This window comes from Dipteris shenzhenensis, chromosome 28, assembly GCF_047967505.1.
Source record: "Dipteris shenzhenensis isolate YYH24624 ecotype China chromosome 28, Dip_SZ_1.0, whole genome shotgun sequence".
Classification (NCBI taxonomy): domain Eukaryota; kingdom Viridiplantae; phylum Streptophyta; class Polypodiopsida; order Gleicheniales; family Dipteridaceae; genus Dipteris; species Dipteris shenzhenensis.
The window spans coordinates 18,988,401-19,132,579 of NC_141623.1; the positions used below are offsets into that span (position 1 = coordinate 18,988,401).

General features: G+C 43.3%; 1 protein-coding gene across 1 annotated transcript; it reads left to right on the forward strand.

Moving 5' to 3' along the window:
* Positions 1-26,304: 26,304 nt before the first annotated feature.
* On the forward strand, positions 26,305-93,643 carry LOC147883277 (uncharacterized). The gene is made up of 7 exons (XM_087399882.1): positions 26,305-26,375; positions 44,435-44,502; positions 92,172-92,215; positions 92,410-92,462; positions 93,048-93,101; positions 93,229-93,276; positions 93,390-93,643. Exons 2-7 carry the CDS (start codon positions 44,438-44,440, stop codon positions 93,474-93,476), a joined length of 351 nt encoding a protein of 116 aa, XP_087256008.1. The 5' UTR covers positions 26,305-26,375; positions 44,435-44,437; the 3' UTR covers positions 93,477-93,643.
* Positions 93,644-144,179: the final 50,536 nt, after the last annotated feature.

Here is a 144,179-nt window from a genome sequence, read left to right on the forward strand (position 1 = left end):
CTTCACCAGTGAGATCACTTTTCTTTTGCTTGACAATGCTTGTAATGCCACACATCCATTAGTAAAGACGTCAACAACAACTTCATGTTCCCTACTACAATAGCACCTGATGCACTCCTTGATGATGCCATGCTTCACAACCGCCTCTTTTTCATACTCATCATCCTCATCAGAATAAAGAATATTGTCCTCAATTATTGTGTATGGCCTTGTGTTTTCTAACATGTGCTCAAATCCATCAAACCCATCATGTGAGCTGACAAATGACAAAAAACAGAAGGTCTCAGACAAACCCTTTTGTGCACTATCTGATTCATGGATAACACCCACAAACCTTCTATGCCAAAATCGAGCCTCTATCATTGCTTCCTTGAGATTTACCATCTCTATCATTGTCATAAATGATAGCAATACATATTGTGACGGAGTGGCAATGGTCTCCATCAAGCCACAGAGCAACTTCTTAAAGGCGTCCTTATCCCAACACATGCCTTTGGCAGATCCCTCTGAGGTGTCAAGCACACACAAGCTGATTGGAAGTTGTCCCTTGGAGTGATGTGTTAGAAAGCTCTCCCCCTCCATCTCCATGTTCACTTGAATAATTGTCCAAGGAAAACAAGACTGCGATGTAGACTTGTTACCCTCTATTGAACTAATCACCCAATCAACATAGATTGACGCGGCTTCTGGGAAATCAAGTGTGGACTTGCCAACTTGCAACTTCTCTTTGACCCATGACTCACATGAACCCTTGAAGCTCTGATAAACAATTGAATCAATTTTGAAGTAAGTTGCAAGGGCATCCCATGTTTGATGTTGGGGCGAAGGGTGACGTGAGTTGAACTCCTTGATGAGCGCTTCTTTTAGGGCTCTGTCATGCTTAATCTCCATTGCCTATTGAGACATTTCAATGGAGTCCTTGTCTTTGCTTGACTTGACCAAGACTAATTCTTTAGACTCAATCTCTACTTGAAGTGCACGTACATCTTCGTCTTCCAATCCTAGCAAACACCTCATATATGTTATTGTGGGATTTCGACCCTTAAGATCACCCTGCTTCACCAATGTCAAAATCCTAATCCATTGTTCGTAGATGTCATCATCGTATGTGACCATGTGTGTGTCCTTGGTAGCAAAGTTTGCACCCATCGATATGCTTGCAACTCCTACAAAATTCTATATAAAAAAATCAAAATCGTCTTAGACATTCTTCTAATCCAAATCATGTAATAGAGATAATAATGACACTAGTGCGATTCTCCCATTACCATGTCAAAAGCATGACTTGGTAACTAGAAGAATGGCACTAGTGCCATTCTCACATCAGGGAATTGACACTACTATCATTTCTTTTACAAAGCCATAAACATTCTTGAAATAAAAAATGCATACAAAACAAAGTTTATTACTCACATCCCAACTTTGTCGATCTTTATGCCCTTTGACAAGGCCTTGGGCTAGTTTCTTTGGTCATCCGAATGCAATCCACTGTGCCCTTAGGTGTTGTAAGATATTGATATATGGTTGATTTTTCAAAATGGTCTGTGCCTCCATGTTGGCCATTGATGATATCTTACAACTTGCTTCAACTGGTGCATTGACAACAATTCTCGCCTTCCTCCAGGTATAGAAACCTTTTCATTGATTGAAGGCTTCTCCATGTGCTTTAGTTATAAACATCCTTGCAGCATAAATCGAATGCTGCTCTGTGAGAATCCAATAATTATACTCCTTTAACTTTTCCACCTTTATCTCTTCCTTGCACATCAGAGTATTTGTGCCTGTGTGGTAAGGCATAAGATATGCACATGTTGCAGGAGGTCGTGCATTCATTGCAAAACTCTTGACCAAGTCACTGACATAGCTGAGGGTCAATGTCCTGTACACATATTGGCTTGGTGCTTTAAAGCAATTCATCACTAGGATCAACACCTCAAACTCCAGACCAAATGGGAAGTACTCTACGTACTCCATCAAGCCTGTCATACTTGTGTCCTTCCTTTCCAATTTCTTTTGTAGTGCCTTAAAGTCAACATCTGGCTAGATTTTCTTATACAGGATGATAGTTGCTTCAGATGATTTCTCACCATGTCCTGTTATATGTGTCTCACCACTCCCCGTTGCATCACCTCCACTTCCAGTTCCATCAGTGACTATTCCTGTACCTCCTTGTTTTCCTCCTAAAGTTGTCTCTTTGTCTTTAGTCTCCAGTTTATCCCCAATGCTTGTTTTTTCATCTGACCTTATTTCCTTCTCACCTGTTGTTTCCTCCTCACCGGTCTCTCTAGCCTTCTCTTTCAATGTGTTCTGAGACACTTGAGAGCTTGATCCCTCAACATCACTTTTCTTGGTTCTTTTCGAAGCTTTTCTACTCTTTTTTATATCTTGCTTTATCCCTTTCGTTACCAAATCAAAGCTTTCTAATATCTATTGGTTGGTATAATTTTCTGGCTCATTAATCCAACCCCTAGATATCATCGTGTCCTCGCCAGTAGCATTCATCCTCGCATGATCAAAACAAGCAGGATCCAATTGATACACATTGCCTCCCAATGTATAAATTTTGAGACAAGGAACGTTGTCTTTCTCGGTATCCTCCATCTCTTTAACTTGTCCAACATCTTCAAAAGTTGTTCCTTGGATGTTCACAAAACAATGCACTTTATGGAGTTCGTTATTGTATATATCCAAAAACCATCCTCTTCCAGAACTAACTCCATCATAAACTAACACCTCTCGAACCTTTCTCTTTCCCTTGCTAGCCATTCTTGTAATGTTCTGTTAACAAAAGAACCAAGGACACAATGAAATGTATAATAGAAAATCATAACTGTAGTAGGAAATATTACAACCACAATGCAACTTCTATTAACAAAATAACCAAGGCGAAGCAACTTATATATGCATTATGAAAAACTACACCAACACAGTAAGCAAATATACACAATATCAAAGTTAAGATGGTTATAATAAAGAATGGTATTCATGCCATTCTCTAACATAATATGATGTTAGAAGAATGTCACAAATGCCATTGAACACATGGATTGTGAGTTTGTTCAGAATGGCACAAGTGCCATCCTCCATGAGAGTTTGAGGATAATGCCACTAGTGCCATCCTCCATGATGTTAAGGAGAATGGCAGATGTTCGATTCATCACATGGATTGCAGAGAATCAGAGAATGGCACCAGTGCCATTCTCCTTATGTGAAGGTTATCACATGAGAGTTTTCTCACCTAACCTTCTAGAGAAGGGCACTGATGCTAATAAGAATGTACATGTGAGTTTAGGCTTCTCAATGCCATTTTCTAGGGCCTAATAAGAGACTGGCACCACTGCCATTCTCCACTTGTACAAATGTTTACCCTACTATTCTAGGAGGGGTATTCTAGGAGAGTGGTGTCCAATTCCAATCCACATGTGAGTTTGATGATCTCAATGTGATTATGTAGGTTCCAGCATGAGATTGGCATCACTACCATTCTCCACTAGTGCTAGTCTAGACATTCCACTAATTTTATTGGCTGCAGTAGGATAATAGCAAAAGTGCCAATGCACATGTGAGTTTAGAATTCCTTGTGCATGTTTTCAGGTCATGGTATGAGATTGGCACCACTGCCATTCTCCACAAAGATTGACACAATTTCATATGATATCTACACAGTGGAGATAGTGATCACTACATAGAAGAATGCACATATGAGTTTAGGCTTCTCAATGCCATTTATTAGGGCCTAATAAGAGATTGGCACCACTGCCATTCTCCACTTGTACAAATGTTTACCCTACTATTCTAGGAGGGGTATTCCAGTGATCATAGGAAAGTGGTGTCCGATTCCAATCCAAATGTGAGTTTGATGATATCAATGTCATTATATAGTTGCCAGCATGAGATTTGCATCACTACCATTCCCCACTAGTGGTAGTCTAGACACAGCAGAGATAGTGATCACTACATAGAAGAATGCACACATGAGTTTAGGATTCTCAATGCCATTTCTTAGGGCCAGCATGAGTTTGGCATCATTTCCATTCTCCACTAGTGGTAATCTAGACAAACTAAACCTATAGATTGACATTACACTAATTTTATTGGCTGCAGTAGGATAATGGCAAAAGTGCCAATGCACATGTGAGTTTAGGATTCCTTGTGCATGTTTTCAAGTCATGGTATGAGATTGGCACCACTGCCATTCTCCACTGGTGGCATTCTCCACAGAGATTGACACAAATCCATATGATCTCTACACAGCGGAGACAATGATCACTACATAGAAGAATGCGCATGTGAGTTTAGGATTCTCAATGCAATTTCTTAGGCCTAACAAGAGATTGGCACCACTGCCATTCTCCACTTATACAAATGTTTACCCTACTATTCTAGGAGGGGTATTCCAGTGATCATAGGAGAGTGGTGTCTGATTCCATTCCACATGTGAGTTTGATGATCTCAGTGTCATTATGTAGTTGCCAGCATCAGATTGGCATCACTGCCATTCTCCGCTAGTGGTAATCTAGACAAACTAGACCTATAGATTGACATTCCACTAATTTTATTGGCTGCGGTAGGATAATGGCAAAAGTGCAAATGCACATGTGAGTTTAGGATTCCTTGTGCATGTTTTCAGGTCATGGTATGAGATTGGCACCACTGCCATTCTCCACAGAGATAGACACAATTCCATATGATCTCTACACAGCAGAGACAGTGATCACTACATAAAAGAATGCACATTTGAGTTTAGGATTCCTTGTGCATGTTTTCAGGTCATGGTATGAGATTGGCACCACTGCCATCCTCCTCCACAGAGATTGACACAAATCCATATGATCTCTGCACATGTGAGTTTAGGCTTCTCAATGCCATTTCTTAGGGCCCAATAAGAGATTGGCACCACTGCCATTCTCCACTTATACAAATGTTTACCCTACTATTCTAGGAGGGGTTCCAGTGATCATAGGATAGTGGTGTCCTATTCCATTCCACATGTGAGTTTGATAATCTCAGAGATTGACACAATTCCATATGATCTCTACATAGCGGAGATAGTGATCACTACATAGAAGAATGCACATAAGAGTTTAGGATTCCTTGTGCATGTTTCCAGGTCATGGTATGAGATTGGCACCACTACCATTCTCCACTGGTGCCATTCTATACAGAGATTGACACAATTCCATATGATGTCTACACAGCAGAGACAGTGATCACTACATAGAAGAATGCACATGTGAGTTTAGGGTTCCTTGTGCATGTTTTCAGGTCATGGTCTGAGATTGGCACCACTGCCATTCTCCACTGGTGGCATTCTCGATAGAGATTGACACAAATCCATATGATCTCTACACATGTGAGTTTAGGCTTCTCAATGCCATTTCTTAGGGACTAATAAGAGATTGGCACCACTGCAATTCTCCACTTGTACAAATGTTTACTCTACTATTCTAGGAGGGGTATTCCAGTGATCATAGGAGAGTGGTGTCCTATTCCATTCCACATGTGATTTTGATGATCTTAGTCTCATTATGTAGTTGCCAGCATGAGATTGGCATCACTGCCATTCTCCACTAGTGGTAATCTAGACAAACTAAACCTATAGATTGACATTCCACCAATTTTATTGGCTGCAATAGGATAATGGCAAAAGTGCCAATGCACATGTGAGTTTAGGATTCCTTGTGCATGTTTTCAGGTCATGGTATGAAATTGGCACCACTACCATTCTCCATTGGTGGCATTCTCCACAAAGATTGACACAATTCCATATGATCCCTACACAGCGGAGACAGTGGTCACTACATAGAAGAATGCACATGTGAGTTTAGGCTTCTCAATGCCATTTCTTAGGGCCTAATAAGAGATTGGCACCACTGCCATTCTCCACTTGTACAAATGTTTACCCTACTATTCTAGGAGGGGTCTTCTAGTGATCATAGGAGAGTGGTGTTCGATTCCATTCCACACTAGTGGTAGTCTAGACAGCATGAGATTGGCATCACTGCCATTCTCTGCTAGTGGTAATCTAGACAAACTGAACCTATAGATTGACATTCCACTAATTTTATTGACTGCAGTAGGATAATGGCAAAAGTGCCAATGCACATGTGAGTTTAGGATTCCTTGTGCATGTTTTCAGGTCATGGTATGAGATTGGCACCACTGCCATTCTCCACTGGTGGCATTCTCCACAGAGATTCACACAAATCCATATGATCTCTACACAGTGGAGACAGTGAGTTTAGGCTTCTCAATGCCATTTATTAGGGCCTAATAAGAGATTGGCACCACTGCCATTCTCCACTTGTACAAATGTCTACCCTACTATTTTAGGAGGGGTATTCCAGTTCTCATAATAGAGTGGTGTCTGATCCCATTCCACATGTGAGTTTGATGATCTCAATGTCATTATATAGTTGCTAGCATGAGATTGGCAATCACTGCCATTCTTTGCTAGTGGTAATCTAGACAAACTAAACCTATACATTGACATTCCACTAATTTTATTGGCTGTAGTAGGATAATGGCAAAAGTGCCAATGCACATGTGAGTTTAGGATTCCTTGTGCATGTTTTCAGGTCATGGTATGAGATTGGCACCATTGCCATTCTCCACTGGTGGCATTCTCCACAGAGATTGACACAAATCCATATGATCTCTACACAGCGGAGATAGTGATCACTACATAGAAGAATGCACATTACCACTAGCGGAGAATGGCAGTAGGATAATGGCAAAAGTGCTAATGCACATGTGAGTTTAGGATTCCTTGTGCATGTTTTCAGGTCATGGTATGAGATTGGCACAACTGCCATTCTCCACTTGTGGCATTCTCCACAGAGATTGACACAATTCCATATGATCTCTAGATAGCAGAGACAGTGATCACTACATAGAAGAATGCACATGTGAGTTTAGGATTCGTTGTGCATGTTTTCAGGTCATGGTATGAGATTGGCACCACTGCCATTCTCCACTGGTGGCATTCTCCACAGAGATTGACACAATTCCATATGATCTATACACATCGGAGACTATGATCACTACATAGAAGAATGCACATTACCACTAGCGGAGAATGGTAGTAGGATAATGGCAAAAGTGCCAATGCACATGTGTGCTTAGGATTCCTTGTGCATGTTTTCAGGTCATGGTATGAGATTGGCACCACTTCCATTCTCCACAGAGATTTGTGTCAATCTCTATGGAGAATACATAGAAGAATGCACATGTGAGTTTAGGCTTCTCAATGCCATTTCTTAGGGCCTAAGAAGAGATTGGCACCACTGCCATTCTCCACTTGTGGCATTCTCCACAGAGATTGACACAAATCCATATGATCTCTACACAGTGGAGACAGTGATCGCTACATAGAAGAATGCACATGTGAGTTTAGGCTTCTCAATGCCATTTCTTAGGGCCTAACAAGAGATTGGCACCACTGCCATTCTCCACTTGTACAAATGTTTACCCTACTATTCTAGGAGGGGTATTCCAGTGATCATAGGATAGTGGTGTCCGATTCCATTCCACATGTGAGTTTGATTATCTCAGTGACATTATGTAGTTGCCAGCATGAGATTGGCATCATTGCCATTCTACGCTAGTGGTAATCTAGACAAAGTAAACCTATGATCTCCAATTCCATATGATCTCTACACAGCAGAGACAGTGATCACTACATAGAAGACTGCACACATGAGTTTAGGATTCTCAATGCCATTTCTTAGGGCAAGCATGAGTTTGGCATCACTGCCATTCTCCACTAGTGGTAATCTAGACAAACTAAACCTATAGATTGACATTCCACTAATTTTATTGGCTACAATAGGATAATGGCAAAAGTGCCAATGCACATGAGTTTAGGATTCCTTGTGCATGTTTTCAGGTCATGGTATGAGATTGGCACCACTGCCATTCTCCACAGAGATTGACACAATTCTATATGATCTCTACACATCGGAGACAGTGATCACTACATAGAAGAATGCACATTACCACTAGCGGAGAATGGCAGTAGGATAATGGCAAAAGTGCGAATGCACATGTGAGTTTAGGATTCCTTGTGCATGTTTTCAGGTCATCACTACATAGAAGAATGCACATGTGAGTTTAGGCTTCTCAATTCCATTTTCTAGGGCCTAATAAGAGATTGGCACCACTGCCATTCTCCACTTGTACAAATGTTTACCCTACTATTCTAGGAGTGGTATTCCAGTGATCATAGGAGAGTGGTGTCCGATTCAAATCCACATGTGAGTTTGATGATCTCAGTGTCATTATGTAGGTGCCAGCATGAGTTTGGCATCACTGCCATTCTCCACTAGTGGTAGTCTAGACAAACTAAACCTATAGATTGACATTCCACTAATTTTATTGGCTGCAGTAGGATAATGGCAAAAGTGCCAATGTACATTTGAGTTTAGGATTCCTTGTGCATGTTTTCAGGTCATGGTATGAGATTGGCACCACTGCCATTCTCCATTGGTGGCATTCTCCACAGAGATTGACACAATTCCATATGATCTCTACACAACAGAGACAATGATCACTACATAGAAGAATGCACATGTGAGTTTAGGCTTCCCAATGCCATTTCTTAGGGCCTAATAAGAGATTGGCACCACTGCCATTCTCCACTTGTACAAATATTTACCCTACTATTCTAGGAGGGCTATTCTAGTGATCATGGGGGAGTGGTGTCCGATTCAAATCCACATGTGAGTTTGATGATCTCAGTGTCATTATGTAGGTGCCAGCATGAGTTTGGCATCACTGCCATTCTCCACTATTGGTAGTCTAGACAAACTAAACCTATAGATTGACATTCCACTAATTTTATTGGATGCACATGTGAGTTTAGGCTTCACAGTGCAATTTTCTAGGGCCTAATAAGAGATTGGCACCATTGCCATTCTCCAGTTGTACAAATTTTACCCTAATATTCTAGGAGGGGTATTCCAAGGATCATAGGGGTATTCCACATGTGAGATTGGCACCACTGCCATTCTCCACTGGTGGCATTCTCCACACAGATTGACACAATTCCATATGATCTCTACATAGCGGAGACTGTGATCACTACATGGAAGAATGCACATGTGAGTTTAGGCTTCTCAATGCCATTTTCTAAGGCCTAATAAGATATTGGCACCACTGCCATTCTCCACTTGTACAAATGATTACCATACTATTCTAGGAGGGGTATTCCAATGATCATAGGAGAGTGGTGTCCACATGTGAGTTTGATGATCTCAGTGTCATTATGTAGTTGCCACCATGAGATTGGCATCATTGTCATTCTCCACTAGTGGTAATCTAGACAAACTAAACCTGTAGATTGACATTTCACTAATTTTATTGGCTACAGTAGGATAATGGCAAAAGTTTCAATGCACATGTGAGTTTGATGATCTCATTGTCATTATGTAGTTGCCAGCATGAGATTGGCATCACTACCATTCTCCACTAGTGGTAGTGCCAATGCACATGTGAGTTTAGGATACCTTGTGCATGTTTTTAGGTCATGGTATGAGATTGGCACCACTGCCATTCTCCATAGAGATTGACACAATTCCATATGATATCTACATAGTGGAGACAGTGATCACTACATAGAAGAATGCACATATGAGTTTAGGCTTCTCCACTAGTGGTAATCTAGACAAACTAAACCTATAGATTGACATTCCACTAATTTTATTGGCTGCACATGTGAGTTTAGGCTTCACAGTGCCATTTTCTAGGGCCTAATAAGAGATTGGCACCGCTGCCATTCTCCGCTTGTATAAATGTTTACCCTAATATTCTAAGAGGGGTATTCCAAGGATCATAGGAGAATGGTGCCCGATTCTAATCCACATGTGAGTTTGAGGATCTCAGTGTCATTATGTAGTTGCCTGCATGAGATTGGCATCACTTCAATTCTCCACTGGTGGCAGTCTAGATAAACTAAACTTGTAGATTGACATTCCACAAATTTTATTGGTTGCAGTAGTATAATGGCAAAAGTGCCAATGCACATGTGAGTTTAGGATTCCTTGTGCCATTTTTAAGGTCTTGGTATGAGATTTGCACCACTGCCATTCTCCACTAGTGGCATTCTCCAAAAAGATTGACACAAATCCATTCTCCAGTGGTGCCAATCTCTTATTAGGCCCTAGAAAATGCCATTGAGAAGCATGCACATGTGAATTGAGGCTTCTCAATGCCATTTTCTAGGGCCTAATAATAGATTGGCACCCTGCCATTCTCCACTTGTACAAATGTTTACCCTACTATTCTAGGTGGGGTATTCCAGTGATCATAGGAGAATGGTGTCCGATTCCAATCCCCATGTGAGTTTGTTGATCTTACTGTCATTATGTAGGTGCTTGCATGAGATTGGCATCACTGCCATTCTCCACTAGTGGTAATCTAGACAAACTAAACCTATAGATTGACATTCCACTAATTTTATTGGCTGCAGTAGGATAATGGCAAAAGTGTTAATGCACATGTGAGTTTAGGATTCCTTGTGCATGTTTTAGAGAATGGCACCACTGCCATTCTCCACCAGTGGAACATAGAAGAATGGCATGTGAGTTTAGGCTTCTTAGTGTCATTTTCTAGGGCCCAATAAGAGATTGGCACCACTACCATTCTCCCTTGGTACAGTTGTTTACCCTAATATTATAGGAGGGGTATTTCAGTGATCATAGGAGAATGGTGCCAGGTTCCAATACACATGTGAGTTTGGGGATCTAAGTTCCATTATGTAGATCCCAGTGGAAATCTGCACAAACTCAACATGTAGATTGGCATTCCATTGATTTTAATGGTAGTGTATCATTGATATTTTTTATTTTGGTACCAAATCTTACACATAAATCTTGACTAGTGTTGCAAGTCTTTCAATTTATCTCAAGGGATATTGGCACTAGTGCCACTCTCAAGGACTTCTTATGAGGTCTTGGAGAATGGCACTGGTGCCATTCTCCATTTAAAATTAGAATTTCAATCTCTAAATTTGCCATTCAATTATAAAAATCAAAATTGAGATTGAAGTTTAACTTGAAATCAAATTTTGAAAACTAGAATTTCGGATTTGAAATACAATTTCAAACAGAATAATTTTAATTTGAAATACAAATTGAAATTAAAAATATCAATATGAATTTGAATTTAAATTTAATATTGGAGAGAATGGCATAAGTGCCACTCTATATATCCAAAATTCAAAAGGGAACAATGGCGGGAAGAGCTATATTTTAAAATTTTATTTATCTCAAGGGATATTGGCACTAGTGCCACTCTCAAGGACTTCTTATGAGGTCTTGGAGAATGGCACTGGTGCCATTCTCCATTTAAAATTAGAATTTCAATCTCTAAATTTGCTATTCAATCATGAAAATCAAAATTGAGATTGAAGTTTAACTTGAAATCAAAATTTGAAAACTAGAATTTAGGTTTTGAAATATAATTTCAAAAGAATAATTTCAATTCGAAATACAAATTGAAATTATAAAATATCAATATGAATTTGAATTTAAATTTAATATTGGAGAGAATGGCATAAGTGCCACTCTATATATCCAAAATTCAAAAGGGAACAATGGCGGGAAGAGCTATATTTCAAAATTTGAATTATTTAGTAGTTTCAAGCTATCACTTTTAACTTTCAAATCTACATTTCAGACAAATCAAGACCTTTTCTCTCATTTCAATTGATGCCTTTCCCTCATTCACTTTCTATTCATTCCAAACAAATCATTTCAATTTAGCAGAATTGGAGAGGAGTCTCAGAGTCTCAGAGTTTTACTCACCACAGCTCGCACGGAGAGTCTTGAGTAAGGGACAGAATCGACGAGGTCGCATGGAGCTTGATGGTCGTTTGAGCGTAGGTAGAGCTTACATTTGTGCATCCACGTTTATCCGCCGACGCATGTCAAAAAAGACGAAATTCCAAAAGGCAACCAACAACTCAACAGCCTGAACTCCACCGGAGCTGCGAAGTTAATGGAGCTGGAAGGAAACAACACAACTGACGCTCAATCAGTTCGATAGCATGAGAAATTTTTTGATTTTTTGCTTTCTTTCTTGCAATTTGGCTTCCTCCTCCACCATCGATGCAACAAGATAACAGGAGGATTGCGTAGATAGAGATGGAACACTCTTGGAAGCCATCAGAAGATTATGGTTGTTGAAAGAAAGAGAGAAGAGAGATACCCGTGACGGACTCAGACTCGTTTTCGACTACGAACGAAGCGTCGCAGAAAGGGAAGGCAACCAGAATATCCAATCTTGCAAGAACGAGGCGGGCTGATTTTCTCTTCTTTAAGGAGGCGTCCACGAACGAAGCGCCGACCACTCCTTGAGTCTCTACTCAGACTTTGTGAGAGCCTTGAGGAAAAGCTACGCGCACGAGGAAAAGCTACGCTTGAGGAATCTACGCTTGAGGAAAAGCTACACTTGAGGAGATTGTGAGGAAAAGCTACACTTGAGGAATCTACGCACACGAGGAGATCCACAGCACGGCATACGAGGCGATCAACATAGGGCAACGAGTGAAATGAAAGAGAAGGTACTAGGGTTTTTCAAATTTTTACCTTCATTAGTTTAACCTTTTGCATTTCGTTAAAAAACAAATTTAACAAGTTTAATATATTTAACCTATCCTACCTATGCACTTTTTTTTAATGTAACCTATTAAAATCATTGTCATTAAACTAGGATCTAAGAATCCTCCCTACACCCTTCTCAAGGGATATTAAAATTGGCTTATGATCAGAGAACAAGAGGGACGTTAAAGTAGTGGTGTCAGTCAAAATCCTTCTAGAGAAAAAAGCTCTATCCAACTGAGCTTTTCTGTGGAAATGACCTATCTGAATTTTGTCTAGGTGAAGACGTGTCCTCTTAGGTATCAATCAAGACATCTTGATCCTTGAGGCTATTCAAGTGGTGAACTCACTCTGCCTTATGACATTACCTATTGTGTTCCATCTATCCCTTCTGCCTTCGACCGTATTAAAATCTCCCGAAAGAATAGTATTGTCTTAAGAAGAATCTTACCACTCCATAGGCGCGTAGACTAAAAACATTTGGCACACTAGGTAGGGGTTAATGAATTCTATTCCTACTGCATTGCAATAAAAGCTAGTTAGAACCCCCCTATTTCTTGAACTATGTGCTTAGCAATGCCCAAAGCTACACCCCCTCTACCCTCTTTGTGTTTAATATAGACCCACACTCTCTTGTCATCAATCTAGTTAAGTTGCCACCTTATTTTTAGGCCTCCTACTTTGACTTTCTATGAAGAGATAAGAAATCAAGATTGAGTGCTCTAGCACACAACCATCTTCTAAAATTTTGTGGTTTTAGGTTGTTTAATGTTCCTTGAATGTATACACTTAGGAATGAAAATTTTTCTTGACTATTCTTTTTCCTTTATATGACTATTCCTCTTCTTTTTCCTTTATATGACTATTCCAGGAGGGACATTCCTTAATAAAGTGTCTACCCAACCCACACAGAAAGCAAGAGTTTGGTATATTCTTGTAGAGAATCTTTTGGAGCAGTTCTATGCCAGCTCCATCCCACACACAAATAGTGTTTGGTGTGTGAAGCTATTTAATCTATGAAGCTCCTTTTCTTCCTTTCATCCGCTCCTTTTCTATACATTATCTTAGCATATTGTGCATCTAGATGTCTAGACCATGGATAGTAGTAGTTCATCTACACCAAGTTTGTCTTTTGGATCTATTTCTAATGCTACTAATGTTTTATAATATCTGAATCGATTTTGAATGCAATTTTAAAAGTATAATTAAAAGCATCAAGGGACATTTTGGGGTCACAAAAGGTCCCCCTGAAGCTTTTCTTCCAGCTATTTAATCTATGCCACTATTTTTCTTCCACCTATTTAATCTATGCCACTCCTTTTCTTCCACCTATGCATTCCTTTATTTTAACCTACGCTTGCGATCTAATGCTTCCAAAGCCGATATTTTTTGTTAAATGTAGAGAAAAATCGGACGCTCGTCAACTAATTCAGTCTACAACTTAAAATTTTACTTTTATTGGACCTTTACTTCAGAAGCTTCCAAAGCATAACTAAGCTAACATGAAAGAACTCACACAACTGAAGTAATATCGATCAAGTATTTAGCTTATGCTTGTCTTTTATTTAACATATTTCTTTTATTTAGCCTATGCATATATCTTGTTTAACATACTTAACCTATGCATTTCTTTTATTTAACATATTTCTTTTATTTAGCCTATGCATATATTTTGTTTAACATACTTAACCTATGAATTTCTTTTATTTAACATATCTAAACTATGCATTTTTTTTATTTAACATATTTTCCCTATGCATTTATTTTATTTCTTCATTTAATATATCTAACGTATGCATTTCTTTTATTTCTATTTTACATTGTCCACACTCATTTTCTTCCTTTTTTACATTGTCCTCATGCCTTTTATTTAACCTATTCTCATCTTCCTTTAAAAAAATCCATAGCTTGCGATCTAATGATGAGCATGATTACAATTTTTTTTAACATGGAGAAAAATCACATTCTCGTCAACTAATTCAATCTACACCTTAAAATTTTACATTACTTAGACCTTGATCAAGAAAAACATACTCTAACATAAAAATTTGTAACTTAACCAACCTAGCATAACCAAACTAACGTGAATAAACTCACATAACAAGCTAGGTTTTATAAAGTAATATCGATCAACTTTACCACATATATGAATAAATGGAAGTAAAATAGTGTATGGTTTCAAATGAATACCACGTTCACACACACACACACAGTCTATGGTCTCAAGTTCTGGCATTGCAATGGGAGAATGGCACTACTGCCATCCTCCAATCTCCCCATTTTACAAAGCTAAAAATTTTTAAATTTGCTCCACTTCCATTCTCCCATTGCAATGTCCCATATCAAAACTTTGGCTTTGCAAAGGGGGAATGGCACCAGTGCCATTCTCCCATTGTGATTTCCCGATTCAAATCTTGGCTGTGCAAAGGGGAAATGGCACTAGTGCCATTCTCTGAGATTCAAAGTTTTGGCTTCACAGAGTCAAAATGGCACATGTGAGTTTGATGATCTCAGTGTCATTATGTAGGTGCCAGCATGAGATTGGCATCACTGCCATTCTCCGCTAGTGGTAATCTAGACAAACTAAACCTATAGATTGACATTCCACTAATTTTGCTACAGTAGGATAATGGCAAAAGTGCAAATGCACATGTGAGTTTAGATTCCTTGTGCATGTTTTCAGTTCATGGTATGAGATTGGCACCACTGCCATTCTCCACAGAGATTGACACAAATCCATATGAACTCTATAGAGCGGAGACTGTGATCATCGGAGAGTGGTGTCCGATTCCATTCCACATGTGAGTTTGATGATCTCAGTGTCATTATGTAGTTGCTAGCATGAGATTGGCATCACTGCCATTCTCCGCTAGTGGTAATCTAGACAAACTAAACCTATAGATTGACATTCCATTAATTCCAATGGGAGAATGGCACTGGTGCCCTTCTACCTTTGTGAAGCCAAAATTTTGAATCAAGACATTCCATTGGGAGAATGGCACTAGTGACATTCTCCATTTTCCTATTACAAAGCCAAAAATTTTAAATTTTAAATTTGCACCATTGCCATTCTCCCATTGCAATGTCCCGATTCAAAACTTTGGCTGTGCCATTCTCCCCATGCAATGTCGTGATTCAAAATTTCTACTTCACAAAGATAGTATGGCACTAGTGCCATTCTCCCATTATAATGTCACGATTCAGAATCTTGGCTTTGCAAAGGGAAAATGGCATGAGTGCTAGTCTCCCAATGCAATGTCTTGATTCAAAGTTTGCCTTCATAAAGGGAGAATGGCACCAATGCCATTCTCCCATTGCAATGTCCTAATATAAAATTTTGGCTTTGCAAAGGGAGCATGGCACCATTGGCATTCTCCCAAGGCAAAGTCCCAAGTCAAAATTTTGTCTTCCAAAGGAAGAATGGCACTAGTCTGTTCTCCTCTTATGAAGACAAATGTTTTTCTCAAGTCAATGCATGGGGAGAATGGCACTGGTTCCATTCCCCTTTTCAAAGATGGGATATGCAACTTGAATGCCATTTGGGGCTAATGTGGGGAAGGTGCACATGGGAGGAGGGTTAAGCATGGGTTAAGGGGGGCGAGAGGGGGGTGGATGGTTTGGGTGGCCCCTACTATAAGGGGAACAACCAAAAAGGGCTCTTTCCAGGCCTTCCCACCATCCACCTCAACATACAATCCTGCCAGACTTTGGAGCACTCTCATTGGTACACCCTAATATCCTTGAAATTAGGAAACACTAATTGAAGGCCTTTTTGAGACTCCATTTCTCCCCTAATGATTATAGAGAGATATTGTGAAATTTATTATGTCGAAATGACAGCCAGAAAGTAAACTTTTGATTCTCAAATGACATTTTCATAAAGTAAAATTTTCATTTGGGAATGATTTTTAGGATTAGTCCAAATGTAGACATATGAGTACAAAATTAACAAAATAAGTGTCTTTTGCTCTTTGACATGGCTAGACCACTGGAAGTACAGCAACCATGTAGTGCTCCATGCATGCAATGTGAGCTTCGACTCCAAATCTGTTTCATGTTGTTGTTCGGCTGCTATAAATTTGAATTTGCATCTCCTGTCACATCACCTCCTTCATGGGTAGACTTTCGATGGGCATTGTGATTAAATTTTCAAGGGTTGTTAGGCCTCAAGGTCATTGCATTGGCAACACATTTCAAATAGAAAAGAAAAGGGTGCCTTCAAAAGGCAAAACTAGCGCCACAAGTGGCTGAGAGCCCTGTAGGCTTCGTTGTGCATAGAAAAAAAACAAATCTCTTTATGGATTTACTAGAGTTTACTCTCTACTGGGATCCTCCCAAGAGGTAGCCTCTGGAAAGACACATCATTCCTAAAGTTCAGGTGCATCAACACTAAGGCATGTGGGTTTTTGTAAATCCTTTACAAAGGGGGCAGGTTCACTTTTTTTTAAGTTTTTTTTTTTTTGGCCAAAAAAAAAAACACATTTCAAATAGCACACAATGCCCTCAAGTGAATAGCTTAATTAGTTTGAGGTTGTTGGCTTCATTCAAGTGCTTGCCTCCTTGATTCATTCAAGGTCCTTAGGTGTTAGCTTCATTTGAGGTCCTTAGGTGCTAGCTTCCTTTGCTTCATTCAAGATCCTCAGGTGTTTGCTTGCATTCTATTTCTCTTAAAAGGGGGTATGAGACTGAGGTGCAATGGCGGTCCAGCCAATAGGGAGTCTGCCAACATGAGTGATTGCCCTCGTTTCAAATGTGACAGATGGCTCCTTTCTACTTGGTAGCTCAAGTCATAGGCAAATGTGCCCCTCATCATTCAGTTTGTCTTTTGATGTGCATTTGTTTTAAGGCTTCAAGTTCTCTTTTCAAATCCTCTGTCTTCAAGGTTACTACAAGCACTTGGAAGAAACGTCGCTAGTCCTTGTCGTGCTCCAAAAACACATGTGCCTTTGGAACTAGGTAGTCGCCTCTTTGTGTGATCACATGCCCTTCCAAGTCACTTCTTCTAGTAGTCTTTGTCAACTTAGCCACTTCATTAATACATCCAACATTTTCTTTTCAAAAGGTAAGAACACAATCGACTAATATTATGTAGGTATTTTGCACAAAATAAGATGCAATATTTCATTCTTTAGAGCGAAAAATATTCTTTCTCCTTTCATCTAAATGTTTAGTAGAACATTCCATAAATTGTGTGCCTCAATTCATCATGTTGGTTTAGGGCTTATCTTCTTACACATGGTTTCTTGATTTCAAGAATTCTGTGTGTGGAAAGCCTCTCTTCTATCTATTTTGTTGACTTCTATTTTGTCCAAAAGAGGTCCAAAACAACATAGTTTCATGGAGTTCAAGCTTTGAGATGACTTTCTTTTGGGATTGCATCTCATCCATTTTTTCCTTATACTTATGGTAGGTGGATGTATATGTAGTCATTTCTTTCTCTTTTATCTCTATACTGATGATTACAACCAATAAGTGTGGAATCTTGCATTTTTTGCCAGATGAACCATCCAATTTCTTTCTGAAGAAGATGACCAAATGCTAAATCCATTCTTGCTTAGTTGCCTACTCAGCAAAACAAATGTGCAGAGTAGGAGGGATCGATTCTTGCCACACTTGACTCCCATGATTGTTGATAGGAATGTTGCTGCTTCCTTGAGTCGAGGGTTCATGATGGTGCGAAGTAATATCCCATCCCTATTGAACTTGGTGCCCTTGGTAGGAGAGGATGTATTTCAGGAAATTTAGTGTCGGTAGGCCTTGTGGGGTATTTTGCACCTAGTATGCAACTCAAAAAAGTATCTACCAAGTATTTGTACAAAGTCTTGATGGAAGATCAGCTGGTTGCATTTGATTTGAACAAAAAATGGGGATTGCGCTGATCCCACGGTCAGTGGAAGAAGAGGTTCAAATATTTTTAGCAGGGTTGTAGGATTGGTAGTTTTTGTTTCATTCTCTGGAAAATGATTCATCAATGGATTCCTTTTAGGGCCAGGTTATAGCCAAAAGATTTTGGGTGAAACCCCACTTGCCCAGTGTGTGGGAAAGCCTTAGAATATACCCAGCATCTGATGTGGCATTGTCCAACCTCCAAAGGAGTCTAGTTGGCAATTTGTGCTTCTGCTATGATGTTTAAATTTGTAATAGGGACAAGCTAGAAATGGATTTTTCTTGGGGATGCATTGGAATACACTTCAAGTCTTAAGGCTTGTTGGCCATATATTGCAGGGCTATCTACAATGTGATCTGGATAGTGCAAAATCAAATGATGTCTGGTTATATATCCAGGGTTGTGGTAAGGTTGATACAGTAGCTGATGTTGCTGCTGCTACGGGTGTGATAAATTTACCAATTTTGATGATTTCTATCTACTCTCTAAGTGTGGGCCATAGGCTTTGTTTCTCTTTGGGCTAACATTTTTGTTAATGGGACGTGTTGGGGGTTAACCCCTATCAATAAAAGCCTTTTATTTTATTTTATTAAAAAAAAACACCCACTTGAGGGAAGGAAGGTGGAATAGATACATGCATAGATGATAGTTTTCTTTGAGGATGAGTGAGAGTAAGTACATCCCCCAATATGTTGAAAGATGGTAAATTTGATTTCTTTCAAATGCGAAGATGTCATGAATCTGGTGTCATGCATAAAGTGGTACGTAGGCTGGGATCCCAACCCTATCAAGCAGAAGCTAGAGAAGCTGGCTAATGGAGGGCTTTACATGTTCTTTAAGGGTCGTGTCCCAACATTTGGAGGGTTCTGGGAATTTCTAGCGCTAGAGTGTGGAGTCTCGGTGGGGGGTTTTGAAGCAAGATTTTTGGGTAAAGGGTTTTTTCTTGTTATATGTGTTTTTGACGAGTTTAGGAATGATATCCTAGTGTTGTCTCTGTGCCAAAATGGACTTAGGTAGCACAAAATAGGTGTGTAGAGTAGTGGCAAAGCTCTGCTTGTACTTGCATAAGTCTAGGAATAATCTCTCTTAGGAATCCTCAACATGCAAGTCCAATATGAACTCCTACATGCAACTTGTAACTCCTACATGTAACTTCTAGACGCAAGTTCTACGTGTAGAGAGAGAATGTCTTACAATTCCTACATGCAGATTGAGAAGCTCTCCAACTTGTAAAAATACCCCATCATGGAATGAAGCCCAGACTCTTTAGGGGCATTGTGTTGAGTTCTACTTTGGTATTCCAAGAAATTGTCTCCAAGTGTCCATGCTTCCTTGCACTCCACGTCCAAAAGCATGTCCTAACCTTGCAACTCCCCTCCCCTCTCCTCCAACCTTGCAACCCCTATCCTCCTCCCTCCTCCTCCCTTCTCCCCTCCTCCTCCCTTCTCCTCCCTTTCCCTCCTCCCTCCTCCTCCTCCTCCTCCTCCTCCTCCCTCCTCCACCCTCTCCTCCACCGCCATGATCTTGCACCTTCTTCCTCTCCCACTCCTATGCTCCCCCTATATCCTTAGTCCCTCAACCCTTGACCTCTGTGATCTACGAGGGAGACAAGTTCTCCACCATGTACTCTACCCTGAACCTTGGATCCTCCTTCTGAACCATGAAGCTCTTCTAAACCCTGGACCCTCTTCTAAACCCTGAACCCCTTCAAAACCCTGAACCTCCTTCTAACCCTTAAAACTCCTCCTAAACCCTTCATTACCCCAATCATGATGATGCATGTTCCTTTTACACATGCATGCACTATGTTTGCTTACCACACTTAAGCCTACGTCTCTCACTGGAATATGAATTGGGGTCCTAAGCTACACTTATACTACAAATGACAACACCGATATATCTGTAGGTGACAAAAAGCCTCGGAACCCTGCAAATTGAGAATACCATGCTCTTCTTGTGGAAGCCGTGGGAAAGAGCCAACACCTAGGGAAGCCTTTTTTGTTTAGTGGTGATGTTGTCCTTATTTTCCATGGAGCCCAAGTTTCAATATTGAGGAATTTATGTATCAAGAGTTTCTAGTGTGGATTAATTTCCTAACGATGCCTTCTTGGTTGGGTAAGAGCTTGGATGTAGTGGCAAATGCTGTGGGAAAAGTTACGGTGGTTCCACAGTCTACTCGTAGAGTATTTGTTCCCAAGAGAGCTTGGATTCTCTAGGACAACAGTTAAGAGACTCCTAGCTGTGTCCAAGCACAACTGTTTGATGAAGTGTTTGTCTTGTAGAAGGTGGTTTTTGGCATGTTCCCGAATTCTTGCTATCTATGCAAGAAAACGAGACACTATGTGAGGAACTATCCTACGAGGTAGGAGAAAACTCGATTGACCTGTAATAATGGTAAGGATGTAGCTCTATATAGCCAATTGATCAAGGAGCCGAGGAGCCAAACCCTAGGGATGATGAGCCCAAAAAGATGTGGAACCTGCGAAACGTCAAGAGGACACACAACAAATATAAGGTATACCCTCAACCTTCCCTCAAGGAGCACCTGTCTTGGATCACAAATTGGATGTGCATGCAAACAAGACTTCATTGGGCATGCATGTATGTGAGAGGTGGGTCATGAGATGTCGAAAAGGTTAACTCACTACCAATGGGGGAGGTGAAAAAGGACTGTGACCAGAAAACTAAGGGTGATTGGAAGACAGTGAAAAGAAAGGGCAAGGTCTTTTCATGCTCTAGCATGCAAATGGAAGGGGTGGAGGTTCAAAAGGATCCCATGCAGTCAAAAGAAAGGGCAAGGTCATTTCGTGCTCTAGCAAGCAAATGGAAGGGGTGGAGGTTCAAAAGGATCCCATGCAGCCTCCTATTCTACCAGAGGCTAACCACCACCATAAGGGGGTGTTGGAAGAAAAACAAAATTTGCAGAAGCCGCTTGACGAGAATAGTCAAACAAGTCCAGGGAGGGGAATGTCAAAGAAAATTAAGAATATGGCAAGGAACGTTGCACAGGGAGGAAAGGAAAACTGCTTTAATTCCCTCTGGGATGCTTACAAAGTCCTAGCACAATAGCGGGGTATGAAATAAAGAGTCTAAAAGCTATGCAATGGTTTCATGGAACATACAAGGTGGAGGTCATAAATTTAAGCAAAAATCTTGTTGTTCGGTCAGAGGAAGCTAGGGTGCTGATATCCTTTTATTAAAGGAAGCCAAATGTGGTGTTTTTTATGGTTTCTTGCTCGCTTTAGCCAAACTGGGATATAATGTGGTCTCCAATTTCCCGATTCAGGGGAAGGGAGGGGTTGGCATTTTGGTAAAGAAGCAGTTCTCTTGCATTGAGCTTTTTAGGGATGAAGCTAGTTGCATTTTGGCTATGGAGATAAAGTGTAAGGAATTTTGTTTCAAGGTTGTAAATGTTTATGCCCCCAATGCTTAGGGATAGTGCATGGACTGTTGGAAGTTCATACAAGAAAATGTTATGGGAGAGAGATGGATATTTGGGGGAGATTGGAACATGGTGGAAGAAGGGTCACACAGATCTCAATGCTGCAAGGGGGTGGCTGGTGAAGAGGATGATGCATGGTATGATTTGTGCCTAGAGTTAGGATTGCTTGACTTCATCGAAATTGATTCATAGGGATTACACGGATTTTCCTACTAGACTTGATCACTTCTACGTGTCCGAGGAAGCATGGTGGATGTGCACCCCTATGGGTGGTGGTTGGATGTCCCATGGGGGTGTTTTTCATTTCCAAGAATTGTTGGGAGGCTTTTGACATCCCCTGAGTACTGCGAGGAGATTAATAATGGGGGTACAAGGCTCTTGTGACTGATGGAATAGAGGGATTTGGGTATTGCTGAAGTGTTCTAAAGCATGGGAGGTTTTAATCAAAGCAAAAAGGAAAGCTGTCTCTTAGCAGGTGAATATCGCTTGGCATTCAATAAAAAGGTGGTTGATGAGTCTCCTTTAAATACCATTCTAGCAACCTTGTTGGTAGAAGCGTAGGAATGCATGAAAGCATTGGAGATGGAAAGAGTAGAGAAAGCCTATACCATGAGCAGAAAAACTTGGCTGACTCTTGGGGATTGTCCCTCAAAGTTCTTCTTCTAGGCAGTGAAAAAGAAGGAGGCTCAAGAAACTATAGACAGAGTTGTGGATGCTAATGGTAAGCTTGCAACTGAATTCTGGCACATAGCAAATGGGTTTAAGCGGAAGCTCTCTTCTATAGTGGGAGAACTGGGTAGCGGTGATGCCTTGTTGGAATCCCAGGTAGATGATTTCATGCAAGGGCTTGAGCCAAGAGTTTCGAATGTGCAAAGAGTCTCTTTGGGTAGAAAGCTTACACTATATGAATTGAAAGAATCCCTTGACTGTCTAAACAAAGGGGCTCTCTCACAAGATGTGAATGTGGGGTTGATGAAATTGTTTCCTAAGAAGCAGGATCGACTGAGAGTTGGTGATGAGAGGCCCATAACGATGCTTAATACATCATATAAGATTGTCATTGAGGCCCTAGCTAATCGGATCCAAGATGTGTGTACTAAAGTAGTTGATAAGGAGCAAAAGGGGTTCATCAAGGGAAGAGTTCTATTTATTAAAACATACTTAATGTGGCTTCTACATTAGATTATGCTACACAATTAGGAGCCAAGACAGTGCTCTTAGGCTTTGACTTTGATAAGGCATAGCTGAGTTTTGGAGAAAGAGCTTTTTGGGTGTGATTTCTACAACATTGTGAGCACCTTGTTTCAGAATGCCTCTGCAATCCTTTGTTTGAATGGTGGGGTAGTAGGTCACTTCGATTTGCATGGGTCCCTTGGCCTTGCTTCTGTTTGTAGTAGGTACTATTCCGTTGATTGTAGAATTACAAGGCAGTGGATGGATCTATAAAGGGCTTGGGGCTTCCCTCGAGGAGTAGTTTTGTTTACACTTTTTTTTCTGATGATAAGATTGCTATGACAGAAGAAATTAGGGTAGGTGTTTAAAGCCTCATCGATTTACTTAACTTCTTTTGTGTAGTTTTTGGTTCAAAGTGTGGCTGGAATAAATCCTTTGTGTGACAAGAATTGATCAAGGAGAGGTACCTAGCTTGATTGAGCAATTTGCCGGTGCCCAGATTCAGAGAGGGTAGGTCATAAGATATTTGGGTGCTCCTTTAGGGGTTGGGTGACTCTGAAGCAACAGTTCATATGGTTTCGTGACAAATTGAAGCAAAAGCTAAGACACTGGTATGTGAAATGCCAGGTGCTTGGTTATCAAGCACATTCTCACTACCTGCGCAACTTACTTGGCATCTCTTTGGAGGCTCAAGGAGACTCATTGGTAGGAAAGTGAGAAGTTGTTTAGAGCATTCTTGTGGATGGAGGATGGGTCCCAAAGAAAGTGGCACTACATTCCTTGGGAAGCCTTAAAGGCCCCTAAGGTAGGTGGAGGTCTGGGTGTCCCAGATAAGAAAAACGTATCTATCTTATCAAAATGGTTCCCTAAGCTGTTTGACTCACAAGCACCTTGGGTGGTATGCACAAAGTGGTTTGCTGCTGTGAGAGGGCATGATCTTACATGGCACGAGGTCATTTGTTCTCCCTGTCCAATAAAGGTTAAAGGCTCGGATATGATCTCAGGGTTGATAGATGTAGTGTGGTAAACTCCTACATTGGAAAGGCGACATTAGAGGGGATGCTAGTTTGCAGGAGAGTTTATGGTGGCATTTGGGATGTCTCAATAAATTGGAAGTCGGTGGCTTACTAGAATCTTGTTCATGCTTGCAATATGCATAATAAGGGTCTCAAAACCTTGCTGGACATTTGGGATAAGAGGTTGACGGTGTGGAAGTCTAGAGCCTAGATCAAGACTCACTACAGGCCCAACGATGGAGAGTTAGTTATGGTGTTGAAGCTATTAGGATCGATACAAGATGCATGGCCAGCTAACACTATAGCAACGATTGGCTGGACAATCAATCAATGGAATCTAGGGAATGCAAGGTTGAAGAAAGTGTCGGCTAAGGTGGTCTACAAGCAGTTGGTAGAAGGTATTTATGTGTATGACCATTTGAATGGGAAGTGGAAGGTGCACAGATCTCCAAAATAGTGGGAGACTAGGTTGAAGGAGATATGGGGAGGCTGCAAGGTTGGAAAGTGCTGTTGAAATGGCTGCTTCTGTGCAAAAGGATAGCCAAGTGGAAGGATGTCAATAGTTGCTATCCGTCGATGTGTGGGACTGCTAATAAAAATGTGATGCACCTTTTTTGGTCCTGTGTAGTGGCCAAGCGTATCTAGTAAGGTTGATGGGAAAGTTTAATCTGAGTTTGAAATGGAGAGCGATCACGTTGGGAGAGACAACGGGCCTTCTGTCTACACTGTGTGCTTGCTAGCCCTACATAAGGGCCTCTATGATGTGGGGAATCTGGTCTATTTGAAACATAATTATCTTTGAGGGGTACAAGGTTGATGCTATTTGGGGAGTAACCAAAGTGATGCTAGTTGATATGTGGTCCTCAATGGATGCTGATTTGGCGGGTTGTTGTTTGTATGAAATGAGTCGGGTGGGGTGAGATGTAGTTTCTTGCTAATTAGCGTAGGCCGTGGGTAGTTAGCCCATAAAATAGGCCAATTTGTGTTTGCTCCTATTCGCATTAATTAATTACTATATAGCACCCCCCCAACTCGTTCTCAATTAACCTATGCCTAAATGCGTCTAATTATGCAATTGCCCTCCCTCACCCGATCGTCGCCCATTCACCTCTAATCCTTTCCCCTCTGCCTTGCCTTGCGTCGCCTCCCATCCCATATACTAGCCATATGCTGTCCCACCTCCCTCATATACTAGCTTAGGGCAGCAACAACTAAGGAACCTTCTCGAATCCGGAGCTTCCCACCTCGCAAAGCTTAGGTTAATTAATCAGCCATCCTTTAGTGTCCCTTCTCTGCGCAACAACTAAAAAAATTAATACATGCTTTTTTCTTGCTGGGGACCCCTATGAGGCCAATTTTTTGCCTGACGTGTGTGGGAAGGGTATAGGAACGATTCCTCTCCTTCCAAAGGTAGAATTTTTTATTTTTGAAAATTTTGTGCTTGCCCACGTGCAAATATTTGATTTGGTTCTGCATGCATCAGTTAATTGAGGGTTTTGACAGAGAAGATTGCAGAGGAGGCGTTTCTTTATGGCGTGTCATTGTCTTCTTTACATTGTTTTCCTCAACATTTGGCATCAAGGTGGGTGATTAATGCTAAGATCCTCTCCGTCCGGTCTGTTATACCGCAGGTCTAGTTCTTCCATGCTCTCCGTCAACGAAGGCTTGCTAGGCACTACTTGCGATTGTGGATGGAAGCAGGACATCAATGATTGAAGAAGAGTTGGACATAGCATGGAACCTGATCCTCTTTACAAGTTTAATGGTGCTCTGTTCGACGTTCTGTTGTCACTTAGGTTGGTTTCACACCACCCGCTCGAACAGGGTGGTGTGAAAAATGGAAAGGGCTTGTCCGTCGGGTGTGATGGTTCACTCCAGCAGTGGACAAGTCATATATAGCGTGAGTGCACTTATTTCCAATCAGCTCTCATTGCCTCGGTGGTGGGATCAATGCCCAGTGATAATCATTCGCGTGGTTTTCTTTCGGCTTGGAGCAAGCTTGGGCGGCCTCACTGGGGCGAACAACTTTTGTGGTCTGTTTATCTAGGCCCGCAATCCCGATTCGTCTACGAGAGATGGAGCTGATTTCATTTCTTTTTTGCAAAGGTACGGGCGGGGGGTGTGAAGAGGCCCTTATTTTCATACGTTACAAGGAAGGCCTGTTGAATGATAGATATCATTAACACTGGGCAGGCCTGTTCAATGATAGATATTATTTCACATACTCGTTTACTGTTTTTTGGAGCACGTTTTCCGAGGTTGGTTCTTTTCCCTCTTCTTTCTGTATTTTTCCTTCTCTTCATCTCAGTTTCTATCCTGTCATCCGACCCTTTCTTCATAACCGCCATCGCCAATTCCCTCCACTCCATCCAAATTGTTCAGTTGAGTCATTCCAACAGTCGTCTTCAGTGCATCCTAGAAGCTACGGATTGCAACAAGAAAGATGTCAATCAGGACGAGACAATCTTTAATCAGGAAGAGAGAATCATCGAACAAGAATCGAAAGATTAAGGGAAACAGGCATGCAAGATACGATGAGAGTTCCTACATGCGAGGCAATGTGAGCCCAGCGACTTCCCCATCAGGGCATGGAGCTCGATGACAGTGCGGGTTGAGCGAGCCTTTTTTGAGGTTAGGCTTGAGGGGGAGAGGGAGCCTTTTTTGAGATTATTATTGAGGGGGAGAGCGACCCTTTGTTCAGAGGACCTCCGCCAGGCAAGAAGTCGTCGCGGAATTCTTGCGACTATGGGATGGAGAAGGAGTTTCTGCCAATTCCAATTCTGCCCTCTCGCCTCAGTTTGTGCCAATTGCAATTCTGCCTTCGTTTCAGCCCTTGTGCCTCCACAGCTGCCGAACCTGAGATGGCTGTGAATCTCGACACTTTTAAGCAAATTTGCGGATTGTGGCTACCATCAACGAAAGATTCTGCATTTATAGAGTACTCTTTCCTTGAATTGGCTACAACGCTCCCACTTCTACTTCTGATACTACTTTTCTCATTCTCATCTTCATTGCTGATTATGGCCTTGCAGAGAGCCTCTCCATACTTTCCATCTCTGGCTTGCCAGCAAGCTCTTAAAATATCGTGCAAAGATTTACCATTGTCTAGAAATATATTATCGCCACGAGTTTCCCCAGTGGTAAGAGATATTCGGTAGGATGGACATGATTATACATCTGGTTGAATCAGATTTTAGGTGGATTGGGATATAACCAGCCACAAATATTGGCAGTTACAAAGTTTGTCAACCAGCCCAACAGGTAACAGTGCAATATGTCCCTTTCATGATCAGGTAGAAACACGTGCTTTTATACCGTTTCTGGTTTTCTAATTGAATGCTCCCTATTTGCGGGAGCCTCTATGGATGAAACGATGCAATTCTAGGGAACTGAACTTCACACTATGCAGTTCATGCCCCTTTCAGTCAGTCGGTATTTGAACGCTCGAAATGGATATCTTCGACAACGAGACGAGGTTCTTAAGTGAGCAGGGGCACTCAGGGGTTTCAACACGTTGAAGAGAATAGAGTGAGCCGCTTGTAAAATGTATAATTTATCAGGCTTAAAATCAAATACCGTAACAGTTAATTTATGCTAGTGCTACAGAATTACTCAAGAACGACTCAATAGAAGAGATGACAGTTCAAGAAGAAATTGAAGGTTATTGAGAATTCAACCACAGCGGCAGGCTACTCTGTGCTTCTCTTCACATCTTTATTCCTCTTCAAATTGTTACAACCAACGGCCTTACATGCTTCACATTCACATTCATGCTTTATTCAGCCATGCACGTTGGAGACCACGTCAGCTGCAGCCTGCCTACCTCGTGAAAAAGTAACAACGACAGAGAAATGGCTTCATGAGAGTTTTCCTTGCTGGAGAAATTTGCTGGAGAAATTTGAAGCAAAGCATATGTGGTTTTACCAATCCTATATGTGAAATTGTCAGTGAGGCCTTTTTCTGTCGGTCTGTACAACGTTACAAGGTCACCGATCTTATTTAACATTGTAGCATTTTGTTTGTCATGCTTGTGCTTTGATGGGCATTCGATGACTATGAGAAAGGAAGAAAGGTATGTGAGTGGCCTATTTTGAGAACAATTACTGAGGTCAAATCCTTTATTATGCAATCCTATAGGTGTAAGTCTGCACCTAGGTCTGCTTCAAGGACTTGTGCTCCTGCAAAGTACTCTTGTTGTAGCACTCCTGCGCTCCACGATGCTTTCCATCAGGTAGGTTTTAGTGTCCGGAATGCTCAGCTCTTCAACCCTTGAATGAATGAAATGCCTCCAAGGCAGGTCTATATATAGACCTGGAAGTGGCTGACCCTGTGACACCACTCTGTCACCTGACCTGACACATGGCAGACCGACAGGTCTACTGCCTTTCCATTGCCTGTTGCAGACTGTGTGCAACCTCTGCCGACTGAGTCTGCCTCTACTGCCTTGACGTTTGGTGCGTTACTGCTGACCTGTGGACTGGCGTATAAATATCCCAGCCCCCCCACTATCTGCTGCTGTTCTGCTGGTCCTGCGCCAGCCAAAAGGCATCATGTACAGCCACATGGCTGGGACTATTCCAGCCCCACAGTCTGGGCAGATAGTCAGCCCTCCATGCTGACCAAGGTGGCCCATTGGGCTGCCCTGAATAACATAAACAAGGCGTCTGATCTGCTGCCCATATGGCAGCCGCTGTTAAGCACATGGGAGCCTCATCCCTTTCCCCTACTGGTTCATCTATCCTACCTACTGAGGTGTCAAGCCACGAGCTCTCCTCAGTTGGGGGCTTACAGGTAGGGCATCGACCCTACACATCCAACAATACCTATATAAGTGTGAGCTTGAGCTCATTTAAGCACACTCTTGGGATAGGGGCCTCCTGAGAATGCCCAGCTAGGATGGAGCTCCCTAGGCCTATGATTCCCTAACTTCATTTTTTGCACAGATGGGGCTACGTGGTATGGGACACGTCTTCTTTCTTGGGAGATCATTGGTCCAGGGTCTACAGTTGGGTAGTGATGGACTGGCATACACCGTGCGTGTCCCTGTGTTTGTATACAAACATATGGTGGTGTTTGGAGGTAACTCATGGATAGAGGATTCTATAGAACCTCGAGGTTACTCGAGGCTAACCTACAAGGGATGTTTCAATACTCTTGAAATCTAGGAAGGCATGACTTCAAATGGAGGGAAAGGGCTAGAAATCGGTCAAGGTGTCTCCCTGATATTATGGTACATTTCGAGCTCTAAAAAGTTTCGACTTAGTTACTGTTCAACTGAAACTGCCAAGGATTTGGCAGATTCACAACACCTTTATGTGAACTTGCTTAAAATTTTTGTAGGAGTTATTTGTTCTAAGCTAGTAATGGAACAGATGCCTTGGTTTGAAGGCATGGAAGAGAGATTGGTTCCGGAATAGATTTTGTTCCATTAGGATAAGATGACTCGGCATGGAAATATTCTTGCCAATATCTATTAAAGTTTCATGGATGTATGGCTAATGATGCTAAGTGGGTCATTGAAGACTTTTTCCAAGAGTATCGTGATGTGTTGGCTGCCTATCTTGAGTCATTACAGCTGATTCAAAAGTGGATAGTATTGTAACACCCTCGAATAAAACAAAAGTATGTATCCTTCTATTTTAAAGTAATTATTTATTGTTTAAAGCTCTTCTTATTTTCAGATAATCAGGGGTTTTGATCACTAGATCAACTAGAGGTGCGTTTGAAAAGGAGAGTGATTATAGCAAATTAAGGAACTCCGATATTATTGAGGGTTGGCTTCACAAATGGGATGGGGCTTTCGCCATTTGTGAAGTGGCCACTCACACTTTCAAAGAGTTAGCGGATAGATGGTGGATCAAGCAACAAAAGGATGGTGTTTCCTTAGTTACTCGGGGGATTTCAAGATGCAGTTCAAGAAACATTTTCTATCCCTTGATGAAGCATCAAGATCTTTTGATGAATACTGGTATCTTAGACGAAAGAATTTATCGATAGCAAAGAATACTGATAAATTCAGACAAATTGTAGTGAAGATTCCTGACCATTGCCACAATTTGTTGGAGTTAATGATAATCTTTTCGGCTTGAACAATCACATTAAAATGGAGGTAAGACAAAAATATGCAAATACACTGGACAATTCAATGGCAATTGCATTTGAGAATTAGAACCAGTAGGTTTGTGCATCCTGGGGCTCAATACTCAATACGAGTATCCGAAGGAGCCTGTATTTGTGAAAAAGGGAAGCAGTCAGCTACACAGTACAACAACCAAGATGGTTAAACCTGGAACATGTGGTGGATTCCAGCCAAGCATCACCATAAGGGTGAAAAGAAAGATCAGTCTGGGCTTGATCAAAGTCCTCCTAGGCAAAGCAAAGCAAACTGAACCTTAATCAAAGCTGAATTCAAGGGGGGGGGGGGGGACGAGGAAGCTCCTTGGTCCAAAGTTGTGCCGGGCAGATGAAATTGTTGACTTATCGTATGACAATCAAGTATACTGATGCTGACGACTTCTCACGAGAAATACCTGTTACTTGTCATCCAACAAACTGTGACACTATATTGTAATTCATTTCTTTTCGCATCCAACCTTCTTGAACCTTGGTGTGTTGCCCTTCCTTGACGTGTAGTACATGAATTCCACCAGCACTACGTCCCTGAATACATGTTTGATTTCTTCAAGAATCACAGCCAAAATGCCACATACAATCCTCTCCCTCACAACCAATTGGATCGCATCGTTTGATCTTTATGTCTTTCAACACATCGTGGATATGTGATACATGAACACTGATGGCAAGTGTCGAAGAAGAAAAGCCTGCAGCTTGAGGATCAAAAGTATGCATGTCGACCATTCTCCTTGGTAGCATGGTTGGGTTGAAGTTTCTCGTTTGAACATGATGAAGGTTCGCATCTGCTGGAGGTTTGCAAACGATGAGTGTTTCTCACAATTGGGAATACTTGTAATCTCAGCCCATTGTTCAGAGGACCAACTGTATCAAATCTACATTCCCAATCGCGAATCTACAAATATTCAAAGATTAGTCTGCAACTTTCACAACGTGCCGCCAACTTGCAATGATTTGTTGACAAAGCTACCGTTACCTACGTTTGTTGAAACTGGCCCTTAGACAAACTGAGCTCAAGGTAGCCTCAAGGCTATCACATGCATCCACATTGTCCTTAGGCCTCCTTTCACAGGAGCACCCTTGCCTTTGGGCGCTTGCTAGAACCTGTACGAGTGCTGAAAGGACTGCAAACAACACGCTTGCATTGCAAAAAGCTGCAAAAAGGAAAAACAGAACCTGGAACCAATTCCCACTGTCTGTGGTAGAGAGGCAAGCTCCTTACTCGCACCTATCGTCTGTCCAAGCTCCCCGCAGGGTGCAGGTGAGGAGAAGAGAGAAATGAAGGTAGAGAGCGGAGGGTGAACAAGAAAGAGCTGTAGAGGAAAGATGTGGTCCACAGATCTGTCCCTAAATGACTGCTTCGGAGTTTGTGCCTGAGTCCCCCTAAGAGAGCATGCCAAAAGCAGTAGGGAAAGTTCCTCCTGCAGCCTGCACTAGTCTAGAACAGCTCCAGAAGCCACCCCACAGCTAGAAACACGTGCTGAAAGGTCCAGCACAGCAAAAGACAATCCTAGGCACCTTCTAGAGGCAATCGTACACGTCGGTACGGATTCCGTACAGCCGTACGGATTCCGTATTGCCATTCGTACGTCCGTGCAGTCCGTACGAAAAAATTTCAGAAAGTTTCTGGCACTTCGTAGAAGTGCGTACTAGCCTTGGAACAACCAAAACATGCTTAAAATGGTTGAAAAGAGGCTGGAAACAGCTCAAACAGCTCAAAAACTGCACAAGAATTGAAAACGTTAGCACCTCTGGGAGAGAGAGGAGAGAGATGGAAGGTGGGGGAAGAGCATGCATACACATGCATGACAAATGGCACCTCCTTCTTGCCATTTGCCCCTTCATTAAAGTCCTAACCCCCATACCAATGACAAATGGCCCAACTTTTAGACCCCTCTTTTAAAGCCTTTGCCTTGCCCCTAGGACCTAGTGGTGCACCTAGACTTTGCCCCTAGGAACTTCTAGGCAGTGTGCACTTTCTCTAGCCAGTCCCTCACGGCCAAACCATTACAACACTTAACCATGGTTAACCCTGGGTTAAGCGTAGGTTGAGTTACGAAGATACTTTACATCACTTTTCACATCCCCGTGACATACCCTCCTTTTAAAACAACAAACTACCTAGGTTGCTATTGAAAAGTACAAATAGGCAGAAATAGCCCATACCAGAAGATACATAATCTGTAAGATACAACCTGCAATGATAATATGGGCTAGGAGAGCAGCTCGAGAGTCCGTCCATACATCAATGCATCCTCTATGTCGAGTGTCGTGAACACCCATCATGGAGATCTCATGGCAGAAATACTATCAGCAAGCAGCATCTCGGGTGAGACAATTGGTGCCACCAAGCGATCTCCAGATATATGAGCAGTCTGAATCAAGGAAGGGGAGGTGCTACCCTTCTCTCGAGCACCAAGCAATGCTGCAGATCTCTGCTCTGCTGAACCTGTAGGATCTTGTACCGCAGTGGGCGCAAGCTGAAACGCGTCCAGGTAGAGTTGCCAAATCTCAGGTGACTCTGCCAGGTCACACTCCTCCATCCACCTCGCATCCAGTGCAGGATAATTCTTGAACTTCACCAGGTAGCGACGGGAAACTCTACCTTTCACTTTTCTTTCCATATGTGTCAAAATCTGTTCTAGAACCAAGATTTCATCCATTTCTTCCACCTCGGGCTGATCCTCATGAAGTAGGTTAGCAGGCACATCACCCTGGAAAGGCTTCAATAACTCACATGAAAGGCATTGTGTATGGTCCAAGTGGCAGGTAGCTTCAGCCTGTAAGCTACATCATTAATGCGTTCAAAAACCTGAAAAGGATCAAAATACCGCATCTTCAGCTTTGTGTACGCTTTGGTCTTGCCTTTCATCTTCCTGAGTCGTGCTTTTTGAAAACGTAGCAGCACCCAATCGCCCTCTTTCAAGAGTAACTCGTGGCGACTGCCCATTTGTGCTTCTCTTGGCTTTTTTGGAGGGCTGTTTTGGCCTTCTAGTAAGCAACATCCAAGCTTTCCACAAATCTGTCCGCTTCAAAAATCTTCTTTCATATGTAGAATGGGAGGTATCTTCCGTTCTCTTGCCACAATTTCAAAGGGGGCTTTCCTTGTGGACGAGTGTACAGTGTTGTTGTAGACAAACTCAACAAGTGGCAGAAATTGCTCCCATTTCGATTGCTGATCTGAAACATAGCACTTGAGAAGATCAAGGGCAATGGAGTTGGCTTCTTCGGACTGCCCATTAGATAAAGAGAATGAGAAATTTAGTGTGGTATCCATATTCTCAAAGATACCTCTCTATAAAAGACTTGTCATCCGCGGGTCTCTATCATTGACAATTGATTGAGGCATCCCGTGATGTTTAAACACATGAGACATAAAGAGTCTTGCCATTTGATCTGCTGTAATCTTCTTTCTTATGGGAATGATGTGGGCCTGCTTGCTGAATCTGCAAATAATGGTCCATATCCCATCATTTCCCGATGGTGTACGAGGAAGATCAAAGATACAATTCATGGCCATGCTCTCCCAAGTCGATCGGGAATAGCTAGAGGCTGCAGCAGTCCAGTCAGCTTCTGTTTGTCATATCTCACCTTCTGGCAGGTGATGCATGTCCTGACATATGCCTCGACGTCCTCCCTCGATGATGGCCAAAAGAAATAGTGCTCCATAGCTTTGATGGTGGCATCAATGCCGCTGCGTCCTGCATAGGGTGGAGCATGACTCTCTGTCAATGCTTTGGGCCTCAACTGTTTCGTGACACACAGTTTGCCATGCGTCATCATCAGAAATCCTTGTTTGAGACTATAGTGCTCATGCCTCTGTCCCATCAACCAACTGATCATAAATCCGTGAAAAATCAGCATCATTGGCATATTGATCCTTCATGTCATCAAGCTCATCATGATATGCAATGGTCACTTCTGAAACTTGTGGCTCAACAGACATTCTGCAACAACATTCTTCTTCCCAGGCACATGCACAATCTGAAAATGAAACATAGAAAGAAAATTTGCCCACCTCATATGCTTCTCAGACAACTTTCTCTGAGTGAGAAAGTACCGCAGTGATTGATGATCGGTCTGAACATGAAAATCAGCACCCAAAAGATAATGCTTCCAGGTCGAAAGAGCATGTATGACAGCCAACATCTCTTTCTCATAGATGCCAAAATTCATTTCAGCATCCTGGAGCACTCTACTCTCGTATGCTACAACTCTTCCATCCTGCATTAGTACCCCTCCTACACTGTTCCCACATGCATTTGCTTGGACATCGAAGGGTTTGCGAAGATCTGGCAAAAAATCACAGGATCTGAGCAAAGTCTCTCCTTCAGTAGGTCAAAAGCTGCAATTTCTTTGGGACCCCATCTGAAAGTGACCCCATTGTTCTGTAAGGCATGTAAAGGAGATGCAATCTCTGCAAAATACCGAATGAACAGCCTGTAGTACGAGCACAAGCCCAGAAAGCTGCGTACTTCATGGATGTTCTTCAGATGTGGCCAATTCCTGATGGCCTCTACCTTGGCAGGGTCCATCCTAACTCCATCATTGGGAACAATGTGCCCAAGAAAATGAATCTCATGCATGAAGAATTCACTTTTCTTGGCATTGACAAGCAGCTTATGCTTCCTTAGCTCCTCAAGAACAATTGCTAGGTGCTTCCTATGTTCAGCGTCATCCTGAGAGAACACGATGATGTCATCGAAGAAAGTGCCAACAAAGGCTCGGTTTTCTCTGAAAATCCTATTCATGATTCTGTTGAAGGTGGTAGGTGCATTGGTTAACCCAAATGGCATGACAAGAAACTCGTACAGACCAAATGTGGTACGAAATGCTATTTTGTGAACATCCTCTGGCTGAATTCTGATCTGGTGATAACCACTCTTCAAATCAATGCGGCTGAACATTCCAAACCCTTGTAACCTATCCAAAATATCATCTATCCGAGTATAGGGAATCTGTTATTAATGGTAATCTTATTGAGGGCTTTGTAGTCAATGCACATTTGCCAGGATCCATCCTTCTTTTGGACCAAGAGCACTGGTGAGCAATAAGGTGAAGAGCTGGGCTGAATCAGCCCCTTCTCCAGCAGGTCCTTGACCTGGTCCTCTTGCTGGGCTGCACTGACCCTGTAAGGAGGTCGGTTAGGAGGGCTGCTACTAGGGTTTATATCTATCATGTGGTCTTCTAGCCTTTCAGTGGCAACTCCTGTGGAAGTGAGTTAGAAAAACAGTCCCTAAACCGATAAAGAAAATCTGTCCGCTGTTTTTCCAGCTTAGAAAAATGAGACTCTTCTTCTTCTGACTTCTTTTCAGATGCAAACACTAAGTACGCTGAAAGATGCTTTTTCATTATGTTGCCAATGGCAGAAGCAGATACAACAGGGATAGATTCTCCCTTCAATTTAGCATCCAGAATGTGGGTCTTACCACGGTGAGTGATTGTGATTGTTTTATTCTTTGTATCCAAAACAGCCCCAACACGAAAGTGCCAAGGTATCCCCTTGCCACAGTGAGTGATTGTGATTGTTTTATTCTTTGTATCCAAAAACAGCCCCAACACGAAAGTGCCAAGGTATCCCCAGTAACACATCACAACCATTCAACGGCATAATATAGAACTCTTCTGTGTCCACGTAGCTCTAAATATGCATCCGTAGCTTGCCTATCACCGTAGTAACTGACTGGCTGAGTCCGGACAAGCCATATCTGCATCACACAAAGGACCCATCTCTTATGCCCGTATTCCTAACTTTCCAGCCAGCTCTAGAGAGATGAAATTGGCCTTGGCTCCCGGATCGAAAAACATCAAAGCTATTTGGTCTCTTATCTTGCCCCATGCCCAGCATAACTCTGTAGCATCTGTATTCTAAACAGCCCCAATCAAGTTTGGCAAAAGACCAGCAATGGGCTTGGGCTTTTTATTCTTTTGATCAGTCCTCTTTTCCTCCTTGTGCTCACCATGCTTAGTAGGAGGGAACTTCCGCTTCTTATGTGGGCATTTAAAAGCCCTGTGGCCTTCCTCCTTGCAAATATAACACTTGTTGGCATCATAAAGAATTGGCTTTTCCTCATCAGACATGTGGGTCGGTACTCACCTCTGTCCTCCAACAAACTTTGCCTTCATGGGCTGCGAAAACTTTCTGAACTTCTTAGGGGGTTCCGTCTTGCTGTCCTTTGACCTTGATATCTCCTATGAGCTTCCTTTGAACCCATTGCATAAGCGGTAGTGGCATTCTCAACCAACTGAGACATATTGGAAACCCTTGTCTTTGTGCAGTAGTCCCAAATCTCCTTTGGCAGCCCGCAGCAATATCTTTCAATTTGCTCGAACAATGGTACATGTCTATAAGAATTCACTGGCAGTAGAACTTCTTATTGTAGTCCTCCAAACTTCTGCAATTTGCAGCATCCAACTTGTACCAGGCGGTCATGATATCCACCTCAAAAGTGGTAGTGAGCCATGCTGCTGAGAAGACCTGCTTGAATTTGACCCAAGTGGTAGGTGCTCTGCCTTGCAAGAGGATGTTGGTCCACCATTGGAGTGCATTGCCCTTCAAAAAGGTGGCTGCCTTTCGGACGTTGGAGGATTCTGTGAAGTGTCCACCTGAGTAGGCAACATCAAACTGTTGCACAAATGTCGAAGTCTTCAATTTGCCCTGCATCCCATTGAAGGTCTCACACTTGACAATTGCCCCCCCTCCTTGTAATCTTTCAATTTGCCTTTAGGGGTAAGATTGTCATAAACAGGGGGATGTAAAAACGGTGGGGCCATCACTGCTCCCGCATTCTGAGCCATTCCAGCCGTACCCATGGTGGGGTTTGGCATTCCAGGTCCCACTCCTTGCATCTGTTGCATATTCCAAGTATTGCCCATTGTCCCAAACATTCCTATCGGCATTCCAGGCTCGGCATTTGCAGGGGGCATTCCACCCATCATAGGTTGTTGGAAATTCTGCATGCTAGGCTGCGTGCTGCCCATAAAGCTACCTGGCATTCCGGGTGCCTCTGCGGATGGTGCCACCATTGCCTGAAAAACTGATTTCCCTCCGAAATATCCTGGTTGCATCATGGGCTGAGGAAGGGGGGCTTGCTGTCCTTGATTGACTGAATGAATGTTATTGGCATTACCCGTTACAGGGGTGATCGAGGCATCTTTGACGGCTGTCCACTGAAAGAAACATGCCTAGGAGTCTTCTTATGCTTCTTAGTTTCTTTTGAGCTGACTTTCGCTTCCAAGGGAAGCAACCATAGGGGGTGGAGCTTGCATAATCTCCGTGACGGCATGCTGCAACTGCGACAGGGCTCCCGCTACACTTTGCATTCATAGCTGACAAAGGGCATTGGGATCAAGCTACTCTGCCTCATCTACCTCATCCTCTGAGTCCTCAATGGCATGCTCAGGAGAAACTGGATGTACCCCACTGTCCTGCTGGTCATTACCCCCACTGATACTGTGCTCCTCTTCAAAGCTCTCTGATGCTCTGTCTTCGTCCTGTCCCTCCTGCTCAGAGATAGTCAATGACCTCTCACCGTGTGACATGCTTGCTAAGATTGATGGCTATAGCAACAATTGCAATGAAGGTGTCCTTCACTCAACACTACCAAGGCTCACCTCTGTAGGAAGATGGTGACAATCCCGGCAATGGAACCACTGAAACCGGCCTTTGATAAACAAAAGGGCAGTGATCTTCTTCTACTCCATCATAAACTTCATAAATGGCCACAATGCAAGCTTCAGTCACTTCAATCACAAAATGAGACTCCAAACATCGACTAGTCTCCTACTTTACGGCCTCCAACGCCTTCTCCAAGCGGGCACAACTTAGAAACAAACTTCAACAACAACAAAGGTGAGGCTAGAATGCCATGCTCAATGAAAATAGTACACAGAGCACCCTTTGGCCCCAAATGCCTTGGCGCCCCTTATGGTATTTATTTAATGCTTCTGAATGGAAATGCTTTACAATAGGGTTCAACCCTGCACCGTACCTCTCTACAAATCCTCTACTTTTCTTCAAGGCATCTAATCCGAGTGCACCACTAGAATTCCCACTGGCAAGGTATACTCAGGCATCCATACCTGTGACAAATTGAGCTCAAGGCAGCCTCAAGGGTATCACATGCATCCACACTGTCCCTAGGCCTTCCACAAGAGCAAAAAGCTGCAAAACAAGAAAGAACAAGGAAAAACGAAACCTTGAACCAATTCCCACTGTCTGTGGCAGAGGGGCGAGCTCCTACCTCGCACCTAAACTTTGTCTAGGCTCCCCGTAGGGTTCAGGTGAGGAGAAGAGAGAAATGAAGGTAGAGAGTCGAGGGTGAACAAGAAAGAGCTGTAGAGGAAAGATGGTCCACAGATGTGCCCCGAAATGACTATCTCGGGATCTTTACCTGAGTCCCCCTAGAAGAGCATGCCAAAAGCAGCAGGGAAAGTTTCTCATGCAGCGTGCACTAGTCCAAAACAGCTCCAGAAGCCACCCTGCAGCCAGAAACACGTGCAGAAAGGTCCAGCACAGCAAAAGACAACCCCGAGCACTTGCTGGAGACAGCTGCACATGTCTATACGGATTATGTAGAGCCGTACAGACGTCCGTACAGTCCGTACGAAAATTTTCAAAAAGTTAAAAAATGACTTCTGGCACTTCCTAGAAGTGCGTACTAGCCTTGGAATAGCCAAAATAGGCTTAAAACAGTTGAAAACAGGCTTGAAACAGCTCAAACAGCTCAAAAACTGCACAAGAACAACTGAAAACGTCCAGCACCTCTGGGAGAGTGAGGGGAGAGAGATGGAAGGTGGGGGAAGGGCATGCATACACATGCATGACAAATGGCACCTTTTTCTGCCATTTGCCCCTTCATTAAAGTCCTAACCCCCATACCAAGGACAACGTTGGTTGTCCTTGAACGCAACTTTAAGTCCCTCTTTTAAAGCCTTTGCCTTGCCCCTAGGACCTAGTAGTGCACCTAGACTTTGCCCCTAGGAACTTCTAGGAAGTGTGCACTTCCTCTAGCCAGTCCCTCACGGCCAAACCATTACAACACTTAACCATGGTTAACCCTGGGTTAAGCGTAGGTTGAATTACGAAGATACTTTACATCACTTTTCACGTCCCCATGATGACATGAGAGAAAGATTCCATCCCACAAGGGCTCACCCTTGTACTTTGCTTCACTGGCAATTCCCCGTCAGAGCCAATGCTTGGCCCCAATTCCCAAGTGCATACACTAGTACCCAATTACTAGGCAAGGCTATGGCATTTCACACTGACTGTGCCAACTAAGTGTGACAAGACATCAATGCAAGTCCCCAAAAGTTCTCAAATAGCCTCAAGGCATAAGAATTGCAATACATTGTGTCCCTCTAGCACCTTTCCAGGCACACCTCTATGGTTGGGTGTCTGTTTACAACCTTTATGGCCTAGAGAGAGCCCGAAGCAAACAACATCAAAAATGACAAATGCAATCCAAAAGGAAGTTAGAATATCCATACCTGTTGTCCATGGAAGAGGGGCAAGCTCTTTCCTCCTACACCTATCCTCTGCCCAGGTCCCCAGGGGTGTAGAAATGACTCGCAACCAAGGGAAAAGAGAGGGAATGAGAGAGAGAAATTCTGGAGCTGAAAACAGAAAGAAAAGCAAGGCTCATGGGTGCAAAGGCCAGAAACAGGAGAAAAAGGCTAGAAAATCAGCAACAGGGCTTCAAGAGGTGCACCAACATCCCGCACAGCTTCCAGAAACAACCTCGGGGTGTGTGCCAGGTGCAGAAATCACCAAACAACAGAAAAAACGAACCTGGGGCTGTATGCTAGGGGTTCTAGAGTAGAGAAGGAGCCTTGGGATGTGTGCCAGCAGCAAAAACCAGTCCGGTGTGCATGCAAGCACATGCATGCCATTTGTCCCCCCTCATTAAAGCTCTAACCCTCAGAACCAATGGCACTATTGGTTTGCCCTCACATTAAAGCTCTACCCTCTTTTACCAATTAAACATTGGTTTTCCTTGGGCCCAACATTTAGACCCCTCTTAGCCTTGACCTAGCATTTGGGCCTAGTGGGTGCACTTCGAACTAGATTAGGGACTTCTAGGAAGTTGGCACTTCCTCTAGGCCAATCCATCACGGCCAAAATGTCCATGGGTTTAGTTGCACATTGAAATTCACGTCCCTATGACGTTTGTCATGGCTGTCCTTAGCTTGACACTACGCAAAATGCCCTTCCACAAAGCGTGAAACTATGCTTAATCTATCTGATCCCTCATTCCGAGAAGCACCCTTTTTGGAGTGCTAAGAGGCCATGGCTTAACCTGTGAAGGCCTGGGGGCAAGATGACCTTGTGAGTGCAACCGATTTCAAATTGTGACATCTACCATCTGAACCAACATCTCACGCTTTGCTCAAAACAAAATGCGCTCCTCCCACTTCCTCAAGTGCATTGCCACTCCTCGCTCTGATACCAGTTGTTACTCTCTAGTATCATTCTTTAAACAAAACCTTTAGCTACCTTTTCCCTCTCCAACATCTTTAAAAAGAAGTAAGATAGCTTATGGGTGTCTGAGACACAATCTCCACCTAGCCAAACGTGAACTTCACACAAGCCTACGAAGATGTCACCCCATTCATTATTTTTTCATGATCAACAACCTTAAGCAATTTTGTGACACGTAATCACCCCCATTTTCTCTAGAAGATTCATCATGAAACATGAATGCTTGCCATAGTCTCTTCTTTGCCCCTAGACACATTTCTTATTAAATGACCCTAGACATAGACTTGCACGATAGTCTAATGAAGCTTCTAGTCGTCTCAAAACCCATCACCAAGGACCTTGACAAACAAATCCTTGACCGCATTTAATTCAATGCACATAACATACATTCCTTTACAATTTTAAACCTTTCAATGATCTCTCTAAGGGCTTCCTGTCCTTTGTTTGAAAGTCGCATGACATTCTAACTGGATGCAATAGAGAGCACCACCTAACCAGGAATGAAAATCAAGTAGATACCCATGCCCACCCTCTACCGGTGACTACAATATCAGCGAGTAGACTCTAACCCTATCGGAAAGAAATCCAAGAAACTGTCCTTACTGCAACACATGGTTGGGGTGATTCCCTGCATAAAATTCAAGTTCGGGAGCACTCTTCAACTTGGAGTAAAATTACATTTGCTGAGGATTTATGAAGATGCAAAACCTTGCAATGTTCTTTGAACTGCTCTGAACCAGAAGTGTACCAGGAAAACAATATTAACATTTGATCCTTACAGATTGAAGCCATTGCGATGAAAGTATGACCATTTTTGAACAACAAGTGTGCCAAGAAAATAATTCTGACAGTCCCCCCGTGCTTCTAAAACAACTAGGATCCCAAATATGCAAACGTATCTTGCAATATGCATAAATTAGCCCAATGAGACTCCCACTTGAAAAATTATAATCATCCTTGTAGTAAATACGCAGAGATGAAGCCAAGTACACACCCCCACAGATCTTATGGGTCTCTCTCTCTCTCTCTCTCTCTCTCTCTCTCTCTCTCTCTTCAGCCTCTCTTCAGCTAGGTGAATCTAAGAGTGGGGCACAATATTCAATCCTGTTCAAAGGCTTGCAAGGCATACTCCACCAACCTCAGTCACAAGCCCTATGTTGGGCCCATTTTGTACGTTTACCCACCTTCAATATTATAGTAGTTGCTCTTTTCAGATATACATGGTTTTAGCTCATAGTTTTGATTACTTTTCTTACAATTGGAATTAGATTCAAGTAGCCATGTCTCTTGGAATCTCCAACTACTATGCTTAAATCCACTGAACGACCCGTTGAACATCATACGTCACAACATTGAGAGCCCTGTGAGAAAACACCTTGCGTAGCTTGTTAGTGGGATTCGATGCTAAATTCTCACAAAGAATTCAAGATCCAGAAGAAGCCAAGCTCATTTTAAAGCATAATTATTACGTTCTAGTGGGATGTAATATGAGCTTGGATGGATTGGTGGACCCTAAGTCCTTGATGTTGGAAAGGTCACCTCCCCATCTGTAAGCCCCTAAATGAGGAGAGCGTGGGGGAGGGAGACCTAGGGCAGAAGATGCCCAGAGAAGAAAGAGAGAGGGGGCTGCCACATGGGCAGCACCTCACAAGAGAAGAAGGCTGCAAAGGACGGAACCTGTGGAAGGAGTAGAAGGCGGGGACAGCTAGCCCTAGATCTGACCTGGCAGGGTGCGGTGACATCAGCAGCGTACGGCTCTGCACGGAACTGGGAGAGGGCCTGGCAGAGGCGCAGTTATGGCAGCATGTGCAGAAGGAAAAGTGGCTGTCAGTGGGCAGGAGGCAGGCCTTTTATAGGCTGGATACCTGCCTTGAATGGAGGGCCAAAGGACCCTGAAAGTGTGGGCCAAAAGCCCTGGGGGGTGTGCCCTTTTAGGGCTGGACCAGCCACAGACTGGTCAGCTAGTCTGTAACAGGCTGGTTGGTTTTTTACCAGCCCCCTTGGGGCCTATAAAAGGAGAGGCCCTGGGCCTCATTTCACATCATCTGGAGCAGCCAATCCACCAGCAGAAGGAGCAGCAGCAGGGCTACCTTTGGGCCTATAGTCAGGAGGAGAAAGAAGTACCTTGTGCTGCAGACCTAGCTTGCAGGAGGCTGCCCACCTAGACTGGTTTCCAGACAGCAAGGTGGAGAGGATCATTCTAGACAGAAAGTCTACTTACGCTCGAGGTGGAGCATGCGGACTCGAGTCTAGAGATAGCCAGCAGATAGGAGGACTTTGTGGTAAGATCAGAGGACCACACCATTGGTGGGACTCTGGATCTGTCTCTCTTGTATTGTGTCCATAGTTGTGGACGGAAATATATATTTTGGTGGTTTCTCTATCTGGTTGGTTCATTGTCTATTGATGAGTTTGCACACCTATTGTATGCACATAAGTAAAGAAGTCTGTGATTCCACACCCACACCGCACACTGTGTGAGCTCCTAGGCATTACTATAAGTCTTCCGCTGCGTGTACCCTCTATGGGTTATTTTCTAACACTTGAGGGATCAAACATGTATATAAATGTAAATGCGTAATTTGTTGAGTGCATTTATTTTAAGTGTGGTCAAGGATTAGTTGGCACGGTCTCCAAGACCAGTAATGTGACAGCTTTACGTATTCTTAGGATTTGTTCTGGTTTATAGAAAAGATATCAGAGTATATTTTGATATCATCTCACCATTGACTGAGTTGAATAAAGTACACGATAAAGAGAGTTGTTGCTCAAGGACCTATGTTAAACGTTGTTGATCCTTAAAAACCATTTTTCCCTAGAAACCGATGCGAGTGGTCATGTGGTACGAGCAACCATTGCAAGAGGGAAGGCCAGAAACCAAGAAGCTTTCTCTTTCCGGGTGGAATTTGCCAACTCATGAGCAAGAGTTGTATGCTGTGATTCATGCTTTGAAAGAACGGAGACATTACTTACATGGTTCTAAGTTTTATGTTGATGTTGGTCATGATACTATGAAATATTTTTATAAACAGCCCGATTTGAGTGCGTGGCCCCAAGCTAGGTGGCCAGGAGTCATACAGGAATTTCATATGGAAATTTGGTACAAAGAGGGAAGGATAATAAAGTTACTGCTGCTTCTTCAGATCATTTGTACACCATGAGCTATAGAGAGTGTGTTAGGGTATATGGCATCTCATGGTTATAGACCTAAAGAGAGAGGCTTGTTTGTGGGTGTGCCCGCCTTCTTTCAGGCTAGGATAGGGAGATCTCAGATGCCCCTTTAGAGGGCTGGTAGCAAGGCATTTCAGGCCCAAATCAGTGGGCTAGTGGGGCCAGCCTTGGGCAGCCTTGGGGCAGACCCCTAGGCGCCTGGCAGGCCCTTATATAGGGTAGGGCTGGGCCTGGCCTGGGGCAGCTGACCACCATCTCCTCGGCTTGGGGTCAGGTTGTTTTCTGATATGAAGGGAGACGCCAGTTCTTTCAGGTGTAAAAGAAGATAATAGATATTCAACTCTTTCATGTCGCACAGCATTTCTTTCCATGGCTTAGGAATGAAGTGCAATGGCCAATATTCAAAGCATTTGCTATGTATACACAGATTCCATCTTTAAAAATTGATAGGGATTGTGCATCCTTTTATTTGAAAAGATTCTGCACATCCTTATTGTGATGTTATTATTGTTTTTACTGTGTGTTGTATAGGGAATGTCTTATCTGTCATCAGCACATGGATGGGATAGAGTGGCATCACACGATAAGCTGAATACCAGGTACTTTCAAGTAATCATGATGCCCAAACTTCTACTCTTATTTTCAACGATTCTGTGATTCTATAAGAATAGAAAAGACATAAGAATCTTGATATACTGCATATTGGACCGGAAATGTCCTGTCTGACCTTTATGAAAGCTGAAATTTGGTTTTATTTGAATATCTTCTATGTGAAGTTACTGTTTTCAGAAATGTCTGGTGCTGTTTTTATCAGGCGGTCCTTCAGGAAGTCGATATTTGATAATGCGTATGGAGTCACATTGATAGAAGTTCCACAAAGTCCTTCCCATCTGTAAGAAAGTGATCATGAGACTTTGTCATTGAAGCCTATTCAAGCATGAACTGGTGATAATCGCCAGCAACATTTATAAAAGAGCTCACCTGCCTTTTAGTCTCGGTGCTAACAGCCTCACAATTGCTTTCACTTTCCTTGAGTCCAGGTGGATATCTTCCTTAGAGACAATGTGACCGAGGAGTTGTCCTTGTGCATTTCCAATTGTGGATTCAAGCTCCATGAGCTTCATTCATCCTCTGAAAAGCCAATCGAACTTTTACTACATGCTCATTCTTAGTTGAGTAAATGCAAAAATCATCGGAATAACTTCAGGAACTTACCCAAATAGGGTGCAAAGTGTGGGAAGTCAAAGTCCCCCACCTGTGTGCCCCCATATGAGGAGGACATGAGGGGGCATATGACTGTGAGGTAGAGGGATAATGGGGAACTGTTTTGGGCTGCTGCACAGCAGCATAAAAGGGCTGTATGGCAGGCCACAATGGGCAGGGATAGCAAGCCCACTGAACCCCCTGGCAGCCCCTTATATAGGATGCCCATGGGGGGTTGGTTGGGGCTGAAAAGGGGCCCACTGGCCAGCTGGCCAGCCCCCTATCAGCCGACCCAGGAGTCCTCCACATCCAGGGCCTGCCAGCCTCTTATAAAAGGGCCCCTTGCCCCCCTCATTTCTTCATCAGCCACAGAAGCCAACGAGGCAGTGCAGAGCAGGAGAAGATATCCAGTGAGTTCTCAGTTTTGTAGTCCAGCCCTTGCTGGTCCTCTTGTGCTCACCTTGAGCTGAGTTTTGCCCACTATTTGGTGGAGGAATATTATCTGAGTTCTCTCTCTCTCTCTCTCTCGTGTACGCTGTTTACGCTCTATCTTTTGAGTGAGGTATTCATGTGTAGTCTGCATCATTGACTGTGAGACAGACCTGTTCCTATTCCGCATAGGTTGTGAGGTTAGAGAGTTTCTTTCCTTCATTTCCAACGTGGTATCAGAGCATGGTTTCCAGCTCTAGACGCTTTAACATCGAAGGAAGAAGTTCTTGAAAGCGACTCCGATTTGAATCAGGTTCTACTTCATTTTCCGCACACTCGATTTAGAGATTCTTTGCTGTGTGCAAATTTGCAGCAGACAAGTCGGTAACCTCTTCTGCCTCTACTCTTCATACCTCCTCCTCTAGTCATGTTCTCTCTTACATATCCCTAACTTTGGAGATTCCACGAAGCTGGATGGGACCAATTTGTTAAAGATAGTGTAAATTGCACTATCCACATAGGGTATAGGGGCAAACCCTAACAGTAACCCTAAGGGGTTCACATGTATATCTTTATGTTCATTGTCAATACAATTAGTGTACAAGTAGCTATATTGTGTGCACTCCTCTCTCTCTCCCTCTCTCACTTCCGCTATCATGGTATCAGAGCACCAGGTGCTCCCACTCCCTTCATGAGTGTCAAGCCCTCCTTGTGTGAGGCATCTTCCATTGAGAGAGATTTCCGTTAGAGAGAGTGAAAGCCCTTGCTTCATCAAAGCATAAGCCCTTGCTCCATCAAGGCACAAGCCCTCTCCATGAGGCTTCTTCATCGCTTCTCAAGCTCATCTTGTAGAGCTCATTCCCTTCTCCAATTTGCATAAAAAAGCTCATCATTCCGAGCTATGGAGAGCGAGATAAGTTTATTTTCCTCTTGAGAGGAATTCCGTTCATGCTTGAGACGTTCATTTCAGTTTCTCAGAGACTAAGGTTCAACCTTCTCTGACTGGTTTACTTTCGGGCTGATAGAGAGAGAGAATTCTGTCTTCTTTCTTCTATGATATATAGAGGTTTCTTGAGAGCTGATTTTGAGAGAGAGAAGGCAGTATCTGTGGCTCCCATTTGAGAGAGCCTCTAAGCTTTGAGAGAGCCTCTAAGCCTCAACATTTCAGAGCTTCTCCTATGCGGCCATTCCCAGCCTACAACAGCTCTCCAAACGATGCTTCTATGACAAACTAGTAACTCACGCTCCAAGAAGCGGCATCTATAGCCCTCAATCTCAACTTGATGGCTCAAACGCTTCTCCCCAAGAGCCCAAGCACAACGGTCTACTCCAAAGATCTTTGGCCTACAAGCTCACGAGCTCCTTGTGACGACGCATCCTCCTCTTCCCACCCCATCGACTCACGGCGTCACAGCCAGCCGCTCGGGAACAACAACATTGTGATTGCGGAAGGATTTGACTCACGAGAGTTGGGGCGTGGTTCAGTCTATGAAAGTGGACGAAGGGTAGTGGTTCAGCTTGGTAGATGCAGGATGATAGAACAAGGCAGCTAGATAGAGAAAGCGCATCTCGCAGGTCTTACTCCAAAGGTTCATACGAGTACGTGGTTGTTCCATCCAACCTCGAAGTAGTCATAGATACCACTACTACTCCTTACAAGCCAAGCACTGTGAGCTCCAGACGGCTAGACGTCTTAAGTTTCTGTCGGGTGAGCCTGTCCACGGAGGGTAAAGAGATATGCATGTCTCCTTTAAGTAGCCAGAGCACCTCCAGCAGCTCTCCAATGAGCTCCTGTGCAACAAGTAAGGTCAGCTCTAGCAATGGCTTCCGACTCAACTTCTACAGCTGCCTGACCTGAGGCAGCCGCCTGTAAAGGCCAACAGTGCTCCATCTTCAACGTCCACGTTTCTTCCAGCGCGCTCAGCCGACGACTACAGCAGTCGACTCTCCATGCAGCATGACTCGAATAGCCTCCTACTACACTCCTACCTATAGAGGCACCTCTAGCTCCCATTTCTGACAAAGGTGCCACACACGGGCTTCACATAGCTGCAGCCTCATTTGCTCAACTCCCAGGCTCCTACTACAACGCCAATGAGCACCACAAAGGCCCAGCAAACCGGCTCCTGCATCGACTATCTGCACCTGGCTTCCACAGACCTCTAAAGCTCACGGATGAGCTTCATCAAACCCGCCACCAAGGAGCATCTGACGACGCTCGATGGGGTATGGGGAGCAATGGAGTCTTGTTGATTCCAGTGGATCTTATCCACCACGGTTGAGACACATGGCACATCCTTAACTCATTTTTGACATTGGTTTCTGCACACATACATCAGCCTTGTACAACCTCTTGGCTACGCTGCGCGACACACAGTTGTCATCATTCTACTACAGACTTGATCCTTGGCATACATGTTCTCACATGACTTGGTTTTGACCGTTTAGCGTAAGCCCCACAGTGGCAGCTCTCACACAGTGTTCGCATGGGTAGACACTCTCGCTAGTACACTGGTAAGCCTCTTGGACAAAGTACCAGACCGCCTCCAGCATGGAGTTATTCTCATCACACAATTGATGATACACCAGTTATGACTCCGGACGAGATCGTGAGTGGAAAGAGAAGCTTCTACGACCATTCATTGCCACATGGTATGTACCATTTATGATGCCGACTCGAGCCTCATTGGCCTTGATAGATTAGATGTAAACGCTGATACTTCAGATGTTAGCATGCATCAGCTCGCAATTTCTGATCATGCACATTCCTCGGTAAGCCCTCATCATAAGGCACATTCGGCAGTAAGCCCTCATCACGAGGCATATTCGACAGTAAGTCCTCAGTACGAGCCAGTCTCATCTACATCAGCTTACGCTGATTTAAGTGATGTACAATCATCACTCTCATGCATGGATCTGGCTTCATCTTTTACCACAGATGCAGATACTCTGTAGGAGTTCACCATTGATCATGCAGTTATTCAGCAGGTAATTCCTCAATACGAGGCACTCACATCTTCAGCCGCATACAGAGATTTATGCCATAGCGCATCTAGCTCTTTAGGTGATTCCATCCCAGCATCCATGACTGATGCTTTTACCTTTGATACGGAGCATATCACATCTCTGGACACAATTCCACGAGCAGTACAGGTCACCAGATCAGTCTTTAGGACATTCGAGCATCGGCTCAATCATGCCGCATTGCACCCTTGGATCCACCAGTTATCACCACCACCTTCGATTAGCAGATCATTCCTTAGCGCGAGGATACGTATGCATTAGTGTGGTCTTGCCCCAGTGCAGTAGACATCATCAGGTTCAGCCATAGCGCAACCTGGGGAGACTTAGTGTTTCAATATGTACTTACGACTGTCGTATACAGTCTATACTTGATGCACATCAGTGGTTGGATCCACGGTTACAGATTAGTCCCTACATCAGCATTTGGCACCTCATATGCCTCAGGGACATCTTATGCATTCACAGTTGTATTTCAGGCTTCTAGGCCTTTACAGTGTCAGCTCCTTCTCGAGGGCTACTACATCCCATGTCGATGGATGTTTAGCTATGCACACATCATACGACCTTCAGCTCATGACAGTTGAGCATACAGGTTTGATAGGTTGCCGTACCTTTTCAGTTTTAGGGGCCTATTCTTCAGCAAAGTAGCGTATCATACCTGCACCTTCGGCCTTAGATTTTCAGCCCCTGGATCACTCTGTCCACATCGACTATGCGGTCTTCTTCGACCCTGCATCATTCTACAAAGATTATTCTACTGTAGCATACCTCACACATTGTTGTCAGTTCTTTTGGTTTGGTGACACTCGTGTATGTCACAACCTACCGGATCACATCGCCATAGCTACATCGACTAGCCTCACATCCAGATGCCTCAGAGCAGCTGCACAGTCCACGACGACTCATGACATGCTCAGCTTTGACATGTTTTGCAGCCATATACATAGTTCTCCACGTAGTCATCTTTCGATCGACCAGTCTTTGATTCAAGTGGACTTGACTTTCTGCATATTTCCTTCCTCTTCCTTTCGGCCTATCTTCTGGGTTTCGTTATCAAAGGTGAAGGATGACCCACAACTTAAGAGGCGGAAATCCACGATATGTATAGGATCGTAAGTTGTACTCATTGCACATGCTTCCGCTACGTAGTCACTGTGCTCACATACGCACATACTACTCTGATTTCTTTTCAATGTTGGATGCTATCATATGCACCAAACGAAATCCACAAACAGGTCTTGTACATGCACCCTCTACTTACCCAGTGCAATTTAAGAGGGGGTGTTGAAGATAGTGGGGTGTTAAAGATAGTGTAAATTGCACTATCCACATAGGGCATAGGGGCAAACCCTAACTGCAACCCTAAGGGGTTCACATGTATATCTTCATGTTCATTGTCAATACACTTAGTGTACAGGTAGCTATATTGTGTGCTCTCCTCTCTCTCTCTCCATCTCTCACTTCCGCTATCACAATTATCCCATTTGGAAGGTAAGGATCCGGAGTCATCTTGTGCTGTGGAAGCTCACAACGGGAACGGAGGCGAAGCCAGAGGATGTTTTAGACAACAAGGAGAGGATTCTTGAGCAGATGGAACACCTCATTCGATGCATGTGAATCGGCCCACAGTGGCGTCATTGAGAGGGGGTGTTGGAAGTCCTCCACCTGTGAGCCTCCATATGAGGAGGACATGGGGGGGCATATGACTATGAGGGGGAGGGATAATGGGGAACTGTTTTGGGCTGCAGCACAGCAGCAGAAAAGGTATGTATGGCAGGCCACAATGGGCAGGTACAGAAAGCCAACTGGACCCCCTGGAAGTCCCTTATATAGGCTGCATAGGGGGGGTTGCTTGAGGCTGATTAGGGGTCTACTGGCCAGTCGGCCAGCCCGCTATCAGCCGACCCAGGAATCGGCCATATCTAGCACCTGCCCGCCTCCTTTAAACGGGCCCCTTACCCCCCTCATTTCTCCATCAGCCACAAAAGCCAACAAGGCAGCGTGGAGTAGGAGAAGACATCCAGTGAGTTCTCAGTTTTGTAGTCTCCTTGCTGGGTGGAGGAATAATATCTGTTGTGCATGCTATTTATCCTCTATCTTTTGAGTGAGGTATCTAAGTGTGAGACGGAGCTGTTCCTATTCCGTATAGGTTGAGGTTAGAGAGATTCTCTCCTTCATTTCCAACACAAAGACCATCTTCATGAAGCTTTGGAAGGTGATTGGGGCATTGGTGAGCAAATGGGCATGTCATGGAAGGAAAAGGTACCCCAAGGGGTTGTGGAAGGTTGCCTTTAGCACATCCTCTTCTAAAATTCATATTTGCTAGAAGCCTGTGTATCCATCGCAAAAGGTGTACATCTCCTGACCACTGACCTTCTCCAAAATAAGATCTTGGAAGGGATGAGGAGAGTGGTCTCACTTGGTGGCAGTGTTTAGCTTCTTATAATTGATGCACACTCTCCATTTGTTGTTTTTCTTGGGGATCACTACCACCAAGGAGACCTATAGAGAATTTTGGACCGAAATGATGAAACAGCCTCAACCAACTTATGAACCTTTTTTTTGAAGCAATCCCATCTAGGTGGGACCAAGTTGCCTGAACCGCTGCATAGTATGCTTGGCCTCTCTCTTCAAATCAATCTCATGCTCAATGACTATGACTCTCTTTGATAGCTAGTGGTGAAGAGCTTCCTTCAACATCAACTCTTCGTAAAAATAAAAGAACCTCTAAAAAGAACTCTTTGATGTGGAGAACGCATATCAAGCCCTTTAACATTCCTCATTACCAACATAGTCATAAACCTAACATCGTATGGAAACCTAAAGTTATGTTACGGGGTTGTCCTAGCTCTCCTGCAATCTCACATGTTGTTCGTGAGTTGCCTCCCTCACTTCCTCTTCCTTAGTTCCAAGAGTTTTTGCTTCTCGAGACTATAAAAGAAGACTACTCTACCTAGATAGATTAATGTCTCTGGGCCTTTTTTAAATTAGAGTTTTTGAAAAATATAATGTCAAAGTTCTTTTTAAACTTGAATACACCTTCGAAAACTTCTCTTTTGAGGATTTGAATCTAAATAAGCTCCATTATATACAACTTAAAACTTCGTTGGATCACAAAAGTGGAAGCTTCCTTTCAAAGCAAAGAAGTCTATCTAAATAAGGAACTCTTGATTTGTATTTTTACTTCTACCTCACTTGACAAGATAGGCTTAAACTCAATTTTGAAGTCTCCTGAAGTAATGGATTCTCTTCCTCATTTTGTGAGAAGAATTTGGAAGCATCCAGTAGTAGCTTGGAAGTATGTAAAAGCTTTAGGACAAAAGGCTTTCAACTATGGAGAGATAGGTAAAAGGCTTTCAAAGCATTCAAAATCTTCTATCCTTAGAGAACCTTGTTGTTGTAAAAGTAAGAGATTCCAAAGTTTTATTGATGCTGATTTAGGACATGTAGTCACAGCTGATACCTCAATTTTGCTTTCTAGTAACTTAAGAGACTTTTTCATGCACGAAATTTCAATTGTACTCTTTTAAAGAGTCTTGCCTTTTAAAAGCTATGGATAAGGGAATCTCAAAGTTTGTTTTGCAATTAGAAGAATGTTTAGGAGTTCAAAATATCTTATCAAAATGGAAAGGAAAGATTTTGAAGAAAGTTGCTTTGAAACTAGAAGAAGTCCCTTCGGTTAATTGCTCAAAGCAAAGTAACCATCTTTCTAAAGAAGATGAAACTCTTCTTCAAAAATTCCATAGGAATTTTGTCATTTCTTATATAGACAAATGTTCCAATAACTTTGTTTTTATTTGCAAAAAGTTTTACTTAGAATGTCTTTTGAGAGAAGTGAACTCGTCTGCCAAAACTTACGCCCCTGCCTTAGTTTCTCAATCTCAAAATATCAGAGTTTTTGCAAGTCTTTTGGGTTTGTTTGTCTCGATCTGTGACGTATTCCTTTCTCTATATCTTAGACTTATGGATGGGTTGATGAATGGACACTTGTGGAAGGGTATGCCCTTTTGACGAGACACTTTCTATGAGGCACAACCCTTAACAAGAGACATTCTATGGAAGAGACACTCCTATTGTAATGTACCCTCTCATCAAGGGTCACACCCTTCACAAGGGGTACACACCTCTTCATGCACATACACTTTGGAGTACACACGTTTTCGTGTGTGACTCTTCACTCTCTATATAAGAGAGGCCCAATTGTATGGATGACACACTACAGACACTCAAGCAATACAAATATTCCTTGTTCTCTGCTATTTCAGTGAGACTGAAATAGCAGAGAACAAGGAATATTTGAAAAAGCAGAGAACAAGGAATATTTGTATTGCTTGAGTGTCTGTAGTGTCTGTAGTGTGTCATCCATACAATTGGGCCTCTCTTATATAGAGAGTGAAGAGTCACACACGAAAAGGTGCGTACTCCAAAGTGTATGTGCATGAAGAGGTGCGTACCCCTTGTGAAGGGTGTGACCCTTGATGAGAGGGTACATTACAATAGGAGTGTCTCTTCCATAAAATGTCTCTTGTGAAGGGTTGTGCCTCATAGGAAGTGTCCCATCGAAAGGGCATACCCTTCCACAAGTGTCCATTCATCAAACCATCTATAAGTCTAAGATATAGAGAAAGGAATACGTCACAGATCGTGACATCACCTCCCACTCAAAATAAGACCCTGGTGGAGATAATGAACTGATGTAGAAAATATCACGGTAAACTCCGAAAATAGTGTTGTAAAATGTCAGGAATTCCGTGATAAGTCGATGTTGAGTCTCTCGCTGTCGATGGTCTAGAATATGCTTAGATGGTCTAGAATACGCTCAGGAATAAGGAGAACATAATCGTCTTCGATTTATGGGTCATAATCACCTGCATTAGGAACTGCTTCATCGCCTAGAATGTACGTCTTTAGAAATATGAAAAGTCGGATGGATTTTACTCCATGATGGTGGTAATTTCAATTTGTAACTTAAAGGTGAATTTTTCTTGACGATCCAGAAAGGTCCATAGTATCTTGGTCGCAACTGAGGAAACACAGACTTAACCATCTTATAGCGATGTGGGGCGACAAATAATAGCACCATGTCACCAGTGTCAAATTCTAGGTGACGTCTATATTTGTTGGCAGACCGTTGATACCGCTCTTGCACTTTTCGCATATGATCCCTGACTTAGAGTAGAATGTCTTGCATTTCTTGAACTAGTTGATCAGCTAGGGCCACTTGATGTTGAAGTACAAAATTCGCTGGTACGATCGGAGTGAGTCCATAAGCTGCTTGGAATGGAGTCATGCTGATGGCACTGTGGAAAGAGTTATTATAAGCAAACTCAAGGAGTGGTAGATACTCTTCCCAAGCTGCTAGGCGGGATTGAATATAATGTCGAAGCATTTCTTCCAGAACTTGGTTGACTCTTTTAGTCTGGCCATATGATTCTGGGTGGTAGGCTGAACTGAATAGTAGAGTTGTATCCAAAGATTCGAACAGTGAAATCCAAAAGTGACTGGTAAACTTAGGATCTCTGTGGGATATGATATTCTTGGGCAATCCATGGTGTCAGAAGATGTGTTGTATGAAGAGTTTGGCGATGTTCGGAGCCTGTGCACTGCTTTTGCAAGCAACAGATTGTGCCATTTTGGACAGTCGATTAACAATCACCATAATCTGAGTGTTACCTCTTGAGGATCGTGGTAGTGTTGTAATGAAATCCATGGAAATACTTTCCCACCTTTCAATTGGAACTGGAAGAGGCTAAAGAAGTCCTGCTGGAAGTTAATGAATTCGGAACATCCACAGATAATGTAGAGATTACCATAGTTGATGCCAAAGTTAACCTGCTGAGAGCATCTGCAACTACATTGCGTAGTCCTGGAATGTACTCAATGGTCATGTGAAAGTTGGCGAGAAACTCAACCCAACGTGCTTGTCGAGCGTTCATGACTGGCTGAGTAAAGATATACTTTAGAGAGTGATGGTCTGTCTTGACCACCGAGTCGGCTCCCATGAGATAATGTTTCCAAGAGCGATAAGCATGTACAATGGCAAGAAACTCCTTATCATAAACCGGGTATCGGGTTTGGATATCAGAATGTTTATGGTTGTCAGAAGCAATAACTCTACCTTCTTGCATCAAGACTGCTCCTGTAGCAATGTCGGAAGCGTCGGTCATGACCTCAAATGGAAGGTTTGGGTCAGCAATAGCCATAACTGGTGTGGTAGTGAGTGCTTGCTTGAGTTGTTGGAAACTATACTCTGTTTCGGGAAGCCATTGAAAAACTGCTGTGCTTTTCAATAATTCGGACATAGGAGCTGCGATTTCGGAAAACTGATAGACTTTGTATGGTAGAAGTTTGCCAATCCGAGAAAAGAGCGGACATCATGAACATTCTTAGGAGTAGGCCAGTTTCGAATTACCTCGACCTTCTTGGGATCCGTAGGGATGCCTTGAGCTGAAATAACATGTCCCTAATATTCGAGTTAGGTCTTGAAGAACTCACTCTTCTCAATGTTGATGTAGAGAGAATTTGCGTGGAGAACTTCAAAAACTTGGTGAAGATGTTGTTTGTGCTCATGTAGGGATCTGCTCAAAACGAGGATGTCATCGAGATAAACGATGACGAACTTATCGAGGAAAGGCCTGAAAATGTCGTTCATTAGTGTCATGAGTGTGGCCGGGGCATTGTTTAACCCAAAAAGCATTGTTTCCGGAAGCCATTGAAAAACTGCTGTGCTTTTTAATAATTCGGACATAGGAGCTGCGATTTCGGAAAACTGATAGACCTTTGTATGATAGAAGTTTGCCAATCCGAGAAAAGAGCAGACATCATGAACATTCTTAGGAGTAGGCCAGTTTCGGATTACCTCGACCTTCTTGGGATCCGCAGAGATGCCTCGAGCTGAAATAACATGTCCCTAATATTCGAGTTAGGTCTTGAAGAACTCACTCTTCTCAATGTTGATGTAGAGAGAATTTGCGTGGAGAACTTCAAAAACTTGGTGAAGATGTTGTTTGTGCTCATGTAGGGATCTGCTGAAAATGAGGATGTCATCGAGATAAACGATGACGAACTTATCGAGGAAAGGCCTGAAGATGTCGTTCATTAGTGTCATGAATGTGGCCGGGGCATTGGTTAACCCAAAAGGCATGACCAAACATTCATAGTGTCCATACTTTGCTCGAAAAGCTATCTTGTACTCATCGCCTTCTTGTATGCGAATTTGATGATAACCTGAACGAAGATCAATCTTTGAGAATTGTGTTGCGTGTAGAAGTTGATCGAAGAGGTCATCGATGCGAGGCAATGGATACTTGTTTTTGATAGTGAGCTTGTTGAGGGCTCTGTAGTCGATGCAGAGGCGCATTGACTTATTCTTTTTTTCCACAAGTAGTAGAGGAGATCCGAAAGGGCTGCGACTGGGCCGAATGTGACCTTTGTCGAGTAGTTCGGTCACCTGTCTTTGGATTTCTTCATTTTGATTGTAAGAACAAGTAGTGTCAGAGGTGATGATGGGGCAAGGAGAGAATCTGGGGACATGGGAGAGAAATATGGCAGAGTGTTAGTTGTGGAAGGGGGAGCAGAGGGGAGGGGGGGAAGAACTGGGCAAATGGTTTGAGCAGCTTGGTTATCGTCAAGGGTAGGATTAGCAAGGGAGGGGGAAAAGCTAGGTGTGAGGGGCTCATAAGTTTGTGACTATTTGGTTAGTTGAAAATGGTTAGAGGCATGAGCAAAGAGACAATGGAGGGAATAGATGTAAGGAGGTTTCGACGGTGGATTACTGCCGGGAATAAGTTCGATTGGGTGATCCACTGGTCGTCGAGGTGGTAACCGCTTTGGCAATTCATGTGGAAAAATATCCAGGTAGGGCTGGAAAAAAGATTGGTTGAGGTATTCAGGAGGATCCTTTGTTGGTGTCTCCTCTACTTCCGTAACCAACAGAAGTGATGTATTTACTTGGTGTTTACGAATCCACTTCTTTATTTGTAGGGTAGAGGCAACTGGGGTTGAAGGAGAGTCCCTAGAACCAGTTAGCTTAATAAGTTTTCCCTGGTGGACAAACTGGATAGTATGGCTGCGAAAACTGATTGATGGATCATAGTCGTAGAGCCACTGTTGTCCAAGTATGACATCGTACCGAGAAAGAGACATGATGTCGAAGTTCAACTTGTCCGTATAATGTTTGGATGCAAAGAGACAAGTTTTTGATCCTGGTGTTGCACAAGAAGGTAGTTCCATTTGCGAGTTCAATCTGATAGTCAATGGGACTAGGACTGGTGGTCAACCGAAGTTTGTTGACCATAGAACTAGCTAGGAAGTTATGAGAGCAGCCACTGTCGATGAGGATAGTGACCATTGTTCCACGAATCGATCCTTGAACACAAAGTACGTGAGTGGCCAGGGAAGGTTCGGGGTTGCTGGATCATGTGGATGGTATTTGCCATTCGAACAGCTTTGCCTTTCTTGTCTTGTGCTGGGGTAGCATCTTCTGTTTGGGAAGTGTTAGGTTCCATATTCGAATTTCGCTTTGGTCGCTTGGGACAATCGAACCATCTATGGTCGCCTGTACAGATGGTACAAAGTCCTTTTGTGCTGGAGTTGTTCTTCTTGTCAGTAGCCGCACCTTTATGTTGGAGATGACGGTAATGAATTTGTGAAGAAGAAGAGGCGCGATCCTCGGAGGAGTGCTTCTGTAGGAATCCAGCATACGATTTCTGAGACTTGTGGGGATCTTGAGACTTTTGCTGACCTTGATTACCCGAGTTTTTTCTAAACTTGGGGTTATCTTGAGGGCGAGCACCTTTGGCCATAGTAGAGTTCGGTGTTTGATTAGCACTCTACTTCCCTGTGTTTTGGAAATCAGTAATGCGCTCTGCGTAAGCAATAGCGCCAGCTGTGGTGGTGATGTTTGCTTTGAGGACATCAATGCGTAACGAGGGATTTAGGCTTGAGATGAAAGCATGAAGGCGATCATCATCAGTTAAACCATCAATCTCTAGCACCAATGTGGTGAATTGAGAGATGTAGGAAGACAGGGAGCCCGTTTGCTCTAACTGTCTGAGTTTTGATTGAGCTTGGAAGTCTGCATTGGTAGGTATGAACTGCTTACTTAGCACGTGTTCAAAACGTTCCCAGGTTAAGACACTTTTGCCGTCCTTTAAGCGTCGTTGCCACCATAGGAAAGCTGTATCCTTGAGGAGGGAGGCTGCCAAGGCAATCTTTTTGCCGTTAGTGAGGTCAACAGTATCAAAGTACATGCGCAGTTTTGCGAGCCATTGGTCAACTGTTCGGTGATTTTGTTGACCAGTGTAGGCTTCCGGAAGTTTAATGTCAAGTCTTTTACTTTTGGAAGCTTGGAGTAAACGACAGAGGGCACGGAGTTCAGTGTTTTCTACCTCTGGTGGGAATGAGTCCACATAGTCGTCTGGTTGCGTCATGTCATCCTCTGTATGTGTGGTACTGCGAGAATCTTGGAGTTGTTAGACTTTTTGGACCAAGTCGGAGATGTTGTCCTGAAGCTGGGAAATTTGAAGTTGAAGTAGTGCTTCGCCTTGTAAGTTGACTTCAGGGGTCTTTTTTGGACTTGAGTAGCTTATCTCCGGAGAGGCTGCACGCGAGCGTTGCGACATATTTGAGATCCCTGTGAGAAAAGCACGAACCTGCGCTCTAGTTTGTACCATTCGTGGAAGAAGATTCGGGCTGCTCCCTAAGGTTGCTCATGTTGGAGGGGGCAGGAGAAGTAGGATGGAACCAGCTGTGGAAATTTGGTAAAGGAGGTCCTGTCACGGGGGCGTGAAATTCTAGGTACTTTAATGTACTACAAGACCGTGACAACTTTGGTTTTAAAAGTCCAAGCGTGGGCTTAATAATGTGTAATTAAACGCTGCATGGTGCCTAGCACATAAGCGTAATTAATCCCTAGGCCCAAAGGCAATCCAAGGAATTAAAAGAGTGGTTGTTGGGAAATGATGATGTGGCATTTTTAATGGGCCCCCTAGAGGGCCATGTACCTTCAGTGGCCCCCCTAGAGCTCCAGGTGGCTCTAGTGCCTTCTACATGCTCCTTTGCCATTCCTGGACCTTCCTGGGCCTTCTAAACTTCACATGTGTAGTTTTCTCTCTCATCTTCTCCCTTTGTTGAGATTTTGGACTGGTTTTTCAGCCTCCTTCAGCTGAATTCCGTTTTTCTTCATAACTCCTCACCCGTTTGGATTCCTCGACTTCCGTTTGGCCCGATGGCTTCCCCTCTGCCTCCCCTTCGTAGTGATATGCTTTTCCCTCCGTGCGTTTGGTAGAACGGGCAGAGCTGAGCACTTCTTTTGCTGGTCGAATTTGCAAAAGTGGCTTTTTCTGGATCTTTTTTCTTCTACCGCCTCCTGGGCCTCTCCTCTTGCAAAGCTACAGCTTTCTGTTGAATTTCGAGTGGTCCGACGCGCTGGTTGACTGGTTTTTCTCAGTTTTGGAGGACTTTCCGGCGATGAAACTTCTCCAAAACCTTCTCAATGCATTCCTCTCTGAAGCACGCTTCTTTTGAGCCCAAGAACTCCCACTTCTTCGCGACAGAAGTGCTTCTTTTCGCATTTTTCAATGGAATTCTTGCTGGTCGGCTCTTGTAAATGCTCTTTCTTCGTGCCTTTGCACTCCTCCTTGGCTGAGAATGCAATTGGGCATTGGCTACTATGTCCTCTTGGCGATTGAGGACTTGGTTCGAGTCTTCAGGGCTTGGTGAGTTGTGATTTTGCTACTGCAATTTCTTTTTGCCATAAGCTATTGGTTGGCCTCGTGTGCCGCCTCTTTCTTGGCTCACAGGTGCCCAGGCAGTGCTACATGAGTCATTCTTTGGTTGGGTACTTTGCTGATTTTATTTTGGAGCTTTGAAAAGCTTTGTGAATGCCATCTGGAAACCACTCAAAGAGAGTGCAGCTGGGGTGCAGTGTGATTGCTTCTGGACAGCCAATGGAATTGCACTCGGAAAAGAGAATGCCTTTGGGTTGAGCCTACGGGTTAAGTGCACTTATGTGATGGTGTTATATGCTTGAAAGCCTTGCAAAGGCTTAGTGAATTGGGGCTGCGTGCTCAGTTGCAGGGAAGGTCTCCCAGATGCAACTTGTAATCATTTCACTGTGAAATATAAAGAAATACCGAAAGGGGCGCCACGGTGTTTGGGGCCAATCGGGTGCACTTGTCTATGTCTGTTGAGCAGGGGCATTCTAGCCTCCATCCCTTTTTCAGTGGTTTTGTTTGTGAACAAATGGGTAAATGCCAAATGGTGATCATGCAATGGTTAATGGTTGTGATATATGCTTTGTGAGCTGCAAATAAGTGCTGAAGTGATTAAAGGTTTAGTTCCACTGCCCTCTGAGTGATTAGAGGCCGGTTTCATTGGTTCCATTGCCGGGATACCACACACTCTTTCTCAAGAGGTGGGTCTCGGTAGTTTGGTGGAAGGATATCTTTGCTGCACTTTTTGACAGCTGAATATTACAACCATAAACATGGTGAGTACCCATGAGCAAGAGAGCTCCACAACTCCTCAAAGGAGAAGGCAGGAAAGCCTTAATGATCCAGCTAGTGTACAGCTGCAGGGAGCACAACAAATGCCTTTTGAGCAGGCCACACATGAAGCTACAACTAAGCTCAACGGTGATACTAGTTCTAGCAGTGAGTCAGATGATGCTACTATGTTGAATGCACAGCTTGCAAGTGCAGTGACTGCTTTGACTCAGCTGGCTCAAAATTTGGCTCAGATTGTGCAAACAAATGCCAAGAAGAAGAAGAAATCAAGAAAGCACAAGCACGGAAAGAGTGAGTACACACATGCATCAGCTTCTCATGGCGGACCGCACACTCATGCATCAGTTTCCCATGAGGGACAGCCATAAAAAATGACTCAGAAAGTGACTTCCAAGAGAGAGGAATCGCCCAAAAGAGCACTTGAGAAAGAGGTACAAAAAGTACAGCCAGTGCAACAGTATGAGCAGCCAGCACAAGGCCTTGGTTTGGGTATTTCTACTCCTCAAAATAATAATGTGCAGTCCATAAATGTGGTTCAACCACCTCAGCCATATTTGAGGCAGGAACCTGAATATTTTGGTACAGATTCGATCTTTGATGCTATGTTGATTTCACCGCCAATTGGGCATAGAAAACAAGTCATGTATGACAATGTGGGAATGCAGCCAGGCATGCAAGCCACAGCATATGCTCCCATGCCTAATGTTCAGCCAAGCATGGCTCTCCCTAGTGAAGGGAATGCTGCAAATATACAGCCATCTTTGGGACAGCCAATATCAAATGTATATAAAGAATTTAAGGATGGTGGTTCTCATGTCAAGTTTGATACATATAATGGAGTACAAGACAGGTACAAAGCCCTCACATTCCTTCAACAGTTTGATGCTGCATTTCTTGGGGGTTTGTTTACAGAAGCATCCAAGATGAGGAAGGTTGCCACATTTTTGAAAGGCAATGCACTTAAGTGGTACACTAACCTTATGCTTCATGGAGATGCACCTACTACTTGGCTGAAATTTAAGCAAGTGTTCTCTTCTACTTGGCTTACTCCAACTTTTGAAGTTGAAGTACTTTCACACTGGCATGACTTGTCATACAAACTTTGCAAGAATCTTGATGATTACACCCAGAGGTTTTGGGATGTTTTGCTGCCATTGAGCTCTTACAGGCATGTTTCTTTGAAAGAGCAAATAGAGAGGTACTGTTGTGGATTGCCTAGTGAGCTACGTGATTATTGCATCAAAACCAAGGTGGGTTCTATGACTCAATTAATTGAGAATGCAAGGACAGCATATGCATGGATGCAGGAGAAGAATTTGGGCTTTATGGACAGCAAGAAAGAAGACAACAAACGGGCTGCCAAACACCAGGATAAGGACATCAAATCTGAAAATAAAAATTATGGCGAACGACCGTTTCAAAAGGGAGGAAAAGCCCAATTCAAAGCTGGTCAAAGGCGTGGACAGCCTAATAAACAGCCCCGTACCAAGTTATCTGATGAAGAGAAAAAGTCACTCATGGAGCAAAACAAATGTTTTATATGCAAAGGAGAGGGACACCGCTCTTATGCTTGCCCATTCAAGAAAAGAGACAGGTCAGATGATGATAAGAATGGTGATAAACAGGCTGATCGGAAGGGCAAAAAGCCTAAACCTTCTGTAGGACTTCTTCCAGATGTGATTGGGAGTTTGCCACATGCACATGATGAAGAGGAAATGAAAAAGATTGAGATGTGCAGAGCATGGGGAAAAATCAGAAATCAGAATTGTTTGTTTTTCTTTGATTCTGGGGCAAAGGCAAATTTCATAACTCCTGATATGGCAGGAAGGCTTGGCATTGAGCTTGAGGAAATGGGGCCATCCGGCATGTGTGATATGGCAAACCCTGAACTCAACACACCTGTCACTCCTATCATTGGCAAGTTGAGGATGCATATCCAGGGATATCAGGATGCAGAGGACTTCTACATTATGCCTTTGCCAGAGTGTGATGCTTTGCTTGGGAGCCTTGGATGTACAGGGTGGGGGCTGATGTGCAGATGAGAAACAAGAAGATTTCTTTAACTCATAGAGGCAAAAATCATGTACTTGATGTAAAGTTGAAAGGGGAGTCCATCCCTGTAGTTTCAGCTTCTTGTATTTCCAATGTAATAAAGCGTCATATTTCAGCGTACTTGATTTTTGTCAAAGAGGACAGCCAACCAGTTCAGGAAGGCTCTACTATTTCTGCTTTAGATAGAGAAAGGGCTGCTTTTATTTCAGATTTTCAGGATTGTTTCTCAGATGCACTTCCTCAAGAATTACCTCCCAAGAGGCCCGAGGATCATCAAATTGATATAATTCCAGGAAGCTCACCGCCTAATATACCTCCCTATCGTGTCAGTAAGGCACAACAGGAAGAGATAATGTCACAAGTGAAGGAACTCTTGGAAAAGGGATTAATACAGCCAAGTAATTCTCCTTACTGTTCCCCTGTGTTGCTTGTGCAAAAGAAGGATGGCAGTTGGAGAATGTGTATTGATTATAGGGCTTTGAATAAAGTCACAATTAAGAACCGTTTTCCAATTCCACGCATTGATGATATATTGGATCGGTTGGAAGGTTCCTCAATGTTCAGTCGTATTGACCTTAAAAGTGGATACCATCAGATAAGGATACGGCCTGAAGATGTCTACAAGACTGCCTTCTGCACTTCATTTGGCTTATATGAGTTCCTTGTGATGCCTTTTGGTTTGACTAATGCACCTGCCACTTTCAATAGAATGATGGACAGAATTTTTAGAGCACACAGAAAGTTTGTGGGAACTTTCTTCAATGACATCATTGTGTTCTCTAAAAATGAGCAGGAGCACAGGAAACACCTCACTATTGTGTTTCAAGAGTTGAAAAGACACAAGCTATTAATAAACACCAAGAAAAGTGAGTTCTTTATGCATGAGATTCATTTTCTCGGTCATATAGTGTCAAAGGATGGAGTCAAGATGGATCCTGCAAAAGTTGAGGCCATAAGGAGTTGGCCAATTTTGAAAAATCTGCATGAAGTCAGAAGCTTTCTTGGGTTGTGTTCATACTATCGGAGGTTTATAAAGTACTTTGTAGAAATTGCTTCTCCCTTGCATGCTTTACAAAAGAAAGCTGTACCGTTTCGGTGGGGACCAAAGGAAAATGCAGCTTTTGAAGAGCTGAAGCAAAAATTGTGTTCTGAACGCGTTATTGTCATCCTGCTTCAACATGTATCCACTTGCTTGGTACTATTTCTTTTTTTTCAATAGTATGCTTATTAAGAAATGAAATCTTTTCCTTCTGTTCAGTTACGGACAATGGGGACTAGGTCTAGCATTTGAGGGTGGACCCCCTTGCTTGGGGTTATGGGCATTAGTGACCCACAAGAGTGATGGCCTCTCTTTGAGAGGGACATCTAGAAACCACACCCCACCTGAGTACCCAAACATGGGACCAATCAAATGCACAGATTGCATACCGACCTAGGAACCATTCAAGAGAATGTTCCCTGAGCTTTGGGTGTGGGCCTGGCAGCATGCCAAGAGTAATGGAGATACAAGATAAGACGACAAACAAATGAGCTCAGTATGGCTCGATTATGACCTTAGAGTACGTCAATAGATAGTCTAAGCTGTTAGGAACCCGTGTGTGCGATCAGAATTAAATTCTGACAACTTTGAAATTTTAGGGTTTTTGGGAGTGACGTGGCAGCTGACACGTGGCAGACTGCCACGTGGAATCTGAGCTGGCAGGTCAGTCCACCTGTCCCACACATGTGGCAGCATGCATGGCAAGTGGCAGGGCATGCAGGCCAAGTGTTTGGCCCCAAATTTGGTAGATTTAGGGCAAGTGGTGGGCTGTCCTCTTTGGGACTGCAGCCCACCAAAAATCTGGGACAAGTGTCCACCTTCCACTCTAGGCCTAGGAGGGGGGCTGAGCCTATAAAAGAAGGCCTCTCCCCTTCATTCCACACATGAAAATTTCGTCACTTTTCTTCTCCCTCCTTTTAGATGATGCAGCAGAACCTCTCCAGCTCCTTGGGTGCAGCCAGCTTCTCCCCAGGCCATTCTCTCACCTCAGCAGCACTTTCTCTCTCTACAACAGCACATTCTCTCTCTACAGTTCCAGCCCCTCCTCTCCAGAAATCTGCCCCCTCTCAGCTCTTCTGGAACAGCAGCAGCATCCTCTCTCCTTCACCTAGCCTGGAGCAGCCACAGCCCCTTTCTCTCTCCTGCTGCAGTCTCTCTCTCTCTACTGCAGAATTTCTCTCTCTACTGTTCCAGCCCATTTCCCTTGCAGAAATCTGCCTTTCTGTGCACCTCTAGAACAGCAGCAGCTCCTCTCTTACATCTCCTCCCTTGGGATCAGCATAGGCACTCTCTCTCTACAGCTATTACTCCATAAAAGCTTTCTCTCTCTAGCCTACAGGCTGTTTTTTTTCTAAGCTGTTCTCATTCGAGCCCCATTTCCAGACTCTCCTCACCCAAGGTAGCTTCAGAGGCATCAAGGACTTCATCTACAAAAAGGCCAAGTCACGAAGGGAGCCTGTATTGTCAAGTTTATCTCATTTACAGCACTATTTCATGTTGTTTCTACTATCTTTCTAGAAACTAGTGTTTGTCTCTAATGTTGGATGTAAGTGGTGATTGTTGCAGGCTTCTTCCTTGTGGATTGGGCAAGCCAAGAGCTGAAACCTGAGCTTGGAGTCCTCCTTTTTGTTGTCTACCTTGTACATATGCTCTTGAGTCTTGTATCTAGGTCCTAGGTTTTCACTGAGTTCATCAGTTTGGAAGGTGCATTGCACCTTGGTCTTGTATCTCCATTTTCAAGAATAAAGTGAGCCTGGATAAGGGGGGGGGGCCGTCTTGGCCCCTCAATCATATTGCATTCTCCAATGATGTCACTTTGTGTTTAAGCTGTATAAGTCTTAATTCCAGCTTAATTGCAAACTCTTAAGTTCAAGTATATGTGTTTGGCAACTCGCAATCAACTCATTCAAATGCCTCTGCAAAATCCGTTGTTTGAATTGATAGAAAGCACCGAGTAGTTTACATTGGTATCAGAGCTTAGGCAGTGGTCCTGTACTCTGTGCTTTCTCTTGTTGAGTCTCTCCTTCATTGAGTTATCTTGTCATCATGGCAGCCAATGGACCTGACCCTCCTCCTAACCTGCATGAGTTGAGTGCTCTCTTGGCAAACATTGCTCAACAGGTTCAAGTGTTGGAAAGCAGCCAAGCAGGAACTCATGACATAGGGCCCCAATCCCAAGGAAGAGGCCGTGCGGACAACACCAACTCCAACAAGGAGGGAAGATCATCCTCTTCTTCCCCTCCTCGAGGTAGACGGCGTCATCGGAGTCCATCTCCTTCGAGACGTCCACGGAGACGAAGGTATGCAAAGCATAAGGTACCTCTTGGAGATAAGCTCTTCAAGTTTACCAAGTACAAGGGAGAGGACAAGCCCGAGGTCTTGCTGGCCTGGATCCGAGACCTCGAGTATTTCTTTGAGGGGGACGAGTACGAAGACAAGGCGAAGATCCGGTTTGCCGTCCTGCACATGCAAGACCGTGCTTCACTCTGGTGGGCAGCTATGGTCAACACTGGACAGCAAGCCCACACCTGGAAGCACTTCAAGAAGAACTTGATGAGGCACTTCCTGCCTAAGGAGTTTAAGAGAGATACAATGGTGCAGTGGGACATCCTCCGCCAACGCCAAGAAGAGAAAGTCAGTGAGTATGTTGATCGTTTTTGGGATACTTTGTTAAAAGTTCAAGCATTCAGTAGGAAGGATAAAAAAGAGCAGCAAAGGAAGTTCTTTGCTGGCCTACGGTATATCGTTCAGCATGAGGTGGACATTGCCACTCCTACTTCTCTCGAAGACACCATCAACATCGCCTTGAAGGTGGAGAAGAAACAATCTTTCTCCAACAAGCGGAATGGCAGCAACAACAAGCGGAAGTCCCAGGGAACCTCTTTCAAGGAACAAAAGGGTAAGGAGACAGCAAAGGACGCACCAAAAGAGCAAAAGTCAGCCAGCCAGCCTCCTTCAAAGAAAGCAGCCCGCACTTTCAGCTCATTGTCTCCACAACAGAAGCAAAAGTATTACTCCGAAGGGCGGTGTTTCAAGTGTGGCGATCGAGGCCACAACTTCTACGAATGCCCTCAAGCTGCCAAAAACAACAGCAACAAAGAAGCAGCCCTCAAAAAGCCAGTTTTGGTAGTCAACAAGGTGGAAGCACCTCCAGAAAAGGGAGCTGTAAACGACACCCATAGTTTGTTGAAAACATGGGGTCAGGTAAAGGATCAATCCGCTTTGTTTTTGTTCGATAGTGGAGCTACTCACAACTTTATTTCTCATGAGATGGCACAGAACTTGGGGATAGCCCCAGAGGATAAAGGAGAAGCCTTGGAGGCAACTGCAGCCTTCAAGAACCAAGAAGAGAAGGTGTACCCCATCATCGGCAAGCTTCGGGTACACATCCAGGGGTACTTGGATCATCTACCCTTCATGGTGGCACCACTTCAAGGATCAGATGTAATTCTCGGCATGCCCTGGCATAAGCAAGTCAACCCCCGAATCGATTATGTGAAGAATATTCTAACCCTCCAACATAAGGGTAGAGATGTGAGCATTACAGCGGGAGTTTCAGGAAACACCATTCCTATGGTAAGTCATGCACGATCTCCCAATTTGCTTAAGAAAGGAGTATGTTCTTTTCTAGTGTTTGTACGCGATAAGCAACCAAGTGAAGAAAAGTCAGATCCTCTCACAAAAGAAAGATTAGATTTCCTTCAGGAATTCTCTAGCTGCTTCTCTCAGGAACTTCCTAGTCACCTCCCTCCTGAGAGACCAGAGGATCACAAAATTGACATAGTTCCAGGGTCTTCACCTCCAAATAGACCCCCATATAGAGTTAGTCAATCTCAACAAGATGAAATCTTTAAGCAAGTCCAAGAACTCTTGGACAAGGGATTGATCCAACCCAGTAGTTCTTCTTTTTGCTCTCCTGTCTTACTAGTCCAAAAGAAGGATAAAACCTTCAGGATGTGCATAGACTATAGAGCCTTAAACAAACAGACGGCTAAGAATCGTTTCCCAATTCCTCGTATAGACGATATCTTTGATCGTTTAGGAGGATTTGAAATTTTCAGCCGCATAGATCTTAAGAGTGGCTACCATCAGGTACGAGTTGTACCTGAGGACATTCATAAAACAGCCTTCCGAACCACATTTGGGCTGTATGAATATATGGTAATGCCATTTGGCCTTACTAATGCCCCAGCCACGTTCAATCGACTGATGGAACGGTTGTTCAGGAACTATAGACGTTCACTGCCGTCTTCTTTGATGACATCCTCATTTTCAGCAAGAATGAGGAAGAGCATAAGGAACATCTAAAGATTGTATTTCAAATCTTAGCTGAAAATGCTCTTTACATCAATGAGAAGAAAAGTGAGTTCTTTCTTCCTGAGATTCACTATCTTGGTCACATTATCTCACGAGAAGGTGTCCGTATGGACCCAGCCAAGATACAGACAATTGTAGAGTGGCCTGACTTGAAGAATGCCCATGAGATAAGGTCTTTTCTAGGCCTATGCTCATATTACCGAAGGTTTATTTGGCATTTTGCTGAACTTGCAGCCCCTTTACATGATCTCACTAAGAAAAATCTGAAGTTCAGATGGACCCAAAAAGAAAAGGACTCTTTTAATGCTCTAAAGCATGCCCTGACTACAGCTCCTGTACTTATCATTCCTGACTTAAGGAAACCATTCCTAGTAGCAGCTGATGCCAGTGGCGATTGCCTTGGGGCTTCTCTTACCCAGGATGGTCATGCTGTGGCCTTTGAAAGCCGACGACTAAGAGATGCTGAACTTCATTATGATATCTATGAAAAAGAACTCTTAGCTGTAATTCATGCTCTCAAACTTTGGAAACATTATCTTTTAGGGATAGATTTTCTTGTAAAAACTGATCATGAAAGTCTTAAATATTTTCTAACTCAACCTCTGATCAGAGAGAGACATATGAAATGGTCTACCTTTCTGCAATCATTTCATTTTCAGATACAATATACTCCTGGAAAAGAGAATGTAGTGGCTGATGCCCTTTCTCGTAGACCACGGCTTCACCATATTTCAGTTCCCTATCATGATGAGCTAACAGCCCTCAAAGAATTCTATGAGGGAGATGCTGATTTTGCTCAGCCATGGGCACATTTGAAAGATGGAGGCACCCATCATGCCTACCACATCAGGGATGGCTATTTATTCATGGAGAACAAACTATGTATCACAAAGGAGCTTAGATCTAAAGTGATGGAGGAAAGCCATAACCCACCCTATGCTGGTCATAGGGGTATTGTGGCCACCTTTTCAGCCATGGATAAATTTTTCTACTGGCCTAACATGAAAAAGGACACTGCTGCCTACATTTTAGCTTGTCTCGCATGTCAAAAAGCTAAGTATGAGAGAGGAAAACCCAAGGGTTTACTTCAGCCCCTACCCATTCCTGAGAGACCATGGGAACACATCACCATGGACTTCATTACAGGAATTCCCAGGACCAATCAAAATCATGACATGATTTGGGTGATAGTAGATCGATTCAGCAAGCAAGCCCACTTCATTCCTTGCAGAAAGAATCTCAAGGCACCTGAAGCTGCCCATTTATTTATTAGACACATCTTTAGACACCACGGCATGCCCAAGTCTATAGTATCAGATAGAGACTCAAAGTTCACTAGTAACTTCTGGCAGGCTTTGTTTGAGAACCTTGGAACTCTTCTAAGTTTCTCCTCAGCTTTTCATCCTCAAACGGATGGCCAAACTGAAGTTACGAATAGTACACTCTTGGATTTGCTGAAATTTTATGTGCATGACCAGCAAACCTTTTGGGAGAAATTCCTTCCTCTTGTGGAGTTTGCTTATAACAACACAATTCATTCCTCCACTGGAAAAGCTCCTTTCGAAATTGTATATGGTAGATCTTTACCAACTCCACTCATGCAAACAAAAGAGAAAATCTTTGCCGCTGATCAATTCGTGGAGGATTATGACTCTGCTTATGCCACGGTTCGAGCAGCCATTCAAAAGGCACAGGAGAAACAAAGAGCAGCTGCAAATAAAAGACGGAGGGCGTTTGCAGTAAAAGAAGGCCAATGGGTCTTATTGAAATTTGAGAAAGCCCGGTTAAAAACCAAAGTGGGCAAAAAGCGCATCTACTTCAAGCTATCCTTTCGATATTATGGTCCTTTTCAGGTGTTGCAGGTAATAAATAATATCTCGGTCCGATTGAGACTTCCAGAGCATTGGAAGATCCACAATGTCTTCCATGTAAGCTTGGTGAAACCCTTCATTGGGGAACCACCTCAAGAGCCCACACTGGACGATGCACCTGAAGTAGAGGACACTGAGATCTTGTTGATCCCAGAGCAAATTATTTTGCATAACTTCACTACGGGACGTCGAGGCACGACTCGCAAAATGTACCTTTTGAAGTTCAGAGGGCTCCCATCCACCGATGCCCAATGGGTGGACAGAGCTACATTTCAGGAGTGTCCTGAAATCCTGGATGCTTATGAGGAAGCATTTCAGTTGCGGACAACCGAATGAAGGGAATGTCATCCTGCTTCAACATGTATCCACTTGCTTGGTACTATTTCTTTTTTTTCAATAGTATGCTTATTAAGAAATGAAATGTTTTCCTTCTGTTCAGTTACGGACAATGGGGACTAGGTCTAGCATTTGAGGGTGGACCCCCTTGCTTGGGGTTATGGGCATTAGTGACCCACAAGAGTAATGGCCTCTCTTTGAGAGGGACATCTAGAAACCACACCCCACCTGAGTACCCAAACATGGGACCAATCAAATGCACAGATTGCATACCGACCTAGGAACCATTCAAGAGAATGTTCCCTGAGCTTTGGGTGTGGGCCTGGCAGCATGCCAAGAGTAATGGAGATACAAGATAAGACGACAAACAAATGAGCTCAGTATGGCTCGATTATGACCTTAGAGTACGTCAATAGATAGTCTAAGCTGTTAGGAACCCGTGTGTGCGATCAGAATTAAATTCTGACAACTTTGAAATTTTAGGGGTTTTGGGAGTGACGTGGCAGCTGACACGTGGCAGCCTGCCACGTGGAATCTGAGCTGGCAGGTCAGTCCACCTGTCCCACACATGTGGCAGCATGCATGGCAAGTGGCAGGGCATGCAGGCCAAGTGTTTGGCCCCAAATCTGGTAGATTTAGGGCAAGTGGTGGGCTGTCCTCTTTGGTACTGCAGCCCACCAAAAATCTGGGACAAGTGTCCACCTTCCACTCTAGGCCTAAGAGGGGGGCTGAGCCTATAAAAGAAGGCCTCTCCCCTTCATTCCACACATGAAAATTTCGTCACTTTTCTTCTCCCTCCTTTTAGATGATGCAGCAGAACCTCTCCAGCTCCTTGGGTGCAGCCAGCTTCTCCCCAGGCCATTCTCTCACCTCAGCAGCACTTTCTCTCTCTACAACAGCACATTCTCTCTCTACAGTTCCAGCCCCTCCTCTCCAGAAATCTGCCCCCTCTCAGCTCTTCTGGAACAGCAGCAGCATCCTCTCTCCTTCACCTAGCCTGGAGCAGCCACAGCCCCTTTCTCTCTCCTGCTGCAGTCTCTCTCTCTCTACTGCAGAATTTCTCTCTCTACTGTTCCAGCCCATTTCCCTTGCAGAAATCTGCCTTTCTGTGCACCTCTAGAACAGCAGCAGCTCCTCTCTTACATCTCCTCCCTTGGGATCAGCATAGGCACTCTCTCTCTACAGCTATCACTCCATAAAAGCTTTCTCTCTCTAGCCTACAGGCTATTTTTTTTCTAAGCTGTTCTCATTCAAGCCCCATTTCCACACTCTCCTCACCCAAGGTAGCTTCAGAGGCATCAAGGACTTCATCTACAAAAAGGCCAAGTCACGAAGGGAGCCTGTATTGTCAAGTTTATCTCATTTACAGCACTATTTCATGTTGTTTCTACTATCTTTCTAGAAACTAGTGTTTGTCTCTAATGTTGGATGTAAGTGGTGATTGTTGCAGGCTTCTTCCTTGTGGATTGGGCAAGCCAAGAGCTGAAACCTGAGCTTGGAGTCCTCCTTTTTGTTGTCTACCTTGTACATATGCTCTTGAGTCTTGTATCTAGGTCCTAGGTTTTCACTGAGTTCATCAGTTTGGAAGGTGCATTGCACCTTGGTCTTGTATCTCCATTTTCAAGAATAAAGTGAGCCTGGATAAGGGGGGGGGCCCGTCTTGGCCCCTCAATCATATTGCATTCTCCAATGATATCACTTTGTGTTTAAGCTGTATAAGTCTTAATTCCAGCTTAATTGCAAACTCTTAAGTTCAAGTATATGTGTTTGGCAACTCGCAATCAACTCATTCAAATGCCTCTGCAAAATCCGTTGTTTGAATTGATAGAAAGCACCGAGCGCTTATGTGCTAGGCACCATGCCGCGTTTAATTACACATTATTAAGCCCACGCTTGGACTTTTAAAACCAAAGTTGTCACGGTCTTGTAGTACATTAAAGTACCTAGAATTTCACGCCCCCGTGACATACCCCTCTCTTGAAACAGCAAACCACAGTTTGCTGCCCCAAAACACACGAGCGAGCATGAAATATAGCATAAAAGAGTATACAAGAAAGCCGTAGCTATAGTATACAGAGACATTGAAAATATGGCTAGGAGAGGCATGCATCCATCCATATATACTGCTCAAAATCTATGTGATCCTCGGCGATCAATAGTCAAGATGCATCAATATCATGAAGTCTCACAGCAGAAATACTGTCAGCTCAGTATCTCGGATGAAACATACAGTGTCATCAAGCGACCTCATGAAATCACAGTGAGCCCGTCTGTACTGAGGGAGTGGAGGTGTTACCCCCCTCTCGAACATCAGGTAATGCTCCAGACGCTCGCTCTGCTGAACTACCTGTAGGAGCCCGGACCGCAGTCGGCTCTAATTGGAAAGCATCAAGGTAAAGCTGCAATATCCCTGCCACTTCACCTTCCTCCATGAGAATTGAGAAAGCCTATGCCATCATTGCATTAGGTTTGGGTGATGACTATGTACACCACATCTCAAATTTGGAATCCCCTTTTGAAGCATGGCACAAGTTAGATATATTGTTTGGTGCTAGCTCTCATACTTCCAAATTAAATCTAAAACTTAAGTTCTTTGAACTTAGAATGGAGGGAGATAATGTTGCTGCCCATGTCAACACTATGAGAAGTATTATGCCACAACTAGCTTCAATTAATCCCCTTGTCATTGAGGATACATGGCTTGCTTTCTATGCCCAGTTGGCAGTGAAATCAATAGCATCAAAGATAGAATCTGTACCAAAATACCAAAGGCAATCCAAGGAATTAAAAGAGTGGTTGTTGGGAAATGATGATGTGGCATTTTTAATGGGCCCCCTAGAGGGCCATGTACCTTCAGTGACCCCCCTAGAGTTCCAGGTGGCTCTAGTGCCTTCTACATGCTCCTTTGCCATTCCTGGACCTTCCTGGGCTTTCTAAACTTCACATGTGTGGTTTTCTCTCTCATCTTCTCCCTTTGTTGAGATTTTGGACTGGTTTTTCAGCCTCCTTCAGCTGAATTCCGTTTTTCTTCATAACTCCTCACCCGTTTGGATTCCTCGACTTCCGTTTGGCCCGATGGCTTCCCCTCTGCCTCCCCTTCGTAGTGATATGCTTTTCCCTCCGTGCGGTTGGTAGAACGGGCAGAGCTGAGCACTTCTTTTGCTGGTGGAATTTGCAAAAGTGGCTTTTTCTGGACCTTTTTTCTTCTACCGCCTCCTGGGCCTCTCCTCTTGCAAAGCTACAGCTTTCTGTTGAATTTCGAGTGGTCCGACGCGCTGGTTGACTGGTTTTTCTCAGTTTTGGAGGACTTTCCGGCGATGAAACTTCTCCAAAACCTTCTCAATGCATTCCTCTCTGAAGCACGCTTCTTTTGAGCCCAAGAACTCCCACTTCTTCGCGACAGAAGCGCTTCTTTTCGCATTTTTCAATGGAATTCTTGCTGGTCGGCTCTTGTAAATGCTCTTTCTTCGTGCCTTTGCACTCCTCCTTGGCTGAGAATGCAATTGGGCATTGGCTACTATGTCCTCTTGGCGATTGAGGACTTGGTTCGAGTCTTCAGGGCTTGGTGAGTTGTGATTTTGCTACTGCAATTTCTTTTTGCCATAAGCTATTGGTTGGCCTCGTGTGCCGCCTCTTTCTTGGCTCACAGGTGCCCAGGCAGTGCTACATGAGTCATTCTTTGGTTGGGTACTTTGCTGATTTTATTTTGGAGCTTTGAAAAGCTTTGTGAATGCCATCTGGAAACCACTCAAAGAGAGTGCAGCTGGGGTGCAGTGTGATTGCATCTGGACAGCCAATGGAATTGCACTCGGAAAAGAGAATGCCTTTGGGTTGAGCCTACGGGTTAAGTGCACTTATGTGATGGTGTTATATGCTTGAAAGCCTTGCAAAGGCTTAGTGAATTGGGGCTGCGTGCTCAGTTGCAGGGAAGGTCTCCCAGATGCAACTTGTAATCATTTCACTGTGAAATATAAAGAAATACCGAAAGGGGCGCCACGGTGTTTGGGGCCAATCGGGTGCACTTGTCTATGTCTGTTGAGCAGGGGCATTCTAGCCTCCATCCCTTTTTCAGTGGTTTTGTTTGTGAACAAATGGGTAAATGCCAAATGGTGATCATGCAATGGTTAATGGTTGTGATATATGCTTTGTGAGCTGCAAATAAGTGCTGAAGTGATTAAAGGTTTAGTTCCACTGCCCTCTGAGTGATTAGAGGCCGGTTTCAGGTCCTGTCTGAGATAACACTGGTGATGCCGAAATGGGTGTTACTGCTCGTGAGAGTACAGGGGTAGGTTGCAGAGTCCACGGATCTGAGAAGGGATAAGGAGCTGTTGTCGGGATTGGAGGATCTCCAGGAGGAGTACCTTCAGAGTGTAAATACTGTCTTGGGGAAGGTAAAACCTGTGCAGGAGCATATCTGGGAGCTGAATGAGGTGGAGAGTACCCTGGAGATGCTGAAGTTGAGGGGTAAAAGTTTCTCCAACAATGGACAGCAAACTCGTGAGGAATATCGGGTTCTGGGTATCTACGTGTCTCGTGGAACACAACCTGGACTGTGCTGAGGAAGTAATGTAACTGAGGTGCCTCACGCAGAAGGTATAGGATGTGGTCCAAGTCACTGGAAGGGCACGTGACACAGAAGACCCACAATGCAAAAGCTCCGAAATGGGCTGGTTGTGCAATCTGAACAGAATATTGTGTGATAGATGATGCCTGAGGTGTCCTTGAAGGGACTGGGGAATTACCAGGGGTTTCCATGCTTTAAGGAGGAGGCTTTCATTTGCTGTAATTTGATAATGAGCGTCAAATAACAATATGAAAGAGAATCCTTAGAAATAGAATGGAAAGAATCCACCTGGCATAGATTAGATCTGCCAATTAGTTGCGTAGAAAAGGCCTGCAAATCCCTGTCCGGAGGTCCATACTGCTGTCTTTTCAAGTCCACGTAGATGTGTGAACAAGCAAAAAGTTCCTGGCGAGGCTTTCGAGGCAGAAGGGACGTTGGCAGAGGCGTTTTGCAGGTCGGATGAGATCTGGCGCACTTTTCCTGCGTGGAAGTTTGTAGCCTGGCGAAGATGGACTGCGCTGAAACCTGTAGGGTACTTGATGAGGACCGAGCCTGGCTGGACGGAAAGGGAGGGCTGCCAAAAGTCGCTGTTCACAGGCTATGCGCAGCAGGGAACAGGCTGATTTAATTCGCTGGCAGAGACTTGAAACAAATCGTTGCATCTAGCGCTGTTCTTGCTTCCTGGCTGATTTGCGGGCAGCAAAGGCTGTTGATCGCAGGTAATCATGGCAATGAACCAACAAGAGCTGGCTGATGTAGGCAATCGAGACCTATGCAAGATGGAGGCCTGACGAAGGGCACGTATTGGCTGGAAGAAGATGGCGTAATCATGTACGACAGAAAATGGCGAAACATAATTCTGGATTTTGCGTTTTGATTTATGTGCCTGTTGCTGGGTGGTGGTTACCAGAAATTAAAATGTGGGTTTGGAGAACCCTTGGGTAGTCTAGGGTTAGGTCTTGGGTATAGGGCTGGTTTTCCTTTTTAGCCCTTTTAGGTACCCTTTTGTAGGGTGCTTGGTGCCAAAAGGTGTGCCTATTCTAAGAGTTGTGACCCTTGGAATAGGTGTACCTTTTCATGAAGGGGTGTGACCCTGTTTTAAAAAGGGGTGTCCCCACACGAAAAGATGTCTTTTTTTTCCATGATGGGGTGTGTCCCTAGGGTGAGGAGTCAAAACTCTTCATCAAAAGGTGTGTTCGATGGTGGAAAAGGTGCATCCCTTGGTTTTGGGACAGCCCAAGCACATCAAAAGACACGATTTTTGTCGTGTGCATTCACATCAACTCCTGATGTGGGGGATATGGAGAGGCCATTGATGACTTTAGGTGGGGTTGGCGCTAAAAATTTTACGCTCATTCTCTCCATCTCTTCCATGCACAATGTGCGCGGATATCCTTCTAGCGGAAAGACATGTATCAGATAGGCACTAGAAGGTGGGGGGCATTTCCTACAGGCAGGAGCGAAATTTGCTCTGATACCACTGTAAGAAATCCTAGATTTACTATATTTACAAATGTGCTAAGGAACAGAAAGGAGACTGAAATAGCAGAGAACAAGGAATATTTGTATTGCTTGAGTGTCTGTAGTGTGTCATCGATACAATTGGGCCTCTCTTATATAGAGACTGAAGAGTCACACACGAAAAGGTGTGTACTCCAAAGTGTATGTGCATGAAGAGGTGTGTACCCCTTGTGAAGGGTGTGACCCTTGATGAGAGGGTACATTACAATAAGAGTGTCTCTTCCAGAGAATGTCTCTTGTGAAGGGCTGTGCCTCATATGAAGTGTCCCGTCGAAAGGGCATACCCTTTCGACGGAATATTTGTATTGCTTGAGTGTCTGTAGTGTGTCATCGATACAATTGGGCCTCTCTTGAAGAGACACACAGGAAAAGGTGTGTACTCCAAAGTGTATGTGCATGAAGAGGTGTGTACCCCTTGTGAAGGGTGTGAGCCTTGATGAGAGGGTACATTACAATAAGAGTGTCTCTTCCAGAGAATGTCTCTTGTGAAGGTTTGTGCCTCATAGGAAGTGTCCCGTCGAAAGGGCATACGCTTCCACAAGTGTCCATTCATCAAACCATCCATAAGTCTAAGATACCACTGTAAGATCAGAGCAAATTTCACTCCTGCCTGTAGGAAATGTCCCCCACCTTCTAGTGCCTATCTGATACATGTCTTTCCGCTAGAAGGATATCCGCGCACATTGTGCATGGAAGAGATGGAGAGAATGAGTGTAAAATTTTTTAGCACCAACCCCACCTAAAGTCATCAATGGCCTCTCCATCTCCCCCACATCACGAGTTGATGTGAATGGACACGACAAAAATCGTGTCTTTTGATGTGCTTGGGCTATCCCAAAACCAAGGGACACACCTTTTCCACCATCGGACACACCTTTTGATGAAGAGTTTTGACTCCTCACCCAAGGGACACATCCCATCGTGGAAAAAAAGACATCTTTTCGTGTGGGGACACCCCTTTTTAAAACAGGGTCACACCCCTTCATGAAAAGTTACACCTATTCCAAGGGTCACAACCCTTAGAATAGGCACACCTTTTGGCACCAAGCACCCTACAAAAGGGTACCTAAAAGGGCCAAAAAGGAAAACCAGCCCTATACCCAAGACCTAACCCTAGACTACCCAAGGGTTCTCCAAACCCACATTTTAATTTTTTGGTAACCACCACCCAGCAATAGGCGCACAAATCGAAACACGAATTCCTGCAATACGTTTCGCCTTTTCTGCAGTACGTGTTTGCGCCATATCCCTGCTGCAAGCCGTGCCCCTCGTCAGGCCTCCATCTTGCATCGTTCTCAATGGCCTGTATCAGCCGGCTCTTTTGCTTACCTGCCTACAAGACGTGGTGATCGAACAGAATTCCTTTGCAGCCTCTATTGTCATCTTGCTGCCCCGATTTCTGCAAACAGCGTAGGTGCCAGAAATTCGTCATCCTTCCAGCGCCAGATCATCAGCCCTTGGTGCTGCAAATCAGCCCTGGAAGCAAGCAAGGCACTTCCCTCAAGCAGCGCCAGATGCAAGCAGTCTCTGCCAGCGAATTAAATCAGCCTGGTCCCTGCTGTGCATAGCCTGTGAACAGCGACTTTTGGCAGCCCTCCCTTTCTGTCTAGCCAGGCTCGGTCCTCATCAAGTACCCTACAGGTTTCAGCGCAGTCCATCTTCGCCAGGCTACGAACTTCCATGCAGGAAAAGTGCGCCAGATCTCATGAGATCTGCAAAACGCCTCTGCCAACGTCCCTTCTGCCTCGAAAGTCTCGCCAGGAACTTTTTGCTTGTTCGCACATCTACATGGACTTGAAAAGACAGCAGTATGGACCTCCGGACAGCGATTTGCAGGCCTTTTCTACGCAACTAACTGGTAGATCTAATCTATGCCATGTGGATTCTTTCCATTCTATTTCTAAGGATTCTTTTTCATATTGTTATTTGACGCTCATTATCAAATTACAGCAAATGAAAGCCTCCTCCTTAAAGCATGGAAACCCTTGGTAATTCCCCAGTCCCTTCAAGAACACCTTAGGCATCATCTATCACACAATATCATGTTCAGATTGCACAACCAGCCCATTTCGGAGCTTTTGCATCGTGGGTCTTCTGTGTCACGTGCCCTTCCAGTGACTTGGACCACATCCTATACCTTCTGCGTGAGGCACCTCAGTTACATTACTTCCTCAGCACAATCCAGGTTGTGTTCCACGAGACACGTAGATACCCAGAATCCGATATTCCTCATGAGTCTGCTGTCCATCGTTGGAGAGACTTTTACCCCCCCTCAGCTTCAGCATCTCCAGGGTACTCTCCACCTCTTTCAGCTCCCAGATATCCCCCTGCACAGGTTTTACCTTCCCAAAGACAGTATTTACACTCTGAAGGTACTCCTCCTCCTGGATATCCTCCACTCCCGACAGCAGCTCCTTATCCCTTCTCAGATCCGTGGACTCTGCAACCTACCCCTGTACTCTCACGAGCAGTAACACCCATTTCGGCATCACTAGTGTTACCTTAGACAGGACCTCCTTTACCAGATTTCCACGGCTGGTTCCATCCTATTTCTCCAAGCCCCTCCAACATGAGCAACCTCAGGGAGCAGCCCGAATCTTCTTCCAGGAATGGTACAAACTAGAGCGCAAGTTTGTGCTTTTCTCACAGGGATCTCAGATATGTCGCAACGCTCGCGTGCAGCCTCTCCAGAGATAAGCGACTCAAGTCTAAAAAAGACCCCTGAAGTTAACTTACAAGGCGAAGCACTACTTCAACTTCAAATTTCCCAGCTTCAGGACAGCATCTCCGACTTGGTCCAGAAAGTCCAACAACTTCAAGATTCTCGTAGTACCACACATACAGAGGATGACGTGACGCAACCAGACGACTATGTGGACTCATTTCCACCAGAGGTAGAAAAAACTGAACTCCGTGCCCTCTACCGTTTACTCCAAGCTTCAAAAACTAAAAGACTTGACATTAAACTTCCGGAAGCCTACACTGGTCAACAAAATCGCCGAACAATTGACCAATGGCTCGCAAAACTGCGCATGTACTTTGATACTGTTGACCTCACTGAAGGCAAAAAGATTGCCTGGGCAGCCTTCCTCCTCAAGGATACAGCTTTCCTATGGTGGCAACGACGCTTAAAGGACGGCAAAAGTGTCTTAACCTAGGAACGTTTTGAACACGTGCTCCGTAAGCAGTTCATACCTGCCAATGTAGACTTCCAAGCATGATCAAAACTCAGAGAGACCGACACATCTCGGCCCAATGCCAACACGTCGATGACGATGTTCTCTTCTTGGCTTTCCATGCAGTGGCTTGTGCTCCACCAGGTTTGGTTCTGCTTCCGCACACCATCCTGGTACATAGGTCCATCTCTGGTAGCACCTCCTGGCACCACCTCCTTCAGTCACGTTCCCGCCTTCGAACTCGAGCAACCCAGCTTCTACGATCTTCCAACTGTCCCCCTCATAATGAGTGAACAACCTGGAGTCTTCCAGGCACCATGCTCTGAGGGTTTGTTTCAACCCGACCTTCCTTTGGCAAGGTATGCAACAAAAGTACATCTCCAGATAACCTTTAAACGCACCTGACTGAACATGAGTCACCCTCCTTCTCGCAAGGGCACAATCCTCCAGTCGTGGAAGTCGATTCCCAAGAGCTTCTGAATCAGGGTCGTCCTTCAGCAAGGTCCTTGCCTTCAGGCTCCCACACTTGTGAGCCTCTTACTTGGGCTCTGATACCATGTTAGAAAATGACCCAACAGAGGGTACGCACAGCGGAAGACTAATAATAATGCCTAGGAGCTCACACAATGTGGTGTGGGGTGTGGAATCACAAACTTCTTCAACTTATGTGCATAGAATAGATGTGCAGACTCTGTTGGGGTAAAGGCACATTGCCAACCCTTCATTAAAAGATAGGACACCTATGACTGTCTTAAGACAGTCATAGGGTAAACCTAATCCTAATAAAACATAAGTGAGTTTGTGGTGTGGCTCATTATTCTTCACACCCGCACTAGAGTGTCACTCTCTCTCACTCTCACTCTCTTGCTCTCTTCCACTACTCTCCCCCTCTCAACTGGTATCAGAGCCTACCTTAGCCTCCCTTGCCTACCTAGCCTCCTCTCCCTAGTCTCCTCTCCCTAGCCCATCCTTTCCGTACGGACGTACGAACAGATCTGTACGTCGTCCGTACGGACGGATCTCGACAGATCTCGACGGATCTGCGCAGGGCAGCGAACGGGACGGCGGCGCATTCCGCCTGCAGGGCGACAACGCGGACGCGGGCTGCAGGGTGAAGGCGCGGGCTGCAGGGTTTTTGTGCGGGCTGCAGGGCGATGTCGCGGGCGCGGGCGTCGTCGGGTTGCAGCTGTACAGCAGCTGCTGTACGCAGCATTGCGACGCTGCATCAGGCAGCTGCATAGCTGCTGTGCGCAGCTAGTCATACGGCAGCCGTACGGACTGTCCGTACAGTCGTACGGACTGCCGTACAACTGTGTACGGGCGTCTTCTTCACGGTTGTACGGACGACTCCTTCACTCACCTGCAGGACTCGTTTGTTTTGCTGCAAAGACTCGATTTTTTGGGGGGGAAGCGTGCCTGCTACAGGGACAGAGAGTACACAGGTACTCTGCAGGGACAGAAGTACAGCAGGTACTTTGCAGGTACTGAAAAGTACAGCAGACACATTTTTTTGTTGGAAGAGGAATAGTGCTGAAGCACTCTGTTTTGTGCATGTACGCGCAGTACATGAAGCATTCCTGATGCATTCCTGAAGCATTTCAGCTGTATACTGTGCATTTGTTGAGGTACAGCAGATACTCTTGTGTCACTCACGCTTGAGGTGACTTGTACCACAGTGGTGGTGTTTGCGCAGTTACTTGTCTTTCAGGAAGGTCAGATGCTTGTTTTGCAGAAGCTTCTATGCATTTACTGAGTGCAATTCTCAGTTTTGGGTGACCATTTCAAAGGGCTTTTGCCTGGATGTGTTTGCAGTATATGCCTTGAGGCAGTGTGTAGCCAGGGAGCACACATTTGCTTTGTTTCCGCAGTGCATTTGGTGACATTTGTTGCAGGTCACATTCTTTGTACGCACTTTGAAAATCTCAGTTGAGCCACGCTTGGTCAGGGCGCATCGAGTTTACTCGGTCCCTAACTGCCCATCGTTGACAGTGCTCAAAAGATTTTCTTCTTGGTGTTTGTACTTTGTGATTTGTGTTGTTACTGAGTACACAGGGGCAGTCTATGCATTGCACATTGTCAGGTACAAGTGTCAGAGAGATTTCATATTGTTTGCTACCTCAGTGTTGAGGTGTTCTCCACTTGATTCAGGTGTCAGATCAAGGGGCTTTTGCCCAGACTTTGTTTGATAGCACTTGGGTTACCGACAGAGATCTTCAGATGCATTTTCTCCCCTTGGTATAAGGGTGATTGCTTGGGATTTATCCCATTTACTGTTGCAGGTTTTGTGACAGGCTGAAGGGTCATTTACTGTTTTTGGGGTGTTTGTCAAGTGGTTTCTGCAATTTAACTCAGTGCAATACCTCATCTGAGGTGGGAGAAGTGATCAATACAGTCAGTACAGCAGTGTTTACAGCAGTGTTGGTGGTTTTGTCAGATGATTATGCACTGTTAAGCACTTGTTGAGCAGCAGCAGCAGTCTGAAATTACTGTTTTTATGCCTCTTTGAGCTCAGAACAGTTTGTCAGAAGGTACAGTATTTGCAGGGTCATTTATTGTTTTGCTGCAGATTTTACTGACAGTAAAAACAGCACCATTGAAAGTGCTTCTGGCTCTTGAATAGAGCAGGTTTTTTCTGAGAAATCAGAATTTTTATTCAGTCTTTTTACTTCCAGGGAGTCAGGTACTTTCCTCATCTGATATGGCATCAGGGGGAGGTGATTCTTCAATTCTGAACATAAAGAAACTGGAAGGAGCACACAACTATGCATTATGGGCAGAACAGTGCTTGAATGTACTTCTGTTAAAGAAGATTGCTAAGCCCATAAGGGTGAAGGGTGTCAAGCCATCTGATATGGCAGCTGATGACTGGGAAGAGCGTGATTTGTCCGTGAGGGCAGCTATCATGCTCACTATTTCAGACACTCTTGTGTTCAATGTACAGGCTGAAAAGACCTCTTATGGTCTATGGCAAAGACTAGAAGAATTGTATGCCCAAAAGAGCTCAGCCAGTAAGGTTTATTGGCTGAAGAAGCTGGTCGATCTTCGCATGAAGGAAGGTACAGCTATGACCTCACATTTGAGTGAGTTCAATGCTATCTTTACACAGCTGATTGCACAGGGGTTGAACCTTGATGAGGAGTTCAAGGCTACTTTCTTGCTGTGTACCCTCCCCGAGAGTTGGGACACTTTCAAGACCACCCTGTCAAACTCGAATGCCACTCTTATTTATGCTGATGTAGAGAGCTCTCTCCTTATGGAGGAGATGAGCAGGAAGAATAATGCGGGCAGCAAGTCTTCAAATGCTTTGCAGGTACAGGACAGAGGCAGGACTCAGCAGAAGGGGAGATCTGCTAGTAAGTCCAAATCCCGTAGTCAGTCCCGTGGCAAAAAGGACATTGAATGCTTTTATTGTGGCAAGAAGGGACATGTGAAGTCGAAGTGCTTCAAGTTCATACGGGATCAGAAAGCCAAGAAGGCTGAAACAAAGGATGCAGGAAATGCAAGCAAAGGCAAAGGCAAGGCCAAGGCAGATGACTTGGATGCAGTGAATGTTGCAGCAGAGGACAGTGACAGTGACATACATGATGTTTTATGCTCTTCTGTTGTAATAGCACATGCTTTGGTTATTGATGGCCATGACATGCACACCTGGCTCTTGGATTCAGGTGCCTCTTTTCATGTTACTCCTCATAGGGAGTGGTTTACTTCCTACACAGGTACTCATGGAGTTGTTCATCTTGGGAACAACTATGCATGTCAGATTGCAGGGATTGGCAGTATACAGATAGTATTTCCTGATGGACAGTCATTTATGCTTGATGGTGTTCGCCATGTGCCGCAAATCAAGAAAAATCTGATTAGCACTGGCTTATTGGATGACAGTGGTTACCACACCACATTTGGGGATTCCAAATGGGTGATTACTGATGGCCAGACTGTAGTGGCTGAGGGTTCTAAAAGTGATACCTTGTACCCTCTTTATGTTTCCAGTGTGGGTAATCATGTTGTTGCCATAACCGAGCTGCCAAAGGTTTCATTGTGGCATAGCCGGTTGGGACACATGTCTGTTAAAGGAATGCAAGAACTGTCATGTTTGGGTTATCTGCCGCCTCTCTCTTTCTCAGATTTGCCTACTTGTGATCATTGTATTTTTGGCAAGCACTCTGTCACTCCTCATAAGAGGAGAACTCCTCAGAATAGAGCACCACTTGATCTAGTGCACACTGATTTGTGTGAGATGCCACAGTTATCACTAGGGGGTGCAAAATATTTTATTATTTTCATTGATGATGCCACACGTAAGGTGTGGGTCTATTTCTTGAAGCATAAGGGAGATGCCTTAGATGCTTTCAAGAAGTTTGTCGCTCAGGTTGAGAATCGGACAGGTCGTAGGCTGAAATGCCTCAGATCCGATAATGGGGGTGAGTATGTGTCATATGCTTTTGTGCAGTTTTGCCAAGCTAAGGGCATCAAACAGGAACTCACAGCCCCTCATAATGCATCTCAAAATGGTGCAAGTGAGCGGATGAATCGAACTATTCAGGAGAAGGTTCGATGTATGTTGTCTTATGCTGCATTACCCCATGGCTTTTGGGCAGAAGCCGTGCAAACAGCAGCTCACATTATTAACAGGTCACCAAATAAGGCTTTGGAGTTGAAAGTGCCAGAGGAGGTGTGGTCTGGCAAGCCACCCTCATATAAGCACTTACGTGTATTTGGCTGCGAGTGCTTTGCTCATGTACGCAAAGATCTACGCACCAAACTGGATCCAAAGTCTATCAGATGCATCTTTATGGGTTATGGTGACGAAGGTGAAATGGGGTACAGGTTATGGGATCCCGTTAAACAGAAGATTATACGCAGCAATGATGTCATCTTTAAAGAAGATAGTGTACACAAGGAACCCGTGCAACCTGTGGAATACAGGAGGGTTATTTATGATGATGATGGACAGCAAAGAATGCCCATTTATATGCAGCAGCAGGCTGCTGCAGATCACCCTGTTCAAGAGGGTATACAGGCTGAAAATCAGCGAGATAATTTTGCCAATGATGCACCACTGGATGTGCCAACAGATGGGGCTGTAGTACAGCCAGATATGGTGGTACAGCCACCCGTCATGCATGAAGAACAGGCTGGACAGCAGCCTAATCCGGAACATTTTGTTAGGAGGAGCACCCGTGCACAACGGCCTCCTGCCAGGTTTGTTCCAGGAGCCAATAATGTGGCTGATTTTATCATGCTGACAGATTGTGGTGAGCCTTCCAGCTTCAAGGAAGCTATGGGAAGAACAGAGAAAAAGAAGTGGGAGAAAGCCATGCAGTCAGAAATGGACTCCCTACTTCAGAATGATACATGGGACTTGGTGCAGCTACCTGCAGGCAGAAAGGTTTTGCCATGCAAGTGGGTTTACAAAGTCAAAGTGGATTCAAATGCTTTACCTCGGTATAAGGCCAGATTGGTTGCCAAGGGATTTAAGCAGGAAAAGGGCATTGATTTTGATAAGATTTTTTCCCCTGTAGTCAAGATGACTACTTTGAGAGCAGTGTTAGCTCTTGTTGCTCATGACGACATGGATTTATGTCAGATGGATGTGAAGACAGCTTTTCTTCACGGAGATCTTCATGATGAGATCTATATGAGTCAGCCAGAGGGATATGCTGTTAAAGGGAAAGAACAGCTTGTGTGTAAGCTCAAGAGGAGCTTGTATGGACTCAAGCAGGCGCCAAGGGAATGGTACAAGAAGTTTGATGCCTTCATGCAGTCCCAAGGGTATCATCGGTGTGAGACCAATCATTGCTTATACACCAAACGGGCAAAGGATGGCAGTTTGATGCTACTCATTCTATATGTGGATGACATGCTTATTGCCAGTAAATCTCAGCATGAGATTAGTGCTTTGAAGAAACAACTGCATAAGTCTTTTGACATGAAAGACTTGGGTGATGCAAATCATATTCTTGGCATGCGTATTACTCGTGACAGGTCCAAGGGACTTTTGTTTCTGTCACAGAAAGAGTACATTGACAAAGTACTGCAGAGGTTTAAAATGGAGGGGGGGAAGTCTATTAGTACCCCGTTGCCTCCACATTTAAAACTCAGCAGTAAGGACAGCCCCAGATCAGATGATGATAAGGCTGAAATGGCCAAGGTTCCGTATGCATCTGCAGTTGGATCTCTGATGTATGCCATGGTTGCCACTCGTCCGGATATTGCTTTTGCGGTGGGAGTCATCAGCAGGTATATGGCAAATCCAGGCAAGCGGCATTGGGAAGCAGTGAAAGGTGTCTTGAGGTATCTCAAAGGTACCAAAGACTTGTGCATATGCTATGGTAGGCAGGATGCATTGGTGCATGGTTTTACAGATTCAGACTATGCAGGGAATGCAGATAACCGGAAGTCTACTACCGGTTATATTTTCACATTTGCAGGAGGTGCTATATCATGGGTGTCTCGGTTGTTGAAATGCGTTGCACTGTCAACCACAGAAGCTGAATATGTTGCAGCCACTGAGGCTTGCAAGGAAGCAATATGGCTTACTCGGCTGGTGGGAGATTTGGGCATTACAGGAGATATGCCAGTTTTGCATTGTGATAGTCAGAGTGCTATCATGTTGGCAAAGAATCCGGTCTTTCATCAGAAGACCAAGCACATAGAAGTGAAATATCATTTCATCAAGGAGGTACTAGAAGACAAGCGACTTGAGCTTGTGAAAGTGCATACTGATGATAATCCTGCAGATTTGCTCACTAAGAGCTTGCCTACAGAGCGGTTTGCACATTGCCGCCACATCATGGGATTAGGATGAGACCATTCTTACTTTATGGTCTTGTATACAGTAACTGTATATTGCTGTAATTTTTATTCTTTTCTCCCCTTTAGGCACATTGGCCTTTAGGTGGGAGGTTGTTGGGGTAAAGGCACATTGCCAACCCTTCATTAAAAGATAGGACACCTATGACTGTCTTAAGACAGTCATAGGGTAAACCTAATCCTAATAAAACATAAGTGAGTTTGTGGTGTGGCTCATTATTCTTCACACCCGCACTAGAGTGTCACTCTCTCTCTCACTCTCACTCTCTTGCTCTCTTCCACTACTCTCCCCCTCTCAGACTCATCAATAGACAATGAACCAACCAGATAGAGAAACCACCAAAATAATATATTTCCGTCCAAAGCTAAGGACACAATACAAAAGGGATAGATCCAGAGTCCCACCAATGATGTGGTCCTCTGATCTTACCACAAGGTACTTCTCCTATCTGCTGGCTATCTCTAGACTCGAGCCCGTGTGCTCCACCTTGAGTGTCTGTAAGCTTTTTGTCCAGACTTGATCTCTACACCTTGCTGCCCTGGATGTCAGCCTAGGTCTGCAGCCCTGACTCAGCTTGTCTGCAGCTCTTCAGCCTCCTATACACCTCCTGGATGTAGGCCCTATAGGTACTGATCTGCTGCTCCAGTCTGCTGAGGCTCTGCTGCTCCAAATGATGTGATGATCACAACACCTTGCTGCCCTAGAAGACAGCCAAGGTCCAGCCTCTAGGGACCTCAGTCTACAGCTCACCTTCCACTCTCCTTCACCCCTAGTGTGAGGTCCAAGGGAGTGGCTTCTAGCTGCTCTTGTCTGCTCCTGCTCTGGCTGAATGTTGGATATGAGATGAGGCCCAGGTCCTCTCCTTTTATAATGCTCAAGGCCCCCTTGAACCAACCGACCAGCCAGCCCTAATTTGGCCGACTGGCTGGTTTGTAGCAGCCCTAACCAACTGACCAGTTGGTTGGCTGGTTGGCTGCCTATCCAGCCCTATTTAGGGCCATTTGCTGGTCCTTTGTTCCATGCAGGGCCCAGCCCCTTAGGACTGCTTACCCTGCCAGCCCTGCTTGCAGGCCATAGACCTGCTCATATACCTTGCCAAGGACCCTGTCATGCAAGCGCCTCTTCTTCTGGATCACCACACAATCATGCTCCTCATCAGATCCTTTCTGCCAGGGCAGATCCAAGACATCCTGTCCCTGCCATCTCCCTTTCACAAAGGTGTCTTCTGACGCAGCCATACTGATGTCTCCAGGTAATTCACTCTTTGTTGTCTGACTAGCACCCACATGGCAGCCAGGATGCTGCCCGTGTGGCACTCCCTCAAACCCTAGGTTCACCCCCCCCATGCTCTCCTCATATGGGGGCTTACAAATGGGGAGGTGACCTTCTTAACACTAATGTGCATGGGAGCCTCAGAGCCTCCTAGTCCTCTTATATCCTGATCATCAAAGATCTCAATCACTAAGTCGTTGACCAATCCTTATAACACAACACAGCAATTAACTATTTATAATACATTACCATTGGTGTCTCTAAGGACTTTCTATCACCAGCCCATCCGAGGTCATACTAGGATGTAATATTCCTTCCCTCTTCAAGCAGCAACATCCTCGATGATGAAATCTATATCGAATAAAACAGATTTCTAGGTAGCCTCAGATAGAGGAAGACCATTCCAAGAAATCAGCACGAAAAGTATCTTCTAGTTTCAAACAGTAATTTCTACGTGGTCTAGGATTCTTGCTGGCTTGCGTGCTTCGTCTAGTTCATGTAACATAACAATTCCATCAATTAATGAATCAATTGTTTGCAAAAATCATTTTAGCAAAGACACGTGAAACACTGGATGCACCTTGCAACCTTGTGGTAGTTCATGTAGATGAAACACGTTACTTAGAAAACAAATTCGCTACTTGCAAGGCAGTTAATGACTCTCTAGTGTGAATAAAGTGACCTTTCTTGGTAAGACAGTCAACCACCATAAGGATAGAATCATACCCTCCTTGTGTCTGTGGCAAATCAGTTGTAAAGTACATGGAAGTGCTTTCCCATCTACCTAATAGTATTTCCAATGGTTATAAAAGGCCAAGTGCCTTCACCCATCCGCCTTACTAACCAGACACGAAGAACATCATGTGACATATTCATGGATATGCTTTTTCATCTTTGGCCAAAAGAACTCACACTTTACGAGCTGTCATGTCTTTCAAACACCTGTATGTCCCACACATGGGATATCATAGCATTGATGGATGATCTTCTACCGGGGATCATTCCAATTAGGTACAAGTCGTCTCTTAGCTCAACAACCAAGACTAGAGTAATCTTTGCACTATAGGGTGCCAAAGGCTAAGAATAAACTAACTGATTGGATTGTTTGTCCATGCTTTGGGCAACTTTGGCAACATCTTGCATAATATTAAAACAATTCTTGAGGTTCACATTTTTACTTGACGTTGAAAGGTCTCCCTTCATTGTTGACATTATAGAACAGGTAATTGATAGACCATTCAATACTTTGTAGTTCTCAGTATATTGCATTCCAAATTTGCATTGACTTTGTGATGTGACAATAGGATAGCTTGTGTTTATACCTGCTTAGATGCAAAACACTCTATAAATCTCTAGTCAAGGATGGCCTTACCATTGACATTGCAAATTCAGTAGGTCTTTGCTAAGAAACATGACACAGGCTTTGTTTTGTTTAAGGATCATCATCATCCTTGTCAATACTATTAACATGTTCATTGGGGTAAAGATGGAAACTTGGATCTTAAAGTCTCATTTTAAGCCTTGTGCCTGGGGCTTGATGCTCTTCTCATACTGAGCAGTAGCTTTTTTACTAAGGGTGGTTCTTGATTTTTCTCTAAGGTTACCTATATAGCTGAGCAAAGATTTTCCTAATGGGATGGTGTTCAGGTATAGTCGGCCTTTTTCAAAGCATGAATACATCAGGAGGTCATGTAGTTATGCATGCAATCCATCTTGAATTCTTGCTGTCTGCATGCTAATCTACATTTTACATGAATACAATCGTCATTCGGTCTGATTCATAATTTGGTGCAGTTAGCTTTGAGGATTATTGTCTATGCAGAATGAGGTGTCCACGTTCCCCTTCTTAACATATGAGTGAAATTGCCATGGAAGCTTCTTTGTTTGCTAGTTCATTGGGTCGGCTTGCTTTTTTGTAAGTCAGCTACTAGGCTAAGTGACAGTATTTAGCTGTCAGCAGCAAGCATTGGCCATTGACTTTGCATTAGCTGGCCGAGGTTTGTTTAATTTTTTATTGGCAAGTTGGCTTGCTCCATATACCACTTTTTAGTCTTTGGTAGTTGGCCATTTGATAGCTATTGACTAGTGGGCTTGGCATTTGTGTGTGAGGCAACTAACACTTTTGGTGTGGCTGCTGGGATATGAATCTCCAGATAATGGCAATATTCATGATAACTCAAGACATTGCCTAGAGTTGCAGCTTTAAGAAAACAGTTTCATAATATTATGTCACAAAAACAAACTACAAAGGTTTGGTAATCTATAAAACAAAGGACCAGTCCAGTGATACATTATGAGGGGAGGCTCGAAAATGAGCTCAACCAAAGCATGAGAAATTTTTTAAGAAGAGACATATGGTAGAGGGTCAATAAGGGTGTTAGGTACCTAGAAGGCAACAGGAAAGGGCCAATTGGCTAATTCCACTGGATGGTCTGGTCTAGATCATGAGCCTAGCCTCCTGCCATCTACATCAGATCACGAGATGATGTGCGAGGCTCCTCTAGAATGGGTTGCGGTACTATGGGATGCCAGAGTTATAGGGATGGGCATGTGGGAGCACATGCTTGGGGGGCGCTAGGAGGTGAGTACTATCTTTTTTATTTTGCTGATTTCTGTTTTGGACTGTGTTAGATCCTATAGGGAACTGTATAGTTGGTATCAGAGCTGCCCCAAACACAAAGAATTGTTGCAAAGTATGCAAGTGCGAGGTGCCAGATATGTGTTTCATCTATTGAAGGTGCTTTTGCGGGTTGCTGTCATGTGTCGAGGTATTCATGGAGCCAGTTGAAGTAGTTGGATTTGAGGTAGCTGGTCTGTTTGTTATCAGAGTGAATCATGGATGTAATAGATCACTGAACTAGAAGACCTTTTGAAGGGCAGCAGCTGGCTGGAACCAGCTCGCATGGCCATGTGGGGGGTTGTCTAGTGAGACAGGTTATTACCATGATTGCTGAAGCAGAAACCCACCTAGATTAATTGCTGGGTGCTGGAGTAACACCTGGATAGCTGTGAATTAGTTGTTCTTAGGTGCGCAGGTGTTGCTGACATGTGTGCCAACTGATCGCTGGTGGTGTAGGAAAGTTTACTGCTGGGCTGCCATCGGGTAAGTAATAGTGATTCGCTGGTAAGGTGCTGTCATGTGAATTTGCTGGCCAGCACACCTTTCAGGAAGCTGCAACTGATCGTGATTGCTCCCTGTTCAGGCTGATTTTTTTTTGTAGGACCTAAACTAGGCTGTGGGTCTAGAAAGCTAGAAAAGCTTGTTTTTGGAAGCGTCTAGGAAAGCTTTCCAAAATCAGAGATTGATTTTGGGTTGCTTTTAGGACTTGCATTCTTGAACAAAGGGCCTAATCTATGAAAGACCCTGCACTCCTAATACTGCATGGTTCTGATAGAATTATTTATAGAATGCTTACAGGATGAGTCAAATGGAAGAAGATGAGGTAGCTCGACAGTTGTCAGAATACCTTCACATGGGGCATATTAGGAAAAGTAAATCTCCTTGGGATGCACCGGTGCTATAAGAGCACAAGTAAGGACAAAAGTTGGAGGATGTGCATACACCATCAATATCCCATTCCTAGAGCGGATGATTTTATTGATAGGCTGCAAGGAGCTGCCTATTTTGTGAAGATTGTCCGTCCTACTGGTTATCACCAAATACGCATAGCTTAGGAAGACGTTATGTATTGGCTTTGCTGGATCCTAGCCGACCATTTATGGTAGAATCTTATGCTAATAATTTTGGGGTAGGTGCGGCTTTGTTCTCGGAGGACCGACCATAGCTTTTGAGAGTAAAAGGCTAGATGATACTCCGATTCGATGGCCAACTATGGAAAACTTGGAGACATTATCTTTATGGATCCTAGTTTGTTATATTGACAGACCACGAGTCTGCCAAATACATCTGTGATGGACCTGAGTTGAGGGGAATGAAGGCAAGGTTGGTTGAGTTAATGCAGTGGAAGGGTAGCTTGGATAAGATTGCTGATGCTTTGAGTCACATTGGTGAGGTAAACTCTTTGACTTTTACTGAGGTTGGAGCTGACCTTTATGATTTCGTGAGACAGATATGTAGGAACAACAATCATTTTGGTCAGTATTGGCAGCAGGTCCAGACAGGGATCTCCAGACAAATAGACCAAGACTCTAGGATTATAACATTTGTTCAGGTGGTGTGGCCAGTTCTACATTCGGAATGGTTTGCTGCTCTGAAATAGAAGTGTTCCTAATGACACCGAGGTTAGGAGGACGAGCTTATATCAATGTCATGACACTTCAACTGCGAGTAGTCATCCGGGAATTCAACGAACGTGTGACTTAGTAAAACGGACATTTTATTGGCCTAAGATGAAGGCCAAGATTACTACAATGTCAAGTGAATAAGGCAGAACGCCTAAAGACTGGAGAGTTGTTGCATTCTCTAGATATCCCTTGAAGTGAATGGGAGAGTCTTCATTGTGGAATTACCACAAATCCATCAACGGCATGATGCTATCTGGGTAGTCAATGAAATTGCATGCTTTGATGACAGCAGCCTCACTGATATCGAGGCAATCTGTGTCTACTCTCTAGGCACTTTTGGCAGGAAATGCAGGAAGTGTTTCGAAATCGACAATTACTGTACTGGATAATGCTAAATGAATGCTAGAAAAAATCACAAACAATTTTGCGGTCTACATTTGCTGGTGAAGTAAGTGAACGGATCTACGGCAAAGCAATGTTAATAATGAAGTTAATGTGAGATAGTTCTTGGGAAAACGGTTTTTATCTGGTTGGAGGAGGTTTTGTCATGCTGAATGTCTAGAGGAAGGAAATAAGTGACTGCAAGGATGTCTTCTTTGAGTCAGTAGGCAGTTTTGTCTTTATCACTGACTTTATCTTTTTGAGACAATGAGCAAGCGTGACAATAAGTGACTGCAAGGATGTCAGCAGGCAGTTTTGTCTTTATTACTGACTTTATCTTTTTGAGACAATGAGCAAGCGTGAAATGGAATGTTTTGCATGTTCCATTGTGATATTTGTTTCCTGTTTTCACCTAAGGTGGAGTTGGTAAATAATTTCATAAGTAATGATATTTAATGACAAACATATTTGCTGGAGAATTGCTAAGAAATCCCCCATCCTCGAGATATTGAAGCAGACTAGTGCAGCCAACAACAAAATTCACCATACCAGGAAAAAAAGGTTAGCCTTAATTTTCTGGTCTGTCTCTTCAATATGTGATAAGGTAACTGTCTGTTTCACGGTCTATGTGAAGGATGTTTTAGGCGTGTAAATTTCTCAGAAAATCAGATGCATCATCATTTTTCAGTCATGATGTCATGCTGGCACTACGTTTAGGTTTCTAATCCATTTTAGTTTTTTTAACAATGTCACAGGGAACAAAGATATGCCTGGGCTAGAAGATCAACACACTCCTGTTCCCCACGAGGCAATTTTCTGATTTGAATTTCTCATAAGATGATTGTTTTCCTTTAAATAGTGAAAAATAAAGGGGATAGATGACAATTGAGAAAGCAAACCAAAAAAACAAGGGAAAGTCATTTCACAGGGCAGTTTGCAGCAAAGAAAAGATCTGTGCAGCCTTCCAACTATTGAAGAATTGCAAAAAGAAAAGCCTTTATCACTCCCTTATATTTTTGTAAGTTGTAGTTCCGATCAGCATTTCCTTCTCTAACTAAGAATTGCATGATGATGCAAAAGGTGCTATGTAGATGTTCACATATGCACAAAGATCCACTGTGCATACTCCGTTTTCTGCATTGCTTAGAGAGTGTCAGGCCCAAGCGTTTCCATTTGGGATGACTGCAGATGTAAGAATAAGTACTTTGTAATGAAGTTATGTAACGAAAACAGAGCCATTTCCTCATACTTCAAGGGCGAAGTGTCATGTGTTTATCTACAATCAGTCTGTCTTTAATTGATTGTTTACCCACAATCAGTTATCTGTTGTTTGTCTCTAAAGCCTAGCTGCTACAAAAGATTTGCTTCTCTCACATAATTGATAATTTTGCAGGAAGGAGGAATAGATCTTAGTCCACTGACATCCCTTATTTCTCCAGCTTCTGAGGTTAATTTAAAATTGTTCATTTTATTAATTTGCAGTTTTATAATTGGAACAATGTTCATTAAGCAAAGCACACGGATAAAAATTCATGAGTGGCGATTAATCCTTCTTGGAATGATGAAGATTGCAGGTATTTGAGGATGACATTTTGTGGGACTTCGACTCTATCATAGAAGAGGTAGGGTGACAACTTCTCAAATGCACAAGCCTGTCTAGGCAATGTCAAATTCCAGCAAGACTTCAGTTTCAAAGTAAATGCAAGTGACATTTGTTTGAAACTTCCATGGCTAGTTGGCATCGCTGGAGGTCAAGATGAAAATGGATGGGGGAAAGGACTCAGGCTCACCGATTTTTTCCGTGCACAGTGCCAAAAACTAAACTGAAGAGTCATACAAATTCAAGGGGTTTGGTTATGACCTATGGACTAGAAAGATAACAGGGGTAACCAATCTGATTTATGCCTGTGAGAGGAAGTTTTTGGGTCATTTTAATGCAGGATTTTGTTGTAGTTATTGAACCATATTATTCTTTGGATTTTCCTTTTTTGGGTGCGCCCTTGCTTCACTGTGTAGTTGCCTGCATACTCGGCCAGGCAAATGTGATGTAAGCTTTCATCTCTATTTGTACATTTTGTGGATAATGTCATCAAAGAAGATGTCTGTGTTGTTTAGATTTTACTTCAAGTTGTGTGCATCTCTTCAGTAGCAATATTCTGTCCGCAGTCGGGTTTGTGTTTATATAAATAAATTCTCTTGTTGCACTTGTCAGGGGAAGTGAAAGACACAAGTATACAGCTTGTTGTGAACTTATGTGTTAAGTATTCAAGATTGTGTTTCCAACCTTTCGAACATGCTCCTTCATTGTTGCATTGTCTTTGAAGCTTTGTACAATTGCATTTTTGACGGCATTATTTGTTTCTTTATCAATCTTGGTTATGTATGTTGTGCAATAAGATGTTGCACCGTGAGGGTTCAAAACAAACTGCATGTCAGTGTTTGCCCCCCACAGTCTTGTCAAAGATGGGTTGAAATTGATTGTGTAAATGTCTTTTGGGTCTCTTTTCATGAAGATTTTTGGTTGGGAGATGCTGCTTCTTAGTGCTAATTTGTATTCGTTTTCAGAGACAGATATGACTCAAAACTCAGTGTGATGGTGGTTTTGTTTTGTAGCGCCTTCACTATTTTTGAATAGTTTTTTGTGTGCATGACGTTAGTATTGCCATCGAGCAGTGGTCTTAAAATTTTGGTCTGGCACATTGGTGGCTTTGGAAACCCGAAGCAGCAATGGCTCCGTTTCTTCTTACATGTTTGTCTGTGCTTATGAGTTTGCACATCATTGAGGTTGTTTTGGAGTTGTGTGTTGTCCATAGTGATGTATTTGTCGATGAACTCTTCCATGGCTTTATCATCTGTGTTGTTGCACATGGGCCCTCCATCTATCCAAAGCAAGCCATGATCATGATGGCAACCTCTGTTTTGGAATTTTGTTACGAAGATGAAATCTGCTACTAAACCCAAAATAGTGTTGTCTTGACGTATCAGTTTTAAGAGCTGTGAACTTGTGCACATAGTACTGTGCCTTTGTAATCGGGTCTGATCTAATCATAAGTTGGATGTTGTCGCTCACTCCAGTTGCATTGTGTGAGGCTGTGTGCTCGTTGAGTTCTTTTAAGCATCGCACTAGTGGCTCCCATCGTTTTTCAGCCTCACAGAGAGTGTGATGAAGAATGTAGGAGGCCCCAATTGCCTAACCATTGCAAAGATATTGTGTTTTACGAGCTGTTTGTATCAGCCAAAGTTCTTAAGCATACGAAATCACGGTAGTTGCTCAATGTTTGTGTCCAACACTACTGTCTTTGCCTTGATTTTTTGCCCTTGCATTTGGCCTTTACGCATTTGTACCCAGGCACAGGGCAGTACTTGGTGCACCAGTACCTTCAATGTTTTGAAGGACAGGTTTTCAATTGAGTATGCAAATCTCCTGTCCTCATTTTGAAGTTCCCACTTCACTATGTTCGAGCTGTCCAAAAAATAGTATTGGGAATGCCAGCTCTTTACACTCGTCTTTGAAAAGGCTAAGTGGAGAAAACCCTTCTAAAGGTGCTATGATTATGGGTTTATTTTTTAAGTCAATAACTTGTTGGCTTGTGTAGATACCATGCACTAAGGTGTTTGTTGCATGTTCAGGTTGGGGAGTGTGTTCGCTCCTATGTTCAGGTGTTTGTTGGGATTCCTCTTCCGTGCATTGAAGCTGTTGGATGTGCTCGGCCCATTGTTGGTTGATTTTGACTTCATATTTAATATATAGAGGGGTTGTGAGCATTTCTTGAAGGGCCTGCAAAGTGGGATGTACTAGCTCGCTTATGTAGTTGTGGTCGTATTGCAAGCGTCACTTGATTGCAACCGTTATCGTGGCGGTATCACTTATGAATCGGGGCAAAACTTTTGCGCTCTGTCGACATTAGCAAACACATTTATGATGCTGCCATGGAGGCCGAGTTGGCCTTCGTACGTCAATTGTCAATTGTCTGATCTATGTGAAAGGTATTCTTATAGAAATCAATCATCCCTCGACTTTGTTGAGGGCGCAAGTGTTTTTGAGAGGGGTGGGCATTGACATGTTTTGCTTTGAAAACCTTGTTTTTTGCAGGAACGAATTTGGCTATAGCATAATGAACACACAAAAAGTTCTTCTTTGCCTCACATCATTATGTTGCAATCTTGATTTGTGGTTATTATGTCCGTCTTGATTTTCCTTAGTTTTGATTTGAAAGTCAAACAACCACATCTGAAGCATGTGATGAAGCTTCTTTGTATGCCGACGACGCGGACGACGATGGAGATAATGCTTCGTAGAGGCGTGTTCGTTGGAGGGGCTCACATAGAGGGGTTGGGAGGTTGTTTGAATCGCGTGCAGGAGCCCGTGAAGTTGTGTCGAGCCAAACGAGTTGGACCCGTCGTCTGTTCGTTGGCGATAGAGTTGAGGGTGGTTGTTGGAGCCTTGGTGGCTGTGTAGTGCTTGAGAGCTGCCAGGTAGCTGGCGGTAGGAGCTTGAAGGAGAGGCCAGCTAAAGCCTTGTGAGCTTAGGCTGTTGGAACGATGGAAAAGGCTGATCGTGAGCTAGTCGTTGAACGTTGGTCGTTGAACGTAGGGAGCGCTAGAGAGTTCGCCGGTCGCTGTGGGAGTTGGAGCAGATGCGCTGTGGGCTGTTGGCGTGCTGTGAATCATGCAAGAGGCGGTGGAGAAGGAGCATTGTGGCATTGCTCTTGGTTGAGTCTGCTCATTGCTCAGTTGGACACGGTGTGGCGCTGCATGTGGCCAAATTGATGAGCGTGTGAGTCTGTTGTAGATAGGTCGTGAATGTCATTTCGTTGAAGGTTGTCGTATGGGAGCCACTTGTCGAGGAGCTCATTATAGAGCTTGGGCTAGCCGTCCGTTGAGAGAGTCGTGTCATGTAGAGCTTGGTCGCGGGACTTGTCGAGGCAGTATGGACCTTGCAGAAGTCGTTGGCTGTAGGTCTTTGCCTTCCTTAGGTGGCCTTGATACGCTGATCGGCCAGGGAGCTTAGGAGCTTAGGAGAGGCTGATCGGCCAGGGAGCTTAGGAGCTTAGGAGAGGCTTCTAGTTGATGGCTTTGCAATAGACTTTAGAGTTGCTGGCTATTGGAGGCATCGTGATGGAGGCTAAGCTTTATTGCCTTAGTTGGAGAGGTCAATCCATATAGCCAACCGTGCGTGCTGCTCTTGAGAGTCGCCTTTGTGGGCGGAGCTTGAAAGTCATCTATAGAGTTCCTTGAAAGCTAAACAATAAACAACAAACAAAGAGTCTGCAGCCACGCAAGTCATTTGTACAGGTTTGCGTCCGCTTGTTGCATCACTAGTCTCTCTTCCTATCTTCTTCACCACAGCAGGCTTTTCCTTTTATGCATTTTCAGCTCCTTTCTTTCAAGACAGAACCAAGGGCATAAGCCCTAATAACATGAGTGTTCTATAATCTTCTCTACACACAGCATGAAAACACATACTAATCTACCTAAACTTAGTGGACAACCTATGCTCTGATACCGTGAGAAAACATGTGTGCCTCACAATCCATGGAGCGCTCTAAGGTGTGGATGGAACCTATGTGGAGACATGATGAAGAGAATGCTCATGACGTACCTCAAGTCAATTAGGTTCCAAGATAGATTAGCTTGGACTCATAAACAGAATCTTGAGTGAATGTGCATTTCTCTCTGTATTCAACAATACATGATACGTCTCTTATATAAAGAGTGCCCTTTGAATAGTCAACACTTGTGAGATCCTCTAATCCACATCTCTCCTTGTGGATATCCTCAATCCACATCTCCACATCATGTAGTCCACATCTTAGGGTGGCTACTTTAATTCTTTCCTTATCACATACCTTTGCCTATAATTCATGTGCACATGGCACCATATCTCAACAGAGTGAGCCATTTGATGGTGCTATTTCTTTTGTCCCGGATACGGTTATATGGCGTTATGCACCATGGGCAGCAAATCAGATGGAAAGCCTAAGAGCACCATACACATCAGTCATCAACACACTAGCCTTTGTAATTGTTCTGGATGAGTTCTGGATGGACCACCTACTGATCAAATCATTGTTGCTGATGGACCAAATCTTGAAGACTAAGCTACGGGAATAACTACTTACACAAAGCACTGTTACTCTGACCCAAAGTTTTTCGATTGTTTTTAGTTCACTGATTAGCTCCGCATGCAATAGTTGTCTTTCGTAAGTGGACAGAAGGCGGACGCTTGCACGATTGGTGGACGAGTTAATTGACAAGGGCATCATGATGTACGTCGCCAAGAATATTTCTTATATGTGTGCAAGGCATGCATTGGGTGTATTTAATTTCACTATCTTGGGAGTAGTGCCTGAAGAGAGTCTTTGAGCTTCATTGCACGATGCTTTCATATGCCAAGTCTCTCAATTAGGATACGGCAAAAAGGTATAACATATGAACCCGACGACACATCCAATTGCTTCAGTGACCAAATAAAACAATGATCTCCTCACCTTTCTTTGTAGGTGCATGGTATTCTACATTTTGTTAGTCTCAATAATCCTCTAGTCGAGCACCATTGCGAGGCGTGCGGTGGTTCCTGTGTTAGCCGTGATTCTTTGCGGCCATATAGTTATAGTTGCAACAGCATCCAAAGTGTTTCACAGCTTCCTTCCCTCAAGGGGTATGTGGTCTTGCATGATGCCACCCAAGTCGCCATACAAATTCGTGGTCCTCATGTGGATGAGGTTTTGGAGCTTCATTGTCCATTCCTGGAATTCCACAACCATAGCATTGTCACAACAGGTTCCATGCTGCTTGAGAAGGGGCCCACCGGAGAATTCACTACTATCAATAGTTCTAGGTTTGTGACCTCATTTGCAAAGATTGCCTAGTTCGGAAACTCTCTTCATATATAGAGCCCTATGGATGCTTCATCAGTTCACATCCTCTTTCTTTTACTCTGGCTGCTTGTTGCGCTTATGTTCTTGTTTTTGTACAGATCCTTTCCCTTCCGAGTATAGTGTATAGCTTTGGCCACACCAACAAGACTTCTTGGATTGTAAATATTTAGATAAATAAAAAACTAAGTACAAATGTTATCTGGCGCATTGAGATTCTTATTTTAGTTGTTTTAAGACATGTTCTTTTTGCATCCACATACCCTTGCCTTGTGGCTACATGATCATGTTTCATCTCATTTCTTTAAACTCGTGCACTGCGATGCCACATGTCCTTGCCCTGTGGCTACCCGATCATGTATCTTCTCGTTTCTTTTACCTCAAGCACTGCGATGAGACTGCAATAGACCGTTCAAGCTCTAAGTCTTGCAAACAACCATTGCCTTGCAAGTGTAAGCTACAACTCGAGCAAACCCAGGTAGGGGCAACCAATTGTAACTACTTCATTGTCCAAGAAAGTACATGCAAATGTTACGTGCAAATGGTTTGTGGGAAAATACCTTCCTTTTCGTAGTGCATTTGAGCATGATGCAATCAAGTTGACAAACACTCTCCCCCCTTCTCTTCTCTCCCTATCTCTTCCTATCTTTGTCTTCATGTCTCGACTCTGCCCATTTCAACAATCTCACACATCTACAAGCAACCCTTCTCGAACACTCATATCAAAATTTGGAAAGACATAACCACCTCCTTGTTCATAAAGTAAGGTAAAAAAAAAGCTATCTTTAGAATGGATTGAACTATTCAATTGAACTCATACAATGTCAGCTACAACAAAGAATTCATAAATAAAAACCCAAACAATACCGACTTAATTTCATGCTTGCGTATCACTCTATCCTGTATACACTTACAACACCATGTTTGACATGCTCCGACAAAGTATTCTAGACTGTACATCCAACCATGAAGCCTCTAGTGAAATGAAAGTAACGGAGGGACATACTCAAGAAGTGGTTGCAACTAGTGTAAAGAATAAGGGAGAGAGATAGGAGACTCAAGTTCAGCTTTTTTCACAACACACAAAAGAGAGAGGACACAAGGTTGGAGGGTGAAGCCTTTCTTCACTTTTGCACACAACAATAACACAATAGAAGAGGGAAATACCCTATATGTCAAACCCTAGAATACGTGGTTCATATGTGAACCCAAACCAAAAACATACGTGGTAGTCTAACTACACCACGAGTACAACTAACATAGGCGGTGACATAAATGATAGTCATCCAGGAGATATATCGGGATTAGAGCTTGATATCTCAACACTCCCCCTCAAGCTCAAATCCATCTCACGTACACCAAGCAAGCTCCTAAATCAGCGAAGCTTCTCGGTACCCAATGCCTTCGTAAAAATATCAGCCACCTTCTCCTCAGTGCTGACATAGACAAGATCAATCTCACCAGCTAGAACCTTCTCTCTCACAAAGTGATAATGCACCTCAATGTGCTTCGTTCTAGCATGATAAACTGGGTTATTAGCAAGCATGATGCTGCTAATGTTGTCACAATGAATGACAACTGCTGCATAAATTGACTGTCCCATATCTGCAAGTAGCTTCCGTAACCAAGCTACCTCACATGCAGCCATTGCTGCACCCCTGTACTCAGCCTCTGTGCTCGACAAGGCAACTGTTGGCTGCTTCTTGCTGCTCCAACTGATGGCACCACTCCCAAGGGAAAACATAAAACCACTAGTAGATCTCCTGTCTGAGACACTACCAGCCCAGTCAGCATCTGTGTATCCATGTACCTGTAATGCACACCTAGCTTCATAAAACAGTCCATAATGCAATGTGAACTTCACATACCGCACTATGCGCCTAGCCGCATCCAAATGTGGCTTCCTCGGTGCCTGCATAAACTGACTCACCAGCCCCATAGCATAGCTCAAGTTATAGTCATGTAAATCAAGCTACCTACTATGCGCCTGTACATAGTAATATCTTCAAGAAGCTCACCTGTCTCTGCATTGAGCTTCACATTCTGCTCCAATGGAACAGAGATAGGCTTACAGCCTGTCATCCCATATTTGGACAGCATGTCCAAACCGTATTGCCTTTGCAACAGCCATATCCCACTCGGGGATCTAATAACCTCAATGCCCAAGAAGTAACGCAGCTCTCCCAAATCCTTCATCTCAAATTTCTGCTTCAACAGCAGCTTCACTTCATTAATGTCTGCATCACTGTCACCTGTAATAATCAAGTCATCAACATAGATGACTATAAGCACAATCCCTCTGTTTGTCCTTTTCACATAAAGTGAAAAATCTGAATTGGAAATCTGAAATCCAATAGTGACAAGATATTGCCCTATCTTGTCTGACCATGCCCTCGGCGCCTATTTTAAGCCATACAAGGCTTTGCGCAACCTGCATACAAAATCGGGGTGTGAATTATCCTCATAACCTTCTGGCTGCATCATATAAACCTCTTCCTGCAAATCACCATGCAAGAAGGCATTTTTCACATCCATCTGATGCAAAGACCATCCCTTTGCAGTAGCCATAGCAATTACTGCTCTCACGGTTGCCATCCTTGCAACTGGGCTGAAAGTTTCCTCATAGTCAATTCCATATGTCTGCGCAAAACCTTTGGCAACCAATCTTGCCTTGTACCTGCTAACAGACCCATCAGCATTGTGCTTTACTTTGTAAACCCACTTGCAGCCAATAGCCTTCTTATCATGAGGCAAAGGCATCAAATCCCAAGTGTGGTTTGCATCCAAGGCAGCCATCTCTTCATCCATAGCTGCTTCCCAATTTTTATGCCCTGCTGCATCCTCAAAACATGTGGGCTCTGGCTCCTCTAGAACCTTGACCATATAAGCATAGTGATGTGCTGTATACCCATCATATCTCAGCCTGTCAACTGGATACTTAATACGAGTGGACCTCCGTACAACTGGATCAGTTGCAGGAGTCTTTAAATCATGCCTGCTTTTCCTTGCACCAGGTGTAACAACAGAAGGAATCCCAAGTTCCTCATCAAGGCTCATTTCAGAGCCGCTTGACTCTCCATCAACATGAGAGCTACCAGCAGACACATCAAACACTGGAGCATGGTCTACTTTTTCTTTTCCCTTATGTGATACCTGCACAACACTATCAGGGCTGCCATGTGACGATTCACTAGATCTCAATCTCCCTGTCCATGCATTAGATCCACTAGTAGAGGACTCTCTGGGTCCACTCAAGGCTTGAGATTGCTGCTCTGCATTTATTGCAGCATTCCCATTTCCTGCATCTGCATCTCCTACCATAACAATTGGTGCATACCAGCTGCTCATTTCATCAAAAACAACATCTCTGCTCACTTGCATTTTGCGGGTGGAAGGGTTATAACAGCGATACCCTTTCTGGTGCAGAGCATATCCAATAAAAATGCATTTTTCTGCCTTTGGATCCAGCTTTGTTCTCTTCTCATCAGGAACATGAACATAAGCTATGCAACCAAATACCTTCAAGTGAGAAATATCTGGTTTTTGGCCTGTATACATTTCTTCAGGCGTCATGCCATGGACAGCTGCAGTGGGGGTTCTGTTCATAATATAAACTGCAGTTGCTACTGCTTCAGCCCAAAAATAATCAGGCATGTTTTTCTCATTTAGGATCGCCCGTCCTACTTCTGCAATATGCCTGTTCTTCCTTTCTGCAACCCCATTCTGCTGAGGGGTAGACCTGCATGAGTACTTCCTTTGAATTCCCTGTTCTTTCAGATATTCACAAAATTCTTCTGAAAAGTACTCTCCCCCTCCATCAGATCTTAGCACTTTAATATGCACACCTTTCTCTTTTTCAACCATGGCCTTAAAAGCCTTGAAATGGCTGAACACTTCACTTTTGTGCTTCATAAAATAAATCCACACCTTCCTAGTGTAGTCATCAATAAACGTCACATAATAATGGCATCCACCAATAGAAGCAGTTTTGGTTGTCCAAACATCTGAATGGATCACTTCCAAAGGTCTTCTGCTCACCTTAGCATTTTTGGGAAATGCATGTCTGGCCTGCTTACCCATTTGGCATGCTTCACATACCTTTTGCATTCCCTCAACTCTGAATTTAGGCAAACCTGCAACAATGTTTTTTGTTTGCATAGATTTCAGCCTTTGTATATTCACGTGCCCAATGCGCTTGTGCCATATCTCAATATCTGCAATGACACCTCTCCCATGCGCAAACATAGCAGCTTTCACCTCAGGCATATCAACATCCAAGGTGAACATTCTGCCATTTTTGTTGCCTTTCGCAACCAAGCGGCACTTATTTTTCAAGTCCTCAACAAAGCATCCATCAGGATTAAATCTAACCTGCAGACCTTGCTCAACCATCTGGCCAACTGAAACCAGGTTCTTAGTGATTTTTGGAACATGAAGTACATCTGCCAAGTACTTCGTTTTGCCATCCTGCATAGCCAATGGCACTTTACCAACCTGTGTAATTGGGTGTGCAGTATCATCACCTGTTTCAACATAACCTGGCTTATCCAAATTTCTAACATCATGAAACCACTCACCATGACTGGTCATGTGGTTAGAGGCACCTGAATCAACATACCAAACATCATTGCAAGCTGCAGCATCTCCTGACATGGAGTTAACCATATGCTACATCACAAAAAGGTGCTCATTTCTGTCGTCACCATGCCCACTTGATGATGCATAGTTGCTTTGCTGCAACTTCCCACTTTTGATGTCATTCTGCTTTTTATAGCATGTATTCTCCTTGTGTCCAAGCTTTCCACAATAATAGCATTCTGTGCTGCTATTTACTTGCTGGTTCCTTTGCCATGAACCACGGCCTCTTTGGCTCCCCCTGCCTCTAGAACTACCACGTCCTCCTCCATAGGACTGGTTTTCCTGTTGTTGCTGTTGGTTCTGATTTCCTGCACGGCCACCAAAACGGCCTCTTCCTCTACCCCTGCCTCTACCTGTATTCGAGTAGAAAGCAGTCTCTTGAGAAGTTGAGGTGGCTGAACCACCATTCCTTTGCTCTTCACTTAGCAAGAGAGCAATAAGTTCCTGAAAATCAGGAAATATTTCACGGACTCCAATGGATGTCCGAAACTGTGCATAATCTTTCCCAAGACCATTCAAGGTCACGGACACTAAGTCCTCATCATCAACAGGTGCTCCAATGGAGGCAAGAGAATCTGCAAGGCCTTTCACCTTCAAGGAATACTCATTTATATTCAGATTTTTCCTTTGCACATTGTGCAACTCCTGCTTTAGCTGCATCTTTCGTGCTTTGGTATTTGTGCTATACAGCTTCACCAATGTATCCCATGCCTCCTTAGGCGTCTCTACATCCTGTATATGCACAATCATAGAATCTGAAATGCTAACAGACAGCCAATACAGGCATTTTCTGGCTTTTTCATGCCATTCTTTAAAGGCCTTCAATTCAGCAGGAGTGGGAGCAGCACCCAAAACTGGTTCTACAGGACTGGGAGCAGCAGGAGTGGGAGCAGCACCCAAAACTGGTTCTGCAGTTTCACCACTGATGTACTCCCAAACTCCCTTTCCCATAAGGAAGTTTGTCATCCTGAACTTCCATGCTTGGAAGTTGTTCTTGTCAAGCTTCTCACTGACAATGGTAGACAGATTCTCAGACATTTTACAAATCACGAATTGCAACAGCAACCTGTAAACACAGCAAATGCCTCACAAGGGCAAATAGCAAAACTTCTGCAAAAAGCTTCACAGGGGCAGATCTGCAACACTGACGAAAGTGGTATTTCACCACACAGTCACTTCCTAGTGACGATTTTGCATCAACAGGCAACATGCATGAATCTGCAACTCCCAATATCTCTGCACACAGACATACGATGCAATTTCTGTGGCACCTTTCCACCGACTAGCCGCGCAGTGGTCGCACAGCGAAAAACAGGGCCTTTTCTGAGTGCCTGCGAAGAACTTCCGCCTTCAAAACGGGCCCCGAAACGGCCTCAAATCCAAAAAATAAAGTCACCAAGGGCTTCGCCTTTTCCCGCAGCATATACTGCGCTCTCGCCACACCACGAAGGGCCTCTCAATCTGAAACAGTGCACTCCTGCACTTCTGGCTGTGCTACCTGTAGAGATTTGCTCCCAAACTCGAAATAGGAAAGCAACACTGGTCCTCTTACCAGGACACCACAAACTTGGCTTGCTTTCTTGAGCTCCTTACCACGAACAAGGCTCTGATACCATGTAAAGAATAAGGGAGAGAGATAGGAGACTCAAGTTCAGCTTTTTTCACAACACACAAAAGAGAGTGGACACAAGGTTGGAGGGTGAAGCCTTTCTTCACTTTTGCACACAACAATAACACAATAGAAGAGGGAAATACCCTATATGTCAAACCCTAGAATACGTGGTTCATATGTGAACCCAAACCAAAAACATACGTGGTAGTCTAACTACACCACGAGTACAACTAACATAGGCGGTGACATAAATGATAGTCATCCAGGAGATATATCGGGGGTAGAGCTTGATATCTCAACAACTAGTGCCAATGTCTTATTTTCACTTAAAATTTGCACTAGCTACCTTCCTTTGTTGTTCAATCGCCTTCAAACATTGCATCAAACCTTTCATCATTCTGTTTCTATTCTCCTTTTTTATGGCCACTCTCTCATACAAATACTAGATTTCAGTGGTACAACCATGACCAAGCAAATTTTTTGCTAGTAGATGAGTCAACTACCTCGGGCACAGTTATGCCACTCATAAGAAAACCAAATAAAAGAACATACAATGTTTGGACAAGAGATGAAGAGACGGAACTGCTCCATCTTCTACAAGAAAACAAGCATTCAACAATAAGAACCATAGCTAGCCTTTATGGAGAAAAAAACCAAACAGGCAAAGACACTGTAGCCACAACATGCAACAAAATCTACAAGTTGAAAGCTTTAGCTTTACAATCTAGCATTGCAAATGAAGCAGAACACATGATACAGATCGAATAAGTACCAGGACTCCATATTAGCAACCACCCTATAGAAGCAACCCACAACAGTAATCCTTACATAACCAGAACCTTGAAATGGAAAAGAACGAATGAGAATGCACAAAGTAGGTACCATGCAAAAATAAATGACACATCTGGGCTATATAACATGCCTACATACATCAATTCATTGGCCAATTACACAAGTAGATGCAATTAGATGCCCATGATACTTGTTGGAAATGCCTTTTCAATCAAACATATGGCATGATGGTGATAATTCTCAATTCTAAAATGGATGATTTCTTGATTTCTTTTGATGATATCATCCTCTATTTATCCATTGGTAAGAAATGTAACTAGCTTTTGCCATGATAAGGGAAATTAGACATGCACTAGAAAACCCTTTGACATACCTCACAAATTTATTGATCTTGTTGATGGCATTTGACGCATCTTTACTACTGCATCCCCACAAAGCAATTGGAAGTACATACTGTAGTAACAATAATTTGTTAGCAATGTATTCCGTTGTGCAGCCAAGCGAAATGCAATTGACGATATGGCCCATGAGGGGTCCCCTTTAGGGCCAAGGGCCATATCGACATGCCATTTTTGTCCAGTGACATCCTGGATATTGTATAATGCATGTTGATATGGCCCTTGTCGCTAGAGGGGACCCCTCAAGGTCCATATCGTCAATTGCATTTTTTGAAAGTTTAATTGTTTTTTTCTAGATGTATCTCCATGCAACCACAACAGTGGGTCGTTGGAGTTATTTCAGCACCATTTTGGTCATAAACCAAGGAAATTGTAGTCCTTTTTTCCTGGCATTTTAGTCCTCATTGTAGTAAATATAAATGAGGGCAAAAGTATAGTTTATCAAGTGAAAATTGAGCAAAAATCTATCTAATTATCTTTCAGACATTTATATGTTTGGATGGAATATTTTTTTGCAAAAGTTCATGAATGCTGAAGACATGTATTCACCTCCTCTATCTGATCTCATGACCTTGATCTTTCTGCCTGTTTGGTTTTTTACCATGGCTTTGAATTCTTGAAATCTGGAAAACACTTCAGATTTCTCTTTCAGAAAGTAGACCCAACAATATCTGCTGTAGTCGTCGATGAAAGTCAAGTAGTAAAGTGAACAATTGATGTTGTGGGTCTGGGCATAACCCCATACATCTGTATGTATCAAATCAAGAATACCTCATGCACGAGAGGTACTTCTGACAAAGTTGGTTCGCTTTTGTTTGCCGAAGCAGCATGCTTTGCAAACTTTTCCAAGAAATTGTAGCTTCGGAATCCCAATTGCCATATTCTGATTCCTGAGATCTAATAAGTACTTGAAGTTGACATGACCATATCTCTTGTGCCATTTTGCAGATAGTGGCATTTGTTGCAGTTGAGTTGATATGGCATGCTTATCTGGTACTGTAGCTAGCATTCTATATAAGCGTCCTTCCTTGACACCTTTTGCTACTAGCTGAAATCTTTTGGATTTGTCTCTTATAGTGCATTCATCACTGTCGAAGATGACTTTGTAATTGTGTTCCATCATTTGACCTACTGACAAAAGTTTCTTGCTGAGCTTTAGAACATAGAGCACATCTTTGACTAATCCTTTCATACTAATGAAATTGTTCATAGGGATAACACCTATCCCTTGTAGTGAATTCGGTGTATTGTCTGCTGTGTAGATGACATTTTTTTGTCCTTCTAATGGTTTCATCGTTGTGAACCATTCCTGATGATTTGTCATGTGAGACGATGCACCGCTGTTGATGTACCAAGGATCCTATTCCACTTGGTCAACTTGATAGCTCAAATCCTCTTTGGGATTGAAATAAGTGTCTAGGTACATTGTATCAGTCTGATGCGATCCCTCGCTTGCAAGAAACATACTTCCACAAGAAACATACTTCCAGGTTCATTTGCAAAATGACTGTGACTAGAATGTCCACCATGATGATTTTCTCTGCCTCGGGAATTCCCTTGATTACTGCTGGATTGACCACCTTGGTCGTATTGCTTCTTGCGACAATCTCTTTCATAGTGTCCAAACTTGTGACAGTAGTTGCACTAAATGTTTGACACATTGGTGGATGCATTCCCTCGTCCTTGGAATCTTCCTCGGTTGGAATGATTTCCTCTTTGCTGATTTTGATGTTGCTGAGGATGATGTTGATGCTGATGCTGATTCTGACTTTGATTTTGTTGATGATGACCACTTTTCTAGTATGATATACCTCTGCCTTTGCCTTTGCCTCTGCTTCTGTCTGAAGCTATGAATGCCTGATCATTAGAATGACCTTTACGTGCTTGAATGGCCTGAGTCCTGAGTTCTTCACCAAGTAGAACTGACTAAAGTTCTTCCAGTGTTGGAATTTGCCATTAGATGGCAATACTCTGGACTAGATTGTTGTATCCCTCTCCTAGTCCATTTAGGATTACTTGAACCATTTTTGTGGGGTCCATAGTCTCTCCTGCTACTACAAGTTGATTGTTGTAGTCTTTTATGCGGAGTACATAAGCATGACCGGTGTGACATGAAGTTGGGGGTGATAAACTTCACGCACCTCTTCACTTCCTGCAGCATTCGAACTGACTGCCAAAGATACTTATCATTGAGAATGAGACATTAGAAAGAAGATTTTATGCCAAGATACCACACCATACTTTCCTCCCTTAGATGAGAATGAAGATGGTAACATCCCAAGTGATGTTGTAGTCAAGCATAGGGAGAAGGAAAGGATCAGCAGAGGCCATAATCTCAGCAAGCCGGTCTGTGCCAAAGAGAAGAGTGATACGTTGTTGAAAGAAGATCTTGCGGCTCAACATGACATGAACTGATATATATCGAGGAGTTTGAAGGGGCTGATTAGGTCGGATGGGTAGATTCCGAGGAAACATTGCACCTCCTTCATAGACACCTTTATACTTAGCTCAAAACACTCTACAAACTATCATTAGACACAGAGGCCTATAACTTTCAGTAGAGACATGATATCAAAGATTCAAGCAGACAAAGAGATGCGTCTTGAGATGGGCTTCGCGGTGATATAAGTTTCATTGAAAACAGACAGACGGTTGAAGAGATACGGACAGTTTACTGGAAGGGGACAAAAACCTCCACCTAGGCTAATTTCGCCTGAGCAGGATGCTCCTTCAAGACTCCACCTTCATCAACGATCCACCCCTCATAGATTTTGCCTAGAAGAGGGGAAGAAGTTTGCATAGTGGCTCGGGAAACAAATGGACCATGTGTGCACAATGAGCAGCCGAATAGAAAGAACTTTTAAGGCTTTGAAAGAAAGAAAAGGGAAGAGACACTCAAGAGTGAGAGAACCTGAAGTGACCTTCATTACAAATAGAGTGAGAATCCACTTCAACACTACAAACACAAGGGAGAAGAAGAGGTTTCATACATACAAGAGGGAGCGGAAGCTCCAAGACTACTCATAGAGAGAGAATAAACTAGAGAGAGATGGACTCAAGAGTCTACATGAGAGAATATCTACAAGAGGGAGAGAAGGCTCATGGAAGAGGCTTGGGGAGACTAGAACTACAGCAACATGAGGCCTAATGGTGGAAGATATTCTCATGAACAAGGGAGAGGAGGGCTCCTTTTATAGAGATTTTGTTACCCTCCTTCACCCATTTACAATTGCTGCCTGTAGATTCCTTTCCCCATCAATCACATAAGCACGTATGTCACCATCCATGTCCTTTTTGGCTACTCTTGCCATGTGTCCCATCAAAAGATGCTCAAGACTCTTAAAATATTGAGAAAGTCAAGAGTCTCCTCACATGGAGCCCATAGGGACCCTCTCTTTTCCACATGTCCACATCCTCCTTATTCCACATAGGAGTTCTAGAAGGATTCCTCAACTTCACACTCCTCCACATGCCTTCCACACGCTTGGCATGTGATCTCTCTTACATTATTGGAACACATGGACATGAGCCCACCTCTTTATATGACTCACCCTTCCTATTTTCTAAAAAACTCATAATATCCCATACACAAATAACTCTCACCCCATACCAAGGTATTTATAATTCATACCTATGGTATTTACAATGAGCCATTCCACTCATCCTCTCAATCCCATACAATATCATAGAAAATAGAAATAAGTGAGAGCCACTAGGCTATCACTTGATACTCAAACCCTTATCAAACATAGAGAAAAACAATATCAATGCCAAGTTAAAAATATCAATTTTTGGCGTCACATCTTTCCGCCCCCAGCAGATCCTCTCTAGTACAGAGAGGGTCTGCTAGCCCTCAAGGTGGTCGATCATAGAAGAATTTAAGGCGATACTCATTGGTGCATCCGGGTATCACCATGCCATCAACATCCTCAAGCTGATAGGTTCCATTCGTGACATTCATATACATCCTTATGGAGGCGTGGCCAAAAGTAACCAATCTCTGCTTCTATTGTGGAGTTAACCCTCGAGGAAACATGCCTTCTTCCACATATTGCTGAACATCTTGTAGTTTTGGCCATCCACCAGTGTCTACCCAAGAAGCCACCCCCCGGTCTGGCAGTACAGTGGCTTGAGTAGCTAACTCATCTGCCCTTTGATTTTGTTTTCTGTTTATATGAACAAACTTGCAAAAATCAAACTGACTACATAGTGCCATAACTTTTTGATTAAGCTCCTTCAAATGAGGACTTCTTGTCTGGTAATGCCCTTGCATTTGCTTTATAATAAGCTGAGAATCTCCTCTTACTTCCAATTCTTTAACTTGACTTTGAAGACAAGCCTCCAAACCAAGAATCAAAGCATTATACTCAGCTGCATTGTTAGTTGTGATACCTGGAAGCTCTTGTCCTCTTGCCCATACCTCTTGACCTTCAGGATTCATCAAGACTATCCCCCGGGCTCCTTGTTGACATGAGGGACTAAAAGCCCCATCAAAATACAAAACAAAAGCTATTGGTGGTGTATCCCTTTCATCTTTAATGTTCTCCTTACATTTCTTTTCTTCTCCTAGATCCTCCCGCCCTGTGAGCAAATCTGCCATAGTGGACCTAGTGGTATTTTCAGTGACAAAAGAGAAAGAGAACTCTTGAAGCTCTGACAACCATTTTGCAAATCTCCCCCCAGGATTAGGCTTGCGAACTAGATATGCTAATACAGACTGAGAGGTAAGGAAGAAAAATGGTCAAGGTAATAAATAGGAGCGAAACTTTCTGACTGAAAATACCAAAGAGAGAGCTTGCTGCTCCATTTCTTCATACCTTGTTTCCACATCTGTAAGCTGTCAGCTGGCATAATAGATGGGTTGCATTCTACCTGCCTCTCCTTTTTGTAGCAATACAGCACCAACTGAATGCAAAGATACACTTGGATTTACATAAAAGTCTTGAGACCCCAATCAGGGGGCTTCAATATTGGGCCCTTACTCATGGCCTCCTTAAGTTGCTGGAAAGACTCTTGTTGCTCCACACCCCATTGGAAAGAAACTCCTTTTCTTGTCAACAAGTTCATGGGATGCACTATCTCTGTGAAATCATCACAAAAGCATTGATAATACTTGCTCTTTCCTAGAATTCTGCGAACACCAGTGACACTCTCAGGACTTGGCAATGCCATGATTGCTTGAACCTTGTCAGGATCCATTTGCAGGCCTTCTTCAGACATAATATGCCCCAACAAGGCTACTTTTATTTGAGCCAAATGACACTTGCTAGGATTTAGACACCCTTTTGCTTCATCAATCCTAGCTAAGGCCATCTTTAACTTCTCCATGTGATCTATGCGCGGAGAATAAATGCAAAAATCATCCAAAAACACCCGTATGAACTTTCCCAAGTAAGGCTCTAGGACTTGACTCATGAACCTTTGAAATGTAGCTGGTGCATTGGTCAACCCAAAAGGCATCACTCTATAAGAAAAAACTCCCCAAGGTGTGACAAATGATGTTTTCTTTTGATCTTCCTCCTGAATACGAATTTGAAAGTACCCAGAATACCCATCACATACAGAATACATCTCATGCCCTGCCACTTGGTCTAGTATTTCATCTTGGAATGGCAAAGGAAAATGATCCCTCTTAGTGCATGCATTCAAAGGACGAAAGTCCACACAAACTCGCCTTTTATTTCCTTTCTTTGGTGTGACAACTACAGGAGATATCCATTCTTAATCATCAATAGGAAAGATGAATCCCACCTCAAGTAGTTGTGTTACCTCTTTCTTTAGTGCCTCAGCTTGGATCACCCGCAATCACCTTAAGCGTTGCACAACTGGCTTGCTTTCTGGCTTCAACTCAATCTTGTGCTCCACAAGAGAGACTGGCCGAACCTGTGAATAGCTTGTTGCAAAGAGACATGGAAAATTATCTAGCATATCTAAGTGTACTGGAGCTTCTCACTACCTGATAGAGAATCACCAAGAAGCTCTTCATTGCATTGGCATCGTTTAGTGTGCTCCACATCCTCCACATGAAGTGTCTCTATAGGATCTTCTTGCACCACCACCTTGTTCCTTCCTGACTCATCCCGATCAGCACCAAGACAAAGACCAAAGGCCACTCCTTCCACCTCACCCTCTGAGTTGGACTCCTCGGAGCTACACCCTGTCTCTTCTTCTTCATCGGTTAAGTCAGAGCTTGAACTCTCTGATGTTGAAGACTCCTCCTTGACAACTTCCTTTTTGCGGCTTGTAATGTTGTAGCGCACCTTCTTATCATTTCCCTGCAAAATCAATTCTCCAGTATCCCACTTTTGAACAGCCTTCACCTTGCGTAGCCAAGGCCTTCCCAAAATCAATGGATAGGCACGTGCATCTGGCTTGGTAGGGATCACCTGAAAAGTAGTCGGCACAGAAATTCCACATACATCCACTTCTAGATTCTTCACAACTCCTAAGGTCTTAACCCTAGTGTTGTCAGCCAATTTGATGCGATAAGGAGAGGTAGTACTAGAGTATTTTAAATCAGCATCAATCATGGTTTTCTCACTCATGACATTAATCGATGCACCTCCATCAATGTACACATTAGAAATCACTTGACCATCAATGATCACATCAACCACAGGTACATCATCACCAACATCTATATATACCTTTTGAACAACAAGATTGGCACTTTTCTTCTTTTTCTTCTTTGACACCCTTGTGCTTGCTAGTTTTCCCCATTCCTTCTGTAGTTTTGGAGACAAAGCAAGCAATTGACCAAAGGTGATATGAGCTTCCTTTTCTTTAAGGTCGGACAACAAGTTATAGCTTCCAATTCCTTGTCCTAAAGGAAAGTCTGACTGGCTAATTCTCCTTCTAGATGCCTTCTTTTTCTTACTACGGTGTTCCTCTTCCTGATGTTCCTCATCTACTTCTTCCTTGCTTTCTTCTTCTTCTCTCGCTTTACCACGCCCCCCCCGTTTAGCCATCATTACGTCTCTTTCCTCATCCCCTGAAGAAGCTTCTAACAAGGATACTTGTTTTTCTTCTTTCTTTCTCAATCTAGGACACTCGGGGCGATAGTGACCTTTTTCATTACATTCATAGCAAGTAACCCCACTCCTATCTCAAGGCCTATCTTCACTCCTTGGTGCTCTAGGTTGTCGTGCATTAACCAAATGCAATTTCAAATCAGCAAACTCTGCCATCAATTGGGAAATATTATGATCTAACTCAGAGGATTTTAGTACCTGAGGAGTGACCATTACCTCCACCTTAGAAGTTGAAGCTGTTGAAGACACAAAAGAGGATTCGATCTTTAGAGAAGCTTCTTTCTTGGTCGCAATGCGAAGCGCCTCCATGTATGTTGTTGGATCTTTACTCATTACCTTTGAGCGAAGACGAGGCTCCAAAGCCATAACAAATTTGCTCATCTTTAAGTGCTCCATCCCTGAGAGACTTTGAGGGGCCGATGATGCAGATGCCACAGCTCGCAAAGCTGCCCTTTCGTACTTTGTCCATAAAGTTTCATATCGGATTGCCAACGCAGAGACCAACTCACCCTCTCCTTGATAGAACCGGTCCAACTGCAACATCAAAGCATTTGGCGACTCCACTGCCCCAAATCTCTGCTTCATTGCTACCACCACTTGGTCCCAGTCCTCCTTGGTAGAGTCTGGCAAGGTCTCATGCCAACTCAAGGCTACACCTTCAAGAAAATCAGGCAAAATTTGTGCCCGATCCTTCATGGACCATCCAGAAAGCCGGCATCCTCGAACAAAATCCCGAAGATAAGACTCCGGGTCTTCCCCTTGGGTCCCTCGAAACACTGGAATCTTCACCATGATGAAACACAAAAAGGAAACACCAAGATCCAAATAATATCCCAAACAAGATCCGAACAAGATCCCACAGAGCCTTAGTATACCAAGACCAACTTATTATGCATAACCACTTGTTGAAAACCCTCCACAATGTGATCCTCAACAAAATCTTCAAAAATAAGTGATCAACCAGCACCATGAAAACATTGTGTGCATTCTAGAATCACCCTTCTCACAATAGGAAGTGCACATAAAAGCTTCAAGATATTGTAATCTTCATTATTTGCATAGAAAAAGAAGTTGAAAGCATTAAGAATCACCACTCCACTGTTATAGTCGAAAACTACCCAAAGACTCAACTCTTCTTCACACCAAGCTACCAGTGCATGGAACAATCCCCATTCTATCATTGTGCCTGCTACCGGCGTTGTCGATTCACCAACATATTCAACAATGCAAACATAAAGGATATGATCATGGTGACTGTGCGAATAGCTTGAGCATCACCTTCACAATCTTCAAGTTCTCTTAAACGGGTTGCAATTTCTTCTAATGGAGTTCTTCCTGGCATCTTCTTTATCTCATACAAACACATGCCTCTTCTAGGCATAACATGCAATCAAGTACACCCAAGACCATTTAGTAAGGTGGGATGAATCCAATACCAAACGTACCCGGCGTCTCCACCAAAAGATGTGACATGAAGTTGGAGGTAATACACTTCACGCACCTCTTCACTTCCTGCAGCATTCGAACTGACTGCCAAAGATACTTATCATTGAGAATGAGACATTAGAAAGAAGCTTTTATGCCAAGATACGAGCAAGATACCACACCATACTTTCCTCCCTTAGATGAGAATGAAGATGGTAACATCCCAAGTGATGTTGTAGTCAAGCATAGGGAGAAGGAAAGGATCAGCAGAGGCCATAATCTCAGCGAGCCGGTCTGCGCCAAAGAGAAGAGCGATACGTTGTTGAAAGAAGATCTTGCGGCTCAACATGACATGAACTGATATATATCGAGGAGTTTGAAGGGGCTGATTAGGTCAGATGGGTAGATTCCGAGGAAACATTGCACCTCCTTCATAGACACCTTTATACTTAGCTCAAAACACTCTACAAACTGTCATTAGACACAGAGGCCTATAACTTTCAGTAGACTCATGATATCAAATATTCAAGTAGACAAAGAGATGCGTCTTGAGATGGGCTTCACGCTGATATAAGTTTCATTGAAAACAGACAGACGGTTGAAGAGATACGGACAGTTTACTGGAAGGGGGCAAAAACCTCCACCTAGGCTAATTTCGCCTGAGCAGGATGCTCCTTCAAGACTCCACCTTCATCAACGATCCACCCCTCATAGATTTCGCCTAGAAGAGGGGAAGAAGTTTGCATAGTGGCTCGGGAAAGAAATGGACCATGTGTGCACAATGAGCAACCGAATAGAAAGAACTTTTAAGGCTTTGAAAGAAAGAAAAGGGAAGAGACACTCAAGAGTGAGAGAACCTGAAGTGACCTTCATTACAAATAGAGTGAGAATCCACTTCAACACTACAAACACAAGGGAGAAGAAGAGGTTTCATACATACAAGAGGGAGTGGAAGCTCCAAGACTACTCATAGAGAGAGAATAAACTAGAGAGAGATGGACTCAAGAGTCTACATGAGAGAATATCTACAAGAGGGAGAGAAGGCTCATGGAAGAGGCTTGGGGAGACTAGAACTACAGCAACATGAGGCCTAATGGTGGAAGATATTCTCATGAACAAGGGAGAGGAGGGCTCCTTTTATAGAGATTTTGTTACCCTCCTTCTCCCATTTACAATTGCTGCCTGTAGATTCCTTTCCCCATCAATCACATAAGCACGTATGTCACCATCCATGTCCTTTTTGGCTACTCTTGCCATGTGTCCCATCAAAAGATGCTCAAGACTCTTAAAATATTGAGAAAGTCAAGAGTCTCCTCACATGGAGCCCATAGGGACCCTCTCTTTTCCACATGTCCACATCCTCCTTATTCCACATAGGAGTTCTAGAAGGATTCCTCGACTTCACACTCCTCCACATGCCTTCCACACGCTTGGCATGTGATCTCTCTTACATTATTGGAACACATGGACATGAGCCCACCTCTTTATATGACTCACCCTTCCTATTTTCTAAAAAACTCATAATATCCCATACACAAATAACTCTCACCCCATACCAAGGTATTTATAATTCATACCTATGGTATTTACAATGAGCCATTCCACTCATCCTCTCAATCCCATACAATATCATAGAAAATAGAAATAAATGAGAGCCACTAGGCTATCACTTGATACTCAAACCCTTATCAAACATAGAGAAAAACAATATCAATGCCAAGTTAAAAATATCAATTTTTGGCATCACACCGGTTTTAGTGCTGTTGTAAAAACTCTAATTTGGTTTCTTAGGGTGAGAATCTTGGATGTGTTCTTGGACTCGTAGAGAGCTGCGAACATATCCCATGCTTCTTTTGATGTCTTGATTGTGTTGAGCTATCCTAGCGTGACATCTTGCACATTCTGCTTGATCAGGTGATAGGCATACTTGTCTTTCTTATCCCATTCTGCTTGAGCTCGGGCAATGGCAGGATCTACTACTAGTGCCGAAACTATTTGTGTAGCTATAGATGCCGTTGTAGATCTCATTGCTGGTGCTGTGATAACAGATGGAGTAGAGCTACTAGTGGCTCGATTGTCCAATGGACCCATCAACATACTCCCATTTGTCCTGAAGCATAAGAATGGTCTCCATTCGGTATTTCCATGTACCGTAATTGGAGTTGTCTAACTTAGCAGATGCCTCCAGATTGAGGTTGCTAGTCGACATGGTGCAAGAAATGTACTCAAAAAGTGTCGTGAAAATCTCTGTATGAATAACTGCAAATACACTATCTATGCCAAGTGAAATCTTTGAATTGTAGGTGAAGATAGAACTGCAATATATAAAATCTGATTTGTATTACAAGGCTTGTGGCAATGATGCCGGGAATAGCCAAGAGGCTTTATAAGGCTAAAATGATGTGCACGATGCCGTGAGATAGCCGAATAGGCTTTATAATAGTGGCCCTGTGTGTGTGAAATCAAATGCTATCTACCCACTAAAACAATCTACAACGCCTCTAAACTCTGAAGTCTGCTTACTGAATCGATGAACGTAAGGTTTTAGGTAATGTAATGATGTGAAAATGTATGTGAGCATATGGACTGACTCCGAGTAGGTACTAGTCGAGAATTTTGGGCATGGCTTAGATTGGCAACTTTGCAAACAAGTAGCGCACGTAAGCAAGCAAGTAGCGCAAGCATGGTAGACTCAACGCTCTCAATCTGTGAAACACCGCCATTGACTCCTAGTTGACGGGTGAACCTCACAACAACTACATGACTACAGTTACCGAGCTGTAGCTTCCACGGCTCCTAGTGGCCGCTCCATCAGTAGCTAGACCATAGCCTCTCCAACAAGTCTCCTTCAACATCAAACGCCAGCCAACAACAAAGCTCCTTTGAGCTCACGGAGCTCATGGCTCATCTACGATGACTCCTACTTCAGCTACCACAACTCCTCGGCTAAGCGATGAGTCACCTCCTTTGCTGCTGTAGATAAGAGTGTTGGACTAATGCATAGGCAGAGCCTCTATCAACCAGCGCCATCGATGAAACAAGCTCCCATACGGCCAGCGCCTCCACACACGGAGCTCACAGGCTCCCAAGCTCAGCATCGTTGAAGTTCCGTCGACAGAATCTCAGAGATTTCATCAAGACCTTGCAAGATTCTGACATCCACTATCCCTACACGTAGCACCTTATCTACTCACCATGTTATCAGGCACCCTATCTGGCCACGTGTCATCTTATCTACCACGTCACCCCTACCAGCTCAACTGGCCACATCATCAACCACGTCACCCTTGCCAGCTCACCAAGCCACATCATCATCCATGTCACTTATGCCATGTCAGCAAGCCACATCATCCTGCCATGTCACCTTGTTGACATCATCATTTGTGCCACCTCAGCTGCACTGACCTCTGTAGGCACACATAGTACTCCACAGTCACTGCATGTGACCTCTTCTGCCACCTCAACACAGGGCTTCATTGACACACCTCTTGCTAGGCACAGTGCCACATCATCACTGCATGTGACTCACAGTGACAAATCATCATTGAACACATTTGTACTCCTTTTGCCCCTCCACCTAGATCAAGTCATATCTCTTGATCTAGGAAGAATTTTAGGGTGCTCCAAAAAGAAAAGTCGCTCATTTTTTTGTGCTCTACGCGCTCGTCACATCATGTGCACATTTCAATGCAAGTTACACTCACATTTGAGCCTCGCTGACAAAACCACTTCCTTCACACATATTTGCCTCTACATCGACGTATCTGACCCAGCACTTAAAAAGAACAAAAGAAAAGGAATTATTTATCTCCAGCTTAATACTAATTTGAGCGTGCGAATTAGATGCTCCTTCATGAAAAGTGATTGTTATTACAGTCTGATTTTGACTCAATGCTAATCTGGGCCTGTGAACTAGATGTCCCCTCATGCAAAGTCATTGTTATTACAATCAATTAAAGAAAGGCAAGATAAAAAAAGGACATCAGATTAGCATTGAGTTGGTTCGTCAAGCTGTAATAACAACAGTTCTCATTCTAAACTATTGTTATTATAGCCTGATCCCGGGGGATTCACAGGGGGAAACTTATGATATCACGTGAGTGTACAATAGGGGGTTTTTTTGAAATGAGGCATAAGCTTATAAATTAGGGGTGGGGGCCCTTTTTTTTTCCCTAATATTGAATTTAAGCTAGGGGGACCATGTCATATTTAAGAAGGGGGAACATAATATAGATTACCTTGGGTAACTAGTCCAAACAAGTTTGATTTTGTGTATGGTTTTAAATAGTCATAGGGAAAGTAACCTAAATTTGCTTATTGTGTAATCTAAATGCTTGAGAGAGAATGTAGATTTAAGGAAAGGGGGGGACATAATGGAATTTTGGTGGTATCTTATAAGCTTAAATAGGGGTGTTTTATCATCCTACGTGGATCTTAAATAGGGGGTTTTCTTGAAGTTCATGCACGCAGGTGACGTCCCCCTTTAATGAAGAGTGAATCCCCCGGGAGCCTGATAAACCGACTGAATGCTAATCTAAGCTTGTGAACTAGATGCAAAGTCATCGTTATTATGATTCCGGCTCAATACTAATCTGAGCCTAGAAATTAGATGGTCCCTCATGCACAATCATTGTTATTACAGTTTGATTTTGATTGAATGATAATCTAAACATTTGAATTAGATGATCCCTCATGCACACTCATTGTCACTAATAGCAACTTGTAGGAGATGGTCAAGGCCGACCCCATCACAATAGCCTAGTACTACGTACATCGCTTCAGGGCACTGAAGCCTCTGCTTTGACAAGATGAAACTATTTTGGGTCTGGTAATCAATTTCTTCTTCGTAACAGAGTTCCAAAATAGAGGCAGCTAGCACGATCATGGCCTACTTTGGCTGGACGATGCTCCCATCTCTGGATCTAGTAGTGACGATAGCATCGTAAACTTCATCGACAAGCACATTACAATAGATAGCACCAAACTAGACATTGAACAGTCTGAAATGCAAACACACCGGCACCGGCAAATATGTAGAAAGAGAAAGAGAGAATGCAGGTTTGGCTTCCCAAGGCCACCCATGTGGAACACCAAAATACTATTAAGGCCTTTGCCCAAGGAGATGGACATGGACTGGCACAGTGAAAACTTCCAAGCCATTAAAAAGCAATTGTATGACAAAACATTTGAGCCTCCGACAATGGATACCTTCCTCCAAGTAATACCAATAAGCAACTCGGACTACAAACTAGCACTTAGGAGCAGCCTCTCTAAACCAAAGGTCTTCATGAGGAGAGAGCCAAAGGACATCTACACAAACAACTTCAATCCATCTTTGACGAAGCTTTGGGGTGCAAACATAGACATCCAACTCATCCTCAACCCGCATGGTGCGGCAAGACACTCTTAAAATCCTTCCCAAATGAAACTTTATGAAAATGTCATTTGAGATCAAAAGTTTACTTTCTAGCACTATCATTTTCACATAATACATTTCAGAACATCTCTCTACAATGTTGCACTGATAATGCAAAAACTACTATTAAATCCTAATTTTGTATTTCTTGTTTTTAAGAATCATATTCTTAAATTAAAAAATCCCTTGAGTTATTAGTTTAAATCCATGAAAAACCACGCTCTTGAAGATTCACAAATTTTAAAAAAGGTATACACAAGAGACCTGCACGACTCTTTTTACTTTCAATGTAGAAAACTATAACACTCTTGAATATTCAAGAAATTAAAAGGTTTACATAGACATGAGACATGATGGAAGCCTCTTTTATACTCTAAAAAATAGCAATAGCTATGCTTGCAATTTTACATTATCATAAGTTTACAAGAAATATTGCTCTCGATGAGTCTTTATACAAAGGATCTGCCGTGGCCTTTTCAATAATTTATTTATGCCTTTATAGTTGAGTTAAGTACAAATGGGCAATCCAAACATGAAAGGATCTGCCGTGGCCTTTTCAATAATTTAATTTTGCCTTTACAATGACTTAAGTAGAAATGGGCGATCCAAACATTTTCTTGTTCAAATGTCCTTTTTTGTCGCCACAGAAATGAGTGATCCAAACATTCGCTTGCTTGAATGTCCTTTCTATCGTCGCTTGTCGCTTGGGTGCCATCTTCATTCACTCTCATCTGACCACCACCACTACCTTCAGTATTTCTAGATATTTGAATGGTGTTATCATGGGCATTCTTCATTTGCGTTATCTCCTTCTACTTCCTCCTTGACGAGCATCTTTATGAACTCTGTAATGTGCAAAATAATTGGTTGCAGTAATTTTATTTTTTCTTCTTCATCATACCCCATGTGCTTCTTTGCTTTCTTTGTCCTTGATTTCCAAGATACTATGACTATCTCTATGGTAAGCTTTGAAATTGCATCATGGTTTGGGACCCATTCCTTTTTCAGAAAATACTATACAATGTATTGTTATCTTGGTTCTCCTTCCTACCCCTTGGCTCATACCATACTGCTGTAAATGTTGTGGCTCTCCCCTGGTCATCCATGCTCACGTCCACTACTTTTGCAACCCAAAACTTCACGTTCTCATGTTCATCATCCGATGGTCAAACTGCAACAAAAGAATGGACGTCTAGGTCTATTTGTGGCATAAAGTCTCTCTTCTTGGATCCACAATATGGATGTGGGAGTAGCAATTCAAACTCATTTCAAAGAGACCACATGCTGGGCACAAGTCGTTACCAACATTTGGTTAAAATAAAGGTCGTTTTTCCTTAATATCATCTTCTCGCATTTTTGCAAGGTCCTTTATCAATTGGTAGGTCTTACTAATTACAACAGTAGTGTATTCCTTCCAAGACAGCTTTCAATCAGGAAATCTCCGAGCATTTCCTCTTTGTATGTAATAAAAGCTTTTAAGCCTTCTATTTCACCTTTGGATTTCTTACTGAATTCTTTTATAGGAGCCCATGTTGGATGCATTTCTTTGCTTGAAATTGAAGTTAAGAGAGAGTAAGGTTCTTCAAGTTCCCATTTTGTGTCAAGAGAATAGTGTTTCCACTGCATCACTGGTTTTTCATCCTTTAAGAAAAAGCAAAAATAGTGTAGAGCACCATGACCTATCAGGGCATCACCACCTTTCTGTATGAAAGGTAGAATAAAGCTCTTCCAATCATACATCCTTTCAACCATTGAGCATACTGTTCCTTCCTTGTGGCCACCAACTTGCCTCCCACATTTTCTTATCAAATCATCCATCGTTTCCATGTCCTTGTGCTTTAGTTCTCTTGAGACCGTGCTAAATACCTGATCGATATCCTCATGTGTGCCCAACTAACAAAAACACAACTTCAATCTCATTGTAGATTCTATGAGCAATTAGCATTGAGCAAAATGCAAAGAAGAGGACATTCTTATTCTATCATCCGCCATTGTCTGCTTGTACTCTCAAAGTTGTTGGTAGGCGAACTTTTTTTGCATGTACATTGTGAATTGCCTTCATAACAGAACTATCATTTAGATGCAAGGAATCAATCCACATGTCTGCAAAAAACTTAAATCCATGCACTGACACTCCACATAGATGTGTCTTTAAAAAGTATTTTCCTTGTAGCTTAGGTGGAGTGTTAACGAATCTTCGTAATGTTGTTGTATTTTGATCCATACCATCTACAATAACACACATGTACTCATTTGGATGAGAAATAGCTTGCTCCTTCCAAAATGCATATTTTATTCTAGAATGTCAAACAAGTCCATGATGAAATTGTCTCTTTTTTTGTATGCTTCTTTTTGTTCTGGAGATGTTGCACTCTCAAGTGCTCGCTTTAGATCATCACAGTCATTGAACTTTGACATTTTTTGCCTCTTTGGGATTTTAACATGTCCAAAGCTTTTTTTCCAAAGAGTATACAAAGTATGAAAAGATGCTGGAGCATGCTCTCTTTGCCTCTGTGTTTTTCCAATAGAGTTAAATACTTCTTTTCTTGTCAAACCTATCGGAAGATGCATTTTTGATAGATGGGGTTACGGTAAAGCATTTTCATGAATGTAGTCTTTCAAAATTGTTGTTGCTACAACCGTTGAGGCTCTTGTTTTAGGCCTTCATATGTTTCCATGAATGTTAAATTTTACTCCATACTTTGCTTTATTAGTCAAATTCCAATATGTGCCATGTGATAATCCTGTAATAATGCGATATGCATTATTGCAAATACTTTTTCCATTTATATGAGGCCTTATCTGTTGTCCTAAACTTCGCCTTCTCTTATCATTTGCAAGAAAGCAAGACAGCCTCGTGAGTAGGTATTCATTTCTTCTGCTCCCTTTCCTTTGCCAGACATGTTCTCTACAGCCCTTGATGTCATGTAAGTTAATGGATTGCATACATCTATGCTTACAAAATGTAGATCGTATTGCTTTTAGCATAACATCTTCATTCATTACTCTTATTCTCTTTGGTTGCTTTTGTAGATCTCCCTGAACTCAAAACGGACATACAGATGCATGAAATGAAAGCGGGCCTTCTATACATCCTTATTTGAATTTGTGCAATTCTCCTTGTAAGATTTATTTGTCACTTTGTTTTCATGGGATGTTGCATCCTTGATCTTACCACTCTAATAGTCAAATACTGAATAGTCCTTTGTGGATCTCATCCCTGCTTTTGATACATTCATAGAACCATTTGTAACATTAACTGTTTCACTGTCAAAGTCAAATACCAAATATTCCTTTGTTGATCTCATCCCTACTTTTGATACAATCGTAGAACCATTTGCACAGTGGTGATAGAGTGTCTAGAATGATCTTCAAACTCAACTTATCCTAAGAGAACATCACTCATTGATGCACTTTCTATGGATTTCATAACTCCATAGTCTTGAAACTCGTCTACTCCTGAGAGAACATCACTCATTATATCATCGTGGATGATTTCCATAATTCTATAGTTACTTGGTTTGACTCTAAGAACTTTATCAGTATCCATGAAGCCATCCATGCTTGATAAGATACTTTTGACATCTTTGCCCAAGTTCTCAATGTGCATGAACTCATCCACTCCGGATAAGGCATCACTTGTAAAATATTTTTCTTTCTTGGTACCAATGAACTCATCTAAGATGTCAATGCTATAGTTGACTACATTGGAATAATCCATCTCTAAAGGAATAGAGCTTGGTACATTGGCATATTCTTTCAATTATTTGATGGTGTAGTATACATTATGTTTATCATTAAAAACCACATGCCGAGTCTTTCCAATCTTTAAAATTTGCCCAAGTGAAAACTGTAGATACAAAAGAGAAGATGGATCCAAAGCCCTCACAAGAGGATAAGTGTGGTCATCTTCACAACTAGAGAGAATATCTTATCAAAGTCCACACCCTTCTCTTGCTTGAACCCTTTAGTGACCAAACGGGCCTTGCACCTGGGCCTTGCACCGAAGCACATCATCACCTATGACCTTCATCTTGTAGACCCATTTACATGGCAATGCTTTCTTTCGATGTGGCAAAGAAACCAAGTCCCAAGTCTTATTCTTCATAAGTGAACTCATCTCTGATTGCATAGCATACTCCCACTTGCCTTGATCCTCACGCATCATAGCCTCTCTGTAGCAAAAAGGCTCCCTGCAATCAATAAGCATCACATATTCTACCCCTAGAACAAACCTATCAGGTGGTCTAAACACTCTAGATGATCTTCTCAAGGGCATTTCAGCTTGCTGTCCCACTTGCATATCAGCCACTTTTGGCCCTCTCTTCATTGCCACCAATACATGATGTTCTTTAGCCAATTCTTCCCTCATGGAAGGCTGGTACAAATGGGGAGGAGACAATGATGGCCTCAAAAGTGAGGCAGTTTAGTCCCTATGCCAGCCATTGAACTTGTCAACTGGGTCCAATTTATGACCGAGTTTTTGCAAGTCAGTTGATGGTATGCATCAAACAAGTTGTTGCTGGATGGTTGACCAATTGTTATGGGCAATTACATCATCTTCAATTACAAATTATTCCATGCAAACTGGACCACAATTCCCTTCTTGCAATCGATAGATGATGAGGAAAATGACAACTATTCTCCATTTTTCCATCTCCTACCAAAGGAAATCTATATATCATTTCAAACAAGGATTCGATCATTTACAACTGCCTTTGTTCAAACTTTCCCCACCATCTTTAGTGAGCCTTGTAGTTATCCATTCGTAGGGTCTTTGCTAATGATGCCTTTCATGAGGCCTACGTCGACCCATAGTTGTTCGTGTGCATAAGTGCTCAAGTTTATTACTTCTTGTACCCAATGTTCTCTTTTCCAAACGCCTCTGAAACAAATCGCTCTCATGTCTAAGAACCCGTTTGGGGAATAGACTAGAGAGACTAGAGCGATGGGCGATAGATTTGTATAAAATGTGAGTGAATTTGAGTGCAGTATCACTGATGTAAGAGGAAGATACCAAAGCAAAGTTTAGAGGTCTACAAAGTAGCTATACATGTTGAGTAGGGAAGAGTAAAATGTTGCAACCTTGTAGAGTGCATTGAAATCCTTAGAGGTTTGACACATTGACATAGCAATGATAACATCCGCATGCAAGGCATACATCCAATGGATGCAATATGGCCTTTATTGCATCAAAAAATCCAATTGAATAAAACTCTTCAATCGTCCTACTGCCAATAAATAAAAAACTCTCGTCAATAGATAAGATGTGTTTTGACTTATGCCTTCTTCTTTATGGAGGGCTTCGTGGTTGTAGGGAATCACTAAAGAATAATGCACCACCATGTTTTCAAGGTTGTCTAAATGTAGTAAGAGCATGCTCAACTCTGGCTTGAAGCTTCCATTCTTTGTTCTATGCTTGTATGTGCATTAGGTGATGATGCTCAACATCTTGTGGGTGAAGAACTGTCAGACAAATCTATCCCAACTATTTTGCCTACATCTCCAATCACCAGAAGCAATAGATCTCATGCTAAGCTGAGAAACTGGGACTCTATCTTCATTTTGTGCATACATTCTTACATAATCACTCCTTGGAATGCTGAAAACCACAAATTTTCATTTGACATTGAGAATTTCCTAGTAATTGAAAGATAAGACTCCAACAACGATGAAATTGATGCCCAATTTAGGCACTACCTACATTTGTCTATGGTTGTACAAGAATCTAGCAAGGTATGTGAGCAATGAGCTGCAACTCGTGAGTCACAACTCTGACACAAATCGTGCAATGTAGATCCTGTACTACGGAGACAAATTTTTCGTGCCATGTGGTGTGCAATTTTGTATCTATTGTGTGTGAATGAATTGGAGCTTAGGCTGGTTAGATTGGATTGCCTATTGGGAAGCATGATGTGGATAGTCATCATCCTAAATATATAATAGTGAACAACCAACAAAGCAATAGGGAAAAGAAGATATGTTGGTATGCATGGAGGTATTGAACATAAGGTTTGCAAAGAGACAGATGTGCATGATGCTAATTGGGTGATTCAAAGAAATATGCCTAGAGTGTAGTCACACACTTTGGATACTTGGCAAATGTGTGTAGATGCTGTGGAGCTATGATTATGAGTTGGGCAGGAGGTCCACAGAAGGAGTACTAGCTCCATACTTCAAGGGTAGAAGACCACATCCCAATGGCATCATAGAGTAGATAGTTTAGTTTTGTAATAAAACAGTTACCCAAACATGGAATTTTTATCGCTCTATTCAAGGATTTCCAAGAATTGCTCTTGTGGAGACAATTCACATGTGCAGATACTCCTCAGCAAAATGCAAGAGTTGAAAGGAAGAATAGGACTTTAGCAGACAGTGCTAGAGCAATGCGTAGTGAAAAGCATCTTCCAAATCAGTATTGGGTAGAAGCAATAGCTACAGCAAACTACTTGCTTAATCGGTGTACTACCAAACGGATATAGGGTATGGCTCCTTATGAAGCATTCACTGGACACAAGCCACACATTGGGCATCTCCGCATATTTGGTTGCATAGCATATGCTCACATACATGATGATCATCGCATGAAATTGGATGCAAAGTCATGCAAATGCATCATGGTTGGCTACAGTGAAGAAAGCAAAGCATACAAATTGTATGATCCCATCAACCGCAAGGTCATTATCTCCAGAGATGTAATCTTTGATGAGGAATCAGAATGGAAAACCTCACCTACACAGGAGATAGAAGCATCGACTTCACATTCATCTACAGAACAGGTTGATGAAGAAGAGCAAGAATTGCCAGCAACACCCCAAGCAGAGCCACAGCAGCTCAGACGGTCTACTAGGGAAAGTAGACCACCAGCCAAATTGACATATGCTCAAAAAGGCAAAGCAATTTAGGTGGAAACCACCAACTATGCTCTTATGACTACCATCATGGCTACAAAAGAGCCAGTGTACTTCGAAGACATAGTAGACAAGCCAGAATGGCAAACTACTATGAATGAAGAAATGGATTTTTTGTATAAAAATAACACTTGGGAATTATGCGACCTTCCATCAAGAAAGAAGGCCATAGCAAACAAATGGGTATACAAAGTGAAGTACAATCCAGATGGAAGTATTCAGAGATACAAAGCCAGATTAGTTGCAAAAGGATTTGCACAACAATATGGTCAAGACTATCACGAGACTTATGCTCCAGTAGCAAAGATGGATTCCATACAGTTCTTGATATCACTAGTGACACTCAGCAAATGGAATGTGTATCAGCTTGATGTCAAGAATGCATTTCTCAATGGTTATCTAGATGAGGAAGTCTACATGCAACAACCAGCATGTTATGTTGAACCAGGAAAGGAGAATAAGGTTTGCCATCTCAATAAAAGTCTCTACGACTTAAAGCAAGCACCCAAAAGTTGATACAGTAGAATTGACAAGTATTTTGCTGATCTGGAATACATGAAATCCAATGCAGATCATACTCTTTACTACAAAGTTCAAGGGGAAGACATTACTATTGCACTTTTGTACGTAGATGATTTGATTGTGACAGGAAGCAAGGATAGCTTCATTAGAAAATTGAAACAAGACTTATCTATAGAGTTCGACATGAAAGATCTTGGACTTATGCATTATTGTCTTGGAATTGAGTTCTCGAGAGATTTAGATAGCACATTCATGAGTCAGCTCAAGTATGTTGATAGTCCCTTGAAGAAGTTTCATATGATAGATTGCAAGATTGCAACCACTCCCATGGAACAAAGTTTGAAACTTACTAAAGATTCAGAAAAGCCTACAGTCAATGACAGATACTATAGGCAGCTCATTGGATCTCTTATATATCTAACAATCACACGGCCAGATATTTGTTATGCAGTAAGCTCACTAGCACAGTTTATGGTAAATCCAAAACAATCTCATTGGAATGCAGCCAAAAGAGTCTTGAGATACATCAGAGGTACAAGACAGTTTGGGATAGAAAACAGAGGAAGTCATCGATAGTTGCATGGATACTGTGACAGTGACTATGCCGGAGATCATGAGACCAGGAGATCGACAAAAGGATATGCATTTTTCCTTGGTCAAGGTGCTATATCATGGTTGATAAACAAACAACCAACTGTTTCTTTGTCTTTGACTGAAGTAGAATATAGGGCACTCACTACAGGTGCATGTGAGGCTATATGGCTCAGAAGACTATTGTCAGAAACCGATTACTTTGATGAGTCAAAGCCAACAACAATATAGTGTGATAATCAATTGGCTCAAGCATTGGCCAAGAATCTAGTATATCACTCTAGGACAAAGCACATTGATGTCAGAGAGCACTTCATCAGAGAAAGAGTATTACTTGGTGACATCACACTGCAGCATTATGATAGCAAAGAAAATGTTGCAGACATCTTTACCAAACCACTCGGTAAAGAGCTATTCAAGAAACACCGACTAGCTCTTGGTTTGACACAGAGAAAGGACATTCCCATTAAAGGGGTGTGATGGAATGTAATGCTCAGTCCTTCTTCAATTCCCCAGAATCATCATCTTGAGGAAGGGCCTACTTCATGATGTTGATCTTGAGGGAAGGTGTTGAGAATTCACGCTCAAGATCATGTGATCATGTGTGCATAGCACCATCACATGATCATATGTGCATAGCACTAACCTTATAGAGTGCTATAAAGGAAGGGTTAGATCCCCTAACCCTAACCCTAAATGGGTTTGTATATATTCTATTTTTTCAACTAAATCTAGTGTACAGTTAGTCATTTGTGGTGTACTCTCTAGCTATGCCCTCTCTCCTCATCTCCACTCTTCTCCTCTCCCCTCTTCATATTTTGTCATGATGTGGTATGATGAGGTGGCATGTAAAACCCAAGTGGCACTAGGCAATGTGCTGACATGTCCTCAATGCCAGAGGTGGCAAGGTGCAAGAAAAGTCAAAGGCTCATGTGGCATGTTGAGGTGGCAAGACCACTCTTGAGGATGATGATGTGTCAGCCTTCCACATGGACAAGATACCCCACCAAAAATGTGCGGCCACTAGGCTTGGTAACTCCCCAGACCTACACTTCCATGCCTAACACCAATCCTGTCTAGCCTTGGTATTTGGCTAGTGTGACCCTTTTTACATACATGAAGGGGTTTTCACTTGGGGAAGGAAAAATTGACCCTTCCCTTATGCAAATTTCACCAAATTTTTTTTAAATTGCTTCATCAAGTCAAAGCCTTATATATTTGTGATTTTGGGTGTATTACAAAACTTCTACAAATTACTATATGTTTTTCCAATTTCCTTTACCAATCCTCTAACAAGTTGAAGTAAACTTCAAATGTAGATCCTATAAAATCTAGTCGTTGGATTTTAGATTTAACACTTGCTCCACATACCCTTATGTGTCCATTAACCCCATGTCAAATGAAATGTAAAAAATAATTCAAACTTGGCCAAAAAAGCTATGGTGCACCAAAAAATACATTTCCCCCTTAATTATTAAACATAAAAAATTTATTCAAATTAGATAAAGCTTTCAAAAAAATCTTGGAAAATCAAGTTAAGATCTACAATATGTGATGTGTCTTACTATCAATTGGTAGCACCATTTCATGTATAATGAGTAAGATATTAATGGTTTAATGTCACACTGTGTATTTGCTAAGAAGTGTAACCAACCCTATGACCTACAATGACACCAGTGGAAAAGCGAAGTTATATATATCTGATTTTTGATCGGACCATGTCATTGTGTGCAAAAATACATGTGTGATGTTGTGTTAGAAGACTTGAAAGAGTGAATCCTTAGGGAACTAGGTGAGATTACCCATTTACTATGCAAAATGGCATGTTTTTCACCCCTGAAAAGATTGGGCAGTAGCCAAAAGGTGGACACCCTTAGCTTGCAACCATCTCGAGGTAAAAATTTTGATTGCCTCCCTGTTTAGAGGGAATCCCATCCTTTGGCAAGACCTATCCAATTGGATGAACGAACAATTCCTGCCCACAGGCCCTGCTAGCCCTAAGGCCTACCAATCGTTGCCAGAGGAGGGGCAGAATCTACCCAAGGTTCCCATGAATAAGCTAGGCCAATACTTTTAAGGTGATGACATGAACGTGGCTATCCCCATAACCTATCAACACCAAAAGGTTGATGCCATCTTGGATGGGGGAGTGGGAGTGATTGTCTGTACCAAGGAATGCTGGGTAAAGTGGGAAAGACCTGCGCTGGAGCAAACCCATCTAGTGGTGAAGTTGGCCAATGGCGAAATTGTAGAACCCTTGGGAGTCCTTATTGATATTAAAATTAAAGTATTTGGATTCACATACCCCATTAGGTTCATAGTCATGGACTTCACCCAATAGCTGAGATATGAAGCCATCCTATGCAGACCCTTCTTACGAATGTTTGGGCTCATACACAACTCCTATACCGATAACATCTATCTCTAGCATGAGGAACAAATCGTGTGAGTGGACTTACACACCTACAAGGCCCACCCATTGCTAGGACACCTTTTCTCTGCAGAATCTACCAGAACTATCTGGACAACATCCCTGAAACTATTCCAACACTGTGAGAGGGAAGAGGATGAAAAGAGTTGGATGAATTTTGGTATGCACCTCTTCTAGAGCCAGAATTTTCTCAGAACTAGATGCACATCCTAGCCAACATTGATGTTCCAGAGAGAACTCGTTCCAAATTACAACCCCCAAGCTCGAGATAATGACCTCGGTGGTTCTCTTAGGATGTTTAATATGCTCAAACCCCGCAAGGTGAGCAAAGGGATAGTAAGGGTCAAATCAGATCTCCACTGCTAGCGTACATTGGCTTCGCTACCGCTCGCCATGAGGTCTCTTCCAATTGGGGAGCTAGGGTGAGGAAGGTAACCTCCCCAATTGGCTCTATAAGTGCCATGAAAGAGCCCCCTTTAGGTCTGAAACTCCCGTTATACAAAAGCTCAGCTAAGGCCAAGAGGACCACTCCTCCTACAGAAATAGAGGAGGAAGGTGAAGAGAAGGAAGACCTATGACAGGTACCAGCCCACTACAAGGCAAGATCTTATACCAACAGGCCAAGAGATCTCAGGAAGATGAGTGCTCCCAAGGATATGATGGTCCATCCTTGGTTAAGGAGGTAAACTTTGCTTCAAAAGGGCAGGACCCCCAACCTGTATTTGTCACCGATGATCTCTTCCCCAATGAGGAGAACTCTCCAATAGCTCTCCTATGAGAATACAAGAATTGTATGGCCTGGAAATACATCTATATGAAAGGGGTGCCCATTGAGGTTGTGTGGCACATGATACCCATGTTGGAAGATGCCAGGCTGGTATGTCAATGTCCCTATCGTATGAATACCAAATACATCCTCATAGTGAGGGAGGATATCCAAAAACTCATAGATGCAGGATTCATCTATGAGATCATGCATACCGACTGGGTGTCACCCATCGTGATAGTCCTGAAGAAGAACAGAAAAATTCGAGTATGCATGGACTTGAAAAAAGTTAATGCCGCCATCAGGCATGACCACTAACCCTTGCCATGCATGGAAAATGTTATGGAAAGGGTAGCCAAAAAGGAGTCCTATAGCTTCCTAAATGGATTCTCTAGATACAACCACATGTCCATCACTCTAGAGCAGGATCAACACAAAACAACCTTCACAACCGAGTGGGGTGTGTATGTGGCTAGAGTAATGATATTTGGGTTGACCAATTCGCCTGCAATCACTGCCAGCACTCCAAAGGCTAGGCTGAAGGGGGTGCAGTTTGTGGCCACCTTGTAGGATGTCCTATAGGCCCTTAAGGCTACAATGAGCTTATTCTCTTAGTCAAAATGATTGGCTTCTACTGTGGAAGTTATGATCTTACAGCAAGCTTTATTGGATCTCTCACACAAGCCATTCACCGTAGGATAGTATGGCATTGATTTCCTATGTATGATCATGAATTCGTTGGCCAGGATTGCTATATTTTTATTAAGGAAATGAGTTCCTCGGTCACTGGTTAGCTCTAAGGGACATCCGAACTGCATGATACCTTGCTCATATAATAATTTAGAATGGATCTCGCATCTGCCTTCACGGCGGCTCTCCATTATACCAACTTGGTGAAGTAATCTATCATTAAGATGATGTATCTGGCCCCAGTTCCTTTAGCCACTAAGCTTATAGGTCCAATAAAATTGATGCCCCAATTCTCAAAGGGCTAATCAGTTAATATTTTGGTGAAGGGCATCATGTCCACTTTATGTGGGATTTGCACATGTTGGCAGGGGTTTCTAGAGAGAGTCGAGCACCAAATGCCAGCTTAGAGCACCTTATGTGTTGTAACATTAGTCACGGAAAAATTCCCTCCTACAATTCTAGAGTGGGCTTCTTCGAGCACCTCATTGTATTCGTGCTCGCACACACATCTACACATGATGCCATCTTTACCCATGCGGTATAGTTGGCCTGCAATTAGTTGATATGGCACTACATCCTTGATGTGTTTGCCGCCTCTATCTTTCTTGAGAGCTTGGCCCAAGGGTAAGCCATTGGCCAGGTAATGATCGATCTTGGCGGCCCATTCAAGTATGATGTTGATGAGAAAGAGGGAGGCATCATGGAGGTCATCTTCAACTCCCATCGGGGCTTTGCCATTTGGGATCTTGGATAGGTGGTTGGCTTGGATAGGTGGTTGGCTAGGACATGAGTCTTCCCTGTGAAGATTGTGGGAGAGAGGGAAGGAGTCTCACTTGCGGTTTTCTCACATGCACAATGGGGGAATACACACAAAGGTGGAGGCTGAAAACAGTTTTCCTCTTCTTAGTTGTGTAAGCCAAAAGAACTCAAGTACAAAGAAATAGAAGAACCCTATATGTGGGTCTCAAACCAAACTCAACTAACTAAGGTGGCATACTAACTGAGCCACGAACTAGTGTAGATAAGGATAGCTGTCATCCAGCTATTATTCGTGGGCGGTGTACCAACCGCATCTCCAGCTAACAAGTCGGTGACATAAGTACACAACGGTCACCCTGGCATATCTCGAGTGGAGCTCGATATCTCAACACTCCCCCTCGAGCTCAATCCCAAATCCTGCACACCAAGCAGGTCTCTGAACTTGCGCAGCTTCTCTGCGCCCAATGCTTTCGTGAATATGTCAGCTACCTGATCCTCTGTGCTAACATAAACTAGATCAATAAGACCTAGTAAAACCTTCTCCCGCACATAGTGATAATGCACCTCAATGTGCTTTGTTCTGGCATGAAAGACTGGGTTCTTTGCCAAATGTATGCTACTCATGTTGTCACAATAAATGACAACCGGCCCATTTGTAGACTAATGCATATCATAGAGTAGCTTATGCAACCAAGCTACCTCACATGCAGCCATTGCTGCATCCCTGTACTCAGCCTCTGTGCTCGACAAGGCAACTGTAGGCTGTTTCTTGCTGCTCCAAGTGACTGCAGCACTCCCAAAAGAGAACACATATCCACTGGTAGATCGTCTATCAGAAATACTACCAGCCCAATCAGCATCAGTGTATCCATGCAACTGTATCCAAACCCCAGCCTCATAAAATAGTCCATACTGCAATGTGGACTTCACATACCTGAGTATGCGTCTAGCCGCATCCAAATGCAGTTTTCTTGGAGCCTGCATAAACTGACTTACCAACCCAACAGCATAGCTCAAATCTGGCCTGGTAATAGTCATGTAAATCAAACTTCCTACTATGCGTCTGTACATAGTAGGGTCTTCCAGAAGCTCACCTGCATCTATGCTCAGCTTCACATTCTGCTCCAAAGGAACTGAAATAGGCTTACAGCCTGTCATCCCATATTTGGACAGCATGTCCAATCCATACTGCCTCTGCAAGAGCTGTATCCCACTTGGTGATCTAATCACCTCAATGCCCAAGAAATAACACAGCTCTCCCAAATCCTTCATCTCAAACTTCTGCCTCAATAGCATTTTCACATGAAGGATATCTTCATCACTATCACCTGTGATGATCAAATCATCAACATAAATGACCAGCAGCATAATCCCTTTCTCTGTTTTTCTCACATAGAGTGAGAAATCTGCCTTGGAAATCTGAAAGCCAATAGTGACAAGATACTGTCCTATCTTGTCAGACCATGCTCTAGGTGCTTGCTTCAAGCCATACAAGGCTTTCTTCAACCTGCAAACAAACTCAGGATGAGTAGCATGAACATAACCTGCTGGCTGCTCCATAAAGACCTCTTCTTGCAAATCACCATGCAAGAAGGCATTCTTTACATCCATCTGATGTAAAGATCATTCCTTTGATGCAGCCATAGCAATGGCTGCTCTTATGGTTGCCATCCTTGCAACCGGGCTGAAAGTTTCTTCATAATCAATGCCATATGTCTATGCATACCCCTTGACAACTAATCTTGCCTTGTATCTATTCACAGAACCATCTGCATTGTGCTTGATCTTATAAACCCACTTACAACCAATTGCATTCTTGCCTTTAGGCAAAGGCACCAATTCCCATGTAGCATTAGCATCCAAGGCATCCATTTCTTCATCCATGGCTTTCTCCCATTTTTCATTTCCCATGGCTTGCTCAAAAGAAGTGGGTTCTGGTTCCTGTATCACTTTGACCATATAGGCATAGTGAATGGCTGTAAATCCATCATATTTCAGCCTATCCACAGGATACCTAACCCTGGTAGACCTGCGCAAAATAGGCTCACTTCCAGGTGCTCTCAAAACATCCCTGGTCTTCCTTACTCCAGGTGTAACAACAGAAGGAATACCCAACTCATCATCAATGCTCTATTATGAGCCACTAGATTCACCATCCACACAAGAGTGACCTGCATTCACATCGTACATGGGCTGATCTACCTTCTCTTTCCCTTTTCGTGATACCTGTGTACCACTCTTTGCATTGCTTTGAGGGGATTCTCCTGATCTCAATCTGCCTGTCCATGGCGAAGTATGTGAACCACTGGTAGAGGACACTCCAGGTCCACTGATATTTTATGATTGCTGCTGTGCATTCTGTGCAGCATTACCATTTTGTGCATCTACATCAATCATCACATTTACTGGTTTATACCAACTGCTCATCTCATCAAAAACAACATCTCTGCTCACTGTGAACTTACTTGTAGAAGGGTTATAGCATCTATACCCTTTCTGCTGCAGAGAATAACCAATAAAGATGCACTTCTCAGCTTTTGGATCCAACTTGGACCTCAGCTCATCTGGCACATGGACATAGGCAATGCAACCAAAAATCTTCAAATGAGAAATATCTGGTTTCCTACCAGTATACATCTCCTCTGGCGTCATGCCATGTATTGCTGCAGTGGGAGTCCTGTTCATTATATAGACTGCTGTAGCAACTGCTTCAGCCCAATAATAATCTGGTAGATCTTTTTCATTTAGCATAGCCCGAGATACCTCTCCAATATGCCTGTTTTTTCTTTCTGCAATTCCATTTTGCTGTGGGGCATGACTACATGAATATTGCTACTTTATACCATGCTCCTGCAAGAACCTTGCAAACTCATTTGAGAGGTACTCTCCCCCTCTGTCTGACCTTAGGCATTTTATTTGCAGGCCTGTTTCTTTTTCAACCATAGCTTTGAAAGCTTTGAAGTGTCCAAACACTTCACTTTTCTTTTTCATAAAATACACCCACAGTTTTCTGCTGAAGTCATCAATAAATGTGACAAAATAGTGACAGCCTCCAATAGATGCAGCTTTTGTAGTCCACACATCAGAGTGGATTAATTCCAATGGCTTTTTACTCTCTTGAACATGCCTAGGAAAAGGTTTCCTTGCCTGTTTCCCAAATTGACAGGCTTCACAAACCTTGTGCATTTCTGCAACCTTGAATTTTGGCAATCCTGCAACAATATTTTGGGCTTGCATTGATTTAATTCGCTGTATATTAACATGACCAATGCGTTTGTGCCAGATATCAATATCTGCAACTACACCGGTCCCATGTGCAAACATTGCTGCACTCAATTCAGGCATGTCTGCATCCAACGTAAACATCCTGCCCTTCTTCTTTCCTTTTGCTATCAAGCGACCATTATTTTTCATATCCTCAACAAAACATCCATGAGGATTAAATCTGACCTCCAAGCCCTGCTCAACCATCTGACCAACAGAAACCAGGTTCTTGGTGATGTTCGGGACATGAAATACATCAGACAAGTATTTCTTTTTCCCATCCTGCATAGACAAAGGAATTTTGCCAATCTACACAATAGGATGTGCAGTATCATCACCAGTCTCCACAAATCTTGGCTTTTCCATCTTCCTTGCATCTTGCATCCATTCTGCATGACCTGTCATGTGGTTTGATGCACCTGAGTCAACATACCACACATCATTTTGTTCTTCTGTACTTGTCACAGAATTGGTCATATGCTGCACCATAAATAGATGCTCATTTCTATCATCACCCTGCCTGCTAGAAGATGCATAATTGCCTTGCTGCAATTTTCCATTCATAATGTCATTCTGCTTTTTGTAGCAGTCCTTAGCCATATGACCCATTTTGCCACAATAGTAGCATTCAACATTGTTGTTAGCATTTTCGCTTCTCTGCCATCCACCACGGCCTCTTTGGCTCCCCCTGCCTCTAGAGTTACCACGTCCTCCTGCATAGGACTGGTTTTCTTGTGTTTGCTGCATATTCTGATTTCTACCACGGCCTGCACATCGGCCTCCTCTACCTCTGCCTCTACCTCTACCAGCATTTGAGTAGAAGACAGTTTCTTTTGAAGTTCCTGCTGAAGAAGATGCACCACCATTTCTCTGCTCTTCAGAAATTAGAAGAGCAATCAGCTCCTCAAAATCAAGAAATTTTTCACGGACGGCAATGGATGTCCGGAACTGTGCATAATCCTTTCCTAGACCATTCAAGGTCACAGAAACCAAATCATCATCATCCACTGGCGACCCAATGGAAGCAAGTGCATTTGCAATTTTCTTCACTTTCATGTGGTAGTCATTTATGCTCAAATTTTCTCTCTGCACATTGTGCAACTCCTGTTTGAGTTGCATTTTCCTGGCTTGCGTATTTGTGCTGTACATTTTTGCCAAAGTATCCCATGCCTCCTTTGGCATATTTGCATCCTGAATATGCACAATCATGGAGTCCGAAATGCTGATAGACAGCCAGTACATAACTTTCCTGGCTCTCTCATGCCACCTTTGAATGCCTGCATTTCCTGTTGACTGGGAACATTAGGAAGAACAGGTTCTACTTCATTTCCTGTAATGAATTCCCAATAGCCTTTTCCCATCAAGAAATTCGTCATTCTAAACTTCCATGCCTGGAAGTTGCTCTTGTCAAGCTTTTCAGTGACAATCTGTGAAAGAGAATCAGATGCCATTACAGAACACTGCAAAATATTCTGTCACTGCAAAAAAAAAACACAGCTTTTGCGTCACACGGGCAGATCTGCAAAACTGACAAAAGTGGTATTTCACCACACAATCACTTCCTAGTGACGATTTTGCATCAACAGGCAACAGGCATGAATCTGCAACTCCCAATATCTCTGCACACAGGCATACGATGCAATTTCTGCGGCACCTTTCCACCGACTAGCCGCACAGTGGTCGCACAGCAAAAAACAGGGCCTTTTTTTGAGTGCCTGCGAAGGACTTCCGCCTTCAAAACGGGCCCCGAAACGGCCTCAAATCAGAAAAATAAAGTCACTAAAGGCTTCGCCCTCTCCCGCAGCATATACTGCGCTCTCGCCACACCACGAAGGGCGTCTCAATTTGAAACAATGCACTCTTGCACTTCTGGCTGTGCTACCTGCAGAGATTTGCTCCCAAACTCGAAATAGGAAAGCAACACTGGTCCTCTTACCAGGACACCACGAACTTGGCTTGCTTTCTTGAGCTCCTTACCACGAACAAGGCTCTGATACCATGTGAAGATTGTGGGAGAGAGGGAAGGAGTCTCACTTGCGGCTTTCTCACATGCACAATGGGGGAATACACACAAAGGTGGAGGCTGAAAACAGTTTTCCTCTTCTTAGTTGTGTAAGCCAAAAGAACTCAAGTACAAAGAAATAGAAGAACCCTATATGTGGGTCTCAAACCAAACTCAACTAACTAAGGTGGCATACTAACTGAGCCACGAACTAGTGTAGATAAGGATAGCTATCATCCAGCTATTATTCGTGGGCGGTGTACCAACCGCATCTCTAGCTAACAAGTCGGTGACATAAGTACACAACGGTCACCCTGGCATATCTCGAGTGGAGCTCGATATCTCAACATTCCCTTTATGCCAATGATTGTGAAGTCAAACTCCAAGAGGATTAGTATCCACTTGGTGATGCATCTCGTCATGCATGGCTTGTTGACCAAGCATAATAGTTCTTGGTGGTCCACAAAGAAGACGAACTTGTTGGCCAACAAGTAATGCTTGAACTTCTTGAGTGCATAGACCATAGCCAAACTCTCCCTCTCGATAGTTGTGTAGGTGACCTCGGCCTCATTAAGTTGTCAACTAGAAAAGTACATCGTGTAGTCCAAGTTATGCTCCCCTAGTTGGGCTAGCACACACCTGATAGAAAAATTGGAAGCATCTATATGAATGTGGAATATTAGATACCGGTTTGGTGCTCTGAACACTGGCGCAGTGGCCAGGGCTAGATTGAGGGTTTCGAAGGATTTTTGGCATTCCTTGCTCCACTAAAAGAATACTAAGAGCTTGTATAAGGGGTGGTCTATGTTCGTGTAGAACAAGATGAACCTTATATATTAGCCCATGTGGCTAGTAAATCACTGTACTCCCTTGGCATTGGTGGAATGTGTAAGTCTGAGATGAGTTTAATTTTGTTGTGGTCCATGGAGATACCATTCCGAGACACTATGTGGCCAAGAATTACACCATGTTTGATCGAGAATTGGCACTTAAGGGGCTTCAGGGATATGCAGTACAACCGGCACTTTTCCAGGACGAGTCTTAGGTATTTTAGGTGATCATCCCATGTTGAGCTCACTCATATCTCATCCGAGAAGAATTCCATGGAGTCCCTCAACTACTCCTTGAAGACAGTGATCATCAAAGTTAGATGAGACAAGGTTACGTGCAACCCACTACCTTCAAGTGGAGAAGGCCTGACACAAAAAGAGGTTTGACCGCAACCTCAAGAACAAAGACCTTGTAGAGGGCAATCTTGCACTCCTCTACAACGTTTGCAATACGAAGCACAAGATCAAGTATCGGGGCATGGGTTTCTACCACGTGGTAGAGATCACTCCACAAGGGGCATGTTGAATAGCCTCGCTTGATGGAGTAGAAATGGAAGGCTACCTTAATGGGAGCAAATTGAAAATATATTATATGGCCACTCACATTGCCTACCCTTCAAGTCATCCATATAGAAAAACAACTCAAGGCCGAGGTAGCGCGGATGAAACACCAGGCTAGTGAAGAGGCCAGGGAATGTAACACCAAGCTCAGACAATGTAAGCAAATGGAATTGCTTAAGGCCATGCTTGAACACCCAGGAGTAATGGATGAGCTAACAGTAGAACTAGCTAGGTTGCATGTTCAATTGCAGGGTCTGGGCTTACGCATCTGAGCACTCGTGGATCTAGGAGCGAGCCACAACTTCATCTCCCGCGAGGTATGGGAAAAACTACAGGTACCCCTAAACCTCACTGTTGCTTTAGTATGGGCTATCAATGGCCAACTCTTAAGTACCTTGGGTTTTGTGAACTTGAGTCTAACGGTTGTTCGCCAGGGAGTAGAAATCTGCTTCTATGTTCTCCCCACAGAAGAAACTAACAAACATATCATATTGGGAAGGACCTGGTGTTATGCCTTGAACTATCAAGCTGACTGGTGGGCCAGAACAACTTCCCTCACAAATGGTGGGGTAGAGCTATGAATCCCACTTTGTGAATGATGTCGAGGCTCCTTCTACTGCACCCTCATCAAGGTAAGGAAGGGCGGACCTGAAGTTGCATCCACCTCCAACCCTCCAAACACCAACCCTATGAAGGACGTCCGACCCCAAAAGGAGCAGAGGACCACTTGTGGTGGCAACCATATGCAATTGCCCATTACTCTACCATTGATGTCCCCCACTTAGGAAAGTCGAGAACAGCAAGTACAAGAGGCTATTCTCTACGCTCAACGCTACTTCAATAGCAACCGATGACTAGAAAAGGTCCAAGTAGGGCATAACTTCCTAATCACTCCGAGGATGTATCTGTTGAAGCCAACCTCACCTAGGACAAGGACACAATACCATCCAGCACCTTGACTTTTAGGCCCTAAACCACCTCCTCACCGCAGCATCTCCCCAAGCGCTAGGTTGCTACCAAGCTCTTGGAAGACTGAGATAGTTACAATAACAACAAGTAGGTCCTCTAGGTATGGAAGTTCAAGTTCCGAACCGCAAGGATTCCAAAGGTAGCAACACAAGAACCTGTGTTGACCCTAGATGCAATGCCACAAGAGCCTACCGTCCAACTGGCCACAACAAACAAGCCTCAGAGTCCTAAATGTGCCCTAGTACCCATGAATCGTACAACTCAACACGAGAATCACCCAAGATAGTGAGGGGGCAACACAAGAACTGAACCCTATAATGAGGGGAACTACACAAGAACCTTCCTCCAAATCCGAAGGCAAACTGTCAAAGGTAGTTTCGATCATACCATCACCAACAGTGCCGCTCGACTCATGAGAGCAATTGTCTGCGCCAAGGGCGGTCACACAAGAACTCGCTTATCCTATGACAAACGATCATCCCACAAGTATTTGTCAACTTGCCAGTGTACCTCTGGCATCTAGAGTGAGATACAAGCTAGACACATGCTCTACATGGCTTTTAACATGCTTTGCGATAGTAGGTGATCCATCAACGCCGCATTCCACATGATCATCAGAGTCCAGGTCTAGGTGAGTCAGTACAGTAGACATATTACCCCATCGCACCCGCAGCCCACAATTCACTTCCTTGCACATACACCCACACATATACATGGTCAGCACTAGGCGATTAGGGCTAGTACATCCCTTTTGCATTTTTTGCAATCTTGCATGCTGACCTCATAGGCCGCACCATGCCTCGTGCCTAATGTACACAACCACCACTTCCTAACCCTTTCCCCTCTCTCTCTCACCATCCCACTTTTCCCCTTATTTCCCTTTCCTTACTTTCCTCAGAGAGTATCTCGCTAGTCATTGCCATAGATAGCGACCATCACCATCTGACTATCCCACTGACCATCGCCATCCGACTATACCATTGATCATCGCCATCTGACTACCTCGTAGACCATCACCATTTGACTATCCTACCAACTATCCCCATCCGACTACCCTACTGACCATTGCCATCCTACTATCGTGCTGACCATCGCCATCCAATTACCCTGCTGATCATTGCCATAGCACTATCCCACCGATCGTTGCCATCTGACTATGCCATCGACCATCGCCATTGGATTATGCCACCGACCATTGCCTTATGGCATTTCCCAATCGTGGGGATAGCAAAATCTATGTAAAGAAGCCCTATCCCATGTGGTCATTGCCATAGTAGTTGCCCCCAGACTCCTAGCCCCCTGCCCTCTTTCACACAGCAACCTAGTACTTAGTATATGTCCTCAAGCTCCTCCTCTTTCACCGATTCCCTCATCAGTTAGTTGTCCTACTTCTTCCCAATGGATCGAGAGAATGAAAATTTTGAGTTTGGGTCAGAGCTTAGCCTCCACCCCCAACCCCCTGTCTTGCAAGCCACTGGTCCCTCCGACTTGCAAAGTATGCCCTCTGCCATGATCCATATGCCCTTTGACCTTCTAGCCAAAGATTTACAAGCAGATTGGGTTGGCAATTAAAATTACCAGCCACCTCTTTGGCAATTAAAATTACCAGCCACCTCTCACCCATCACTGTGCTTAAGCATCCATGATCACGACGAGTGCAGCAAAAATTACCAATCACCAGGATCGCATGCTCAGTATAGAACTAGAGTGCATGGTAATGAGTGATTAGAGCTTCATGATTTAACTTTGTGGGAATTACTGTCTAGGGGTGGTGGCTCTCATTAGCTATCTATCATGGCTAAGATTCCATCGGGTTGGCAATTAATTACTAGCCACCGGAGTGGCCTGCTCACCCACCACATGGCGTCTATTTCATGATTACCAGCCTATCTGGGGTGGTGCCTAAGATTCCACCGTGGTGGCCTGCAAATAATACGGATGGAACCACAGGCTCCAGCCACTGTGGTGGCTTGAACTTTATAATATATATAAGATCTGTGGCATTTGTCATTTTACTACGTTGCTCTCATCTGCCCCTGATCTACTACTTTGCTCCACACCACTCCAAATCTTTTTTGCCCCTACTCTACTTTGCTCCACACTCCTTCCTCTAACTCTCGTCACTCATCTACTCCCTTGCTCATCTTCTGCTCACCCATGCATCTTCACCATGTGTACTACCACCCCCCCTCAATGCTCTGTGATCCCAATGCTATCTACCTTCTCATATAAGGTGATTGTGTTGCAATCACCTGGAGTAGATATGCTAGCACTAGTGGAGATCCTTCATTCCCCCACAGTTAATTCCCCACACATCTGCATGTCACCACCTTAGATGACATGCTCACAAAGGGCCTCTTTATGGTTGTGTTGTATGGGTTCCCCCTAGATGTCAATGAAGGCCTCAGTATTTTTAGAGCAGAGTACTCTCGACTTGTTGGGGGGCCATAATCTAAGTCCGAGCAATGTGCATGGTCTTCGGCCTCTCCATCATATTCTCCTTTGGCTCCCTAAAATTTTTTAATACAACAAGCTAGACTGGCAGAAAATTGAGTTGTACAAATTCCCTCTTGCTCAGACGAGGCTCTCGGCAATGGCTGGATATAATCTTTTGGCCTCTAAGGCTCTCAACGATCTTTGGGCTCACTGGATGTAATGTTTTGGTCTCTGAGGCTCCTAGCAATTGCTGAGTTTATATTACATTTATGTAATCTCTTTTTCTTCAATTTGAGGCTCTCAGTATATGCACTATTGTTAACTTTTATATTTGAATGGTTATGGTCACTAGTTTTGGCCTTTTAGGCTCTGAGCAATTGCCGAGTTTTTATAAATGTAAGATCCTATGTTCAATTTTTGTTCAGTATAAGTTGTTAATTTTTTGTATAACGTGTAATTGAATGTAGATGTACATTGTAATCTCTTTTGCTCAATTTTCACTTGATAAACTATACTTTTATATTTACTGCAAAATGAGGACTAAAATGCGAAGAAAGAAGGACTACAATTTCCTTGGTTTATGACCAAAATGGCACTAAAATAACTCCAATGACCCACTGTTGTGGTTGTATGGAGATACATCTAGAAAAATACAATTAAACTTTCAAAAAATGCAATTGATGATATGTACCTTGAGGGGTCCCCTCTAGGGCAAGGGCCATATCAACATGCATTATACAATATCCAGGATGTCACTAGACAAAAATGGCATGTTGACATGGCCCTTGGCCCTAAAGGGGACCCCTGATGGGCCATATCATCAATTGCATTTTGCTTGGTTGCACAACGAAATACATTGCTAACAAACGATTATTACTATAGTATGTACTTCCAATTGCTTTGTGGGGATGCACTACTAAAGATGCATCAAATGCCATCAACAAGATCACTAAATTTGTGAGGTATGTCAAAGGGTTTTCAAGTGCATGTCTAATTTCCCTTATCATGGCAAAAGCTAGTTACATTTCTTACCAATGGATAAATAGAGGATGATATCATCAAAAGAAATCAAGAAATTATCCATTTTAGAATTGAGAATTATCACAATCATGCCATATGTTTGATTGAAAAGGCATTTCCAACAAGTATCATGGGCATCTAATTGCATCTACTTGTGCAATTGGCTAATGAATTGATGTATGTAGGCATGTTACATAGTCGATGGATGTTTTTCTTAGAACGGTATATGAAGGTGTTGAAAGGGTATGTAAGACAAAAAGCTAGACCAGAGGGAAGCATGGTAGAAGTATGGATGGTACAAGAGCCAATGTTTTACATTACCGAGTTTCTTGTACTACTCATGCTAGACATGCCTCAACTTTGGGATAGTAGCGATGACCCATGGGTTGTAGGAGAGATTGTACTACAAGAGACGGGCCACTTTTCCACACTAATACTGATGCTAAATATGAAGAATTGATTTTTAAAAACAAGTGGAAAGTGTCAGAAAGTCCATCAATTGGACGTCACAAAGAAATTGTCAGTGCAGGGTTCCGTGTCATCGTCAGTAGAATATGCCCGACAATGTCGATACAGGCTTCGG

What these genes read in the sequence shown, in the direction of transcription:
- LOC147883277 (XM_087399882.1), top strand. Translation starts at nt 44,438, where the DNA reads ATGTCTTATCTGTCATCAGCACATGGATGGGATAGAGTGGCATCACAC. An exon ending in ACACTCCTGTTCCCCACGAG is followed by an intron (nt 92,463 to 93,047) that starts GCAATTTTCTGA and finishes ATAATTTTGCAG; the next exon opens with GAAGGAGGAATAGATCTTAG. An exon ending in TCGACTCTATCATAGAAGAG is followed by an intron (nt 93,277 to 93,389) that starts GTAGGGTGACAA and finishes TTCCATGGCTAG; the next exon opens with TTGGCATCGCTGGAGGTCAA.